This window comes from Ahaetulla prasina, chromosome 1 (genome assembly GCF_028640845.1).
Source record: "Ahaetulla prasina isolate Xishuangbanna chromosome 1, ASM2864084v1, whole genome shotgun sequence".
NCBI classification, from domain to species: Eukaryota; Metazoa; Chordata; class Lepidosauria; order Squamata; family Colubridae; genus Ahaetulla; species Ahaetulla prasina.
This window is the reverse complement of record NC_080539.1, coordinates 351,220,941-351,337,324: the sequence shown is the minus strand read 5'-3', so window position 1 is coordinate 351,337,324 and position 116,384 is coordinate 351,220,941. Positions and strand designations below refer to the sequence as shown.

Below are 116,384 nucleotides of genomic sequence, written 5' to 3'. Positions count from 1 at the left end.
TTTCCAATTTTACACGGGAGAAAACCCGAACAACCAAAGACCTACATATATATATATATATATATATATATATATATGGTTTCAATATAATTACTATATTGCAAAATATTATACATCATCTCTCAGCCTTTTTAGAATTTCATCATTTATTGATTTTTTGGTGATACTTTTATGTTTCTTTCTTGGAATCCTATGTCTTTCTAACATTTTTGCACAGACTAATTGTTCCCTTTGCCTTACCCTTTATCTCCTCCTGCTGCATCTTTTGAATATCCATCCATAACCCTTTCATTATTTTTGAAAGATCTTTCTTTTTTCCCCTCTATTCTATTATAAGATCTTAAGGGATTATCTACTGAATTTTAGTATTTATTATTACAGTCCTTTCAGTGTTTTTATCTGCTTTTATTTTTATCTTTTTGTAATTTATTTTGCTTTGTTCCCTCCACCACTCTTTCTAATTTCTCAGCTGTTCTTCTGTATGTTATATTCATCTTTTTCCACCATTTGTTGAGAGCCTTTTACTTTCATGTCTTTATCTTTAAATATTCCCATCAACTTCTTATAATTCTTTGTCACTATTTCTAACATTTCTTCATAAAACTTTATTGTCTCCTGCTTTATCATTTTGTAACAAGTTAATATACTATCCCAGTATCCCAATATCTAAAAACTCCAGAAAAAAAATCAATTGTTAATAAAATTTGGTCAATCCCGAAGTTATTACTCCAAGTCCCCTAAATTTCTAATCCTTAGATGCTATAAAAAATTGTGCTTTTCAGTCTTTGTAATTTCTAATTTACACCTTCCCAATTGTCCAGATTTTAAAGTCTTATTTGTCTTTTCTTTTTCTCCCCCCCCCCCATCGCTTTTCTTCTTTTGCTTTGTAAGAGGATCTATCCGTGATGTTGATAACCCAAATCCAATTTAGCCCACCAGGTTTCTTCAAATCTTTCAAATCCGCTTTTCAGTGTACAGTTCCAATAAAGTTTTAGTGTTTAATTATTTACCTTATGAATCTTCAAAAAGCTCAGAAATATTTCCCAGCATCCAAATTGCCTATTAAGATAAAGTCAAGGTCAAGTATCTTTCCAGGTGTTGTTTACTTTCTCGCATCATTTTCCTTTGAATTTTACACATTGCAGTAATCTTCTTCCTCCAGTAGATGGCTCCCCTGCTCCCAATTCCAGCATTCAACAGAGTGTAAAAGTGAAAAACAGCTGATTGTCATCCAGTCAGGGGAGTTAGAGATAGAATTTAGAAAAGCAATATATCCCAATAGTCACTTTTCACAATTTTGTTCGGCTTTTCCAAGCTTTCTATGTTTTAAATCATCCTTTAGGTTTTTCTTTTACTTCCAGATCTTTAATCTTTCTCTTTAGATTTTAATCTTTAATCTTTCTCCATAAATCCAATCACCACTTTTTTAACATTTGGACATTTTTGGAACTTTTAACTTAGGTTAAATCTCTAAAACAGCTGAAAATTTTCTCACCCAGTTTCACTGCTGTGTCCACACACCGCTCCAGCACAAGATCTTAGTGTCCTGGTTGTTCCAGCTTGTGACTGACCAAAAATGGCCATTGTCCCTTCTGCTGTTCAGGAGAGCTTTCTTCGGATCAGCAAGGAGATTGTGAGCCTCTCCTTTCTTTACCACCCCTCCAGAGCAGCTTAACCCTGTAGAGCAGGGGTGTCAAACTTTATTTCATTGAGAGCCACATCAGGGTTGTGTTTGACCTCAAGGGGCGGGGGGGGGGATGGCCATCTTGACATCATTCGTGTTGGGGACGCCTGTGGTGGCGGCACCTGAGCACTCTGCCAGTGAAAAGGGTCTCCTGAGCTCCATTTTTGGCTGCAATGGCCTCCTGCAACCCTCTGCCAGCAAATATGGAGCAATCTCTATTTTTGCTGGCAGAGGCACTTTGCTATTTCCAGGGCAGCCCTGCTAGCGAGATCTAAGCACCCCATTGGTCAGATCAGGCCCTCTGGCCTTGAGTTTGATACCCCTGCTGTAGGGTCTCCCAGGAAGCAGTTGCCGGCTGCATTTCATAGAGCCCGGCAGAGGTCCGATATTTTCCAGCCGTTCTTGCCGTGACATCAACCGGAAGTCCCAACAAAAAAAAATTCATAGGTGGGGATGTTCCTGCAACATGCTTCCATGAGTAGTTTATTCAATCTTGAGCACGTGCGAAGGGTAGTCTAACACACTAAGCTAAAATGTAGATATTTTGTAGTAAGCTGTATCTGATAAAACAGCCAGAATGTCCCCTTCAAACATGTAAATTCTGATTTGTTACACCTATTTGGAAAGTCACAATTTTAAATAGAAGCTCTTCCATAGAACATTTGTGAAAGTGCAATTTCACATACTTTAGAATTGTGATCTAGGAATACACACAGTATGGACAGGGGGGAGTTTTAACAACTTTCCCTAACCCCTTTTGTTTGCTTGAAGATATAAACACATGTTTTAAAATAGTAGCAAGTGTTTGACATCCTATTTTACTGGAGAACATCTAAAAGCCTGTTTTAGTTTCTATTCTTTTAGGAGATATGTACAAGTCGTTCAAACCATTGGAGATATAAGGATGCATCCTTTGCCACACTTGTAGCCTTTTTGAAAGTCTATAGGCAATGGTACTTATTCTCCCTTATCCATCCAGTCTCAACTGTCAGTACCTATCCTTCCATCCCCCCACCCTCCATCATGACTGATGAAGCTTCTTGGATGAGAAGTGAAATGTTTTCTTCTTCTTCTTCAAGGAAAAAAAACCAGTCCAGTTGCCTTTAGAAAAAGCTTCTTTGAGACCTTATCCAAGGTCTTTTTTTCCCAAGCTTATTTCTCTGGCAGCAAGCAGATCAGAAAAGTAATATTTTGGCAATTGGAAGAAGATTCAGGAAAGAAGATGACAAAAATAACTGAAGAAGTCAAATACAGTCTTTTCACAAGATAAAAACAAGCCTCTTTATTTTAAAACGTAACATTACAATTCAAGAGAAGGAAATGAACATGGTAGAGCCAGGGTTGCCTCTTTTAGCCTCCCCAATGATTGGAGAGAAAACAGGCAAATAGTGTCAAACAAAACATACCTAAAATACCCATTCTTGAAGGCTTAATTTCTTGATTATATATAAAAAGTAGTTAACGGATATAAATAAAACACAAGACTGGCCCTCTTCAATGCAGTCAGAATTTCAACAGCCATGTGAATAAAACGGACTCAAATGCTTTAATAAAGAAACTCAGCTTATGACTGGAAGGAACAGCCATCTTCATTCAATGCAATTCAGTGCAAAGACAAAAAGTCCCTGGCTTTCATGCAATAGCTTTCCCTCCCAAGAAACAAACTTAAAGTGCTCCAAGTGCATTATAAAACTGAAAAAGGAGAAAGTCAAGGTATTTGGGGCAGAGAAAGGAGTAGCTCAACTAGTCTTTGGTGGCTTGTTGAAAAAAAGGGCAGACAATTCAAGTCTTGGCTAAGTTTTTGCTACAAGTCAAGGACCAGTTAAGCAGGGAGGGAAGGAGAGAGGTCTTAAGAGCAGAGCCTTATAGTAATGTGCTCAAGGAATGTTTGAAATAACTCAAGTTTCATGTGTCAATACTGAAAAATTACCTCTCTTCTTCCTACCCCAAATTTTGAACATTGTGCAGCAAATAGTTCTCCCAGCACATGTGAAATGCTTACTGCTGTACACATGTGATCAGTACCTGAAGCTATACCTAGCACATCCAGGGAAGTCAACTCAGTGGTCCAGCCTAACTCAAGAGGAATTAAAAGGGCTCTGCAGCTGTTAACTGCAGAACATAGAATATACTTGCATTGCAGCTGAGGTGAAACAGCTGTGAAACAGCTCAAGATTTGGAAAACCGAAGCACTTCAAATTCCTCCCAACAGTTTTGCAGCCATCTCTTACAATTTATGCCAGTCTTCCTCAATCTGGCTTCTTCCAAACATATGGAGACTCTCAACTCTTTTAAGATGTCCTTGATTATGACCCCAGGCAGTTTATAGACACCATAGTAGAGATAGATGTTTTACACACACCAACTCTCTTCTTGCTGTAGTTCAGTTTCTCAGTCTTGGCCACTTTAAGATGTGTGTACCTCAACACCCAGAAGTCTCTAGCCCAGTGGTCTCCAACATTGGCAACTTTAAGCCTGAAGGACTTCAACTCCCAGAATTCCCCAGCCAGCTTTGGGGATTTCTGGGAGTTTAAGTCCACCAGGCTTAAAGTTGCCAAGATTGGAAACCTCTGTTCTAGCCAGCCATGGGAGGGATTTCTGGAGAGGAAGCCCACACCTCTTGAGAAACACTCTTCTGGTTTGATAATCAGTCTTTGCTCCAGATGGATAGTACAATCCTATTCCACATCAGGAAATCCATCTAATTATGCCGAGAGGATCTCCACATCATCTTGAGTTTATGTGCCTTGCAGTGAGGAAGATGAAGAAGTGACAGGCTTGCCAATGCAGCCATCTTTACAGAGAATTAGTATTAATTGATTAGAAAGCAGCTATGGAAATTCAAGAACTTCAAAAGTCTATCCCATAGCTACTCTTTGGCCAAAGAGTGAGTTGTAAAAATGTTAGCAGTAACAGAGGGAGAAATGATTAGAAATAAAAACCATTTCGTTTGGAATCATTCACCCCCAGCTGATAGCTTCAATTCAGTTTTAAAGTCCTTAGTGAAGTGAAATGCTAAACATAAAAGTCCAAGAAATTATTTCTGACTTTTTTTTTTGTTATCTTCAAGTCAGTCTTGACTCCCATACACTGCCCGTAAAAGACCCTGTGTTTTTTGCAAGATTTTCATAAATGGATTGCCACTGTCTCCTACCTATGTCTGAGAAGGAGGGACTGGCCCAAAGTCACCCAGCCGGTTTTGTGCCTAAAATGGGACTAGAATTGTCTCCCTAGTTTCTAACCAGATGCCTTACCACCATACCAAACTGGCTCACACTTTCATTTAAGGAGGGTAAGCCATAGGTCCTTGTAATATTCTTTGTGGGCTATATCACTGGAGATGCTAGGGGTTGTTAATTCACTTCTTGAAGGCAATAGATTCATTTGTCCCCGTTGTAACATTAGGGTAGTCTTTTAAGTTTCTTTTCAACTAGGAACATGCGAGATCCAACAGTTCTATTCTATATAGGCACATGTACTCTTTTCACAAGGGAATAAAATGCATTTGGTCCCACCATATGCAGATTCACCAAAAATGTGTTCAAGAAACCTGGAAGTCACCAAAAGTTCCACCAGGCTGAGATTCATACACCACCTTTAGGGAAAGGTCCTTTCAATTCTAAGACTTTAGGATTTCTTTTGCTCTAAGCAGGTTGAAGTTATTGGTTGTAAGGAAAACATTAATCCCACAGCTTCAAGACAATACAGTTGTCAGAAGCCATTTGTGAAATTATGGCCGTTAACACTAGTAGAAGATCTACAGTAGTTCTAATTCCAGTTTAAAATGGATATACTTCAGTTTTCCACATTCTCCCATGCTTCTCCATCCTTAAATCTTCCAGATGCATTAGGGGCTATGTCTCCCATAATTCCCAAGCAGCAAGACGACATTAGAAGTTGATATTATGCATCTAAAGGTCATCAAATTGAGAACGACAAATCTAAAAAAATACTTCTAGAAGTCTTTGCTGCCTGGAGTATAAATAGGAATTGCACACTTCTGAGTGGGGGCAGATATAATTAACACTTTCTACTAGACTGGATTAACTGCAAATCTTTCAGGAGATGCATCCATGGCTACAGTTGCCCTTATCTTCCCCTGCTTGCCTCATTTCTTGGTGATCTCATTGCCTACTGCTGTTTCCTTGGTAGGTGGAAGGGGGAAAAAAAGACTTTGCTGCACATTCCAAATAGTTGTTTTCTCAGTACCAGAGAATGATGCTCTTGGATGGTGGTTAAGCAATCCAGGAGCAATTTACATCTCTGTGATTGCAAAGAAATCAGTCTTGCTTTCATTCCGTTGTGGAACATCAAAGCAGTTGCCAGACAATGCAGTGAAGGACACTGTGCCAGCTGGCTATGCATCACCCCAAACAAGCCCACAATTCTCATAGGGCCACCCTATGTAACCCACTCTGAATCTCTTTTCCAGTATAAAATAAATTATTGTTATTTAAAATGAAGTTATTACTGTAATGCTAGAAATAGGCCAAAACAACACAAGGACACTGCAGGGAATATAACAACACATGCAACAATGGGGCTTGCTCTAGCGATCTCAGTAACGATTGATGGCAAAATGTAACCACAAGCTATGTTAGCCTTGTGAGATTGGCACTTGTGCCATACTTGCAAAATGCTCTCCAAGAATTTAAAAGCAAAAGAGATTCTTCATCCCACCCCACTTTCAAAAGTTTCCCACTGTTAAATATGTAGAGTTGTTTGTCACCATAGGAAGACAGAACAAGTTTCCCAACCAGAGATGTGCAATTTAAAAGTGTTGTCTGGAACAGACATTTCATGCCATTGGAGAAGAAAGACTGGGAGGGAAGAGAACTATCCCTTGGAAATGGTTGATTAAAAGTGCAGATATCCATCTGGACAACAGTTGTGGTCTGTTGGCCAATAAAATAGAATGCTTTCAGAATATGCTCTCCTTTGGCTTCTGTTATTTCCAGTACCACATAGCAACTATTGGTCCCGCCAGTCCAAAGTGCAGTATGAGCCAATATTGTTCCATTCCCATATTAGAAGATCATTGGAAAATACTATATGCATTAGGGGGGAACCTGGAGGTCACTGGGAATTCCTCCAGGCCTGAGTTTCATACAACACCTTCAGGGCAATGTCCTTTCAATCCTAGGATTTTAGGATTTCTTTTGCTCTAACCAGGTTGCAGTTATCAATTGTAAGGAAAAGACTGGTCCTAAAAGGTTCTTCACACCTCACAGGAACCCTTCCCCCAAAGCTACTCTATGATTAGTTTGGTGGCTTTGGATGTGAACTGTGATGACTTCTGGATTCCAAGCTTTCATGGCTGAAGAGCAGTGGAGCAACATCCATTGGTGGTGCAACCAAAGGTGGAATCATGATGCAGCTGTCGCTCCCTGTCAGAGAGCCATACCACCCAGAATTCTGAGGAGTAGCCAAGCTGAAAAATACAAAATGAAAATTTGGGAGAATAAGACACAGAAAGATCATCTTAAAAAACAGCATCATCAAAAAATCAGCAACACGCAACCTTCCCCAACCTAAGCATCCTCCAAATGTAGACTTCACTTCTCCAAATTCCCACGAACAGCATGGCTGTTGGGGAGGATGTTTGAACATTACAATGTATGGCTATCTGCCAATTTTAGAGGTTATAATTAAGGAACATGTTTTTTTCAGAAAAGGTACCCAATTGTGGAATGCTGTCTACTGTATATATAAGGCCACCAGGAGCTGTTGTTCCTGAAGGAGCACTGAAAAAAGCAGACAATTTATGCTCCTAATTAAGGAAGTGCAACATGGATTCAGTAGCTTCAACATGATGTTCTCCAACAATGAAAGAGACATGTAAAAACAAACAAAAAACCCTCAATGTACAAGGAGAGGCAGATTGTAAGAGCTGTCTGACTTCTCCTTTGTGAATGGGCAGACGGTCATTACTCTCAGGTTTGAAGTTACAAAGCTTTTGTGTGTTGCTTTTGAGTTTCCAGAGGACATCTGATTGATCCCTGGAAGAAATGAGATGTTGATTGGGTTGGCCCAGCAGAGCCTTTCTCATGTTTATTCACTGTTTTTAAACTACATTTTTATTATCCCAGAATGGATATTATTTACTATCTATGCAGAACATACAGAACCTTTCTGCAGATATTACAATAGGGCATAGGCCAAGAACATTGGCAGTGTAAAACACCTGGAATATCATGATGTCCAAAAGTGAGCAATTAAACCTGGGGTTCAAACTTTTTAGTGGTTTGCTGCCTGTAAAACAAATAACTATTACTTCTGCCCCAAATCTGCACATAGTGATCATACTGGTTTATATTAGAGAACAACTGCAGATATATATAGATCACTAGATCTCTTGATTTGCATTGAACTGAATTTTTAACTGATTATGTAAGCAGCACAGAATTGCACCCCATCATATTGCTGAAATAAAGAATTATGGCAGGGAATGAAACAAGCTGTTTGACTCCAATGCTCAAAATGCATTTCAGAATCTTACATCCCAAGTGTTCTACTTCTACATGAGCTGTGATGGCGCAGTGGTTAGAATGCAGTATTGCAGGCTAATTTTGCCCACTGCCAGCAGTTCAGTTCTCATCAGCTCAAGGGTGACTCAGCCTTCCATCCCTCCCAGATCAGTAAAATGATGATCCAGATTGTTAGAGGCAATATGCTGACTCTGTAAACTGCTTAGAGAAGGCTGTAAAGCACTGCAAAGGGGTATGTAAGTCTAAGTGCTATTGCTGTTGCTACATCAGGCTCCAACTATTGAATCTTCAGCTGAAATAGAAGTTCCACAAGCATCAAATCTGCCAGACTTTACTCTAAACCAGGGGTCTCCAACCTTGGCAACTTTAAGCCTGGAGGACTTCAACTCCCAGAATCCCCCAGCCAGCAAAGCTGGCTGGGGAATTCTGAGAGTTGAAGTCCTCCAGGCTTAAAGTTGCTAAGGTTGGAGACCCCTGCTCTAAACTATATTTCCCTCCTCTTAGTGAAATCAAGTTACCTTCCTCCACCAAGCCTTGGGAGGTCATCATCACTGTCATATCTTCTTGGATTGTCAAAGAAATAAGCTCGTGAACTGTAACTGTGACTGTTGATCATTCCAGCAGGTGCCTTTCAGGTTAAGGGATATTTGGGGGTGGGGGGGTGGGTTAAAGAACAAAAGAAAACATTTGCCTTAGAGATCTGGAAGGACAAATATGCCAGTTCTTTGCCTTTTCCAAAATCAAGACATGCAGGTGTACTACATGTTATTTCTTAAAAATGTAATTTTACAGCATTTGTAATAAACTATTCCAGTCTGATAAATGAAGGAGCTGTCGGCTCCTTTGTAGTAGTTACAGAGTCTTTATAATAAGCGAGGGGAGGCAAAGTGAAAGGAAGCTGTTGAAAACAACTACTAGCACATGAAACAATCTTGTGCAAGCCAATTAAGCAAAATACGACACATGACAGCACACATGCTATTGCTAAGTAATGAACAAAATTCAATTAGAGTCTTCAGATCAAGTAACTGAAATAGTTGCCATCCCCTTTTGCAGACTGCATTCTCCAGGGGCCTGCAAAAGCTACAGTGGAATTATACAGTCTAATGTAAGAGAAGGGGGAGGTTATTAAATAAATAACAATCGTCTGAAATGCACTAAATTAATGCAATTTAAATCAATAAAAACTTGCCGTGTTTTAACATACTGCTTTTTTTCCTGATCCTGTTCATTTTTGAAAGATGTCAAAAGTTTTAAACAAAAGCTGCTATACAGCAGCGTTTTTCAATCTCAGCAGCTTTTAAGATGTAGAATTTCAACTCTCCCCAGTCAGCCTACACCTTGAGCAACATTTTATACAGTAAAGAGAGAAAAGTCTGTGAACCCTCATAAGTACTCAGAATGCTGTAATATTGTGATCAGCAATAAGATTAAAGCATAATTTATGAAGAGAATATCTGAATCAGCAACATACAAAACAGTATGCTTTCTGTTTGTCCTTATTGAATGCACTGAGTCAATGTTTACTGACTGTTGGAAAAAGTGTGAACTTGAGATACTGTAATTGACGATACTTCCTTAACAGCAATGACCTCAAACCAAATATTTTTCTTGCTCTTTGATCAGTTCCATACATGACTTTAAAATTATTTGTCCTAGGTCTTCTTTTCAGAACTACGGTAATTCAAAACAATGATCGTTGGGGCTCTCTACACAAACTGCTTGAAGTTTTGAATTGAGCATTGACTGTAAAACTTCTACTTTGGCTATTCTGTTGCAGACTTACCTTTGTGTTCAGAATTACTGTCTTGGCTGAATAACTCACATTTTCTTAGGAATAGATCTCTAGACATTCTCCTACAGAATTTGTGTTTGTGAATCTGCCTTTAAATCATAAACTCCATAAACAAACCACCCAGCTGGCTTCATGTTTAAAGCAGAATTAGAAGTCCCAGCTCCACTTTCTAACTCAGTGGCTTTAACTACTATACTAAATCAGCTCTGTAGAACTTGCTGGTAAATATAATTTTCTGGTAAGTCTAAATGATTGCAATCTGCTTGGGTCCTGAAGCTGCAAAGGAGTCTGAAACATGATACCTTCATCATTATACTTCACAATTGGGATAAGGCTCTTTTGCTTCTGCTTATTTTTTTTTTGTTTACATTACTTAAGTTACTCTTACAAGACATTATTTCAATAATCTGCTGTATCATCCAGGTGGGTTTAAGTAAATCTGGGTTGGGTAGCAATGTGCTTTCTTGAGAGTCATCACTTCCTCCGTGGTATTTTTCTATTCATAGCATCCTTGCTTATGGTGAACTCATGAACTGCAGTAAGAGATCATGTAAGAATAGCCTCCAAATCCTTGGTCATTTCACTAGGATCCTTTGCAATCTCCCAGAGAATTGACTTTGGGATGATATTCATCTACTGATTACTTTGGAAAGAGTAATAACGGAGTTGTGTTTTCTCTACTTGTACACTCTCTGTCTGACCATGGACTGATGAAGGTCAAAGTCTGTATCAATTGTTTTGTAGACCTTCCAATCATCACAAATATCAGCAGTCCTTTTTCAGAGGATCACAGAACTCTTTTGATCACAGCATGATTCATTTCCACAGATCTGTCTTATGGAAGCAGAATCTGATGGTAGCTGACAAAAACAATGTATGTTTTTTTTAAGGAGATAACCCTTCAAGTTTACATCTGATTGAAACCTCTGACTCAACCTACCCCCTTAAGATTGCTGATTGTTTTAGGGCTTATAGTTTTCCAACAAAGGCAGGTAAAGTTGGATTAAAAAAAGGCATGACACAGTACATTGTTTTGGGTGTTATTTCTCAAAATCTTTTTATTAATAGACCTACATGAAGCTCAGATCTCACAGATAACAAGTGAGATGAAAGGTAATCCTAAAGGGTTCACAAATTTTCTCTCAGCACTCTGTGGGATGCAATAGTCCTAATTCTCTTTTATCTTAATGACAGTACATTTCTTCTTCCAATATCCATCATAATCCCGCTGTGTGTAACATACCAATTCTGTGGCAAATCAATCCTATGAAGCCAGAAAGATGGCACAGTCCCCATCCCCTGTCAAGGGTTAAGAAGCAATATCCTTGGACAGAGTTTGATACAAAGTGGTCTTCTATTCAAGCTTCAACTTGGAATGTCCTCTTTTGTCCCCAAAGAAACATTTTCATCCTGTTCTAAATCCCTTTGCATGTTTTCCCTCCACAATGTTGAGCATTTGCTTATTTTGAAGTAATAATTTAAAAATTGTAACAGTTGAACCCAATCCATACCAAATTTTGGGCCAATCTCTGTGCTCGGAAGAAGAGTACCACAAATATGGTTGGCACGAACTCCCAGAGAAAAAGCACCACACCAAAGACTATGTACTCCTCACCGTCAACTTCTTTTCCTTGAAGCTGTAGGAACAGGACATGGACACACATTCAGAGAAAAATAACAAGTGCTTTGATGAGCTCTCTATGGAGCAACACTCAAAGACTGCAGATGGAACAACAGCCTACTTCCCACCATGAACTATTTTTTTAAAGCAAAAGCTGCATATAACTACTACGTAACAGTGGTGGGTTTCAAAAATAAGTTACTACCAGTTCTGTGGGCGTGGTTTGCTTGGTGGGGGTGGCTTGGTGGTCATGTGACTGAATGGGCATGGCCAACTTGATGTCACTCATGGCCATGACCACTCAGTCACATGACCATCCCTAGCCACACCCACAAAAAAAGGTAGGCATTTTTTTTGAATTTCTACCTATCTACTTATTTTCTGCCCAGGCCTGGCCTAATCTATTAAAGGCCTCCTCCTGCATGCCGCCCTACTCTCCCTTCGCCAGTTGCATGCATCACCCCCATTTCCCCTCCTTCAGTGGCCCTGGCCCTAGCCCGCTTCCTCCCCCACTACCGCCTCTTTCTTTGGGCTGCTTATCTTCCTCCCGTGGTGGCTGGCCCAGAGTCTGGAAGGCAAGCTGACTTCCAGTAGTTTTTGGCAGTCTCAAGCCAGCCACTGCAGCCGCAAAGTGGCTGGCAAAGAGGTAGCGGCTAGGAGGCTCCTTGCAGTCACATCGAAAAAGAAAAGGCCTCCCAGCCACCACCTCTTTAAAGAGTTGCTTCCCAGCAGTTGTACGGCGGGCAGGGCGAGTGGCGACAGGGCGACCGGTTCGGGGTCACTACCGGTTTGGCAACCCAAGCCAAATTACCGCTAGCGGTTCTCCCGAACCAGTGCAAACCAGTAGAAACCCACCACTGCTATATATCCATATGTGTGTGTATATGTGTATGCATGTATGCATGCATGTGTAACATACATTAAAAAACAAATGAAAGTAGCAAGCCTTATAAATTCTCATATTCTGAACAGAATACTATAATTTACAGACAAGTCTAGTATTTTAGTTTCCTGTTGAGTTTCAGGCTGTGTTGTGTCTTGCCCGCCCTCAGAGCAGCCGGGGCCTTCTTACCTGCTCCCGAACACTGAGGAATGTATGCCTCCCGGCCCCAGTCCTGGCTCCATGCCCACACAAACTGCAAAAGAAGGAGCATCTCCCTGCCCCAGCCCTGACTCCATGCCCAGGCAAACGGAGCAGCTAGACCCCTCCCCCTCCTCCACAGCAGGTGAGCCTGAGGAGGGTTTACTCCCAACAACAGCTGATTGGAGTGACCCTCGCATCAGAAGATTGGAGAGGCGGAGGCAACAGAAGGAAGGGAGGGGCAGGCCTTAATGAGTGCTGAGTCATGGAGCCACACCCCATGGCCTATATAAAGGATCTACTTTCTGGCAGTCTCTGAGTCAGGCAAAAGTCGAACTTATCTTGCTGAAGTCACTTACTGGTCTCCTGCCTGCTCTGAGGACTTTGCTAGGACTTTGGGCAGAGCTGCAGAGGCAAGCCTGATTCGGATTTCCCTGACCCAGCCGTCAACGGAGGAGTGGGACACGACAGGCTGGTTCAAAGGACTGGATCTAATCTTAAATCCCAAAACAGGTATGATTAAATTGGCTCCATTTTTTTTTCATTACATTTTTTTTCAATTGAACCCCTTCCTTCCCTTCTAGGAATAGCCTCACAACCCACAGCAAAGGATAGCTATCTCTTGGAATCAAGAGAAATCAAAAAAGAATGCTTAGGGATCTTTCATAACCTCTTGTTAGCCATAACATGGTTGGTTTGTTTTTGGACTGAATCCAAGCCATTGTGGTTTATAAATCATAATTCATGTCTTAGTATTGTGGAAAATCAAAGGCTTAATCTCATATGTGAACCTCGTCACAGAATAATAGCAACAGTACTGGACCGCACCTAATGTTGGTTAATGAAATCACCATAAAAAGGCTCCAAAGCAGGATATTTTCCTTGCAGCTATTCCCAGTAACTGGTACTCAAATGCAAGTTGTCTTTTATCATATACATGTACTCATATATACATGTATGGACAGATAGATTGACACATGCACATCACATACTGTATCAATTTGACCTGTAGCCTTTGACAGCGTAATCCTTTTGGATGAATTAGCCAGTTCTGGATAAGGCAGCTTCATTAGCTCATCTCAAGTTGCTTTCCAACATATATAGATCTCATTGTTGCTCTTCTCAACTGCCTCCCACCATGGTGCCTCCTCCCAATTACTATTCATTGGAGGCACAGTGAAGGAAACAGATGGACAACATTAGTGTTCCAACTTAGACGTGATCTTTCTCTATTTCTATAGAAGTGTGAAAAGCTTGATTACCTTAGCTGAAAGATTATCCCAACCATAGTTGAATGGACTAGGTGCATGGTCTGGAGTGATCATTACAGCCACCAAATTATAAAAAGCTCTTGAAGTGTGTAACAGGATGACAACAGAACCCACAAGGAGAGCTTGGCAGAGAGATGTGCCCTAGTTAAAAAAAATACATAAAGAGGTATTAAATACAGTAAGGTAACAAAAAGATCTTTAAGAGACTCTGTTAAGTAAACCCTATCTAAAGAAAGCCTTGAGTATTTCTGACTCAATACAGCTACATGGAACTAGATGTGATATAAAAGATACTTCTTCCTTCATTAGCTTTAAGGACCCAAACATGTATTTGTTAGTAAAAGGAAGGACAGACATTAAAACCTATTAGCTCAATTGATGAGTAGCCCAATACAAAAGAAACCATTATAACTATTCTGAATAAGGAACAAAGAATAGGAGGAATACTACATGTACCAAATGATGTTCTTGTCCTATCTTTTAACACTTAAAAGAGTTATATAATGGTTAAGGTGTAAGACCACCTTCAACTATGGAGCTCACTCGGAGATTTGGGCAGTCATCACCCAGAGAATGCTCCTTGTGAGACAAAATAAGTAAAAAAGCCATGTGTACCACCCTAAGCTTCTAGAGGATAACTAATGCATAATAACCTGTTTTCCCCAAAATAAGACATCCCCTGATAATAAGCCCAATCGGGCTTTTGAGTGCATGGCAATAAGGTCAAGTGCTTATTTCAGGGTTCAAAAAAATATAAGACAGGGTTTTATTTTCAGGGAAACATGGTAGTAATAAATTACATCCATGTTCAATGGATGTTATTTTTCTAATGCTAACATCTCTATCTTCTTCAAATGTCCTTTCCTTAAAAGCTTTGAGCATTCTCCCTCATTGGTCCTCATGACACAGATAAGATGTTTCCAGTCTTCCATCAAATTCTTCTCTTCTGTGAGGCCCCTAATTTAACTGGGATCCTCATTTCCAACTAAGCTTTTTTAAAAATATATGTTTTATTGATATATTTTTCTTTAATAAACATAAAAAACTCCATATCTATATGAACAGTGTGCTGAGTACAATTCGTTTTTGAATAACAAAAAGAAACACAATAAACATAGTAGTCATAATATGCATATCGTTAATAATGGTCACATATTATTATTGACATTAGCATATTCATACTAGAAAACTTTTCTTATATAATTATTCAATCTCTTAATCTTTTTAGTTTCTAACCCATTTCTGTTAGTTAACCATTGGTAAAACAAATCCCATGTTAAGAAGTATTCTATTTCTTCCTTCTCCTTTATTTTTAATGTTAATTTATCCATCTCTGTGCATTCTAATATTTTTTTTATAAGACTTCCATCTGAAGGGAATCTCTTCATTTTTCCACTGTTGTGCAAAAACAATTCTTGCTGCTGTTAACACATGTAAGATTAGGTATTTATTCCCTTTATTATACAGTTCTGGTAAAATACACAACAGCAATAATTCTGGTCTAAAGTCAATATGTTGTTTTATTATTTTTTCTAACCATGTATGTATTTTGGTCGAATATTTTTTTGCCTTTGGGCATATTCACCACATATGATAATACGAACCCGGTAGCTGATTAAGTTCCCAAATTTGGTGGACGTGTTTTCAAACATCTTTGCCAGTCTTGCTAGTGGTATATAAAACATTTTATATAGATTTTCCTTATATGGAGTTGACGTTGTTATTTTATAATTTCTATCCCATTGTTTCTGCCATTTGTCTAACTCTATAATATATCCAACGTTTTTGGCCCATTACTATAACTATCATTGTTTCTTTCACTTGTTCTTCTTCAATTTTGACACTCAATAAATAGCATTTTCTTACATTTTCTTAATTAATTTCTTCATCTGTCCCTAACAGTATCTGATCCAGTTTATTTATTTATTTATTTATTTATTTAAACTTTTATACCGCCCTTCTCCCGAAGGACTCAGTTCTGTTGGTTCTTTACAAAAACCATAAATTTTTACGTCTTTCTCATACCTTGATTATATCTGCACGTGTGGCCACCATGCTAAATCAATCCTTTGATTACTCAGCTCTTGCTTAGATTTAAGTTCCCCTTTTTCATTCAAGATAACTTTATATCTTATAATTTTTTCCAAATTAACCACATTCGGATGTATCAGTGTCTCCATTGTGGAAAGCCAGACTGGTATTTTCATATAATGTTTTCCTCTGATTTTTCCCCATACTAAGAGTAAAAAATTTCTAACATAGTGTCTTTGGAAATATCCATGTATTTTATTTTTCCCATACCATAAAAAGGCGTGACACCCCAATTGCAAATCATGTCCTTCCAAAATTAATAAACTTTTATGCCTCAAGTTTATTCATTCTGTCACCCGTTTAAGTGCAGAATCCTGGTAGCTCCCAATCTGGCAACCTAATCCCCTCTTTGTTTTTAGAGTCTTGTAGCATTTTGAATCTTATTCTTGCTTTCCCCCCTGCCAGATGTATTTTAATATCATTTTATTTAGCTCCTCAAAGTATTTTTTTCCAACTTTATCGGAATTGTTTGGAACAAAAATAGTATCTCGGTAGGATGTTCATTTTTATTGTAGCTATTCTTCCTAACATCAATAGATGCAAATTTTTCCATTTCTTCAAGTCTCTGCCTGCATTTCCTGCTTATTTATCTGTATAGCATCTGCCAACAACTCTTATATCAGGAAGATCTTCCTCTTTTTCCTCTTCAATATTTTGAAATCTCAGGAAGGAAGTGGCCTTTTCGATTTCCAACGATATCTGAGTTTCCTTCAGTCCTTATTTTCCTGTGTCAGTCTTTGGTTTATCTCATCTACTTTTTTCTCTGCTTGTTCTGATTCTCTTCTCCAATTAAGCCAGGGGTCTCCAAACTTGACAACTTTAAGACTTGTGGACTTCAACTCCCAGAATTCCTCAGCCAGTAAAGCAAAGCTGGCTGAGGAACTCTGGGAACTGAAGTCCACAAGTTTTAAAAGTTGCCAAGTTTGGAGACCCCTGAATTAAGCTTTTGAGGAGTCTAAGAATCACGCTGATTTCTACAGTCAGAACTCAAGTCTGGGAGCAAATTACATAGCTATGATGCTATGCAACAGGCAAATTATTTTGCAGATGGGAGCATAATACCAGTTACAGAAGTTTTTGATCAAAACACCATGAAGATTTCAGGGGAGAAAATAATGACTAAAAAGAAAATATTAGCTCTTGTTGTATTACAAGGCACCAGGATTCATGTTCAAAGCCCTGTTTGGCCATTATCCTCTCTCTTGGCATAAGTTCCTCCAGACCCATTTCTTAACTGCAAAATAGGAATCGCTGCAATGAGGTGAAGACAAGGCTATAAAACCATTCTGTTAATTAAAGAATAAAGTGGACTAATATCACTGAAAAAATTGCACTAATTATCTTCTGTGGAAATGGGAAATGGGAAATTAGGATAGATGGAAAAATCTATGTCTTTACAGGATAAGTGGCAAAATGTAAATACATGAATTACCATTCTTCCTTTTCCTATAAAGAAAAAAAATGTAAAGCTGGCTACATTTTCAATATACTTGTTATGAAGCTCCAGAAACTAACTAGCATATTCTCGATGGGAATGTATTTCCTTTGCAACAGCATCTTGAAATTTAGGAATGCTGCCTAACCTTTCTGGATTTTCAGATGGCAACGGTGACAAAGAATGTATTTGCCTAATCATATCCAGCATGCCAGTTGTAGGTATTTCCAAGATGTTTGGACTTGGAACTGGATACATCTCAGTTTTGACTAATGCAAAGAATTCTATGTAGGGTCACCCTTCATGAGCATCCAGAGCAGGGGTCTCCAACCTTGGCAACTTTAAGACTTGTGGACTTCAACTTTGAGACTTGCTGGCTTTGCTGGCTGAGGAACTCTGGGAGTTGAAGTCCACAAGTCTTAAAGTTGTCAAAGTTGGAGACCCTGATCCAGAGGTTTGCACTGATGCAAAACTGGATTGTTAATGGATACAAAACTAGATTGTTAATTGATGCAAAACTGGATTGTTAATCGATGCATGATACCAGAAGCATGTCTTTTCCATTCTGAAGATTTGATTATCAGTTTTCTGCAGAACTACCGTATATACTCGAATATAAGCCGATCCGAGTATAAGCCGAGGTCCCCAATTTTACCCCAAAAAACTGAGGTAAACTGGGGACTCGAGTATAAGCCGAGGGAGGGAAATGAGGCAGCTACCGGTCAGGAAAAGCCTCCCTCCCTCAGCCGAGAAGGCTGGCGGCTCCCCCGCCCCGCCCTCTCACTGCACCGGCAGGGCTTCCCCGCGCTAATGCAAAAGCCCGCCAAGTTTGCACCATCCGGTATAATGTGAAAAAAAGAAGAAGAAAAAAAAACTCGAGTATAAGCCGTATATACTCGAGTATAAGCCGAGGGGACGTTTTTCAGCACAAAAAACGTGCTGAAAAACTCGGCTTATACTCGAGTATATACGGTAGTTTAAAGGTTTAACAAAGCTATAACTGTCAATCTCAGTATGAATATTTCTGGGTATTAAGGTCAATAGGAGAGGCCTTTACTTTTTCGAAACTATTTGCCAGGGACACAGGGAAGGATATTAATCTACGTTGTTCAATAGTTAGAATGCACTTCATAGAGATAAGTTTGACTCTCTCCCGAGTCGACTTCATGGTTGATTCCAGCTGCAGGAATTCCTTTTCCTTTTCTGACACGGGCCTGGTATTACTGAACAATATTCTACTATCGCTGATCCAATCTGCAATGACCCTCTTAACTACAATAAACTGCTATTGCTCATTAGACTTCAGCAGAAGACTAATGAATAATTCTAGACACTAATCATTGGCTTACCAAGAACCAGGCTCTTAATCCATAATATGAAGATGCTAAGAAGCAGACGCTTCTTTTCAAAACACTTTCCTGCTTAGCAGCCTTAATTCATAGTTCACTGATGGCTTCTGTTTGTAAAAAGATCTGCATCAGCATTGTTTGCCACTTTGTATTTATGCAAATGAAACAGTTATTTCCACACAAGCAGAATTTGCAATTGTTATGTGGATTGCCTGCAAGTTACAGTGAAATATATATTTGACAATTCAAAGGTGCTTTTTTAGGAGGCAACTGGGCTTTCTTGTTTTTTCTTTGAAGACATTTAGCTTCTCATCCAAAAGTTTCTTCAGCTCTGACAGGATAGTGGGGAATGGAAGGTTCTTTTTTTAAAAACAACAACAAGAAGTTTTTTTAAAAAAATAAAATAAAACATACAAATCTTTGTTGAAAAAGATATCGGTCGGGTACATACTCAAACATATTTCAAATTTCATCCTCTCGTTATATCATTTATCCAATATTTTCCCCTTTTCAAATTTTGTAGTAGCCCTTTTCTTTTAAAACCTATTCCACCCCTTTATCCTGGAAAACGTTTAATCAAATTTAATTACCATACTTTTTGTCCCTTTTATTACCCCTCTAATACTAATCAAAGACCTATAACCAAGAAAAATAAAATGAAAACAAGGTCAAATTTTCTTCTAGCTTAAATCTCAATCTCTTCTATTTTAATTCTCACCTTCAAAAATCCCAGGGAATGGAAGGTTCTTGTCACAGCTGAAGAAGCTTCTTGGATGAGAAGCGAAACGCCTTCAAAGAAATAACCAGAAAGTCCAGTTGCCTCCTGAGAAAGCACCTTTGGGATAACTATGACCTGGATGACTGAGAATCTCTACAGACTTTTTAGCCATACAATTTGGGATGAACACCCTTTGGAAGGTCTGGGAATAGGAATGGATTTGCACAGGAAAAATTGCAGGCTACAGAAACCAGGAGCACTACTCAGGTGACCCTGAAGACACAGATAAACCTCCAAGTGTTTCAAGGACCCTCTAAAAATATGCAAATGACCAGCTGTCTGCAAGGAATATAAATCCTTCCATTTCCCACTATCCTGTCAGAGGTGAAGAAACTTCTTGGATGAGAAGTGAAACATCTTCAAAGAAAAAACAAGAAAGTCCAGTTGCCTCCTGAAAAAGCACCTTTGGGACAACCATGACCTGGATGACTGAGAATCTCTACAGACTTTGACAATGCACTTCCCACAAATAGGGAATACTATCAAAAAATATAGAAAACAGCAACTGCAATGACCATGACATGTGTAAAGTTCCATCACCATACCCAAATTATGGTGCTTCTGCCTTGGGTGGTATTGATAAATATTTGGTTAAAACAAAAGAATATTTATAGGCAAATTTCTATAAGGCTAGCAAATATTGTCTTTTTTGGATGAGTATAAACTCTCCAAGAGAGAAACTGTGTAAAGCCAGGTTTCTCAACCTTGGTCACTTTAAGATGCCTGGATCTCAATTCCCAGAATTCCCCAGCCAGCATGGCTGGCTGGGGAATTCTGGGACTTGAAGTCCACCCATCTTAAAGTGACCAAGGTAGAGAAACACTGGTGTGAAGAGACAGCAGGAAGCAAGGAGCAAGAATGTTGCACCAACAATAGTTAAAAGATAAAGAAGGCAAAGCTAAGTAACTGCAGAAAAGTAAGCATAATAGTTTTGCAACCAGATGTATGTGTTCTCAGAAAGCTCCATTTTGCTCCTCACCAGACTGTCTTTTTCGCTTTTCATCACTAAACGAGGTAGCTTAAATCTCCCTTAAACTGCACTGAAACACAGTCTCTCCCATTCCAGCAGTGTCCCCAGGGTCACAAATATCAAGATGGATGCTTCAACCATGCAATAAAAGCCCTGCACTGACACGCAGACAGAGACACAGCCGTTCATTAAGACTTCTTTCATCATTGCATTGAGTTGGCTTTGCTCCTAAGCCAATTGTGCATTAGGAGTGAGCATTCTTCAAAAACTATTCCACATTTTTAAAAAAAGCCTATTAACTTTAAAGTATATTAATCCCTTCCCACTTTCTAGGAACTTCTTTACCTAATCATTAAACAAAAAGCTGCCTCTGAGGCATAAAGCAAGCACAGAATTTTTTCTCAGAGGTTTTTAAAAGCAATAGGGAAAAACAGTAATTTGATATTTGATCTTCCATTGAAAGCAGCAGATATTATACTTTAACCCAGCTGTTACTATTCTTTTAGGCTACTAGGATTTTTAAAAGAATTTTTTAAAAAATGGCCCACATCTCCAATCCATCTTGAAAATGGAATACAACATCTTTGTAATGTCCCCTGAAAACAATTTTATCCCATGTCTGAAATACGGATCATCTCCTTACTCAGAACCTGACAGATTGTAATAGAGAAATATGTGTTGCTTCCTATTTACCTTGGACTCGAGGTAAACATTGGCTGAAGACACTTTGGAAAGTTTGCACATGCAGCAAGCTAACAAGATGGCCGAAAGAATGAAGAGACTATCATTGATCAAGGCCCGGGCAAAAACCGTCCACCTTAGTTGATCCTCTGGAACATTATCTTGTGCCAATAATGCACATGTCAGGTTCACAAAGATGAAGAGGAGGCTGATAAATACAGAACCCATGTACAAGAAAGTCCTGGAAAGAAAAGAAAAAAGACAGTTGGTATCCAGCACCATTTTCTATTTGATCTGCTCTCCTAATCTTTGCTTTCTTCTTTTGGATTAATGATCATATCTGAATAATGCTGTCTTTATACAAAAAGTATAGGGGATGCGGTGGCTCAGTAGCTAAGACACTGAGCTTGTTGATAGAAAGGTGGGCAGTTCAGCGGTTTGAATCCCTAGTGCCGCGTAACGGGGTAAGCTCCCATTACTTGTCCCAGCTTCTGCCAACCTAGCAGTTCGAAAGCACGTAAAAAATGCAAGTAGAAAAATAGGGACCACCTTTGGTGGGAAGGTAACAGCATTCTGTGCGCCTTTGGCGTTAAGTCATGCCGGCCACATGACCATGGAGACATCTTTGAACAGCGCTGGCTCTTCGGCTTTGAAATGGAGATGAGCACTGCCCCCCAGAATTGGGAATGACTTAGCACATATGTGCGAGGGGAACTTTACCTTTCTCTTATACAAACAGTAAACATGTTCGAGATACATTTATATGGTGTAAGACACATCTTTTCCCATTCATAATGCGTACCCACAAAAATCTGCAGGTGGACACCATCTGCTTAATCTGCTCCATAGCCCAGTCCTGCTATTAGAAGTAAACCCACAGCGTATTTGCTCTGAAAGCCGTGTTCTTTGTCAAAAAATCTGATATAATCAGATTTTTTTTAAAAAAATGCTATTTTATACAAGCAACTTTTGAGCTATTGTAGAATGTTATAAAACAGTTAGGATTACTAGGTTCCATGGACAAGTTATACTTTGCTATGCATTAATTTGAACCATCAACATTTGGCTTGATGCAAGAATGCAAATTAAAAGACAGATGGTGATGCAGTTTCTGCTCCAGCACACTGGGCTCTTCAATTCACTAAGGGCATCTTGAAAATATGTTGATTAATCGGTTACAATATCTACAGATTAAGGTGAAACTTACTTGTATTTGTTGAACTCAGCTGCACACTTGACTTTGAAAATAACCTTTAAAAAAAGAAAATGCTTTATTTAAGAAAAAAAATATATTGCACAGGTTCAAGAGTCACAGCGGACCAAAAACATTTTAATAATATGCAAGCACAAATACAGATTTTTTTTTCTATTGGAAGCATAAAAAGGGTGAATGGAAAAGATGCCATGGTTTGTAGCCAATTAGCTATTAGTGGGAATTCAGAACTCAGAGCTCTCCCTAATGTTTGACCTCATTATGGTTCATTTATTTATCTATCTATCCAGAACATTCGAATACTATATCTAAATGATGTTTCTATGGCAGTTTTCAAAAATGTCAAAACGCATAAATAAATGGAACATTTATTTATTCAACTTCGAGGGCTGTCCAATTCTCAGCAGAGTATAATATGAAAAGCATATTAAGAACAAATAGCCAGAAATGATAATGGTAGAGAAGAACCAAAATATCTCTGCAGAGACAAGAGTACTCTAAGGGACCCCATCATTCAAATCACACAGGACAGGTTTTAAAGATTTTTTAAAAATAAGGCACAATGTAAAACGTTGACAAGTGTGCATACGTACATTTATATATTATATATAAACAGTACAATCATATCAAGTTGAATGACCTACACAGAATCACGTAGAGTTAGCTCTAAGTACACATAAATAGGTTTGAGTAATAGCACTGTTCTATTGCTGTCTATACTGTCATAAACTCCAATATAAAAGCACAGCCTAAAAACATGGAGAATATACATGATTCTTTATTTGTTCCTAAAGTTTAAGGCCATATCTACAAGCCAACCCTGGGAAAGTGGGATTCTATTCTGTAAACCATCTCCGAATCTAGATGTTACAACTGACTGTGACATACGCTTGCAATTAACAGGAGTCAAAAACAAAAAAAAAACAAAAAAACCACTCCTTTTACATTAGAATCCTAGAATGAGATGGAAAGGACCTTGGAGGTCTTCTAGTCCAGCCCCCTGCTCAAGCAGGAGACTCTATACCATTTTAGATAAGTGACTATCTAGACTCTTCTTAAAAACATCCAGTGACGGAGCCCCTATGATTTCTGGAGGCAAGCTGTTCCACTGGTTAATTGTCTTCACTGTTAGAAAATTTCTCCTTAATTCCAGGGTGCATCTCTCTTTGATTAATTTCCAACTATTGTTTCTTGTCCTGCCCTCTGGTGCTTCGGAGAATAATTCGACCCCCTCTTCTTTGTATAATATAAATATTACCTATTTATTAAACGTTCACAGAAAAAAAAATTGCTGACCAATTCATAATGAGCAGTTTCTGATTTCTAAATTAAGAACTTAAAATACTTTTTCCATATGACTTTATTTCAAGCATTGCTTTCCGGTATATGCAACCTTTCAAAGGGATTAACAGATGAAACAATATAAAGGATCCCAATTAAAACTACTGTAGATCAATAAGTAAAAATGTATTGCTTTGTATGCATCTGGCAGGTCTGCTCCATTAAGTCATCTGGAGCACTACATCGTTGAAAGCCGTGATTTCAATGTGAACATTTGGGGTGAAAAATTGTAACTGAAATAGAATGGCTAGCTTTTATTCTATTACTCTCCATGTTGAGATTTTCAGAAGTCAAGACAATTTGAGAGAATTCCAATTCTGCATTGATATTTTTCCATACAGGTAGTCTTTGATTCATGACTGATCACTTAGATATGACAGACCTGAAAAAGGGAATTTGCAACCTGGATCTGAAGTTCCAATAGACATTTTCCCTCCTCCCCAGTGATATGACCACACTTCAGGCACTTGGCTTTATGTTCATTTGAAGCATCCCACAGTCATGTGACCATGTTTCATGACGATTTTTAGGCAACACCATGCCATAGTGAACAATGGGTTTGCTTAACCACCACCACAAAAAAGGTCATAAAATTGGAACAGTCATGTGATTTTATGACCATTATGACTTATAACTGTAATAGCTGGGCTGCATTACAGTTGTAACCCAAGGACTACCTGCAACATTTTCTTAACTACCTGCATTCTAGCTTTGGTGCAACGCTTCCCATATTTTGGAACTATTTCCAGAAGAGTCCTTTGGTAGAAGATAAATATCATGGTTTTCTACTGTAAAACAGATGATGATCCTCCCATGTCCTAATATATTGCTTGGCTCCATTCTATAAAATGCAGTATCTCTGACCTCTGGTTCCAGGTTTAAGCCTCAGGAGCCATATTAGGAAAGCTGCTGCGCCAAGATTTGGCAAAAGATGGAAAACAGGATGACCTCCAACCCTGATAAAAAACTAGCTAAGGTACTTTGGTGGGAAAAATTGGTTTAAAATCAGATTGCACAAATACAAATAGATTTGAATACAGCTATCTATTTAACTGAGGAGTGTATAAAGCCCTTATCAGATTGTAGTAAAATTGGTCTTTTGGAACAGATAGGAAGACAATGCAAATTTTTATTTAGTTGTGGCAAACACAATTGAGTAGAATGTACATACTGATAGACTGATTACGTGCTGTCAAGTTGGAAGCAGCTCTTAGCACATAGAAGATTCTCTTCATAATGATCTGTCCTTAAACCTGTTATTTTAGATCTTCCAATGGTGCACTCATTGCCATTTTAACTGGCTCCATCTATCCTGCTGTTGGTTGTCTTCTAGATATACTTTTAAGAGGAAACATATAGAACTTAAACATATGCATACTTACAAGAGGAAACTATGAACTTACCAACATCTCCCTTAAGTTTTCAATTACTGGAAAAGGAACTCAGAGGAATCTACTTAATGGAGGGATCACATATCCTTTTCTCCATTAGCCATAGTTTATTAAATAAAGAGAAGCAAATCTCTTTACTTGATAAAGATATAACACCCACCACGCCCAGATAATAGTGGGGCTTCAATTTTATGATATCTATACACCCAAGTTGACAGACTTGAAATCCCTTTTTACCACCCCACACTCTACTAAAGGGATGGTATTTAATTACCTATTGTACAGAAGATTCATTTTTTAAAAAATGTTCTGAAGATATTGCAAATACTGCTTTCTTGCTATTGCATTAAGGTTACTTCAAGTTAAAACATCTGTGAGAATTAGGATTCCACTCTGGCTCTTTGTCAAACACAGCAGCAATCTGTAAATGTGTGGGCTGAGAGGAGTCAAAAAGGTGGCAGAGAAGCAGATCTGCAAGCCGAATTTTAGTCTGAAAGGAAATGCCAACTTCAGTCTATCAGTTTGAAGGCTTCCTTCTTATCTTGGTTTTCCTGTTGGCAGGTCCTACTTTCCATGAAAAGTTGGTAGTAGCACTCAGGCTGGTTCTCTGATTGACATTCCAAATTCAAGGACCACTGCAGGTTCAAAAAATGTCAAGTCTTATTTGGGAAGTTCTCAATTCATTCCACCCTCCACAGGGTGAGAGCAAGCTATTAAAACAGCCCCTACTTGATCATCTCCTCCATGTATAAGGTTCTGCATCGTATTTCTAACCTAATGAAGGCTCTCCACTTCAGATGGTTCCCTCAATATGTGACTACCGTGTTTCCCCGAAATACAACTTACTCAGAAAGCCCTAGCTTGATTATTACACGTGCACCCAATATAAGCCCTATCCCCAAAATAAGCCCTAATTAAGACCCCTCCCCCTCCAGTGTGCATGGGTAAGCATTAAGCTAGAGTGGGGATGAGGTGGTGGATGCCCTGGTACTTACCTTTGGACAGTTGCAGCCTAAAGACCTCTGCAGCTGATGACGGAGCTCCGGAGAGGTGTGTGAGGCCTGGCTGCAATTGTCTGAACCCAAAGAAGTTCCTGAAGGCCTCTGACAGCGCAGAAGTAAGGGGAGTCAATGGATGACATCCCCCTCCTGGAAATAAGACCTGGTCCCTTTTTGGTGGCAAAAAAATATAAGACAGGGTCTTATTTTCAGGGAAACACGGTAGTACTGAGCTGAGCACATGGGTGGGAACCGACATCCACCCTATCTCCTGCGCAGACTGCACTGGCTGCCTGTGGCTTTCCGGGTGCGCTTCAAGGTGCTGGTCACTATCTTTAAAGCGCTCCATGGCATTGGGCCGAGCTATCTACGGGACCGCCTGCTGCTACCAAATACCTCTCACCGACCCGTGCGCTCTCACAGAGAGGGACTCCTCAGGGTGCCGTCGGCTAGGCAGTGCCGTCTGGCGACACCCAGGGGAAGGGCCTTCTCTGTGGGGGCCCCCACCCTCTGGAACGAACTCCCCCCAGGACTTCGTCAACTTCCGGACCTCCGAACCTTCCGCCGCGAGCTTAAAACACATCTATTTGTCTGCGTAGGGCTGGACTAGGTTTTTTAAATTTAGATTTTAAATGGGTTTTATTATATATACTGTTTTAATTATCGGGCTATATTTAATAAGTTTTTTAACGGACATTTTATCTTGTATTTATATGTATTTTATCTGCCTGTGAACCGCCCTGAGTCCCTAGGGAGATAGGGCGGTATACAAATTTGAATACACTAAACTAAAATAAACTATCTACTGTTCTTAATTGCAAAAAGAGATATACCAAGTGGCTGAAAACCTGCCCAAAATTCTCAATGTTCACATTGAGGGTGTAGCTTGTATACAAATGAATTAAATCTAACCAGGTTAAACTAACTTTCTAGGCCAAGTAGAAGGACTGCAAACACTGATACGTTTTTGGTCATTATTGTTTCCTAAGAAAAAGAAATCTTAGCTTTGATCATTTGTACAAAAGAAAAGACCAATGCTGCCTCTATTATTCATCTTGTGGGTAATCCAGAGAGCCAGTTCTACCTGGGAGAACAAAATATTTATTTGTGGGGGTCCACATTTCTCTGTGTTTGTTGAACTTAGTCCCAACAATACCATCGTTAGCCAGGCACTCTCATCTTTAAGGTTGTGGGCTAGAAAATATTCCACTTCAGGCACATTAGGTAGTTTCAAAGTTGTTTGAAGCTTGATTGCCCATGTTCCCAATATTCCCATAAAAATAATTTATGGGAAAATAATTATAGATTATAGAAAAATAATCTACACACCAGAAAATTTAGTTTGACTACTCTATTCAAACCTTATCTAATAAGGTTTTCCCCCTGCACTACACACAATTTTCACACAATTTCCCCCCTGCACTACACACAATTTCCCCCCTGCACTACACACAAGTAACATAGCCCACATACTTATACAGACTCTAGATATTGAAAAAAGTATTTTGAATCATACTTCTCTACACAGCAATTTTTTTAAAAATTCAAAATATTTCAAAACTCACATCTCTGCTTGAATATATAGAAAACTTTCCACTTCTCCCCCCATTTATATTAGGACTCTCCCTTACTCTGTTATAGCCTCTGTACACTGTCATTGGGGCTGCCTGGCTAAAGAAAGCAAATGAAAACAAGATGTCATAGCTTAGCATGATGTGTGAACCCAAACTTTTCTAAAACACTCCTTTCCTTTGTATTTAAAAACATTTCCTGCCACACACACATAAGAGATCATATACAGTATTTTATCTCAGAGAAGTACAATACATACATAGCACATGTATTTTAGAAAAGGTGGCACGAGAGAGAGAGAGAAGTTTCTGAACTCAGCAAAGCTTTCTGCACCACTCTTTCTTCCCATCTGTGATATTCTATTTAAATATGTATATTTAGTTCAAGTGGTAACTTTTATTTAATTCTCCAGCAAAGGCACTTCCTTTTCTACCAGAGTCATTTTTGAGCTTGGTATCTCTAATCTGTAAAATTAATATTTTTAAACTCCTGCATCTTCATGCTCAGTTCCCAACTACACTTTATTTGCACGAAAGAAACTTACCAGAGGTAAAGTTGTTCATTTTGTGTGCATATAATTTGGATGGAATTGTAGCATCGCTTGAATTGGGGGCCAAATGTAAATGGTACAGAGGACACTGAAATAAGCTTGATTCTTGATTCTGTTGAACTTGATTTGTGGCCAACCAGGTTAGCTGTGGATTAATCTCACCCAATCTTCCATATCCTGTAAATTGCAATGTTATTGGCTATGTGCTATTAGGCATTTCCCTTAATACGCCGTTTCCCCCAAAATAAGACATCCCCTGATAATAAGCCCAATCGGGCTTTTGAGCACATGGCAATAAGGCCAAGCACTTATTTTCAGGGTTCAAAAAAATATAAGACAGGGTCTTATTTCTGGGAAACATGGTATATTTTAGAATTTGTGGTTAAAATTTTCAATCAGTAATAATTCAAGAGCGAATTTACTTTTATAGGCAAAAATATATGCTCAAGGAGATGGGTATAAAGTCCACAATGACAAATTTTGCTCAAGGATTTGATCTTAGTCCCTACTCTTCTGGATTACAGAAGATCTTGCAAATCGGAATCATTTTCTTCAGCATTGGCAAAATTAAGGATGTTTATTTATTCAACTTAGATGCTGCCTATCTCGTCTGGAGGCGACGTCATTCATTTATCCTAAATTATTGCTCAGCCTCTATTTCACTGATTTAGTCAGCTCCCATTCTAACTAACATTCTTGGGATTCATATTACATTGGAATTTATCAAACATTATCATGGATTGTTACTATCTCTTCATAATACCTGCTCACACTCTTAAACCTTAACAAGCTAGATACAGTCCCTAGTTGAAGTGCAGTCATTCCCCAGCCTTCTCCAATTTGGTCTCCTGCGTAACAGATGAATCACAAATCCCATCTTCTTAGCTGGTACAATATTGGTCTCCTGCATAACAAAGCTTGTTCTAGATTCTGAAAGATCAACTAACTTAGATAAATTTGACCTTTTCCAAGTTCCCCTATTTCTTAATAGGGAACAAATTTAGGTTTCAATTTGTTTTTCTCTAAAAGAAAATGACATGGGTTGCCTTCTTTGAAGGAAAGAGGAACAAACTGTATTGCATTATTTTTTCTTTTAAGCAATCAACCAACACCAGAGATCTGACTCCACATTATAGCTGGTTACACTACTCAAATATTTTGTCTGTTTCATTGCAATGGGTTATTTTAAAAATGGGCCAATAAAGTGGAGGTGCTCCAGATTTCAGAAGCTACTTGTCTCCTTGTGTTTCTTTCACACAGGTATCACCTTAAGAGTTAGGGTAGGTGACCCCTTTCCCTTTTTGTGACTTTTGGAACTGCTGTTTATCATGCTTGCTGAATACTGACTGCGGAGTTTACAGTTTTCCCGTGTTTGTTAGTGCAAAACAGCACCAAGCCTTCAAATACCCAGTTTAAAAACAACAAACCTTCTCAATTCCAATTCCACCCACACGTGAGATGCCAGCCAGTTTGAGCTCCCTATCCTCCAAAATGTTAAGGCTTGCTCACAAAACAAACATTTTCATTTTCATGGCAAGAACAGCAGCTCTCTTGTGCTCATCATGTGAACACCCCTGAGTTTCTCAGAAAATGAAGTCATTGTCGAGACCGCCTCCTAAGTGACAATACAGTTTTGCAGTGTGAGGGAAAGGATGGTCTGCAGGTTTGCCCGAGAAGTAACAATTTCCCCATAATAACTGGAGGAAGTGGAACATAAAGATGATACTTGCCATTGGGAGAAAAAGTTTACTTAGATCGCTCACCAGGCATGCCTAATTGAAACCAAACAAGCTGTAATTTCAGGTACTTTGCTTGGAAATAAATCATCCACCTTATAAGGGAAGATGCAGCTAAGAGAGTAGATTGTATTATGGCACGAACACTATTATCTTTTTCAAGTGTCAAAAATTATTTGTTGTTTAGGCATAAGATTGCAATGTAGGACCCTAAAAGGCCATCCAAACCTTGCTGCAGCTATTGGCCATTGGCTTTGTTTCAATAGATGAGGAGTTCACAGGAAGCTAAAAAGCAAAGATGACACTAAGGATTTGAAAACAGCTGATCAGCAAGCCTCAAGAGGAGTGTTGTGTGGGGGAAAGCCTTGAAAATTAATCCAGCAGCCACACAAAGATCGTATCAACATTTCAGATGTGACCCAGTCAGATTTTAAAAAAAGATAATGCCAAAATTACTATGCTGCAAGATGCTTTCTTCTGCTGCAAAAAAAAAAGGGGGGGGAGAAAGAGGGGTTGGGGAGAAAGAGCCAAGTCTTTTTTTAAAAAAAATAGTATTTTAAGAAAGGCAGCAACAATAGGAGGTGGAGAAGAAAGCCCAAAGCAATGACGTAATGGCTGTCAGCCGTCCCTATCCCAGCTGAGCAACCTAGGCTGTTGCTTATGTTTCGCGTTCGCTTCACTCTTAAAGAAATAGCGATCTACGCTTTCCAAAGAAGTCGCCGCATTAACTGTGCTGCATCCAGAACTAAGAAGGATTTATTTTATTTTTTGGGGGTGCACTTTAAGGGCAACATTTGTTACACCACAAGGCTCCCAGACCGGTCCAGATCCTGTACGCTACCCCCGGGGGGGGAGGAAGGGCTCTCTTTGCATCGGAGCGCGGTTTTGCTCGCCTGGTTACGCGCTCGACCGGGGGGCTCCCCCGAAGCTTGTTTGTTCGTTGAGAGACAGTAGTAGGCGGGGGAGGGGGAGGGGGGGCAAGTAAACCACCGAAAGCCTTTCTTTCTTTCTTTTTTTTTTTTGCAGATGCACCAGAATGTGGTAAACATGAGACAAACGGCGGAGAAGGAAAAAAAAAAAGCAACGCGCAAGGAGGGGAGGCGTGCCCGGCTGGCCGGCTCTCCTTGTGCCCCCCTCTTGTTTATGGTTACCCCTTTGCAAATAGTTCGGGGTGGGGGAGAAGAACGAGCCGGCGCCGGCCAAGCTGAGCTGAGCGCTTACTTACCTCGGCGAAGTAGAGGTTGAGGAGGCAATTGGTGGCGAAGAGCAGGCAGACCGGGAAGCAGAAGAGCAACCAGTGTGGGAAAGGCTGGAGCCGGAGCTCCACGGCTCGGGTGGACGTCTGCAGATAGAAAGAGAAGAGGACGGTGCGCAGCGCTGCCCAGAGCAGGCAAAGGAAGAGGCAGACGGTGCGGTAGCTGAGCCGCTTCTCCCGGTAGTAGAAGAGCAGCCAAAGCTGCAGGTAAGTGAAGAGGAAGAGGCCGGCGTAGAGGAGCGTGTACAGGACGCTCAGCCCCAACTCCAGAGCGGGGAAGGGGGGAGCAAGAGGAGCGGACCCGGCGGGTCCCATCGCTCCCGGCCCCACCATACCCGGGGGGGGAGGGCGGGCGGAGCAAGTGTGGAAAAAAAAAGAAAAATAAAAGAGATTAAAGTGCAATTTCAGGGCCGCGGGGGGGAGGAGGAGGAGGGGGGGGTTTGGCGTCCCGCTTCGCTCTTGCAGGACGAATCAGAGAGCCATGCAAGTCGGCCGGAGAGCGGGAAGAAGCCCCGCCGCCCTCCCTTTGTCCTCCGCTCGCTCGCCCGCCCGCCTCTCTGCAGCGCCGGCTCCCTTTTTGCCGAACCAACTCTTGCTCCCGAGAAACAATCAGCTGAGAGCCCAGGAGGATTTGAGGCGTTCGCTCCGGGCCACGCGCCGGTTTCCATTGGTCAGCGCCCGGCTCCGCCCGCCGGCCGTCCAACCGCCGAGCCCGTTGGCTGCGCCTCCGAGTCATTCAGCAGAGAAGGCTCCGCCTCTTTCTGTCTATCCCTCTTCCCTCCCCCCCCTTTTTTTTTGCTCCGCCGGATTGCCTAATCAGTGATGGGTTTTTTTTATTATTATTAGATGGGTGTTGGGCCCGCCCGTGCGGCGCGCTTCTTCCCCCCATTCCCAAAATCCGGTTCGCTTTTTTTAATGCGCGCTCCTTTCGCTTTCGCTTTGCTTTGCATTTGGCTGCTGGGGGTCGGTGGTGCGAGAGGCCTACCTACGCCTGAGTAAATGCTCGCCGGAGACGGTTTTTGTAATAATACTTAACTGTTTTTCTAACGGCGTTCCCCCGCTTCTCCTTGGATGGGTGGGCTGCGGCGTTGTTGCTTGAGGAGCTTTGCAAACGCGACCGCTGGTTTTCCTTGGATTCCTTCGTCCAGCGCAGCGGGATTCCTGCGATCCTTTCTTGAATGCAGTTCTCCCCGCCCCGTCTCCGAAATGCATTCGTCTGGATGATGCTCTCTCCCGCCTTGTTAGACGGCTGTGGTTTTCTTTAATTGCATCTTTGCCATTAAAACTAGTGAGGCTCAGATTTGGAAAGATTGGAAGTTGAGTAGCTCACGTATATTTTCCACCGTTAAACCCTTTTGCTGTTGCTTGTTTGCTCGATAAGGTTCCATAAAGGGGTTCCCGACTCATAAAAACATCAGTATTTAAGAAATGTATTGACAGTCTTGTTTTCAAGTGACCGAATCACTGGAGCTTCAGAACATCGCAACCGGTCTAGATAGAAAGAAAGTCGATGGGAGTCTGAAGTCTGGGTGGACAAGACACATTGCTATCTGGATCCCGTGACAGCGGAAATGGACTTCTCAAAAGACACAATTGAATCTGGGGAATTTGGCCATGGGGAAATTCCCCAGGAACATAGAGTGGTAGCAGACAGCTTGGACTGCGCTCCAAAGACACTGAGTGAAATGTCAGGTGAGTTACTTCTATTGATGGTTGTTTTGTTGTGATAGCTGTGATCAGTAATATCTACTGATATAAGAGGATATATGTATGTGTGTGTGTGTGTGTGTGTCAGAACAATCAAAGAAATTAGAACTTTTGATCATTAATTAGTCATTGACTTATGACCATTGGTTTGGCAACTGTGGTTACGACAGTGCTGCAAAAAGTGACTTATGACGGATCCTTGCACTTTACATCATTGCAGCTCTGCAGTCGTGTGATGGTGAACTCAGTGCTTTATTTATTTATTTATTTGTCAAACACGTATTAGATAACAGATATAAGTATAAACATAATTATGGATACAGGAAATGGATACGAATAAATGAGGACATTAGGACAGGGACGTAGGCATGTTGGTGCGCTTATGCACGCCCCTTACAGACCTCTTAGGAATGGGGTGAGGTCAACAGTAGACAGTCTAAGGTTAAAGTTTTGGGGGTTTGGGGATGAAACCACAGAGTCAGGTAGTGCATTCCAGGCATTGACCACTCTGTTGCTGAAGTCATATTTTCTGCAATCAAGTTTGGAGCAGTTTACCTTAAGTTTGTATTTATTGTATGCTCCTGTACTACTGTGATTGAAGCTGAAGCAGTCATTGACAGGTAGGATGTTGTATCAGATAATTTTGTGTACTATGCTTAATTCAGACGGAAGGCAGAGTAGTTCTAAATTGTCTAATCCCAAAATTTCAAGTGGCATAAGGTATTCTATTGTGAGCAGAGGAGTGGAGTACTCTTCTCATGAAATACCTCTGGATTCACTCAATTGTATTAATGTGCGATATACAGTGCAGATTCCAGGCAGATGAGCTATATTTGAGAATTGGTCTAGCAAAGGTTTTGTATGCCCTAGTTTGCAGTACAATATTACCGGAGAAGAAGCTTCCCAAGATTAGGTTAACAACTTTTAATGCCTTTTTGGCAAAGTTGTTGCAGTGAACTCTGGCACTTAGATCATTTGAGATGAGTACTCCCAAGTGCTTGACAGAATGAGGGTCATCTACGAGGTCGTATCCGCCCAGCTTGGAGACTGGTATCTATTTATGATAGTTGCAACATCCTGGAGTCATGCGATCGGCCTTTGCGACTTTCCCACCGGCTTCCAACAAGCAAAGTCAATGGGGAAGCTGGCAGGGAAGGTTCCAGATCTGGATTTTGTGATTTCTTGCAAAATGTCAGCAGCAAAAAAGGTTGTAAAATACAGGTAGTCCTCAATTAAATGAGGTCATTGCTGAAGGCCGACTGAACCATACAAGACTAAATAAAGAACAGAAAAGAGATACGGCAAGAGAAAGTATTACATCGCCAGCCACACACACACAAACACATATACATAGGCAAAGCACATAAGAACAATACCTGACAATGGCTAAGAGCAGGAAAGTTGAAAAAAGAGACAGGGGGCTAATTCTAACTGTACAAGACCAAACCTTAAGAACAAATGCATACAAAGCCAGAATTGAAAAGACAGCAACATAAAACAAATTCCACCACTGTAAAGAAGCTGAAGAACCAGTGGAGCACCTAGTTAGCTGCTGCATATTGTAAAGACTGACTACAAACAACAGCATGACAAAGTAGCAACAATGGTGCACTGGAAGATCTGAGAAATACCATTTGTGTGCAGGCAAGAACTAGTGAGACCGTAAAATAGACAAAGTAATAGAAAATGAAGAAGCTGAAGAAAATGAAAATGAAGAAGCTAAAGTGCTTTGGGACTTTAGAATTCAAACATAACATCCAGACATAACAATTGTTGATAAGAAAAATTCTGGATATTGGATATTGCAATACCTGGAAATAGCGGGATAGAAGAAAACTAGAGAAAATCACAAAATACAGAGATCTGCAAATAGAAGTTGAACAGTGTAGTAAAAGAATGCAACAATAGTACCAACAGTAATAGGCGCCTTGGGTGCAATTCCAAAACATATGGCGCACCACTTGAACACCATTGGCATTAAGCCATGGTGGTGCAGTGGTGAGAATGCAATACTGCAGGCCTAACTCACTGCTCACTCCAGAAGTTCAATCTTGAGAGGCTCAGGGTTGACTCAGTCTTCCATCCTTCCAAGGTCGGTAAAATGAGGGGCCAGATTGTTGGGGGCAATATGCTGATTCTGTAAACTGTTTAGAGAGGGCTGTAAAGCACTGTGAAGCAGTATATAAGTCTTAAGTGCTATTGTTGTTGCTATTAACTAAGTTACCGTTAGTCAATTGCAAAAGGCAGTGTTACTGTCGTCTCCCACTCCGGCGAACAAGTCAAGGAAGTCCGTAACAAACTTGACAACGAAGCCTTTGCAGCTTGCCAAGTTCCTTTGAGGTTTATCAGGGCAGGCAAGAGTCCAAGTTGTGACTTTAGCAATAGAGTCCGATATCAGCAGACTAGATAAGACTTTGCTTGACTCAAGGTTGGAATGCCAAAAGCAGGTCCTTTATATAGGCTGTGGGGTGTGGCTCCATGACTCAGCATTTATCCAGGCCTGCCCCACCCCTCCTTCTGCTGGCGTCGCCTCTCAGATCTCTGGAAGCGAGGGTCCACCACACTCTGAATTGTCTTCAGCTGGATCTGCTGTCAGCTTCTGGGAAGGGGAGGGGTCAGTGGGAGTAGGGCCGAGTAATTCCAGCACCTGGCTGGCTTCCTGTTCTGACAGCTGTATGAGTGAGGTTTATCCTTTCACTCCTGAAATTCTTTCACTCCTGAAATCCTCTCCAGGCATGGGGCCAGGGCCAGGGGCTGGAGTCATGACAGACCGTTCATCTTCATTATCAGACTCGGAGTCTGATAAAAGGCCCGGTTGGAGATGGGAGGGGCCCGGCTGAGGAGAGGAGGGAGGACGAGTCACAACAATTACTTGGAAAGCGTATATCTTGTCAAGATACCTTTAACAGCATCAAACAACAGCATTTGCCTATCCCAAATCCTGAGATGGACTTGCTAAGTGGATAAAAATGCTAAATCCAGTCTAAATATCTGGCTGATTATGCAACCATCCACATTTTTTTTCTTTTTACGACTCCGTAATCTCTTGATTTGAGGTGGAGTCAGGGCTACTGAATGGAGTTGATTGTTTACTGGCATTTACTGGGCAGATGCCCTTCCTGACGCCTATGTGGAGTTTGCAGCAGATTTTTTCTCTTTGCTCCCTGATAGAGAAACATCTGTTGCTGCCTAGGATTAACTCTCAGCCTTTGGACTGGAAGCGAGGGTCCACCACACTCTGAATTGTCTTCAGCTGGATCTGCTGTCAGCTTCTGGGAAGGGGAGGGGTCAGTGGGAGTAGGGCCGAGTAATTCCAGCACCTGGCTGGCTTCCTGTTCTGACAGCTGTATGAGTGAGGTTTATCCTTTCACTCCTGAAATTCTTTCACTCCTGAAATCCTCTCCAGGCATGGGGCCAGGGCCAGGGGTTGGAGTCATGACAGGCCGTTCATCTTCATTATCAGACTCGGAGTCTGATAAAAGGCCCAGTTGGAGATGGGAGGGGCCCGGCTGAGGAGAGGAGGGAGGACGAGTCACAACAATTACTTGGAAAGCGTATATCTTGTCAAGATACCTTTAACAGCATCAAACAACAGCATTTGCCTATCCCAAATCCTGAGATGGACTTGCTAAGTGGATAAAAATGCTAAATCCAGTCTAAATATCTGGCTGATTATGCAACCATCCACATTTTTTTTCTTTTTACGACTCCGTAATCTCTTGATTTGAGGTGGAGTCAGGGCTACTGAATGGAGTTGATTGTTTACTGGCCCTGAGCATTTACTGGGCAGATGCCCTTCCTGACGCCTATGTGGAGTTTGCAGCAGATTTTTTCTCTTTGCTCCCTGATAGAGAAACATCTGTTGCTGCCTAGGATTAACTCTCAGCCTTTGGACTGGAAGGCGAGCATTTTCACCTCTAAGCCACTGCTGCTCTCAGCGCAACCAACCACAATAATAAGAACAATAATGGATTGTTTTAATGTAATAATGTAATCCCCTAAGAGTGGATTATCCACTCTTAGGGGTCGAAATTGACCACCTTGGGGAACCCTGGGTTAGAATGTTGAACTTACCATTTTATCTGTACTGTACATAGCAAGTTTGTATTTTATTCATTTTTCCTTTTTACCCAATATACCTTTAAGGTTGAATTCTCATGAGACAACTTTGAGCAGCTGGAGACATGTCATCACCACAAATGACTCAAGGGACTCACTTCTTTTTCCTGCTCACATGGGTTTCTTGCATCTCAGTGACAAGCAGTGTCAAAAACAAGATTCCAGAGTTAACTCCCCAGGAATATTTTAGCAGCTTGCACGCATCAAAAGCATCGAAAGCCTCTTTGGTTTATTTTCAGAAGGATGGTGAGTATTTTCACCAGATTTCTTGAGAAAATTGGTTAGGAAAGAAAGAAAACTTATATGGCTAGGTTTAGGAACCAAGTTGTAGCATGCATAAAATATATATTCTGATGATTCCCTCCTAATGGCGATGAGCTTTTCATTTGTCCCCTCCGCTCGTTCATGGAAATGCCTTTAGTCAGACATGACTCATAGCGGAAACCCCAATTCAAATAATCTTTCAAACAGTCAGGTGGGGCGGGTGGTAAGGAAGATACCCATGGTGATCGAATTCCCTCAGGCCTTAGTTCCTTCCACCTGTCTAATTTGATGAAGAATTCTGCAGAAAGTGAAAGGTTATGTATGATTTTGTGACATTTTGCTTGGCGTAGCTGTGGCTTAGGATTTATTTTTTTTCATGCCCCAAGAAAGGGTTTTGTTTTATTTATTTTTATGATTCTTTCTATAGTAGTTCTCCTGGAATAGGCTGTGTCCTGTCCTTAGGAAGGTGACTTTGCCTGGCTGTTCAAACCCTGATTTGATTTAATATCTGAGGAAGAATGGTCACAACAAAGCCATCAATATTTATGGTCACCTTCTGGAGCCTTTGGTATTGACATTGGCACTGATATATTTGTCTCATTTATTTTACATATAGGTCAACTTCAAACTCTCCTTAATTTTCTTGTTATGGCTTGCTTAATTTCCCCCTTGGCACATCAGTTTTTAATCTTCAGTATGCCATTTAGTAGTAGATATAGGCCTCAGCCTCAAGAGGTTTTCCTCACCGTATGAGCCGTGGTGGCGCAGTGGTTAGAGCGCAATACTGCAGGCTACTTCTGCTGCCTGCCTGCTGCCTGCAATTTGGCAGTTCAAATCTCACCAGGCTCAAGGTTGACTCAGCCTTCCATCCTTCTGAGGTGGGTAAAATGAGGACCCAGATTGTTGGGGGCAATATGCTGACTCTGTAAACCGCTTAGAGAGGGCTGTAAAGCACTGTAAAGCGGTATAGAAAGCTAAGTGCTAAGTGCTATTGCTATAATAATACTAATATTTAGTGTTAGTTCTGCATGATTTCATTGGAAGGAATCCCACAATTTATGTGCCATCCCAGGGAAGGCTCTATATTTCTGCCAGCCCTTCAAGCTAGACCAATCTAAAAACCAATGCCATATAAGTCAATACAGGTAATTTTTGACTTACAATGCTTTGTTTAGTGACACTCAAAGTTACAGCATCACTTGAAAAAGTGACTTGAATGATCATAAGTGTAAGCATGAGCATCCATGTAACATGACCAAAATTTGGACGTTTGGCAACTGATTCATATTTATGATGGTTGCCATGTCCTGAGGTTACATGTTCCTCTTTTGTGACATTTGTTACACATTTGTTACTCACTTAGCAATAGAAATATTGGGCCCAATTGTGGTTGTAAGTCGAGAGCTACCTGTACTGCTATTAACATAAAAGTTTAGCGTTGAAATCATATAAATCTGAATGCATTTCTTCCTTCCTCCCCTTTATCTTCATGTGAATTAGGAAGGGGTTTGTTTGCTTAAATTATTTTCTTAGACTAAAACCCTTCTTATCTGATCATTCCCTTGATAGTAGCTCTTCCTTCTGTCCTTCAAGGTCGTTTCCTGTGCCCTTCAGGCTTTCCTATTTCTGTCATGGGGACAGAACAGAGATAAAAGTGGGGAAGCAGGTTAATAAAAATGACTTTAAATTAACATGGATTTCAAGTCAAGCCAACAATGCATTACTGTTAATCTTCTCATTGTTCCTATCACCCATCTGCCCCCACTTATGACTGTAACTTTGTTGCTTGTATCCTTACGATTTATATTGATTGTTTCCTAGTATGATTTGGTTGCTTATTTGTACCCTATGACTATCATTCAGTGTTGTACCTTATGATTCTTGATGAATGTATCTTTTTTTTATGTACACTGAGAGCATATGCATCAAAGACAAATTCCTCCTGTGTCCAATCACACTTGGCCAATAAAGAATTCTGTTCTGTGCTGTGCTGTGCTGTGCTATGCTATGCCATGCCATGCCATGCCATGCCATGCCATTCTATTCTATTCTCGAATAGAATAGACAGAGTTGGAAGGGACCTTGGAGGTTATCTAGTCCAACCCCCTGCTCATGCAGAAGACCTATACTAGGGATTCGAACTGCCGACGTTTCTGACCAACAAGCTCAGCGTCTTAGCCACTGAGCATCTAGGGAGCCTTCTATTCTATTCTATTCTATTCTATTCTATTCTATTCTATTCTATTCTATTCTATTCTATTCTATTCTATTCTATTCTATTCTATTCTATTCTTTTCTTTCAATGTAGAGACAGTGGTGTGTTTATTCCTGCTGTTAAATTCAATATACACTTGGTATATATTTCTGTAAAAAAAAATGAAGATGAAAATGAAACAGTGTTTTAGAAATATTAAAAATATCACTGTGATTGTCATTATGATGCCAGTGAAGCTCTTGTTTGTTTTTAATTCCAGTTTCACCATCTAGTGAGGTGTTTTTGGAACAGCTGGAGAACTCCAGAGAAGCTCTCCAAGATTATGGGATTTATATCTTAAAGGTAGAATTGTTTTCTGCTTTATAATTCTTAGGGAAGTATGCCCTTTTTGGAATTTCAAGACAATCCAGCCAAATTCTACAACAATGTACAGTAAATGACAAATTGCCCATCGGCTTTTGACTGCAGAGCGAAATAGTTCTCCATTGTTTTCAACAAAACATAATCCTACCGTGTCAAATTATTCTCCATCTATCTAGTGTAATCTGTTTGACTGTTAAGTCCTGAGATAACCGTTTTTTCCCATTACCGTTTTCTTTCTGTGCTGCCCAACTCAATAGAAAATTGGAAAACAAATTAAGTAAAGCAATTGAGACTGTATGCCTCTTGCCTGTCGCCACGGTAAATCTCTGAATACTGAGCAGAAAGGAACCACATTTGGAGTGCAGGGAGAAAGAATGTGGTAAAAAAAAATGGCCTGGATCAGTCTGGGGGCTATAAAGAAAGACATTTTTCCAACTGTGGGAAAGACTCAAAACTTTGACAGCTGCTCTGTTCCACTCATGTGATCCAGAGCAAAATCATATGTAGCCTGTCCAGTGCCTCCCAGTATATACATATGCATGAATTTAGGGCCACTCTGGAAGGGGTTGGAAAGAATTCTTAGAAGTCCTGCTCTGTGTGCTTTCCTTAGCTTGTAAATTGCAATTTCTAGGACTCGGTTCTATCACTGAACTGCTGACTTCTAGCACTATATGAAGAGAGGGCATGTAGAAAGGAGAACATCAGAGATCTGGGAATAACAAAGGAAGAGAGGTTTTTTTCCTGATTTAATATGGGTCCATGACAATTCATTAAAACCATGGTTTTATATAACATGTCTTTAATTACAATAATAGGTGCTACTATTTCACAACTGATATTAATAGAAGCTTCTCTCCCAGAGCAAAAAAACAGCTTTGGAAGTAAGGATTTTTAACCAATTTATGATGCAGGGACATAAAAACCCAACTCAGTATGCCTCAGTCTCAATCCTAACGTTTCCCCAAAAGCCGTTTTTTTAAAAATAAGCAAATTCAGACACCTAAAATGTATATTTGATGCAGCATTCAGTCCGTCTAATTCATTGATGTGGAAGATGAGAGGAAGGTTTTCATATAAGCGTTTCCCAATGTATTAATGTAAGCCTCAGCAGGTGATTTGAGCTGATCTAGAAAGCTAAGTAGGTTTGGGCTTGATTTTATTCTAGATGATAGCAATCAATTCACTGTTGTATAATTGAGCTGGTCGAAGATTTCATACCTTTGCAACATGACAGTTAATAACAATACCACTTAGACTTATACATCGCTTCATAGTGCTCTGCAGCCCTCTCTAAATGGTTTACAGAGTCATCATATTGCCCCCAACAATTTGGTTCCCCATTTTCCTGATGGAAGGTTGAATCAACTTTTCAGCCGGTCAGGATCAAACTCTTGACAGTGAATTAGCCTGCAATACTGCAATCTGACCACTGTGCCACCACGGCTCTTGCAGTAATACCCCAGTAAAGATTTTAGTTTTTTCCCCATAGATTAACTGCCGAAGAGGAGAAGCATCCAGCTACTGCAGAGGAGATAACTCCTTGGGAAAAGTATACCTATTCAGGTAAGCAGTTCATCTCACTGCGAATAAATAAATCACAGTGATTGAGCTTGCACGAGTGGTTTTTGGGTTACAACAGGCATTGGATCAGAATTTCTGCCACTTTGCAATGCAAAGCGGATGTCACATGATTGCATCGATTAGTGACAACAATCCTGGCAATCCTCATTGCTGTGCTAATCCCAGGACAGTGCAGGTGTTAATCAAGGATCTTGTGTGACCACAATATTGGTAAATGTGGGAGTCCCAGGCAAGCAGGACATTCCCAGGTGAGAATTAGGGGTGGTGGGCAGGTGCTGTAGACCAGAGGTCTCCAACCTCCGGCAACTGGAGTTGAAGTCCACCAGGCTTAAAGTTGCCATGGTTGGAGAGCCCTGCTGTAGAGCATTGGCAAATGCTGCAGTGCGTTATGGTGCTCAGGTAGACGAAAAGGCAGTGTGAAAGATTGACAAACTCATGGCAGCTTCCCCACTGATTTTGCTTGAAGGAAGGTCTCAAATACTGGTCATGTAACCGTAGGACACTGCAACTACCTTAAGTGTGAGCTGATTGCCAAGTGTCTGAATCACAATCATGTGCCTGTGGGGATGTTGCAATGGCCACAGCTTTATTGTAAGTCCCCCTCATCCAGCAACGTTGTTAGTTTGAATGGTTGCTGAACGAGTGGTCATAACTTGAGGACTATCTCTATAGCTCGGTATTGAGATCAGATTGAGATCTGTGCTCTCCCTCAGTCTGCGTCCTTCCCCAGCCTCTTTTTTCTTGGCCATTCTGGTGGAAGATAATAGGAGTTTCAACACATCATTTGGAGGGTAGCTGAGTTTATTTATTTATTTAGGAAAATTTATGTGGGCACCCAAAGTTAACCTATTAATCCCAGGAAAGCAAAAGAAGGAAGGCTGAGTTTGGTCTGCTCTGAAACAAAACGAATAAATTCTTTATCCATGCTTTGAACTGAAAATACATTCTTTTTTTTTTTGCTGAAGTACCCTATTTCATTAAATAAACCATTAGGTTGTGATCGCAGTGTACAAAAACATGCCATTTTTTTCTCTCCCAACATTAGAATTCCAGTAGTGAATTTCAAGGCTATTCGGTTCTAATAAGAGAAGTATTGATTTTACTAGACCAAACATTGAAGCTTTCAGATGTGGTGAGGATCACCAATTTAAGTAGTTTTATCAAGGGGTATATTAACTAAATAGCATGGCCTGGAGAGACTAGCAGCCTGTCCTGTGTTTACATAATGATCTTGTCTTCTCTTAGGTTCTTTGTTTCCCATCTTGCAAGCTTGAGCCCTCAGACCCAAAGGTGCTTTTCCAAAAGGCAACTGGACTTTCTTGGTTTTTTTCCTTGAAAACGTTTCGCTTCTCATGTGAGAAGCTTCCTCAGTTCTGGGGAATAGAAGGATTTATATTCTTTGCAGTCATCTGGTCATTAGTACTTTGAGAGTTGCTGAGACCACCTGGGGATTTATCTATATCTTCAGATCACCCAATGATCTGAGTGTGTGCAAATGAGTGTGGAGCTTTCTTGGGACTACTGACTGAGTTGTAAACAGGAGATAGATAGGATTGTATTCTTCCTCCTCTGTTGAGGGCTGTTCAGTGTTAACATAGATGGTCTCTTTGACCTCTCTTTCAAACCAGGGGTCATCTCTGTCCAGAATGTGAACTTCTGGAAAAGTACCTTTGGACAACCATAACCTGGATGATTGAGAATCTCCACAGGCATTCAGCCTTTAGACCAGGGGTGAAAGTAAAAAGTTTCCCCTACCGGTTCTGTGGGCGTGGCTTGTTGGGGAGGTCATGTGACTGGGTGGGCGTGGCCAACTCGACATCACTCACATCGAGGGGCTCTTCACCAGCCCCTCCCTTCCTAGCCACTCCTGTCACAAATGGCAGGAAAATGGGGAGGGGAACATTCCTGCCTACCATCCTTCCCTCAGTCTCTGCTGAGCCTGAGGAATGGATGAATAGGCAGGAAAATCCCCTTCCCCATTTTCCTGCCTTTCAGAAAAACAGCTCCATTCCAGCTGCTCCTCACCCGTCCCCGTCCCCGTCCCCCTCCCTTCTGGGGACTACCTTAAAAGGGACAGTCTGCAGCAGCTCCATTGTGAATGGAGGGAGAAGTTTTCTCTGCTGCATTTAACATTGAATTCTGTGGAATATCGAGCGGCCGGAATAGGTGAGTGGTGACCGGCTGGGCATGGCTGGAGCCAAGGAGGGGTAATTACTACTGTTTCTGCGAATTGATGCCCATAATCCCTAGCGGTCCTCCCGAACTGGTCCGAACCAGTAGGATTTCATCCCTGCTTCAGTCATATAAATCTATAGCAGGTCAGATTAACTTTTCTCAACTGTTTGAGAAAAGGGCTGGTTCAGTGGGTTCTTGAAAGATCCAGGGGTCACCTCTTAGTCTGGACAACTTTTGATACGACTGCTGCAGGCAACAGAAACACATATTGAAATGGCATTGAGTAGCTTTGCTTCCATTTTACATGTTACTGGGCATATTGAAGACTCACTGGTACCCCCAGTGGAAACTAAAGAAGTTTGACTCCCACCATCCCAAAGATGTAGCATGTGATATACAGTGTTCATTGTTCTTACAGAAGCTTCCAGCTGGCTTGAAGCATTTATCTTATTTTCCAGGGACCGTGTGTTGGTTCGTGAACTTGCCATAGATGCCTTGTTCAGCTTGGATGCCATTGTGGCAAATGTACTTTTGTAAGTTCTCTGTCCTTTATTTACTCAATATACATCCTGCCTGCAAATAACAATCGTTGGGGCTGCCAGAAGACCAAGGGTATATCCCTCGACACCTGAAATAGTAAAAAGAGAAAGAGAAGATGAAAAGGAGAAGACATTTTGCCTTTATTCAAGGCAGCAAATAAAGCTAAATACAAATACAATTTTAAAAAATATTAAAACTTACTAACAGTTAAAATGTTCTTGTTTGGGGTATTTCCTGATATATATTTTTTTAATGAGCTGCTTTTCATTTTTTGTGGAAAGCAGATAGTTGGTCTCAGCTGATAGTTGGTCTCAGACATGACCAGAGAGAGCTCTAGAAGACGACAGGATTTTAGGAATGAAGCAGAAAAATGACAGAGCAAGGAGACTTTGGTAGGAGCTTGCAATGAAGATCTGACCTCGTGGTTCCTGAAGGGCTTGGATTTATTTCATTGAAATGTTTACGGTCCGTCAGGCCCAAAACCAAGAATGACATGTGACAATCCTTCCAAGCTGAGTTCTATATCATTCTTTATTACTCTTTCTTTGGGTGCCACCCTGTGGTGATCTACAAGCCAAATTCCTGCCCAGTAATCACAATGGCCTGGGTTCAGGACCCATTAGAGTGTTGGATTATATCACTAGTGGGTTTTTTTAACACTCTATGTAAAAATGAGTCACTTAATAGGGACCGGAATACTTGCCTTACTAACAAAGTAAAGAGAACCAGTGTAGTGGTTAAGACACCAACATTGGGAGACCAAGATTTTAGTCCCATTCGCCAAGAAGTCAGCTGGATGACCTTGGGCCAGTCCGTCCCTCTCAGTTCTAGGAAGGAGGCAATGGCAACCCACTTCTAAAATCTTCTCAAGAAAACTCCAAGGACTTTTCCTTTTTTTTTTTTTTGCATAAAAGTTTTTTGTTTTATAACATAAAAATTCCATTTTTGGTTAAACAGTGTGTTGTCTGGGTACAAATAGTTTTAGGAAATAATCATCAAAAGTGTTTACAACAATGTTCATTACATTGCTATTCATTCTATCATCATAATCATCATACTGATACTTGCTTATCCACTTTAAGAAACCTCCCTTTTTTGATTGGTGGTTTTCTTATATTTCCATGATTCTAACTTCTGTTTTTGTCAGCTAACCATTGATAAAGTAAGACCCAAGCCAAGTCAAAAAGCATTCAGTTTCTTCCTTTTCCTTAATTGTAAGTGTTAATCTATCCATTTCTGCACATTCTAATATTTTTTAAATCACATTTTTATCTGTAGGAATCCCTTCACTTTTCCATTGTTGTGCAAATCCAATTCTGGCTGCAGTCAATACATTTAAAATCAAATATATATTCCCCTTGTTATACTTATCCGGTAAAATGCCCAACAAAAATATTTCTGGTTTTAAATCAATATATTGCTTTACCATTTTTTTCAACCATATATGTATTTTTTCCACTATTTTTTTGCTTTTGGGCATGTCCCCCACATGATAATACGAACCAGGTATGCAAGGATTTTTCCAAGTAGTAGCTGGGAGGCAATACTAACTTGAAGGCACCAAAGCAAACAAACAGGACTTGAATGAAATCACACATCCTTGTGTCTAGCAAGCTGAATCTGAAGCTACAGTTAATTATTTTTATGGGTTTCTCAGAATAAGAAGCCATAAATTCTGTTTTGTAGATCACAGCTTGGTTTCTTTTAATACAAAGTTTCCTAATTCATTTAGCTGTTTTTAGAAGGAACCAGCTGGAAGGCCATCAAGCAGGAAGTATATGCATATTTGTTAAATTATATAGTAATATAATGGGCTTTGCGTTATAGGCCTCTTTTAAACTCTTCTACTTAAAATACAGGTGGTTGTTTTATTACTGAGGCTCTTTACATATTGGTCATCCTGTTTTCTTCCCAGCGCTCTCCTTTTCAATGAAGTAAAATACATTTCAACACTGATGGACCTTCAGCGTTTAGAAAACTCTCTGAAGGGTCAGTCCAATCTTGCTTTCGCATATGTTCAAGCAGTTGGGACAGCAGGTAATCCTACAGCTCTGTTATCCATTCCCAAAGCTTTCTATCACTCGTGGGCTGCTGCTTTTGTGATGTGTTTTGCTTTGAACTAACATGCCACTTCACTGCTAAATGTTTCCTATTTAAAGTGCTGTCTATTAAGACAGTTTTATTATGATAGTTTTCTCTAGAAGAGTAAGAGATAGTTCTCTAGAGATAGTTTTCTCTAGAAGAGTAAGAATAAGCACGAGTAATATGCAGATAAATAAAAAGTAAACGATACGTATTATGTCTGTTTGTACATGCCATGAACATGAATAGCTTTTGACATGGATAAATTTTGCCTGGAGTTTGCAAAGTCAGGATTAAGTTGGTTTAGGACAGGAGTGAGTGTGTAATGTTTTCCACACGAAGGAGTACACTTGGCCTTTGGAGTGGGACACTGAAGAACTGTAATGGTATGTGGGAATGATCTTGGGTGACAGGAGGAAGAGCCACAGACTGGACAACCGGTGTGTAAAAGGCATTTCAGCCCAGCGGAGGGAGGGAATGGGCAGCATTTCAGAAGGAATCCTGCCTAGAGAGTGAAAGGAAAGGAGGGGAAAAGTGCCTTTGGACCTGCAAAATTCTGTTAATGTAACTATACAATAAAAATAGAGGTTCTTCGTTTCTGGAGTACAGATAGTCCTCAACTTTACAATCGTTCATTTAGTAACGGTTTGAAGTTACAGCAGAACTGAAAAAGTGACTTATGACCATTTTTCACACTTAGAACTGTTGTAGCATCCCCATGGTCATGTGATGAAAACAACTGACAACTGACTCATATTTATGACGGTTGCAGTGTCCAAGGGTCATGTGATCACCTCTGGACACCAAAGTCAATGGGAAACTAGATTAACTTAACAGCTTTGTTACTGACTTAACAACTGTACTGATTTACTTAACAAGTATGGCAAGAGAGGTCATAAAATTTATTTATTTATTTATTTTATTTATTTATTTGATTTTTATACCGCCCTTCTCCCGAAGGACTCAGGGCGGTGTACAGGCAAAAATAAAACAGAAAATACAATATACAATTTAAAATGCAGATTAAAAAACGTATTTTAAAATTAGCCTGATAGGTTAAAATATACTAGACTAAAAATCCCATTTAAAACTAATTAATAAAAATTTAAAATTAATAAAATTCAGTTCAAGCCAGCCCCGCGCGAATGAAAAGATGTGTCTTCAGTTCGCGACGGAATGTCCGAAGGTCAGGTATTTGGCGTAAACCCGGGGGAAGCTCGTTCCAGAGTGTGGGAGCCCCCACAGAGAAGGCCCTTCCCCTGGGGGCCGCCAGCCGACATTGTTTGGCGGACGGCACCCTGAGAAGTCCCTCTCTGTGAGAGCGTACGGGTCGGTGGGAGGCATGTGGGTAAAACTCAGTTAACAAATGTTTCACTTAGCAACAAAAATTTTGGGCTCAATTTGGTCATGAGTCAAGGACTATCTGTACCTCAGAGTACTAAAAAACACCCTCCAAAGTTAATTTTAAATTTGAATTAAATTAAATGCAAAACAATAAACCAATGGAACAGTTTGCTTCGGAAGTTGGAGCTTCATCATTTGAGACTTTTAAGAAGAGATTGGACTGCCATTTGTCAGAAATGGTGTAGGGTCTCCTGCTTGGGCGGGAAGTTGGACTAGATGACCTACAAGGTCCCTTCCAACTCTGTTAATCTGTAAAATGCAGTTACTATTATATTCCTTATGCTCAATATTGTATTGTTTAAAAATCACTAAGCAGTGGCTGTTTTTGAAAAGGCTCAGACATCCAAAGGCTGTACATTTCTGGCTTAAAGGGGAAGGGGAAAGGAGAGACAGAAAGACAAGATTTGGTCATCTAGAGGAATTGATGAATAAATATTTTCTCTTCCTAGAGCACCGAGTTTTCATGGAGGCTGCGTTTGTTTATGGCTCAGTGAAGTTTGCCTTAACTACTGAAGTGGCAGTTCTGAAGAGCATCCGGTATGCATTTCTCTAAGAGTATAAGAGCCCAACTGCATCAGACCAAATTCTTCATGCTAGCATTAAATGTCACACACTGTGGCCAATCCGAAACAGAACACGAGGACGATAACTTCATCCTCTTTAAGATGCAATAATTTCTGCTTTGGTTACTGTCATCGCTGCATTTGGAGCACCAAGTAAGTCGGGTGTCAAACTGGATTTCTTCGAGGGCCGGATCAGCATTGTAGTTCTCTTCCACGGGCCGGCTGGTGATGAGAGATGGGATGGACACAGTGGTGAAATCCAGATTTTTTTACTACCGGTTCTGTGGGCATGGCTTGGTGAGCATGGTGTGGCTTGATGGGCATGGCAGGGGAAGGATACTACAAAATCTCCATTCCCACCCCACTCTGGGACCAGACAGAGGTGGTATTTGCCGGTTCTCCGAACTGCTCAAAATTTCCACTACCAATTCTCCAGAACCTGCTGGATTTCACCCCTGGATGGATGGCTCCTGCAGCACTCTGCCAGCCAAAATGGGGTGCGGGGAGGATGCATGCCTCCCCATGCCTCATCTTGGCTGCCAGAGGCACCGTGGGCCAGTCTTTTGCTATTTCCAGTCTGGCCCCGTGGGCCAGATTTAAGCACCCTGTACGCTGGATCTAGCCCATGGACCTTGAGTTTGACACCCCTGAACTAAGTAAAGGCAGTGATACTAAGAAGGGAGTGATGAGTAACTGGACTCCAGTTTTGTGGATCTGTTAAAAATGCAGGTGTCAATTAAGGCAGGGGTCCCCAATCCCCAGTCTGTGGGCTGGCGCCTGTCTGTGGCAAAAACCGCTCAAACAAGCGAAGCCCCATCCATGGGATGCAGGCAGCACATGAAACCACGCCCCCTCCAGTCTGCAGAAAAACCTCTTTCCATGGAACCAATTCCCAAAAGTTTAGGAGCCGCTGAATTAAGGAGTTGAGGCTTTGATAGAGGTAGCTATTTGGACCAGGTATCAAAAATGACCTTTCACATATGATAGAAGGCTTATTTCTTGTTTGCCTTCCATCCTGCACATAGCGTAGCCAGGTGTTGGGATGTGACAAACAAAGCCAGCTCATTTTGAGGTTTGTGTTTTTCCCATTTCAGCAGTGAAGAGCCAGAGGTGCCATCTTCAAAACTCTTCTTTTGCCACTGTGAAGTGGCCATGGATCCTGAACAGCCATGCCGCAGGACTCTGATGGAAGAGCCGTTGACTACATTAAGCATCCACAAGTTCCTGAAGTTGATGGGGGAACCTCTGGTGGTAGGTGAACAGTAGACATGTCTTCTTTCTGACGTTCCTCTTGTGTTCTGAAGTCCCTTCAAAGCATATCAGGGCAAAGTTGCATCAGGTGGGGCTAGTGGAATCATTGGAAATGTTCAAGGAACTAGGGAAAATCCTGTTTTGTTTTGTTTTGTTTTGTTTTAAGAAAAAAGGAAACTGAAAGTATGTGCAATACAGTACAGGTACTCCTTGACTTACGACACGTCACTTAGTGACCATTTGAAGTTACAACCCGATTATGACGGACACGCTCCCCACCCCACCCCCGTTCTGATCCAGCTCCCCAAACACAACAAACCCTCTGAAGTGAACTCAAAGATTCCTTTAATTAGGAGTGCCGGCAGCCCCAACATAAAGTTTTTCTCTCACCGTAGGTTAACAGGTCTGGCCAGCCGGAAGATGAATAGTTGTCTGCCACACCTATTCAACTCCGCCCCCTGCCTTTTATCCCCAGAGCTATGTTAGCAGTGGTGGCTCTTCCTTCCCCAGGATTGGCCCATGGCTTTCCACTACTCTTCTCTCCTCTGCCTTCTGAGCATCCGCGCGTCAGGCACTGGACCCAGCTGTTCCTCTTCTTCCTCATCAACCACCTTCAGACCTGGAGGCTGTTGACTCTCCATCTGAGGGCTGACAGATGGCCCAGGCTCCTCCTCTGTCTCTCTCTCTCTGTCAGCTCCACTCCCTCTTCTCCAGGGGTGAAATGTAAAATTTGTTACTACCGGTTCTGTGGGCGTGGCTTGTGTAATGTGGGTGGGCGTGGCCAACTTTTTTTTTTTTACTTTTAAAAGCATTTTTTCTACAACCTCTTTGGCCGAAGAGGTTGTAAAAAATGCTTTTAAAAGCCTCTGATGATCAGGCAACTCAGCTGGGATCGCCAGAGAAGCCTTTTAAAAGCATTTTTTTACAGCCTCTTCCGCCGAAGAGCTTGTAGAAAAAATGGTTTGAAAGGATTCTGACGATCTTAGCTGAGTTGCCTGATCGCCAGAACCCTTTAAAAGCTTTTTCTTTACAGCCTCTTCAGCTGAAGAGGTTGTAAAAAAAATGCTTTGAAAAGGTTCTGACAATCCCAGCTGAGCCGCGTAATCATCAGAGGCTTTTTTCTTTTACTTTTAAAAGCAGTTTTCGGCAGAAGAAAAAATGCTTTTAAAAGTAAAAAAAACCACTGATGATCGCGCAGCTCAGCTGGGCATGCTAGGGGAAGGGGAGGGCAGGGATTTTTGCTACCAGTTCTCCGAACCACCAGCCACCATCGCTACCGGATCAGGCGATCTGGTCCGAACCGGGAGCAATTCACCCCTGTTCTTCCCCCTCGGAGCTCTCAGGTTGCCTTGATGCTGACCCTGACTCCCATGCCTCCTCCTCCTCCTCTGATAGGCCACAAATACCCCCTGTGGTTAAGTGACAGCCCTTTGGGCACTCGGTAATATGACCACATTTTTGGCCATTTGCAGTGTTTCGTGGTCATGGGACGGCATTTGATGACGGTTTTGCCGAAAACTGGAAGTTACTTCCAGTTTTTGGCAAAGGTGCACCTGAGCGAACGATGGGTTTGCTTAACAACTCCTGTGCTCATTTTATGACTGTCATATTTGCTTAATGACCACTGAATACAAGGTAATAAAATTGTGTCGGCCACTTGACTGATGTGCTTTACAATCATTACGATATACGATCATAACAGGCAGTCTCTGTTATGGTTGCATATCAAGGACTATGCTGTAGTTGTTTTTAGCCCACATTGCAGATATAGAAATAGATAAATGTATGCTGTTGCTTACATCATTCCTAGTGTTTTGAAGCTGAGGAAAGCAAAACAAAGCACCGGTTGTCATTGTGACAATTATTCTGTGGTTAAACACAGAAAAGGAGCTTTGTTGATTTTATCACTGAGCAGAATCAACTGAAGTTTTACGCTATCTGTGCATGTAATGTTATTATCAGATCTCTCATAGCATGGCAGGATCAAGGAAGCAAGAAAGACTTCTAAAATGCCCTGATTTGAGGTAGAAAACAGAATCGGGCTGTGGAAAGAAAAATCCATCTGGTTCAATTCCAAGCTGGGAGAAAGAAGCTGGAAATAACATGGAGGCGGATTAGAAAGTTTATTGAACAGAACCACAAAGACGGGGTGCAGTTCTGGGTCAGCTGAACAAATGGTTGAATGAGCGGATGGATCTTTATAGGTTTCTGTGACTTTGAAGTTTGAACTGTTCTGAGGGTGGTGCAGTGAAGGGGCTTGTGTTCTGAAAGGGTGTTGGGCAATTCATACTGTGGCTAATGGGTTTCGTCCTGTGTTGGATCTTGGGTGAGGGGCTGCTTCTAATCTTATCACTCTAGTCCGGGGGTGAAATGCTTCCGGTTCAGACTGGATTGGCCAATGGCGGCGGGTGGTTCAGAGAACCAGTAGCAAAAATTCCTGCCCACCCCCGCCCATGCCCACTCAATCGCTTTTCTCGCTCAAATGGTAGGAATAGGTTGTAAAAAATGTTTTTAAAAGGTTAAAAAAAAGGCTCTGACAGTCACAGCTGAGCCGTGCGATCGTCAGAGCCTTTTTTTCCCCTTTAAAAGCATTTTTTTAGAATAGAATAGAACTTTTTTTTTATTGGCCAAGTGTGATTGGACACACAAGGAATTTGTCTTGGTGCATATGCTCTCAGTGTACATAAAAGAAAAGATACGTTCATCAAGAATTCTAAGGTACAATACTTAATGACAGTCATAGGGTACAAATTTAACACTTAATGATACAACACTTAATGATAGTCATAGGCTCCAAATAAGCAATCAGGAAACAATCAATATGAATATAAATCATAAGGATACAAGCAACAAAGTTACAGTCATAAGTGGAAGGAGATGGGTCATGGGAACGATGAGAAGATTAAGTAGTGCAGATTTAGTAAATAGTTTGACAGTGTTGAGGGAATTATTTGTTTAGCAGAGTGATGGCGTTCGGGAAAAAACAGTTCTTGTGTCTAATTGTTCTAGTGTGCAGTGCTCTATAGCGTCATTTTGAGGGTAGAAGTTGAAACAGTTTATGTCCAGGATTTGAGGTATCTGTAAGTATTTTCACAGCCCTCTTTTTGATTTGTGCAGTGTACAGATCCTCAGTGGAAGGCAGGTTGGTAGCAATTATTTTTTCTGCACTTCTAATTATCCTCTGAAGTCTGTGTCTGTCTTGCTAGGTTGCAGAACCAAACTAGACAGTTATAGAGGTGTAGATGACAGACTCAAGAATTCCTCTGTAGATTTGGACCAGCAGCGCCTTGGGCAGTTTGAGCTTTCTGAGTTGGCGCAGAAAGAACATTCTTTGTTGTGCTTTTTTGATGACGTTTTTGATGTTAGCTGTCCATTTTAGATCTTGCGATATGGTAGAACCTAGAAATTTGAAGGTTTCTACTGTTGATATGTGTTGTCTAGTATTGTGAGAGGTGGAAGTATGGAAGGATTTATCCTAAAGTCTACCACCATTTCTACAGTTTTGAGTGTGTTCAGTTCCAGATTGTTCTGATCACACCACAAGGTTAATTGTTCAACCTCCCATCTGTATGTGGATTCATCATTGTCTCAAATGAGACCGATCACTGTTGTGTCATCTGCAAACTTCAGTAGTTTAACAAATGGATCGTTAGAGATGCAGTCATTGGTATACAGAGAGAAGAGAAGTGGGGAGAGCACACAGCCTTGGGGGACCCTCTGTGCTAATTGTACAGGTATCTGATGTGATTCTGCTTAGCTTCACCTGCTGCTTCCTGTTTGTTAGGAAGCTTGTGATCCACTTACAAGTCTTTTCCGGTACCTGTAGCTGGTTTAGCTTAGTTAGAAGAATGTCTGGAATGATGGTATTGAATGCTGAACTAAAGTCTACAAAAAGGACCCTTGCATAGGTCTTTGGAGACTCAAGATGTTGTAGGATGTAGTGCAGAGCCATATTAACAGCATCATCTGTTGATCTATTTGCTCGGTATGCAAATTGCAAGGGGTCTAACAGCGGATCCATGATGGATTTCAGGTAGGAAAGCACTAGCCTTTCAAAGGTTTTCATGACTACAGATGTTAGAGCAACTGGTCTGTAGTCATTCAGTTCCTTGATGGTGGGCTTCTTCGGCACTGGGATGATGGTAGAGCGTTTGAAGCAAGAAGGAACATAGCAGATCTTTAGTGAGTTATTGAAAATATGGGTGAAGATGGGGGCCAATTGGTCAGCACAGACTTTTAAGCAAGAAGGAGTTATCTTGTCTGGGCCTGGAGCTTTTCCTGGCTTTTGTCTGTGAAATAGGTCCTGCACTTTCTTTTCTGTGATCACTAGAGGTTGTGAACCCAATGAAATGGGGTCAGTTGTAGGAGGCTTGGCTGTTGTTGGTGTGTCTGAGATGGGGGTTGTGGAGATAGGTGGCTGTAGTTTCCTTTCAAACCTGCAGTAAAACACGTTCAGGTCATCTGCCAGTTGTTGATTTCCTTCAGCCTGGGAAGGAGGTTTGCCATAACCGGTGATATTTTTAAGAGTTTTCCACCTGTTTGCTGGTTCATTCGTTGAGAACTTTAGCTTCTTTTTGCTGCTCTGATCTCCCTTGTTAATATATTTCTGGCCTGATTGCACAGCATTTTATCACCTTTTCTGTAGGCTTCCTCTTTGGAACGACGTAGCTGCTTAAGTTTACCTGTGAACCAAAGTTTGTTGTTATTGTATATTCGCAAGTTCCTTGTCGGTACACATAGGTCTTCACAAAAGCTGACATACGATGTTGCAGTATCTGTGAGTTCATCCAGGTCTGCAGAGGGATCTTCAAAAATATTCCAATCAGTGCAGTCAATTTTGCAGCTTTAATTTTGCCTATTCGGCCAAATAGATTGTAAAAAATGCTTTTAAAAGTAAAAAAAAAAAAGATTGCGCGCCACAGCTGATCACACCATCACCCCGCTGTTCTACTTACCCCATGCCTCCTTTTGGTGTGCACTGCGTGCGGGCATCTCACATTTGGTGCATGGTGCGCACTGCGCATGCGCGTGTGCAACACATGTTTGGCGCACAGCATGTATGCGCAGCCAGCAAACCGGTAGTAAACCGGTTCAGATTTCAGTTTCTGTTTCAATTTAAGTCTTTTCTTCCTAAGTAATAGTAAATTGGATTGAGATAAACTACTAATTCACCCCATTCCATCTTTGAATTGTTAATGGCTCGCATTCTTCCTATTTCTTTCTCAAACCTCCTCACAATCTTTCCCAATAAATAATATTTTAATTGTTTATAATTAGCTGATCTAAGTGAATGAGCAATGACAAAGACACTATGCCAGGAGGAAGAGTATAAGTAAGAAATGAGATAACCTTAAAATAAAAGCTTATTATCATCTGAAATATTGCCTATGATGTTTTAAAGTGTAATTATTCATTCCCCTAATTGAAACATTATTGCTAATACATGCTGGATAATTGAGAAAGTGAAAAAATAACCTAAAAGAAATCAGTAAGTGCTTCATTGATTAATAAAAGACTTTCATTTGTGCCGATCGCATCAAGCTATGGAATGTGCTTACAAAAATAGGAACTCCAGAATATCTCACTGACCTCCTGAAAAACTTATATAAGATTAGGAAGCCGTGATATGGACAGAACATGGCAAACTAGATTGGTTCCAGGTTGGCAAAGAAATAAGACAAGGCTGTATACCCTCCCCTTATTTATTCGATAGAATAGAATAGAATAGAATAGAATAGAATAGAATAGAATAGAATAGAATAGAATAGAATAACAGAGGTGGAAGGGACCTTGGAGGTCTTCTAGTCCAACCCCCCCCTTAGGCAGGAAACCCTACACCATTTCAGACAAGTGGTTATCCAACATCTTCTTAAAAACTTCCAGTGTTGGAGCATTCACAACTTCTAGAGGCAAGTTGTTCCACTGATTAATTGTTCTAACTGTCAGGAAATTTCTCCTTAGTTCTAGGTTGCTTCTCTCCTTGATTAGTTTCTACCCATTGCTTCTTGTTCTACCCTCAGGTGCTTTGGAGAATAGTCTGACTCTCTTTTTTTTGTGGCAACCCCTGAGATATTGAAACACTGCTATCATGTCTCCCCTAGTCCTTCTTTTCATTAAACTAGACATACCGAGTTCCTGCAACTGTTCTTCATATGTTTGCTTTTGTTTGCTATGCTTCAGATTGATAGATAGACACATAGATACACACACACATATACACATACACACAAACACAGTTCATTTAGTGACCATTCAAAGTTACAACTACACTGAAAAAACGTGACTTATGACCATTTTCACACTTATGACCATTGTAGCCTCCCCCCTGGTCACATGATCAACATTTGGATGTTTGGCAACTGGTTCATATTTATGACGGTTGCAAGGTCCTGGGGTCATGTGATCACCTCTAGAGATCTTCACTTAACAACCATGTTACTAACTTAACAACTGCAACGATTCACTTAACACCTGTGGCTAGAAAGGTTGTAACATGGTGCAAAATTCACTGAACAAATGTCCCACTTAGCAACATAAATTTGGGGTCAGTTGTGGTTGTAAGTTGAGGATTGCCTATATACTGTATATATATATATGCCATGAAGTATCTATACGTACAAAGATCAGACTCATATAAGCCATGGTATTACCTGTGATGCTGTACAGAAGCAAATGTTGGACTTTGAAGAAGCAAGATAAGAAAGAATATTGACACTCCTGAACTTAGGTGTTGAAATTATACACTGTATATAAGTATATATATAAATAAGGTGTTGCCTTATACACTGTAAGCCGCCCTGAGTCTTCGGAGAAGGGCGGGATATAAATGTAAACCAAAAAAAAAAGAATCCTGAAAATATCATGAACAACCAAGAAAACAAACAAATGAATCATTGATCAAATAAACCCAGAGTTCTTATCTGAGGCACAAATGATCAGGCTCAGATTATCCTATTTCGGGCACCTTATGCAAAGACCCAGATCTTTGCAAAAAGCTCTAATATGGGGAAAGGTGCAAGAAAGAAAAGCGATGAGGGATGGATGGAAATATGTTCTGTTTCACCACATTTAGCAATTTTTGAAAAAGACCTATTTATGGTTATTTTTAGCAAGTAGCAAAAAATATCAAAGAGGTACTTAATTTGCATTTGGGTCCAGGACTCACTTTCTGAAAAAAGCTTTTGTTGTTCAGGGTTGTAATTGGATTAAAGTGAATGCAGCCTATGTGCTAAAATTTCTGCCTTTGTCTTTAAATAGTGGAATGAAATCATATTTCAGTATCATCAAGGAGTAGCAGGACCAAGGCCCCAAAATAATACAGCATCCTTTCCTTCCAAGGAAGGAAAGTCTTGGCAAGGGAAGATACTTATTAGAAACTATCCACATAAAAAGCACTGCTTTTGTGGTAGAGTTTGTCCTGCTCATTTATTTTTCTTCTATATCAGGGGTCTCCAACCTTGGCAACTTTAAGACTTGTGGACTTCAACTCCCAGAATTCCCAACTGAGACCCTTGTTCTATATCATGTCTATTTGATGATCCACCTCCAGTACATCTCAGTTGATTTTTTTTCTGCTGGTGTTTCTTCTCCAGGTGGAAGTTGCAATAGATCCTGAAAAGATTTCAACTACTCATCTCCAGCTTGGCTTACCACTGATTTTCATTCTGAGCCAGGAAGAAACCTTGGAAGCGGACAAGAGGATTGCTGAATCTGTAGCCTGGCAGTTGCTGGGGAAAGCAGGAGTCCTCCTTTTGTCAAGGTCCTTTAGAATTAAAAAGTGGGGAGGCAGAAGAGAGGGGAGAACATATAACATAACATAACATAACATAACATCAGAGTTGGAAGGGACCTTGGAGGCCTTCTAGTCCAACCCCCTGCCCAGGCAGGAAACCCTACACCATCTCAGTCAGATGGTTATCCAACATTTTCTTAAAAATTTCCAGTGTTGGAGCATTCACAACTTCTGAAGGCAAGTCGTTCCACTTATTAATTGTTCTAACTGTCAGGAAATTTCTCCTTAGTTCTAAGTTGCTTCTTTCCTTGATCAGTTTCCACCCATTGCTTCTTGTTCTACCCTCAGGTGCTCTGGAGAACAGCCCAACTCCCACTTCTCTGTGGCAGCCCCTGAGATATTGGAACACTGCTATCATGTCTCCCTAGTCCTTCTTTTGTTAAACTAGACATACCCAGTTCCTGCAACCGTTCTTCATATGTTTTATCCTCCAGTCCCCTAATCATCTTTGTTGCTCTTCTCTGCACTCTTTCTAGAGTCTCAACATCTTTTTTACATCGTGGCGACCAAAACTGGATGCAATATTCCAAGTGTGGCCTTACCAAGGCATTATAAAGTGGTACTAGCACTTCACGTGATCTTGATTCTATCCCTCTGTTTATGCAGCCCAGAACTGTGTTGGCTTTTTTAACAGCTGCTGCACACTGCTGGCTCATATCTAGATGGTTATCCACTAGGACTCCAAGATCCCTCTCACAGGTACTACTATTGAGCAAGGTACCACATATACGGTACTGGTGCATTTTGTTTTTGGCCTAAATGTAGAACCTTACTTTTTTCACTGTTGAATTTCATTTTGTTAGATAGCGCCCAATGTTCAAGTCTGTCAAGATCTTTCTGTAACTTGAGCCTATCTTCTGGAGTGTTGGCTATTCCTGCCAGCTTGGTGTCATCTGCAAATTTGATAAGTTCCCCATCTATCCCCTCGTCCAAGTCATTGATGAAGATGTTGAAGAGTACTGGGCCTAAAACAGAGCCTTGGGGTACTCCACTGCATACTTCCCTCCATGTGGATGTAGTTCCGTTGAGGACTACACGTTGAGTGCGGTTGGTCAGCCAGTTATGAATCCATCTGGTGGTGGTGCTGTCTAACCCACATTTTCTACTTTATCTAGTAGTAGGTTATGGTCTACTTTATCAAATGCTTTACTGAAGTCCAAGTAAATTATATCAACAGCATTCCTCTGGTCTACTAATTTTGTCATTTTGTCAAAGAATGCGATAAGATTAGTCTGGCATGATCTGTTTTGACAAACCCATGTTGGCTTTTGGTTATTACTTTGTTTGCTTCTAGGTGTTCGGTGATTCGTTGCTTGATTATCTTTTCCAGAATCTTCCCGGTATTGAGGTCAGACTGATAGGTCTGTAGTTTCCTGGATCTGTTTTTCCTTTTTGAAGATGGGAACTACATCAGCTCTTTTCCAGTCCTCTGGCAGCTCCTCTGTGCTCCAGGATCTTTGAAAGATATAGTTCAGTGGTTCTGAGATCACGTCTGCCAGTTCCTTCAGAACCTTGGGGTGTAATCCATCCGGTCCTGGTGATTCGAACTCGTCTAGGGTAGACAGGTGTTCACTTACCATTTTCTTCCCTATTTTAACTTGTGTTTCTAATCTGTTTTTTGTAGTGCTGTTTTTGATAGGTTGGATTGTTTTTCCTTTTGTGTAAAGACAGATGCAAAATATGAGTTAAGTAGACCTGCTTTCCCCCTGTTGCTTGTCATCTTCTTGCCACTTTCTCCCAGCAATGGGCCAATTGTTTCCTTGACTTTTTTCTTGTTTTTAACATGTTGGAAGAAGCTTTTTATTATTTTTACTTTTGTCGCTAGCCTTTGTTCATTGTGAGCCTTAGCTTTCCTCACTTCATCTTTACAGGCTCGGGCTGTTGCTGATATTCTGCCTTAGTTATTTGCCCTCTTTCCACTTTTTATATTTGTCCTTTTGTCTTTCAATTTGTCAGATAGTTCTTTATGCATCCATGCTGGTTTCTTTTGTGATCTACTATTTTTCTTCTTCATTGGTATTGTGTTAGACTGTGCTTTTATAATCTCACTTTTCAAAATTTCCCAAGCTTCTTGAGTTGTTTTCCCCCTGAGGATTCTCATCCATTGAATCCTTCTCAAGATCTCTCTAAGTTTATTGAAATTAGCTCTCTTAAAGTCCAAGACTCTAGTTTGACTTTGTTCTACTACTTGTATTTGCTTAATGTTGAATTCCAATATTGCGTGGTCACTTGCCCCAAGGTTCCTGTAGCTTCAACACCTTCTATCATTTCATCTCTGTTAGTGAGAATTAAGTCCAATATGGCTGATCCTTGTCGCCTTCTCTATTTTTGGGAAACAAAGTTGTCTGCTAGGTTTGTTAGGAACCTGTTGGATCTTCCACTTGGTGCAGAGTTTGTTTCCCAGTTGATGTCAGGGTAGTTAAAATCCCCATTACTACTGTGATGTGCTTCCTACATACCTTAGTTAGCTGACTAGCAAAAGTTCATCTACTTCCTCTGTTTGGTTGGGTGGCCTATAGTATAGACCTATGGCAATATCGTTTTTCACCCCTTTTATATTGACCCAAATACATTCAAGATGATTTTCATCATTGTTGTGCTCTATTTCTGTAGAGATGTAGTTATTTCTTATATATAGTGCAACTCCACCTCCTCTTTTATTTGGTCTATTTCTTTTAAATAATTTATATCCCTCTAGCTGTATGTTCCATTTGTCAGTTTCATCCCACCAAGTTTCCGTAATGGCAACAATATCATATCTACCCTCATTTACTTGGAATTCTAATTCACCCTGTTTATTCCTCATACTCTGTGCATTGGTGTATAGACATTGGTGTATAGACATTTGAGTCCATTTGGATTGATCTTGTGTTTACTGTCTACATAACCTGTGTTGACTGCCCCTACTTTCTTGCCACCTGTTGGTTTAGTGCACATGGTATGGCACTCACTGTTAAACTGTTATCTCATCTTTGTTCTTATCTCAGTGTAATTCTTGAGGTTGGAAATTCCCAAAGACTCATAGCAAGTGTCAGGAGGCATGTCTATCTAGATTCTCAGTCATCCAGGTCATTTGGGAAAATGTCCCAAAACATTTTCAAAAGGCAACTGGATTTTGTTTTTCCTCGAAGACATTTTGCTTCTCATCTAAAATGCTTGGAAAGAAGCTTTTGGATGAGAAGCGAAACATTGCTAAGGAAAAATAGAAATCCAGTTTCCTTTTGAAAATGTACCTTTGGGACAACCATGACCTGGATGACTGAGAATCTCCATAGACTTGCGTCCATGATGGACTTAGAGGCAAACGCTCCTGCACAGTTGAAGCTCCAGTTAAACTGAAGCTCCAGTTAAAGCTCATTAAAAAGGGGATGTGTTTATGTGTGTATGATGCCTCCCACATGCATGTAATAAGAGATTAAGCTTTGATTGTGACTGCCCAGCTTGATAGTTTTGTCCCTCAACCTTTCTAACCTCCACAGATATCCCTAGGAAAATTTAGAAGAGGGGCCTACTTCCAATCAAACATATTTAAGGTTTGAAGCCTATCTTTTTGCTTAGGACAATGTTCCTCAACCTTAGCAACTTTAAGTTGTGTAGACTTCAACTCTCAGAATCTACTTACCGTATATACTCGAGTATAAGCCGAGTTTTTCAGCACGTTTTTTGTGCTGAAAAACGTCCCCTCGGCTTATACTCGAGTCTACGTCTTCGGGAACCCCGCACAGGAGGGGTACGACGGACTCCATGGGAGGGACGGGAGCGGGCCCGAGGTCTCATGATTTGTCGCCCAGGCCGGCCCCATTCCCGTGTCTGGTGGGCGGACGGCGCAAACTTGGCGGGCTGTGCATTGGCGCGGGAAGCCCTGGTGGTGCAGTGTTCCCGTTCGCCTGGCCTCCGTCCTCCGATCTCCTGCGCTGGGAGCGAGCGAGCCAGCGAATGGCCGGGCACCGCGGACTTTGGCAAGGAGGAAGGTGGGAGGAAGCGGAGCTGCCGGCTGTGGGGGTTGAGGCGTGCAAGAGGAGTGAGCGTGGAAAGGCCTTTTGTGTGTGTGTGCTTGTGTGCGCCTGTGTGCCCTAGGGAGGAAGCGGAGCTGCCGGCTGTGGGGGTTGAGGCGTGCAAGAGGAGTGAGCGTGGAAAGGCCTTTTGTGTGTGTGTGCGTGTGTGCGCGCCTGTGCCCTAGGGAGGAAGCGGAGCTGCCGGCTGTGGGGGTTGAGGCGTGCAAGAGGAGTGAGCGTGGAAAGGCCTTTTGTGTGTGTGTGCGTGTGCGCGCCTGTGTGCCCTAGGGAGGGAGGGGGAGCTGCGGGCGGGGGGGGGGGGTGGGGGGGCGTGCAAGAGGAGCCCGCCCCCCCCTCTCCCCCCACGCCCGCCCCTCTTGCACGCCCCTCAACCCCACCATCCCCCACCCTCTCCGCGCGTGAAGGTCACCTCCTCCCTCTTCCAGGCGGCGGCGGCGGCGGCTCCGGGTCCGGCTCCGAGCGGAGCGCCACAGCCGGCAGCTCCGCTTCCCTCCCACTGGTCCCAGTCCAGCCGAACGGTGAAAGCGACATGCCGAGCGCCGCTCCGCTTTCACCGTTCGGCTGGATTGGGACCGCTTAACAGGTCAGCGGGGCGGGGAGCCGCCAGCCTTCTCGGCTGAGGGAGGGAGGGTTTCCCCGAACGGTGAAAGCGTCGGCCGAGAAGGCTGGCGGCTCCCCCGCCCCGCCGCGCGGACCCAAGCCAAGCCGGTCCCAATCAGCCGAACGGTGAAAGCGGCACCTAGGGCACACAGGCGCGCACACACACGCACACACACACACACACAAAAAGGCCTTTCCACGCTCACTCCTCTTGCACGCCCCTCAACCCCCCCACAGCCGGCAGCTCCGCTTCCCTCCCACCTTCCTCCTTGCCAAAGTCCGCGGTGCCGCCGTTGCTGGCTCGCGCCGCTCCCAGCGCAGGAGATCGGAGGACGGAGGCCAGGGCGAACGGGAACAGCCCACGCTCCGAAGAGGGAAAGGGAGCGAGTGGGTGGGTGGCTGGGACGAGACCCCCACCACAAACACACACACACACGCCCCGTGAGACGTCTTGCTTGCATGTCACACACACGCACCGCTCGCTGGGAAAAAAAAAAGGATGGATGGATGGAAGTAAGGAAGGAAGGATGGATTGATGGATGGAGGCGACCGCTTTGAAGCGCAACCCTTCTCCCGCAACTAAGGGGGGGGGTCAATGTTTTCCCCAATCCTAGGGTGTGGCGAAACAGTCATTCTTTCTTCCCCCCTAGTCTCTCCCGAGATCGCACTGCAGCGCCCATCATCCCCAGCCGGCAATCTGAGCGTGGAGGGTGTAGTGGTGGTAAAACGGCCAGGAGAAAGCTTTCGCTCTTTTCGAGAGGTCCTCTTGGAAGGCTGCCTTGGAAAGGGAAAGTGGGGAGGGGGCAGAGATTTCTCCCTCAAAGGTCCCCTTGGAAGGCTGGGTTGGAAAGGGAAAGTGGGGAGGGGGCAGAGATTTCTTCCTCGGGTCCTTCTAGAGTCCTTGAGAAACTGATATCATACAAGGTTAATAAATTATACTCCTCCTCCTCATTGATGAGTTTTTCATCCTGAAATTGATTGAAACATTGTACCATCATATGCTGCCATAGTATAGTGTTAACAACATCTGTAAAGATGATATATGAGCATGACACTAAGTTTTTTCTATATTTCCCCTTTATTGAAAAACTTCCATCATGCTTCTTTCTGAAAACAAAGGTCATTATAATATACCTCATTATATATTTGATTTGATGATATTTCAGTTAATAAATACCATTTAAGGTGTTAAGCTTCTTTTCTTTTTCAGCAGCAAAGTGAATTACAACTTTAAAGAACTTTATTACTTTATATTCATTTATTTTAAGTATAGATTTTAGATTTTTAAACAAATATGTTTAGAGCTTTTATATCTTTCAAGTTATTCAAATTATCCCCTCAGCAGGTATATAATGGCATCCAATTCCAATATCATGTTGGGGCTTTTGAGCAAGGGAGGAGGAACGTGCCTTTCGCGCTGGCATTCCGGGATTTCCCTTTGTTTAGAGCTGGGAATCCTCCTTCCCCCTTTTGCACTCCCTCCCTCTCTCTCTCTCTCTCTCTCTCTCTCTCACACACACACACACACACACACACACACACACACACAGACTTCTAAAGTCGATTGGCACAATGAAAGGCAAAGACCACAATTGTTTTAAGAAAGAAGCTTTAGCAGGGAGGGGGGATGGGAGGGTGTTTTAAGTTTTGGCAAACAGCCAGGCCAACTGTATTGGAGAAGGTCACACAACTGGCCTTAACATTTTAGCTGCTGTCTTTTTCCTCACACTTGGGTTTAATGATATTAGAGACCCTTATTGCCCTGCCAAAAAAAAAAAAAGAGCCACCCCAACGTCTATGAAAATTAACCTTCTCTGCCAAGAGACACTGTGCAGGGTATTTTCACTATTGGTGTGCATACAGGCTTAGATTTGTGCTGGGTTCTTAGTGCTTAGAGCACTGACCTTCAGAGGCACCCTGGTCCCTTCAGATTGATAGATAGACACATAGATACACACACACATATACACATACACACAAACACAGTTCATTTAGTGACCATTCAAAGTTACAACTACACTGAAAAAATGTGACTTATGACCATTTTTCACACTTATGACCATTGTAGCCTCCCCCCTGGTCACATGATCAACATTTGGATGTTTGGCAACTGGTTCATATTTATGACGGTTGCAAGGTCCTGGGGTCATGTGATCACCTCTAGAGATCTTCACTTAACAACCATGTTACTAACTTAACAACTGCAACGATTCACTTAACACCTGTGGCTAGAAAGGTTGTAACATGGTGCAAAATTCACTGAACAAATGTCCCACTTAGCAACATAAATTTGGGGTCAGTTGTGGTTGTAAGTTGAGGATTGCCTATATACTGTATATATATATATGCCATGAAGTATCTATACGTACAAAGATCAGACTCATATAAGCCATGGTATTACCTGTGATGCTGTACAGAAGCAAATGTTGGACTTTGAAGAAGCAAGATAAGAAAGAGTATTGACACTCCTGAACTTAGGTGTTGAAATTATACACTGTATATAAGTATATATATAAATAAGGTCTTATACACTGTAAGCCGCCCTGAGTCTTCGGAGAAGGGCGGGATATAAATGTAAACAAAAAAAAAAAAGAATCCTGAAAATATCATGAACAACCAAGAAAACAAACAAATGAATCATTGATCAAATAAACCCAGAGTTCTTATCTGAGGCACAAATGATCAGGCTCAGATTATCCTATTTCGGGCACCTTATGCAAAGACCCAGATCTTTGCAAAAAGCTCTAATGTGGGGAAAGGTGCAAGAAAGAAAAGCGATGAGGGATGGATGGAAATATGTTCTGTTTCACCACATTTAGCAATTTTTGAAAAAGACCTATTTATGGTTATTTTTAGCAAGTAGCAAAAAATATCAAAGAGGTACTTAATTTGCATTTGGGTCCAGGACTCACTTTCTGAAAAAAGCTTTTGTTGTTGTTCAGGGTTGTAATTGGATTAAAGTGAATGCAGCCTATGTGCTAAAATTTCTGCCTTTGTCTTTAAATAGTGGAATGAAATCATATTTCAGTATCATCAAGGAGTAGCAGGACCAAGGCCCCAAAATAATACAGCATCCTTTCCTTCCAAGGAAGGAAAGTCTTGGCAAGGGAAGATACTTATTAGAAACTATCCACATAAAAAGCACTGCTTTTGTGGTAGAGTTTGTCCTGCTCATTTATTTTTCTTCTATTTCAGGGGTCTCCAACCTTGGCAACTTTAAGACTTGTGGACTTCAACTCCCAGAATTCCCAACTGTTGCCAAGGTTGGAGACCCTTATTCTATATCATGTCTATTTGATGATCCACCTCCAGTACATCTCAGTTGATTTTTTTTCTGCTGGTGTTTCTTCTCCAGGTGGAAGTTGCAATAGATCCTGAAAAGATTTCAACTACTCATCTCCAGCTTGGCTTACCACTGATTTTCATTCTGAGCCAGGAAGAAACCTTGGAAGCGGACAAGAGGATTGCTGAATCTGTAGCCTGGCAGTTGCTGGGGAAAGCAGGAGTCCTCCTTTTGTCAAGGTCCTTTAGAATTAAAAAGTGGGGAGGCAGAAGAGAGGGGAGAAGATATCTCATCTTTGTTCTTATCTTAGTGTAATTCTTGAGGTTGGAAATTCCCAAAGACTCATAGCAAGTGTCAGGGGCATCTGCATGGAGGCATGTCTATCAAGTCATCCAGGTCATTTGGGAAAATGTCCCAAAACATTTTCAAAAGGCAACTGGACTTTGTTTTTCCTCGAAGACATTTTGCTTCTCATCTAAAATGCTTGGAAAGAAGCTTTTGGATGAGAAGCGAAACATTGCTAAGGAAAAATAGAAATTCAGTTTCCTTTTGAAAATGTACCTTTGGGACAACCATGACCTGGATGACTGAGAATCTCCATAGACTTGCATCCATGATGGACTTAGAGGCAAATGCTCCTGCACAGTTGAAGCTCCAGTTAAACTGAAGCTCCAGTTAAAGCTCATTAAAAAGGGGATGTGTTTATGTGTGTATGATGCCTCCCACATGCATGTAATAAGAGATTAAGCTTTGATTGTGACTACCCAGCTTGATAGTTTTGTCCCTCAACCTTTCTAACCTCCACAGATATCCCTAGGAAAATTTAGAAGAGGGGCCTACTTCCAATCAAACATATTTAAGGTTTGAAGCCTATCTTTTTGCTTAGGACAATGTTCCTCAACCTTAGCAACTTTAAGTTGTGTAGACTTCAACTCTCAGAATCTACTTAGCTTAAAGTTGCCAAGGCTAAAAAAAAAAAAAAAAAAAAAAAGACTTGGCTTAAGAAATTAACCTGGGTGCCTGAATCTTAATTGTATCCCTTCCCAAACGGATGTCTGCAAGAAGTGTTTGATTACAATCCTCATTCCTAGCAAATAGGATTGATTTGACTGAAACAGATTATAGGTGGGCAGGTGTTCCTGCAGTAATGCTCATTCCTGTGATTTAACAACATCAGCAGTGCAGGATCTTGTCAGTGCAGATGGGAAAGAACAAGCCTGAGTTCCCAACATGAGAACCCTGCTGAAATTAATAAAAGATTAATTCTGCAAGAGCTGAATATACTTGCTTATCTTTCATAATTTGATCAGTTTGCATTTAAGTCGGGAGAGGAGAATGAGCTATTAGTCAAACCATTAGCTTATTGAAATTTTATTTGTGACTATCTGTCTTCATTAACCATTGGTTATATGACGGAAAGCCTTTAAACCACTGAATATTTGCTATAAAAATGGAAGTGCATATTGAAATGTGCATTCATACCATTTGGGCCTTTGTGGCTTCTGCTTGAGAAATAATTCTAACATCATTTGAATTTATAATCGGCCAGAGGTTGTGGAGCTACAACTTTCAGCACCCCTTACCCTAACCATTACATTCAAAGACTGCTGGGACTTAAAATTTAGCCACTTCTGGGATGGCAGAAGTTGCCCACCGAAGGATAGCTGCAATATAGCAAGAAATACCAGGTGGTGCTACAGTACAGCTTTTGAAAGTTTCATTTACTACTTTGTCAAAATGGTTGGTTTTATAAGGAATGTAAAATGAACCAGATACTAAATGTAGCTGCATCAAGCAGAATCCACATCTGCTTTTCTTTCTAATTTCAGCTTAGTGAGAGGTTATACACCTTAGTTGGTGTGTGTGTGTGAGGAATGGCAGGCAGAAGGCTTTGCTGGAACCATACATCCAAAAGTAATGGGAAGGGTCAGGACACAAAATAAATTTGATTTTACTTTGCTTTAAATCAAAGCAAAATAATTAATATGATCATTCCACAGTAATTCATGCAGGGATGGTAGTAAATAGGTCTCTGAACCTAAATAAGAGAAAGTTTCAGTTTCTTTGGCTTCCATGTGGGTCTGTAACTTTCACGCTGGTGCTTTACTAATATTAATGTTTACTTGTGCTCTATTATGTATATACAGTTGTCTGCCTAATGTGCAATTTGATCCCCAAGTATTGCTCGAAGGCGGCAAGTAAAAGCAATATGAAACAATTCTTTTTATAAAGCAGGTAACCCTGACTGGACTTCCCAGTGAAGTCTGTGGCTGGGTACCTTTTGCTATCTCTGTGCACGTGTGTTGTAGCCAAGGAGAGAGCTTCTGTATATTTATCTAAGAGTTTTGTTGGGAATACTGTTGGCAGAACCAAAGGAACTGGAGGTGCACCTGGAGTTTGGCCTCAGACCCAAGAGGAAATTTGTCACAGTGAAAGAACATTTGGATAGATGAGAGAAATTAGAGATTAAGGACAAGTGGATTGAGAGAGGCAGTCGAGCAAACTAACTTAAAAGAGTTTTCACAGAGAAGAGGGGGTTGACTCCAAAGCACCTGAGGGTAGGACAAGGAGCAATGGCTGGAAGCTCATCAAAGGGAGATCCAACCTGGAACTAAGGAGAAATTTCTTGACAGTAGAAACAGTTAATCAACAGAACAGTTTGCCTCCCAGAGTTGTGGGGCAGGGGTGGGTTCTACTTACCTTTACTACCGGTTCACAATGGGAGCAGTTGTGCGCTTCTGCGCATGCGCAGATTATCAATTATGACGTCTGGGCGGGTGGGCGGAGCCTCCCACCGCTTTTACTACCGGTTCTATAGAACCGGACAGAACCGGGAGCAACCCACCACTGTTTTGGGGGCTCCATTGTTGGAGGTCTTCAAGAAAACATTGGATAAGCATTTGTCTGGGATGGTAGAAGGACTCCTGCCTTGAACAGGGAGATGACTAGAAGATTTCCAAAGTCCCTTCCAGCCCTATGCTTCTATGTCTGTGTCTAATTAAGACAAAAAGAAACTGAATTTCATGAGTTTTAACAAACTGGTTAAAACTGGCTGCATTTGTAGATACGACCATCACTTTCTCCCTTATATCTATAAACATGGAAAATAGCAATAGCACTTAGACTTATATATGGCTTCATAATGCTTTAGTGCCTTCTCTAAGCGGTTTACAGAGTAAGCATAAATTGCCCCCAAAAATCTGGCTCCTCATTTTACCGACCTCGGAAGGATAGAAGGCTGAGTCAACCTTGAGCCTGGTGGGATTTGAACTGCAGATAGCCGGCAGGCAGCAAAAGTAGCCTGCCGTATTGCACTCTAACCACTGCGCCACTGTGGCTTAGCACATCGGGGTAAAAGATGTTTCATTTAAAATGTCTGCGATTGCTAATTATTTTTCATGTGGCATTTGTTTTTATACAAAGAAGTTTTGAATAACTTGAACGCAAACCTGTGGTCTGATACAACATTTCTCACTTATCTCTCTGAAACTGTTACACAAATGTAAGTCTATACTGTAATTCATAACGTAAACCCTTATATCTTCAAAGGAATTCTGTTGGTCTGGATGTTTCTTCCCGATATAATGTGGCTATCAAGACAGTTGAGGAGGTAAGTGGTCATAGTCATTATTTCAGACTGACTTTAATTTATTGTGGAATCCGAGGCTTGTCTGCTGGAAAGGAAATGCTCCTGTTTATTTCCAGAATTATGCACATAAAGTTTGCTGCTTTAGCTGTTCTATGTTATAGAGTATATACTATTAATGTATTTTTTATTGATGATGATAACCTTGGAATGTTTCCAGACAGCTTTTAACAGTGGCAGTCAAAATGCATCTGAGAGTTGGAGATTTGATCTGAAGATCAATATTCAATAATAGAAATCCCATTTGTTTATAAGAACTATAATAATTCCCATGCCTTACTTCAGCACCCTTCTGAGCGTGTGGTGTGCTGAACAATTGAGTTACCAGTTGAAATCTGGATTGTCCTATGCATCTTATTTTGGGCCACATTTGTGGATATTTACATCTCTGCAGGATATGCCTGTTAAATACCTCACATTGAAAGATGCAGATGAAATCGTAGCATTGGTGAAAAATGGCGAGCAGAGCAAACCTAGTCTGGATAATAAGGTAGAAGAGGTTTATGAAGAGGAGGAGGAGGAGGAGGGAATGGAGAATGAGAACAATGAACAAGGTAATTAAGATTCCTCCAAAGTGTCTTTGATCTATTAAATTTTCACCAATTTGTTTCTTTGCTTTCTGATTAAAAGAATGGTAAAAAAAAACATTGTATTCACTAGCCTGTTTGATATACATTTCATTAAGGGGTCCTTGCTGCTTTCTGATAAGGTTTTTTCTTGCAGATATTTCATTACCCAAACTAGGTACATCATCTGCATATTAAAGATAATCTGCAGGTAGCTGCTGTCGCCTGCTAGCACTGATGATGTTACCTAGTTTGGCTATTGAAACATCTGCAAGAAAACAGCTAAGTTCAGAGAGCGCCAGGGACCCCTCATTTCAATCTTGAGCTACAAACACTCTCCTTTATTGGTAACACATTTCATTGCCATCTTTCTATAGCTTGATAGTTAAACTAACGTGCTCCAAATGCTGATTTTGACAAAAAAAACCTTTCCTGCTAGCATGGATTTCATATTCACCAGAGATGAGCAGATTACTTGCACAATTGTTTTACAGTCACACTGTCTCTACATATTGTATATTGGCCCAGCTAGAGGGCAGCATATAACCAAACTTGGTTGGTTGCTAACAGCTAACCATGGTCGATATTGACATCAGAGGCCACCAGCATTTGCAGTGCCCTTGCTGGAAAGCAATTTCCAAATCATTTATCCCCCAGAATTTCCTTGGGATTCCTCATAGGTCTTAGAGCTGTTCTTAGAAAATAAATATGCTGCCTAGTATTTTATTAGTAACGGTACCTATTGGCAGCGCAAAAATATGTCTTTTGTTTTTACAATGCGTTCATAGTATCCTGCAGGGAAAGTGGGTATTAGGGAACAGAGTCAGCAGTTTGCCTTCTTGAAAATGGACATTTTATGATAGGACCATTTTGTGTCTAGGCAAGCCTTTCCCCAGATAAGCAGTGATTATTTTTGAGCACTCATGATAGATCATATATTAGATATGGCTACTTACTCCAAAAGATTTTGGGGGCTCTTTTTACAGTTCTCCCTCTTAAGTAGCCTAACTGGATTTCCAAAACTTTACCAAGAGGGAAAGCGATCATCTCATAATCTCTTAACTTCATCTGATATTCCACCTTTTTAATAATTCTTTAGCCATGTCATTTCTTTCAGCATATTCTTAAAGAAGCTTTCCTACTGGGCAGCCTTTTGCCTCTTGTTTTGCTGATGAAAATCCAGCAGCCTTCTTTCACCTTGGCCAACCAAAGGATAGAAGTCAGAGACTGGCATTGTTCTACCTGCTAGAATTCTGAGGTGTCCCATTGCTGTTCTCCAAAGCTGTCACTCTTCTTTCTTCTTGTCCCTGTGACCTTTTCTGTGGACCTCGTTGAACACTCAAGTGGTGACAGAAACAAGGACAAGGAGCAGCCTTTTCCTGCTAAGCCCAAACCATACAGCGAGGGTGGGTTGCTGACCTACTTGTCAAGCATCAGGAAAATCAGGAGATCCAGGCAGTTTGATTGTGTATAAAGATTTATTGTAAGGTTTAGCTCACTACAAGAATCTGATTTACTAGCAGTTAAAGCAGTTTAGCAGTAAATAAGGAATTTGTGGGCATGAGGGGACTCATGACTTATGATGTATTTGACCCTTCCCTCAGACTCAGCCTGGTCATCTCCTACACTACTCTTCCTTAGGAGGAGGGCCACTAATAGTAAGGGATGCTGGGAGTTAAGTTCAGCAATGTCTAGGCAACCCCAAGGACATCCTCAAGAAGAAGGGGTCAAGCGAAGAGGCAGTGATGGTGAAAGTGAGGAACAAGAGGCAGGTCTGTTTGGGAGGAGGTCCATTGTGAACCTCATGCTAAGAAACCTACAAAACCTGAAGCTAGTGATGGCTGCCAAGAAGACAGTTTCATTTTTGATTTTCTCCATCATCTTTCCTCAGAGTGTATTCAGCCCAATGCAGGGGTGAAATCCAGCAGGTTCTGACAGGATCTGGAGAATTGGTAGCGGAAATTTTGAGTAGTTTGGAGAACTGGCAAATACCACCTCTGGCTGGCCCGAGTGGGGTGGGAATGGAGATTTTACAGTATCTGCCCACCAAGCTATGCCCACCAAGCCACACCACGCCTACTAAGCCATGCCCACAGAACTGGTAGTAAAAAAATTCGGATTTCACCACTGGCCCAATGCAAGTACCTTTTCTCTGCCCCTTATCCCTCTTGAAAATCATCTTTGCTTTGCAGAAATTCAGGATGATGAGGTGGTGGAATCTGTTGTCAGAGATCGGAAGCGTGAACTCCCCCTGGAACACATCCATACCCTGACAGAAGAATCCTTCCTCTCAATTTTGGCAGAGACCAACCACACAGCAGTGCTCTTCTATGCCAGCTGTAAGTCAGATTTTGCAAGGGGTTGTACAGTGTGGTTTTGGTGTCTTCTGTTTGCTGTAGTGCTCTTTAGTATTTAAGCGTTTTTAAGTGTTTAGTCTGCTTGCGTTTGATTGCAAGGTTGTGGCTGTTGTGGCATTATTGAAACACATTGCCCAGAGTCATGCTCGTGTGAGATGGGCGGTCATATAAATATGACAGGTGAGGCGGTTTGTGATGAAATGTGTACCAGGAAAACCAGTGGAGAAGAGTTTTGGCAACACAGAGCTTTTTCAGGGACGAGGCAGTAAATCAATCAGAGAAACGCCCAGATCAAGATACTGCACAGTCCTGAGGTGAAGGAAAGAGGAAGAGATGCATGGTAGCCACACCCTAGAATCTCTCAGGCTATACCTAGTAGGTTAGAAAGTTATAGTTTTAGTTTGGCAAGATTCTGTCTGCTAGGTATGAACAAATAAAGGATTGGACCCTACTGGTTTTATTGGGTCATCTTTGGGCTTGATTATGACACAGTTCTTCAAAATTGTGCTGGAAACCTCTGGTAGAAAGCCCAAACGAGCAGGATTTCACTGCCAAAAGAGGAGAATCAGTTTAGAATGAATGTTAGGAATGTTAGGATAGAGGGGCAAATAACTAAGGCAGAATATCAGAAAATAGCCCGAGCCTGTAAAGATGAAGTGAGGAAAGCTAAGGCTCACAATGAACAAAGGCTAGCGACAAAAGTAAAAAATAACAAAAAAAGCTTCTTCCAACATGTTAAAAACAAGAAAAAAGTCAAGGAAACAATTGGCCCATTGCTGGGAGAAAGTGGCAAGAAGATGACAAGCAACAGGGAGAAAGCAGATCTACTTAACTCATATTTTGCATCTGTCTTTACACAAAAGGAAAAAACAATCCAACCTATCAAAAACAGCACTACAAAAAACAGATTAGAAACACAAGTTAAAATAGGGAAGAAAATGGTAAGTGAACACCTGTCTACCCTAGACGAGTTCAAATCACCAGGACCGGATGGATTACACCCCAAGGTTCTGAAGGAACTGGCAGACGTGATCTCAGAACCACTGAACTATATCTTTCAAAGATCCTGGAGCACAGGGGAGCTGCCAGAGGACTGGAAAAGAGCTGATGTAGTTCCCATCTTCAAAAAGGAAAAAAACAGATCCAGGAAACTACAGACCTATCAGTCTGACCTCAATACCGGGGAAGATTCTGGAAAAGATAATCAAGCAACGAATCACCGAACACCTAGAAGCAAACAAAGTAATAACCAAAAGCCAACATGGGTTTGTCAAAAACAGATCATGCCAGACTAATCTTATCGCATTCTTTGACAAAATGACAAAATTAGTAGACCAGAGGAATGCTGTCGATATAATTTACTTGGACTTCAGTAAAGCATTTGATAAAGTAGACCATAACCTACTACTAGATAAAGTAGAAAAATGTGGGTTAGACAGCACCACCACCAGATGGATTCGTAACTGGCTGACCAACCGCACTCAACGTGTAGTCCTCAGCGGAACTACATCCACATGGAGGGAAGTATGCAGTGGAGTACCCCAAGGCTCTGTTTTAGGCCCAGTACTCTTCAACATCTTCATCAATGACTTGGACGAGGGGATAGATGGGGAACTCATCAAATTTGCAGATGATACCAAGCTGGCAGGAATAGCCAACACTCCAGAAGATAGACTCAAGTTACAGTCTACATCTTGACAGACTTGAACATTAAGCGCTATCTAACAAAATGAAATTCAACAGTGAAAAAAGTAAGGTTCTACATTTAGGCCAAAAAAACAAAATGCACCGGTATCGTATATGTGGTACCTTGCTCAATAGTAGTACCTGTGAGAGGGATCTTGGAGTCCTAGTGGATAACCATTTAGATATGAGCCAGCAGTGTGCAGCAGCTGCTAAAAAAGCCAACACAGTTCTGGGTTGCATAAACAGAGGGATAGAATCAAGATCACGTGAAGTGTTAGTACCACTTTATAATGCCTTGGTAAGGCCACACTTGGAATATTGCATCCAGTTTTGGTCGCCACGATGTAAAAAAGATGTTGAGACTCTAGAAAGAGTACAGAGAAGAGCAACAAAGATGATTAGGGGACTGGAGGCTAAAACATATGAAGAACGATTGCAGGAACTGGGTATGTCTAGTTTAACAAAAAGAAGGACTAGGGGAGACATGATAGCTGTGTTCCAATATCTTAGGGGCTGCCACAAAGAAGAGGGAGTCAGGTTGTTCACCAAAGCACCTGAGGGTAGAACAAGAAGCAATGGGTGGAAACTGGTCAAAGAAAGAAGCAACTTAGAACTAAGGAGAAATTTCCTGACAGTTAGAACAATTAATAAGTGGAACGACTTGCCTTCAGAAGTTGTGAATGCTCCAACACTGGAAATTTTAAAGAAAATGTTGGATAGCCATTTTTCTGAAATGGTGTAGGGTTTCCTGCCTGGGCAGGGGGTTGGACTAGAAGGCCTCCAAGGTCCCTTCCAACTCTGATGTTATGTTATGTTATGTTAATTGGGGAAACCCAGTTTCCCATCTACCTTCGGATAGAGGAGTTTACCAGGTGACCCCACGTCAGTCACTGTCTCTGAGCCCATCTACCATGAAGAGTTGCTGTTGGAAAATTTGGAAGCGCTATGAATGCTGTGTTCAGCTCTTGGATGAAGACGGGATATAAACCTGTCAAACAAACAAACAAACAAATAAAATAAAATAAAATAAAGAAATAAAGAAATAAAGAAATAAATAAATAAATAAAAAAAAATAATATTTGGAAATGTTTATGGTAATCTGTGGAATATAAATTGGTTATGAAACCTTTATGTTCATCGGCAGTTATCTCTAAAGACTATGTCCTGAGGTACAATAAGAGGAAAGGCTTTATAGAAACATATGTGGATAATTTCAGGGAAACAGGATGCTGAGTTTATTGGAACTTTATTAGGATCCAGCAGGGCCCTTGTTTACTTGAAGCTGATCCTGTCTTTCAGTCCAAAAGAATCCCAAAAGTGTTATAAAATAGATAAAATACAACTGTATTGGCCCTTTCTCCTGGCATTGCTCTTGGGTTACATATCCTTCTATCCGTCCTGCCTCATTCCACAAAAATACATTTTTATGAGCTCTTTGCTGCGGTTCTACTCTTATGAGTGCTGGCAATTGGGCAATCTTCTAGTTTAGTTGCATGTTCTGTTCTGACTAGCTGGGCTCCTCACTCTCTAAGGACAAAACAGTAGAAGCCAAAGACGAGCCTGTTCATTCATTGAAAATATATCCCGTTTTACTATTAAAGAGAGCTGTTTTTTTAAAACAAATGAACAACAATAATGTAACATTAAAATTAATTAAGAAATAAAAATTGGACAAAAATATATTCTCTGAACATGGAAAAGGCAAGAACCAAAGGCATATCCTGAGAGAGTTAATTTAATAGCTTGGTAACCATCAGGAAAAGGTCCTCTTTGATATACCAAAGTGGAGAATGGAGGAGAACCACCAGAAAATGGTGCCCCCCACTCCCAAACCTTATAGCTATTCCAGAAGATAATGTGATTGATAGTATCTGTCAGCCCTCTGAGGTAAACCAGAATAGGAAATCAAAGCTATACATGCTAAAACCACTTTTATAAAAGGTTATAGTAACAAGAGTCTTGCAAGTCTGAATGTCCTTCCCTTTTCTCCCCTTTTAGCTTTGTGAGATATACTGTATATTGTATCATTCATTCATTCATTCATTCCCCACATTTATTATCATCATAAATAACTCACAGCCACCAACATACCTGCTACTCCTCCCTCTTCCTATTTTCCCCACAACAACAACAACCCTATGAGATGAGTTGGACTGAGAGAGAATGGCCCAAAGTCATCCAGCTATCTTTCATGCCTAAGGCAGGACTAGAACTCACTGTCACCTGGTGCTTCAACCCTCAGAGTTTTTTGGAGAACCAAGGTGCAACTTGAGATCCGTGCACATGGAGAAACCAGATAAAAGTCATCAGTCCAGAGTCTCACCCATCTATGCATTCCAGACAGTGGCTAAGTCCTTAGCTGAATTGCCCACCAGATCTTCAGGGAAAATCCCAAACCCCTTATGGAATCCAATTGGGTCCATCAGTCTAGGCATTCAAGGTTTAGAACTACAGTATATAGTTTGTCCATTAGCTATTTAAATCTTTAGGGATTAATCTAATACCTTAAATTGTGCCCAATAACTATTGGCAACCAGTTCAAATCTTTTTGGTATGGCCATCAAATCACCCTTGAATTTGTTCCAAGTAGCACCTTACCTGTTCATTTGTTGGAATTCCTGGCTACTTTGTCTTGTATAAAACATGTTGTCAAAAGAAAGTTGAGGACTAGTATTCCTTCATGCCTTGAGTTTTGACAGACTCCATATGCTCCCGTATCTGAAATACTGGGTTACTTTTCCTGTTTTCATTTCAGGGGAAACTGTCTCTCTGGTGGTGATGCAGTCTTTCCTCGAAGTTGCTGCCCAGTTGAAAGGTATGGCTGAGTCAGTATGGTTGCTGTGGGTTGTCTGTTTCTTTACATGTCATTTAATCCAAGGTCTTTGTTTCAAATGATTGATTCAGCGTAAAATTAATCTTGGTAAGTGGGAAAACTGATGATGCCTAGTAGCAGAAAGGGAAAAGCTGATAGAGCTGATAGAATCCCAAAGAAATATTTGTCCAACTTTTGCTTGAAAGCCTCCCATAAAGAAAAACCTGTCACATTTCTGGCTTTCCCAGTTTGACGTCCTTCCAGTGCTTTGAGAGAACACCATCCACTTGCTAACGTTGAATGTGGAGGTCTGGAAAAAATTCAAAAAAATAATAATGGAGGTGGCACTTTTTTTTTTAACAAATGGAAATATTGTGAAATATTTCCAGTTGTATTTATTCCTATTTTTTTAAAATTTTGTGTATTTTATACGTATTTTTTTTAAAAGAATGGTCTGTTTAGAAATAGATTGGCAGTCACAGTCAAAGACATCTTGATGGCTTATCGAAGATGGTTTAGTCTTCAGGAATGACTTCCCTTTGGATTTGTTAAACAATAGCGGGTCATTTTCTAAATGAGCGTGTTTATATTATTTACTTCTCAGAACTCCCCTGTCTTCTTTTTCCCCGGCAGACTTTGACGTCATTAAATAGAATTATAATGCACAACTAGGAGTATATCCTGCATACTTACTGTTTGACAATAGGCAGAGAAGCAGCAAGTAAACCAGCTGCATACAAACACCCTGCCAACTCTCCCCCTTAAAAAGCAGGACACAATAAACAGATGTGTGATCTGTTGTACTCAACTGACCATCTTTACTTTTGAATGCAGCTGCAGCAGGGAGTGACAGTGGTGGGGTTGGTAGAAGGCTTGGTCTCTTTTAAGGTATCCATGAATTTAAAAGATAAGAAATAATAAAGCGCCCACTTTCTTACAAACACAAAATGACCAACGTTTAGGTAACAACTTTCATTTAGGAAGATAATCTGAACTACAACTTTGTCTACTAGGATGGTTGCTAAGTATCTGGCAGATGCCAAGAAGCACTTTTACAAATGCATCAAAATCTAATGTACTTTAATTTAAGCCACTTAAGAGATTGATCTGCCTTGTTTTAAATGTTAAGGCATATGTCTCTCTCTCTCTCTCTCTCTCTGTATGTTTATTCCAGTGTTTTACATTGATTTATAATGACTCCTTTTTCCTGGCATTAAATACTTTTGGCCAGGCTGGAAAAACAGCCATGCTACTGCTGAGTGATTTATAATAATGTAAGTCAACTTTCCAGTAGGCTTGACTATTGATTCAAAGAGTGGTATTTTTAAAAAGGTTGTAGTTTTAAATTTACTCAGTGGGTAGTCCTAGAATCTGTTGTTAATTCTTGGGCTAAGCTTTGGAGCAAATCAATACCTAAAACAATAAAGAATTGCCTTTGGCCGAATATACTTCCTAAATTCCTATGCAGTTGCAATTATTTCTTTTCTACCAAAGGCTGGCAGTCTTTGTTTCCCAGCTGCCATTACTTGATTTCAAATGATTGTCCAGCATGCCAAATCAATCAGTCAGTCACTTACTTTTGAAGTCACCAAGAAATTTCTGTAATCATTTCCCAAAATCCATGAGGTCTTGTGAAAGAATGCCAGAAAAATACCTCATGATCTCATGCAAGCATAGCAAAACCTCATGAGAACATAAAACGTAGAATAATAGAGTTGAAAAAGGACCTTGGAAGATCCTGCTTGAGCAGGAGGCTCTATATCATTTCAGACAAATGGTTGTCCAGTGTCTTTTTGAAAACCTTCTGTGTTAGGGCACCCACAACTTCTGAAGGCAAGCTGTTCCATTGATCGATTGCTCTCACCATTAGGAAATTTCTCCTTAGGTTGCTTCTCTCCTTAGTTAGTTTCCAACCAGTTTTTTGTCTTGCCTTTTGGTGCTTTAGAAAACAGTTTGATCCCCTTGTCTTTGTAGGAGCCCTTCAAATACTGGAACACTGCTGTCATGTCTCCCCTAGTCCTTCTTTTCACTAAGCCAGATATACCCAATTCCTGTAACCATACATTTTCGCCTCCCAACCCTTTGTACGCTTTCCAGAGACTCAACATCTCAACTAGAGAATTGTCTACCTTCTGGGATCTTAACCATTTCAAAAAGTGTATTTATTTTTCTTTATTTTGGGGATGTTACCCACACTGGTTTAAGGTATTAAAGATGATGTCGCTTCTGTAGGCACTGTGGGTCTAACTCTTGTTGTCTGCTTACAGTTGAGAAATAGAGAAGCATATACAAAAACCCTCCAGCACCCATTTGCAATTCTCTGGTACATGCAGATTAAGGTGCTGAAACCCTGTGTCCAAATAATCAAATTGGGCAGCATGATTTTGGCCCACCTGAAGTAGAATTTAAGATGAGGATGGGACTGCCTTTAACAGATGACCTACCTGTGGTGCTCCAGAAGATTAGTAGCTTCTAGGCCATCTTAAATTTTAATGCTGCTCTTTTTAGAACTGGTTAAAAACATCACAACTATCTTGGAATTGGTTTATTTAAACCTCTTGGCCTTCTAACCCCTGACCACTGCCATAAATATTTGGATGTTAATTTTCCAGTTTTAATTTTAAGTAAAGTATAAAATTTGCTTTCTTAGAAACTTTTTGTTTGATCAAGCTGTTGATGTACTCATTCCTGATTTGTTTGCCAATTGCTATATTTTGCTTTTTCACTTAACTTTGCTTCAGAGGCAGAAAGAAACATAAAATTAACCTGTCTATTCAAAGGGTGTTGAGAATGTGTTTCCCGAGGACAATGATTTCTTTTTACGTCACGTGAAATTTAATTCTGAACATTTAGTCCTCCAATTATTAAAAGCAGCCTGTAATGGAATCACAGGGATCAAAGGTGGATTTTCTTAAAAAAGAGAGTCAGAAATCCTATTGAATATGTCCAAGATTTTCATTATGGTGAGAGTAAACTAAAGTACTTTACAATACATAACAATATGTGGAATTTGATACTAGTACTCATGGCAGTGAACCAAAATTCTACTGATTGTATGATCTTTCAGGTTTAGTTATAGCACATGTGAAACACTTACTAAAGAGTAACAGCAGGAAAGAGCCATTGTCTTCATACCTTTCTTATGGATAGTCTTTGATCTGATTCAGCAAAATTCCTGTGATATTCCAACCAATATGTTTTGATTCTTATTTTTGATGTATCAGAAAATCAGCTGAAGAATCAATGAATAAAAACTAGAGCAGTTCTTCCTAGAACTAAAGTAGTTGATGGAGTAGATTCTAAGTTGTTTTTTTTTAAGTTTCATGAATCTTATACAAAGAGCCAGAAACATTTGTATCACTGCTCTTTTGTTGTTTCTTCCCCACATTTTTTGTAGGGACTCCTGAGATTTCACTTGCAAGGGTAAACTGCTGGGATTGGCCACACCTTTGCGTGCAGGAAAATGTCACCCAGTTTCCTATCATGAAGATATATACAAAAGAGTGGGCATGGCTGGCTTACTCTGGGATGTGGGAGACCAAAGAGATGATGAAGTTCATTGAATTGTAAGTACTATGTTGCTGATTAAGAACCACTTTAGGGCAAACTTTCTGGATCCTGGTGTGCTCTGGAGGTCTTTGGACTTAAACTCTCATTATCTCCAGATTATATAAGCAAAATCATGGAATAGACCAAATCTGGGAAGAAATGAAAAGCATGTGGATAACCATTGAAGCAGTGGTGAAATGCAATTTTTTTTTGCTACCGGTTCTGTGGGCGTGGCTTGGTGAGGGGGGGTCATGTGACTGGGTGGGCGTGGCCAATTTAAAAAAAAACTTTTTAAAGCATTTTTTACTACCTATTCGCCTGAACTTACTTTAAAAAAGTAAAAAAAAAGATTCCAACAATCTCACGGCACAGCTGATTGTCAAAACCTCTTTTTTTACTTTTTTAAAGCATTTTTTTACTACCAGTTTGGGTGAATAGGTAGAAAAAAATGTTTTAAAAAAGAGGTTCTGATAATCAGCTGTGTCAATCAGCTGTGCCATGTGATTGTCGGAACCTTTTTTTACTTTTTTAAAGCATTTTTTACTACCGGTTCGGGCGAATAGGTAGTAAAAAAATGCTTTAAAAAAGTAAAAAAAGAGGTTCCAACAATCGCACGGCACAGCTGTGATTGTCACTATTGGTTCGCCTGAACAGGAGCGAACCGGTAGCATTTCACCCCTTCCTTGAGGGAAGAACTGGCTGGGAAGTAGCTGAGAAATGTGAAATTCAAACTGTTGCATTTTTTGGGGTGGTTGGTTCTTTCTTACATTTGTATCTCACACTTTTCCCCAAGACTTCAAGGAGGACCCCTAAATTGTCCCCACATAATAACAATCATGTGAGGAGGTAGATTTAGCAATAATGTAAGCCCAATGCCACCAAGACAGCTTTATGTTTAAGTGGAAAGTCAAACCTGAATCTCCTTGACCGAAACTTCTCACCTTAACGTCATGTGGGCTTTCAGTAAGAAGAATTCAGAAAGTCTGAATCTGAGGTAGCTTTGCCTCTGCATTTCACAGCTGAAGCTGAAGCAAACATACAGAGTTTACATGTGTCATTCAGATTAGATGAAAGAACAAGATGTGCATTCATACATTTCTCCATGACACTCTGAAATTGTTTTGGAAAAACGCTGAAGACGTGGGAGATGCAGGGAATGGAGTTCTCCTGCACCTAGGAAACATAATTCTGTGAAAGCAAAATAAAATAAAACTGTCCCTTGTAAATCGGCCTGAAGTCTGGTTTCAATTTACATCTTTAGAAGCAGAAATTCTTGCCCAGTGAGATTGATGACGCTTGAAGAAATAGAAGAATATTTAAGTGACAAAACCTCATCACACAGCATGGTTTCTGTACTGGGAATATTTGACTCAAACATGAGTGAAGGTAAATCCATTGCCTGGTTATTTCAAAACACAATGTTATTGAAAGTAACAATACGTTGTAATGCCTTGTGACTGTGGAATAAAATTTATGCTGGGATCTTTCACAACAGCCCACTAGACAGGGCAATGGCTGTATTATACGAGATTATTGCTTCACTTTGGAAGCCAAATTCAGGGGCGGGGAGTGATTCTTTTCCTCCCTTATAATACTGGAATTTGAATTGCCCAGGGAGGTAAGAAGCCAGAGAATGAAGAATAAATTTAAAAGTAAACACCCTTCAGAGAATTTTATTTGTTAGAAACAAGCACTACACTTCTCCCTTTATCTCTCCTCTCTCTCACATAGACAAACACAAAATGCAGATGCTATTTGGGATATATTGGAAAAATTCAGAAAGGATTGTGGGGGCAGATACCAGATATTCTTTGACCAGGAACACCTGAAATTGCTCATGCTCCACTTCTTATTTTCTTGGGTTTTTTTCCCATTGCTTCTGAGTATACAGGTTGAGTACAGGTAGTCCTTGGGTTGTGACAAGAAGTGGGACAGGAAATTCTATCGTTAAGCAATGCCGTTGGAAAGTGATGTCATGTGACTAGGCTGCTTAGCAACAGCAAGTTTGGCAGTCCCAATTGTAGTTGTTAAATGAGGACCATCCTCACATGAAAGTTAGGGTTTCATGTGATCACAACCTCTGACCTCCTACTGACTTTGCCTGGATTTTGCTTAGGGAAAGCCAGAAGGGAATGTCAGAAATCACGATCCTAGGACACCACAATGGCCAGAACTCATTCAGAGTACCCTCATTCAGCTCGGTTATAACTTTGAATAGTATTCTGTAACCTGAGGACTACCTCTAAGACATTCCTTCAACTTCTCCAATCTGATCCCATAAGAAGCATTGAAACAGCAACTCCCAGAGTTTGAAAATAGGTGGGGCCAGAAAATGGCTAATTTAGATTGGATTTAATTAAACTAAGCCATTGATGGTTAACCTTTTTTTCTTTGTGTGCCAAAAATGTATGTGCGTGTGTGCCCGTGCCAGCACCCATAATGCAATGTGAACCCCCCTGCGCATACGCGCACGACCCCCACACATGCAACCCCATGCTCCCTTGCCCCCGCGCATTAAAATTTTTAGCAACCGGTTCTCTGCCCAGTTGCTCGGTGGGCATGGCCATGGTGGGCGTGGCCTACTTGGCCTCCTGCACCACGGCGGGGTGGTAGTTATGGTTAGGGTTAGGGCCCCACCCCCTGTGCTCCTGCCCCTGTCCCCGCACATGCATGCATGCATGACCCCCGCACATGCACACATGACCCCGTGTATGCGCGCGCATCTCCCACATGCGTCTCGCCCCCTGTGATCCCAAAAATCAGCTGAATGGCAGGAGGTGCGTGCGTGCACATGCACAGTGGAGCTGAGCTGGGCGATGGCTTGCGTGCCCGCCTAGAGGGCTCTGCGTGCCAGTTGTGGCACATGTGCTAGTTCACCATCATGGAACTAAGCTAAAGTAAAATTATTATTCCCAAAGTATTTTATACTTTTCCCCTTCTGTCACATTAAAATTACAATTTATCAGTAACTTTGGAAGGTTCCTTTGAACCAGGGGTCACCAACCTTGGTCCCTTTAAGACTTGTGGACTTGAACTCTGGGAGTTGAAGTCCACAAGTCTTAAAGGGACCAAGGTTGGAGACCTCTGCTTTGAGCCACATCCAACTGAAGAAGTATTATTTGTTTTAATATTCCTGCTTTTTGAATGTTCATGTTTGTTTAGGCCAATAGGGGGCAGTAGCATTGTACTCGGCTCTAGATTCTGTTGCCTGTTGAATTGATGGCCGAGTGAAACCCTGACTTTTATACAAAGATAAACAAATCAGCTTCTGCAGGAAATTGAGTTGAGATTGTCAGATAATTACGAACAATTTGTTTTCATCGTTTTTGGTAATGAACTTCAAAATTGTACTATATTTTTTTATGTTATTAAGGGTGACGCAAAGAAAGGAGAGAAAAAACTGATAAATAACTATTTCAGACTCAGAGATTGGTAAACAGAAAGATCTTCTAGAGTGTGTCAAAAAGCCCAAAGCCAAATGTCAAACTGATGGACTGATTGATTTAATACAAAGGGCTATTTTCTGAGCATAAGGCACTGTTATTACATGTCAGGCCAGTCTCTTCATTTAGCCCAGGAAAATCTATCATGACTAGCATTTTTACAGTCCACAATCTGGCAGAGGGCCCTTTATTATCAATTGTTTGCTCAATCCATTTTATTGACTCTTGCTCCAAACTACTCTTCACAATCAGACTCTTGACACATTCAGACAGCCGATAAGGACTCACAAGGTCAGGAAGACCTGCCCTTGCAAGCATGCCGTCTCCAGCCGAAGTGACTCCAGAGGCAGCTGAGGGGGAGTAGCATCTCCTTTGCTTCCTATTGTCTGTCCCCCATCTTAGGTAACCTCAGATGCAATGTTGACCTGAGGTAAACGGTTGTCCAAGCAAAATGCTTCTTATCCAATAGAACCACGAGTGTTCAACAGCTACTGCCTACCCTTCAATCTTTCTTACATGCCTGTGGAGCACTTTGGAGCAATGGTTCTATAAGGTTTTGTTCACCTTTTAAGAAGAAATTCACACTGAATAATGATGATAGGATAGGATAGGATAATTTGGGAAATTATATTCAGCCACTTGTCTGAAATGGTTTAGGGCAGGGGTGTCAAACTCGTGCCATCACGTGATGTATTGCGACTTTTTTCCTTCACTAAACCGGGTGTGGCTGTGGCCAGTGCATGACACATTTGGCTTGTGGGCTACGAATTTGGCAGCCCTGGTTTAGGGTCTCCTGCTTGAGCAAAGGATTGGACTAAACACCTCCAAGGTCCCTTCCAGCTCTATTCTAATCCTTTTTTTTAATAGGAAAAGCCAAGAGCAACTGAATTTACTCATTGGTATTTTCCAGAGATTTTGTGGCCCTGCCTATTTTCCATCGTAAAGAGTAAAGGAGCTGTTAGAATCCCAATATCCGATCATAATATAAACATCAGATGCTCTACAAGGGACTCTGGGATTGGCTGCTGATGCTGTCCATCTTCCAAGAGGGCCAATCTTTAGGGCCTTGAGGGCTGCCTTATTGGTGAGATAATGACCAATCCTAGGGTAAAAGCTCAGCGTTAAGCCTACAAGTGCATTAACAAGTAATGCAATTTGCACAATGAAAATTTCACACGGTACTCTTGTTAGAACAATTTTTACACATTGGTCAGAAAACATACATATAGAAACTGCTGATAATATAAATCAGTCTTGGAATTGCATTGTTCTTAATGTTATTTAAGAAATTTCTTTGACAACAAAATAGGATAAATGGAGTTACCATTTGACAAAGTTTCCTCGTAGTTCTGATATCAAAATCAGGAATCAAAATATAGTTGAACTCTCCAATTCCTACATGTCATTTTTTTTTTGGTCATTATTCAGTGGCACCAAGTCTGATTTATTCAAATGTATACAATAAGTAGACAAGATACCAAGCTCATGCACTGATGAAGTGAGATCAAGAATAAAATGTTCTAGTCTATCTGAATGCATCCTATTCCATAGCATCTTATAATGTATCTCTTTTTATGATTCCATTAATGATTTTGTAGTATGAATATACTGAAGGGCCTTCTCCGCTTTGGCACCTCTGCTGGGAAAATTTTTCTCTTGTGTGCTGTACCATGTCCTAACAGTCATCTTTTTACTCTTTTGTATTTCACAGCTACTCTTTCGGTTAGCTTCTCCTAAAACCTGTTTTTCCATATTTGTTTCAGTGGACTGTTTTCGTTCAGGTTTTCATACATTGGGTATAAACAAGTTTTCATGTATTAGCTATATACATTGAGTAAACAAATAAGTAAAGTATTTATAAAATAGTCTTGGAATTCTTTGCAGTTGAAAGCAATACTGTAAGACAGGGGTCTCCAACCTTGGCCGCTTTAAGCCTGGCGGACTTCAAGTCCCAGAATTCCCCAGCCAGCTTTGCTGGCTGGGGGATTCTGGGAATTGAAGTCCGCCAGGCTTAAAGTGGCCAAGGTTGGAGACCCCTGCTGTATGATACACATTTAGCTCATTTACTGCTCATGTCTGTATGTCTGATTGAAGTTGATAAATTTAGCCAGGGGCAAGAAAAGAAATTTGGTCATTACGTTACATTTAAGGCTGCTTTGTTTTGTCAGCAAGAGAGGCTTTTATTGAAGCTGGAAGAACCCTAAATGGATATGTCACAACAGGGATCTACTATGAAGAGGATGCTATAATTCTGTATGTTGCTTTTTTCCTTGCTTAAACTAGATAATGAACCAATTGGTTGATTGTTGTATTTAAGGACTGGGCGAGATCTAGACAGAATTCTTCTTTGCTGATGGGGATCTGTTTCTAACTGTCAGCATTTTTTAAAACAGAGTTTCTTCACCTGACTATCCATAGATAGTTTTAAGGGGTTCATGAACTTGGATGGGAAACAAAATGTTTTCATTAATCTCTAGCTGAAATTTATCTTTTCATTCATTAAACACATAGGCAAGAAAGTAAAGTAGGGCCTCTAAATTCCAAAAAATGTTTTAATTCTTGTCATCTAAAATTATGGTGTCCTAAGAAATATTTTGTTATTGCTTGAATAGATTAATGAAAAAGCACACATATTACTATATTACATAAATATTTTGTTAACTGCCTTTGAGAATAATTAAGTTTTCTTCATAAGTTATACGTATATACTACTGTATATACTTAGGCTTTGCAAGTAAATTCATTTTAATGTACATTGCGTGCAATAGATTCTCAAATGAGTCTATGGCATAAAAAGATTATTTATTTATTATTTATTTATTATTTAAATTTTTATACTGCCCTTCTCCCGAAGGACTCAGGGCGGTGTACAGCCAAATTAAAACAATACAATGTACAAATTAAAACAACAATTAAAATACATATTCTATAGATGGCCGAAAATTAAAACCGTCGAATTAGACCCATAATAAAATACCCCAGTTAAAATTATTAAAATTCAGAAATTTAAAAATTTAAAAATCAAGCCAGTCCCGCTTGGATAAACAAATACGTTTTCAATTCACGGCGAAAGGTCCAAAGGTCAGGTAATTGACGCAAACCAGGGGGAAGTTCGTTCCAGAGGGTAGGTGCTCCAACAGAGAAGGCCCTTCCCCTGGGGGCCGCCAGCCGACATTGCTTGGCGGACGGCACCCTGAGAAGACCCTCTCTGTGTGAGCGTACGGGTCGGTGGGAGGCATAAGGTAACAGCAGGCGGTCCCGTAAGTACCCGAGCCCTAAGCCATGGAGCGCTTTAAAGGTGGTAACCAATACCTTTAGGAAGCCCCTTTCTAAAGAGAGACTTAAATAATTGAATGTGGTACACAAAGCTGTTGATTAATGCTGTTGATTAATGGGACAGCAGATTTGTGTGATTCTAAGAAATGCTGTTGTTCCAGCTTCTCCCTCAGGAAAGATGCTGTGCATTTTCTAAGATCTTTCAGACGGTATATCATCAAGGAAATCTAGTATAGATAGTCCTCAACGTATGGCCATAATTGAGCCCAAAATTTATGTTGCTAAACGAGACATCTGTTAAGTGAATTTTGCCCCATTTTACAGCCTTTCTTGCCAGAAAGAAGTTGTTAAAGTGAATCACTGCGGTTGTTAAATTAGTAACACGGTTGTTAAGTGAATCTGGCTTCCCCATTGACCTTACTTGTCAGAAGGTCGCAAAAGATGATCTCAACTGTCAGAAATATGAGTCATTTGCCAAACATCTATATTTTGATCACATGACCATGGGCATGCTGCAATGGCCATAAATGTGAAAAACGGTCATCAGTCACATCAAACAGTCACTAAATGAACCACTGTAAGTGAAGGACTACCTGTATTGTTTTATTTATATGCACATGCATACAGTTTTAATTCAATGATCAGTTCAGTTTAACTAAGGCTCCTTTAATGATTTTGCTAAGATTCCTCAATCAGATAATAAAAAAGACATTTTGGGAGGTCTTTGAAATATATTTTTGTGTTTTTCTTTCTCAGCTCCCATAAATATAACGTACGTCTTCCAGCCCTTCTGTTTGCTAAGCCTGCAACTCAGCAAAGGAATGCCTTCCAGCTCTCGCAGTATAACACACAAGACATTGTTAAAGTAATCCGTCATGCAGTGTTGGAGACATTTGTGAGCATAATTTCTACTTCTGATCTTTTATTTATTTAGAGGCAGTTTATTGGGGTTGTTCTCTGATATGAAGTTCAGCACATCTGGGTGCCTTGATTCTAGCAAGAAAATTAAGCCCAATTGGTTAAAGGATCTTCTGGGCACACAGAACTGAAGATGCCCTCTTTGAATGTAGAACAGCTGGAGCCTTTTCCATTATTTTATTTGAGCTTTTCTTTGTTGCAGCCAGAAATCACCGTAGAAAACCTGCCTGATTACTTCCAGATGAAGAAACCTTTGCTCATTTTGTTCAGTGATGGGGTTCCTGGCGAAAGGGAAATAGAAGAAATGAAGCATGTGGCTGTTGGCGAGGAGCACAAAGCCTTTATTGCTTGCTGGCTAAATCTGTAAGCTTGTAGAATACCCATGCTGACTTCCGTTTGGGGATAGAGTTTACAATATGTGGGCTTTTCTCATTGGTTTGAATGTATTGGAGGTGAATAACAGTCTTTAACAGTAACAGAGTTGGAAGGGACCTTGGAGGTCATCTAGTCCAACCCCCTGCTCACGCAGGAGACCTGTACTAGGGATTCGAACTGCCAAATTGTCGAGCTTTCTGATCGACAAGCTCAGCGTCTTAGTCACTGAACCACCTAGCCAGGCAGATGCATTCATGCAACATGAATTTTGTGCTAGGAAATGTTACAAGGAGTCCTCCCTTAATAATGGTAATTGGGACCAGAATTTTTGTCACTAAGTGATGCAGTCATAAAGCAGAGCATTATGTGACTGTGCCGCTTAGTAATCGCAGTTTCGACGGACTCTGGTTACTACTGTTAAGTGAACCATCACTGTTCATTAAGAAAGGACCTCATGTTACCATGAATTCTGACTTCCTGTCAGCTTACTCATTGATTTTGCTGGTAGAAAGTCGGCAGAAACGGTTGCAGATTGTAATCACATGCTTGTGGAATGCCACAACAGTTAGAATGAGCATCTGGATTCTTATTACATGATCATGGGGTGGGTGGGTATTGCTACGGTCTGAACTGTGAGGAGGCATTGTAAGTCTTGTAAGTTCAAATGACCTCTGAATGAGTGGTTGTTTTTTTTTGTTTGTTTTTTTATTGAAAGAGTTTTAAAAAACAAAAACATTTTCCCCCTTTTCCCCCTCCTCCCAAAAACCCTTCCCCCTCCCTCCCCGGCTTCCCGGGTCAATCACAAGGTATTGTTATACATAAACCAAACATAGAATAAAATTTTCCCTTCCAATCCAAATAACCACATCCAAAGCTTTTCATCTCCCAACCCCCTCCCCATTACATAAAATAACTTTCTAATTATTCAAAGGCAATCTGATATTTCTTAATCTGATATCTGTTTTGTAGATAATCAATCCATTTTTTCCATTCAATTAAATATCTTTCCTGCGTATTGTCTTTTAAAAACGCTGAGATTTTAGCCATCTCAGCCAAATTAATGACTTTCAGTATCCATTCTTCTATTGTAGGTACCTCTTCTTTCTTCCAGTATTGTCCAATCAACAGTCTTGCTGCTGTTATTAAATTCAGAATCAGTTTAGTCTCAATCCCTGTACAATCCGTTATAATTCCCAAAAGGAAAAATTGTGCCAGGAACTTTATCTTCTTCTTCAGTACATTTTGAATAATCCACCAAATTCTTATCCATGAATGAGTGGTTGTTAACAAAGGGCCACCTTTGGTTAGCATATTCTTTAGGTTAAGGTTTAGCACTGTGATTTAAGAAAGTTCTTTAGACATTCTAACTTATATTTCCCAACCTTGGCCACTTTGAGATGTGTGGCCTTCAATTCCCATAATTCCCCAGTTCTCAACGTTGGGACTTGAAGTCCATGCATGTTAAAGTTTGCAAAGTTGGGAAACACTTTGTTGTAAACATGATTTAAATAGGAAAGATGACATTGTATGGTTAACAGTCATAATAACAAAGGACACCAAAACAAAACTAACAGCCAAAATAAAGATATTAGTTTTAAAACTGTAAGGGCTAAATAAGTTCATATAAAAGGCTTGAGTCAGCAGAAATACGTTTCCTTAGCAGCAACAAGAATGCTGGGGTGATACCAGGAAAGTCTCTTGTACACCCACAATAGCATTGCTAAAAACCAAAGATAAAAAAGTAAGTTCTGACTATGTTTATTGGCAAGCCAAGCCAGTGAGCATAATGGAAGCATCTCCTAGCCGTATCTTGCCCCTTCTGATATGCTTGCATTCAGAAGAATGATGACTTATCTGTACCATTTCTTTTAGCACTGATTCATTTTTATGTATGCGTTTACTCTTCTTAACCCAGTAAGAACACACCTGTAGGCAGAAGTATTCTGAAGGCTTATTTTGGAAACTCGGTTCTCCCTGTGCCTCTCCTCCTCTGGATCAACCTTCATTCTGGAGGCCAGGTCTTTGTTTTTCCATCAGACCGGTCAGTTTCTGAAACAAATATTCTTGCTTGGATTGAAAAGCTAAAGACCAAACAAGAAGCACCGAGAGGTAAGTAATCAGAGACAATTAATCAAACCTGCTTTGGTTCTTTTGTTCAGTTTGTTTTCACTATTTCAGATTTTTAAAAAAATGAAAAAAATGAACATTGGTGAAATTTGAATCAGTTTGCTACTGGTTCAGTGGCTGCACATGCGCTCTGCATGCCAAACGCACCAAATGTGAGGTGCACGCACACGCAGTGCACACCAAAAGGAGGCATGGGAAGGAAGGTAAGTAGAACAGTGCGTGCGGGGGGGCGTGATCAGCTATGGCGCATGATCATCGGAGTTTTTTTTTTTTATTTTTTTTAAAGCATTTTTTTTACTACGTATTTCCCCGAATAGGTACTTAAAAAATGCTTTTAAAAGGTTAAAAAAAAAGCTCCGACAATCGTGCGCCTCAGCTGTGATCGTTGGAGCCTTTTAAAAGCATTTTTTAACTACCTATTCCTATGATTCAGGCGGGAAAAGCAAGTGAGTCAGAAAGAAGCAGCAAGCGGGCAACCGGGCAATTGGGTGGGCATGGGGGGGGGGTGTCAGGGATTTTTGCTACCGGTTCTCCGAACCTCCCGCCACCATCACTACTGGATTGGCCAATCCAGTCCAAACCGGGAGCATTTCACCCCTACTTGTGAAGCTCAATTATGATGCTAAGTCATGTAGGCTAAAACCAGCATCGGTCAGGCTGATGCATTCTGAACCAAATGCAGCTTTCAAATGATTTTGGAAGGGCAGCCCAAAGTAAATAACATTGCAATAAGTGATTGTGAGAGGTACAATGAATGAAGCCATGTCATATGCATTGATTCTTGCTTTGCTTTCAAGTGGCTTTGAAAAAAAAACAACAAAAACTACGGGGCTCTTCAGTCACCTTACCTCTCCCTTTCTTTGGAAATTGTAGATACATAACAGGATGTCAGTTGACCACAATGCTTTTAGAACCACTAAAATTGGAAGCACATAGTTGACCACAAACTCTTGTTAGCAGAAACGCTTGCGCAGGTGGGGAAAAAAATGATTTGTACAGAAAAGAGCAGGAAGGGATTATGAAGGAAGACAAAGGTTAGCTACAGATACAAGAGAATGGTGTGAAGGATCCAATTAGAGGGAGAAACAGCCAAGTGATGATGACATCACACCGTAAGACGTTCCAGGCTTTCTAAAGAAAAAGAACACACTTCAAAGAAGGAGGAAGTCATATTGTTTCCTGGCAGTGGGTCGGATTCTTTGGTACTCAATACATGCTGGGAAGAAATTGAAATTGGATAATGAGCGCCAAACAAATATTTCCTAGGAAAATCTTCTCTTAAGAATTTCCCCTTATTTCTGCTTCCTTCCCCCTCCTTTCCTCATTCTCCCCTTTTTTTGTCTTGTAATCCATTTCAAAGATGTTCCTATTTTCATTATTCTCGTCATAAGAATCTGTACATCCCTGAATGAACAGCTTCATTTTCATTTGAGGCACCTTCTGTTTTAACACGTGGAATAGAGTTAGAACATTCGAATGTCATCAGCGGTTAGAAAATTGACTGCTTTAAGAAATGGATGGGAATGGAGATTTTGCAATATCCTTCCCCCAGGAGTGGGGGGGGAATGGGGATTTTGCAGTATCTTTCCCCTGCCACGCCCACCAAGCCACACCATGCCTCCAAGCCATGCCCATAGAACTGGTAGTAAAAAAATTTTGGATTTCACCATTGCATCCATCCTGTCAGCAACTCAGAGGCATGGCTTTTGGATGGCAATCTCCATGTTACGGATATGGATCATATCCCCTGATGTCCAGAAGGGTGCCTTTTAAATTTCAAATATTTATTTCATCTCCAATGATTGCCTGTTGACACTCTCTATCCTGGCAATGTAATAAAGCACACTTTTGCAACTTATGGTATGCTTCTGTAATACCTATGACAAAAACATCATTGTAGATAGAATAGTAATAATGTGCTAAATTTATATGCTATCCGATTCCCAACAACTCTGGGTGGCTTACAATTGTTAAAACATTGTAAGAACAGAACAGTACAGTAAACACAAAACACTGCAAGCCAAAGAAACAACAATGGCAAGGAAAAGAAGCCCAGAGGGAACAGAATTGGGTGGAAACGGAATATCAGTCATTCTCTCCAAAACCCTGGGCAGATAGCAGGGGTGAAATCTACTTACCTTCCTTACTGGTTCGGAAGTGCGTGTGCATGTCACATGCACGCACATTTTCTGTGCATGCGCAGAAGCTAAAAAACATAAAAAACACATTACTTCCTGGTTAAAACCAGGAAGTAATGGCACCTGGGTGGGTGGGCGGAGCTTTGCTCCACCATCACTACCAGATCGCCCAACCACCAGCCACAATCGCTACCGGATCGCATGATCCAGTCTGAGCCGGGAACATTTCACCCCTGAAAGATAGCCAGGTCTTTAAGGTCCTTTGAAATGTCAGTAGGGTGGAAGCCATTCAGATCTGGGGGAACTGATTTCTGGGGGAACTGAAGGTTGGTGACTTCACTGAGAAGACGCACATCCAGGATTCCAATAGAGTGCACCAACCCTGCCGGATCAGACAGATATTATGGAAAACAGGTGGTCTATCAAGTAACTAGACCCTGTGACATGTAGAGCTTTATTGATAGCAACCAGCATCTTGAATCACACCCAAAACCAAATTGGTTGCAGCTTGTGAAGCAGAAATGTTACATGGGTATACTGAGGCATGCCCATCACTGCCTGGGTTGCTTCATTCTGGACCAGCTGAAGTTTCTGGGTGGTCTTCACATATTTTATAATGTCCATCATCATTTGGACATTATAATGACTATTAAGGTAAACACCTGTGCTAGTTACTCGGTGGCTGCTACATAGTCTCAGGGCTTCCATGTATGGCTTGCAGACTTCCTGAAAGCAACTGTTTTTGAAAACTGAATACTGATGCAGAGAAGCACAGAACTGTTCATACTGTTTACAGTGACCTATCAGTTATAATTGGAGGTTAATCTTAACAACCTAGATGCCCTCTGGAAATGTGAATTTCAGAAATGTTAGCTGCGTAGGGAATTGTGGGAATTGAAGTCCACGTATCTGTGGTATGCCCAAATTGGGGAAATCTGCATTAGGGAATCTGATACTTTGCTGATGTGTGCTTTTCTTCTTCTTAGCTACCTTGTCTGAGAAAGAGTGGAAGCCCCGCCTTCCAGCCTACGACTTCCTGAGTATGATGGAACCCACACTGCCTGAATTTACTATTTATACTCAAGAAAGTATAAGTATCCATCAGGAGGAGATCATAGGAGAAACAAAGGCAGAAGCCGCAGTGGCAAAGAAGCCCACAAAAGACTCTACCGCGGAGGAACTGAACCCAAAGAAGCCAACTGGAAGGGCCTTACGAAGGACCGCTCCACATCTGGGAGCAAAGGAGAAGCAGGCTAAGCACCATGCAGAGTTATAAAGTAATGTCAGATCTCTGGATAGTTTTGGAAGTAGAGGATAGGACAGTCCAGAGGTCTCGAGACAGCAGTTAACATTTCTTAAATATTTATTGAAGACAGATGTGTGATGGTGCAGTAGTTAGAATGCAGTATTGCAGGCTAACTCTGCTTTCAGGCAGGAGTTTGATCCTGACCGACTCGAGGTGGACTCAGCCTTACATCCTTCTGAGGTCAGTAAAATGACCCTGATTGTTGCAGGCAATATGCTGACTCTGTAAACCTCTCAGCGTGCTGTAAAGCACTATGGAGAGATAAGTCTAAGTGCTACTGCAATTGCTAAAGTTGGTGAGAAATGTACTGTATAAGTGTAATAGGCCAATTTTCATAGAGAAGGAGGCCTCCCAAAGATTGTATGATTCTAAAAGGCCCAAAATGCATTGTCCAACCTTTTTAGCATGTTTCTGCCATAGGCATTTTCTTTGGAAAGGAAAATGATGGAAGGTGTTGAAGAAAGGACAGAAGGGTAGCAAATGGAGAAAGATACCATCTGAATCATACTTAACTGAGACAGGGTGATTGCACATGGATGCACACACCCACACGTCTGGAAGCAATTGTTTTTTTAAATCCCAAAAGTTTAGGGCTCATCTGGACATGAAGATGAGAACTACGTTATTACAGAATCTCTGGTGCTTATTTTAAAAGGGTCAGTGAGTACAGCATACAGATCAAACCCTCAGCTTCCACAGCAACCACCTCAAAATGCCACAAACAAAGCTGGTCAGAACACTATTTAGGGGGACGGAATCCCATTGTAACACCACAGAGGCCAGAACAGCAGAACAAAAATACTTATACGAAGTTTTTGAGAGAAATGGATACCCACGAAACTTTATCCGAAGTTATCTACATACAAACAATACAAACACCCAAAGCAATGCAACAACTGTAGCAAAAACAACAACGGCCAGACGAATCACAATTCCCTACATACAGAATGCTTCAGAAATGACAGCAAGATTATTACGTCAACATGATCTTGCGGTAGCCCACAAACCAACCTCAACTATCAGATGGACCCTGTCAAAACCGAAAGGGCAGATAGAAACAAACCAAAGATCAGGCATCATATATCAAAACCAGTGCAGCAACTGTGAAAATAAGTCTGTTGGCCAAGCAGGAAGAAAATTATCAACCAGACTGCCGAACACTTCCTGGCTATCAAAAGACATGACCCACTAGCCCTCATGCCTGTCCACGAAGATTCAAAAGGACATAAATTTATTATAACAGGGACCACAGTTGTAACCCAGGAAAAATCAAGGAGAGAAAGAGAGTTCCTCGAAGCCTGGTTCTCCACCAATAAGTCAATAAACAGACATATTGACATTAATCTAGTCTACCAATCGCTGAGAATGAAAGAACTGCATTGACCGCGATCCTGAAGATGGCATTTAAAACAAACAGGCGCACCACTATGCAACAACAAAATAACAACACGCACCACTATACAACAACAAAAATAACAACAAAATCACAACCCATCAGCTGACAAGAAATCGGACCATGTCTCAGTAACAACAACCAGCCATTCAAACAGGCAGAAACCAGACCACGACTCAGCAGTATCCAAACAAACAACACTAATTTACATCACACAGATGGAACTTAAAACCAAAGACCATGCCTCAGTAACAACAGCCAGCCAATCAAACACTCTGAATTCGGATCATGACTCTGAACAAAACATTCACACTAATTTGCATCTCATGAAAATGTATTTAAAGGCCAGTGCTCAGACAGATGAGAACAATTCAAAGCGTGTTGACGATGTCTCCGCGAATGGTGATGAAACATTTGTAACCAAATTGCCAAGCTTGGTACTCAGACCAACAGCCCAGCTACCAACCCGAGCTACTTATATTCAAATACATTTCAGGGTCAATAGCAGTTTCTCCCATTCTGGCTTTCTTGAAAATAAGACTATGTAAGTTCTAAATCTACAGAACGATTTACTGACTCTTAAGAAGCTGGGAGCAATCTTCTGGGTTTTAGTGATACAAGATTGTTAAGCTATCAGTATTGTAAGTGCTTGGATCTTACCAGTTTAATACAAAACTGTGAAAAATTGAAATAATGGGAACCAAACAATAGAAAAATCTTAATTTAGGTTATGAGTCTGGAGTAGTGCTTCTCAACCTTGGCAAGATTAAGATGTGTGGGCTTCAACTTCTAGAATTCCCCAGCCAATGAGAAGTCCACACATCTTGTTAGGGGTAAAGTTGAGAAACACTGGTCTGGCGTATCAAAGATGCCTTTCCAAAAGGCAACTGGACTTTCTTGGTATTTTCCTTGAAAATGTTTTGCTTCTTATCCAAGAAGCTTCTCCAGTTCTGATCTGGAGTGTTGGAGGAGGGGCACAAGGAGTCTGGAGATGAGAGAATCCTGCAGCCTGACCCCAAAATCTTGCTGTACCTCCCTGATTGATGGATGATTTTTCCATTGACTAACATGCTAAAGCTGGGGGGCAGCAAAGCCAGTGGAATCAACCAAGAACTGTGTCTCTCATGTGCATAATCCGAACAGCTCAATTTAGCAGTGAGTTTGAACAGAGCCAAGAGAAGCAGGATAGGGATTGTTTCTTGTCAAAATAGGCTATGTTATTTTGGAGTTTTCTTTATGCAGTGGATTCGTGGGCATCCAATCCCATAAGGCAATGATGACTAACCTTTTTGCCATCGCGTGCCAGGAAGTGCATACATGCTCACACCCATAATTCTATGCACCCCGTGCATGCGTGACGACCCCCCTGCTCCTGGCACGAAATGGCCTGGTAGGCCTGTTTTTCTGTCTCACCAGGCTCCAGAGCCTTTCTAGGAGTCTGGGGAGGGCAAAAACGGCCTTTCTCACCCCCCAGAGGCCCTCCGGAGGCTGAAAACATTTGCCAACTTCTGGTGGGCCCAGAAGGTCCAAAAATCAGCTGCACACGCCAGACCTGAGCTCATGTGCCTACCGATACGGCTACACGTGCCTAGGTTCGCCATTACGGCCATAGGGCTTCCTGACCCCTTTCTCCAATTCTCCATTAAGTGCTAAGGAAAGTAGAATGCTGGAATAGATCCACCAGGATTTTTCTTATTCCATAGATGTGCTCAGCTTGATGTTTGTTCTCCTATCCAGCTGCTTGACTTTACAGCTGTGGCTACCAAGCTAACAGTGTTATTAATGGATTGATTTGGGTCCAGTGTCTTCTACTGAGATTGATGACTGTTTTGGCTAACCAGAGGCCAGCTGGATGAAAGCTGTCTTGTCAGGAAAATAAGCAGGATGCAGTTCCTGGGAAATTGGTCTTCTTTGACCAGGCCTCTGTTGTCTCCCCTTTGGGACAGCAGGAAGAGAATTAAAGGGCCATGGCTCTCTTTATAGCTGAATATATGGTGGCTGCAGAAAAATCAATTGCTACCAACCTGCCTTCCATTGAGGACCTGTGTACTGCATGAGTCAAAAAGAGGGCTTTGAAAATATTTACAGACCTCTCACATCCTGGACATAAACTGTTTCAACTCCTACCCTCAAAACGACGCTATAGAGCACTGCACACCAGAACAACTAGACACAAGAACAGTTTCTTCCCAAACGCCATCACTCTGCTAAACAAATAATTCCCTCAATACTGTCGAACTATTTTCTAAATCTGCACTACTATTAATCTTCCCTTCATTCCTATCACCCATCTCCTTCCACTTATGCCTGTATGACTGTAACTTTATTGCTTGTATCCTTACAATTTATATTGATATTGATTGTTTCCTGATTGCTTATTTGTACCCTATGATTATCATTAAATGTTGTACCTTATAATTCTTGATAAACATATATTTTATGTACACTGAGAGCATATGGACCAAGACAAATTCCTTACGTGTCCAATCACATTTGGCCAATAAAAAAATTCTTATTCTTATTCTATTCTATTCTATTCTATTCTATTCTATTCTATTCTATTCTATTCTATTCTATTCTATTCTATTCTATTCTATTCTATTCTATTCTATTCTTCCCTGAGGGAAGAGGAGCATTTGGCTAACTATCTTAAATAAAAGCTGAGGAAACAATAGGTTGAAACTCAAAAATATAAGAAATGCTTTAAACTAATTCAATATACCAGTAGAGGTAGACTTCGATTTACAACAGTTCATTTAGTGACTGTTCAGAGTTACAACAGCACTGAACAGTGTGACTTATTACTATTTTTCACAGGACCATTGGAGCATCCGCATGGTCCTGTGATCCAAATTCAGACCCTTGGCAATGGACTCATATTTACGATGGTTGCAGGGTCTCAGTGTCACATGATCACCTTTTGTGACCTTCTGACAAGCAAAGTCAATGAAGAAGCCGATCGATCACTTACCGATGGTGTTACTAACTTAATAACTGCAGTGACTCATTCAATAATGGTGGCAAGAAAGGTCATAAAATGGGGCAAAACTCACTTAACTGTCTCACTTAGCAACCCAGAAATTTTGGATTGAATTGTGGTCATAAGTCTAGGGCTACCTGAATTTCTCAATCTCAGCAAGTTTAAGATCTAACTTCAATTGCCATCCCAGCCAGCATGCATTAGACTATCTAGCTCAACTAGTACATTGCCAACTTGACTGGGTTTCACATTCTGTTAACCTGTAATGTACTTTTAGACCTTGGTTTAGTGAACTGCACAAATACTGTTTTTAGTGAATCATGATTTATGGTTTAGTATGTAGGTAGTTGAGATTTAGTCAGTATCATAGGATTGTGTGTAAACCCAATCATTGCTACATTCACGTGATATGCTTATCCATGGATAACTTAACCATGTTCTACTGTATTAATCCATGACACCCACTATCCGGCTTCCGACCCGGTTACAGCACGGAGACGGCTTTGGTCGCGTTGGTGGATGACCTCTGGAGGGCCAGGGACAGGGGTTGTTCCTCTGCCTTGGTCCTATTAGACCTCTCAGCGGCTTTTGATACCATCGACCATGGTATCTTGCTGCGCCGGTTGGAGGGGTTGGGAGTGGGAGGCACCGTTTATCGGTGGTTCTCCTCCTATCTCTCCGACCGGTCGCAGACGGTGTTGACAGGGGGGCAGAGGTCGTCCTCGAGGTGCCTCACTTGTGGGGTACCTCAGGGGTCGATTCTCTCGCCTACCCTGTTCAACATCTACATGAAGCCGCTGGGTGAGGTCATCAGTGGTTTCGGGGTGAGTTATCATCTGTACGCTGATGATACTCAGCTGTACTTTTCCACCCCGGACCACCCCAACGAAGCGGTCGAAGTGCTGTCCCGGTGCCTGGAAGCCGTACGGGTCTGGATGGGGAGAAACAGACTCAAGCTCAATCCCTCCAAGACGGAGTGGCTGTGGATGCCGGCACCCCGGTACAGTCAGCTGCACCCGCAGCTGACTGTTGGGGGTGAGTTAGTGGCCCCAAAGGAGGTGGTTCGCAACTTGGGCGTCCTCCTGGATGGTCGGCTGTCCTTTGATGAACATCTGGCGGCCGTCACCAGGAGGGCCTTTTACCAAGTTCGCTTGGTTCGCCAGTTGCGTCCCTTCCTTGACCGGGATGCCTTATGCACGGTCACTCACGCCTGGTTACGCCTCGCTGGATTATTGCAATGCTCTCTACATGGGGCTGCCCTTGAGGTGCACCCGGAGGCTGCAGTTAGTCCAGAATGCAGCTGCGCGAGTGGTAACGGGAGCCGTTCGTGGCTCCCATGTAACACCACTGCTCCGTAGTCTGCACTGGCTTCCTGTAGTCTTTCGGGTGCGCTTCAAGATTCTGGTTACCACCTTTAAAGCGCTCCATGGCTTAGGACCCGGGTACTTACGAGACCGCCTGCTGCTATCTTATGCCTCCCACCGACCCGTACGCTCTCACAGAGAGGGCCTTCTCAGGGTGCCGTCCACCAAACAATGTCGGCTGGCGGCCCCCAGGAGTCGGGCCTTCTCTGTGGGAGCACCAACACTTTGGAATGAACTCCCCCCTGGCTTACGTCAAGTGCCTGATCTTCGGACCTTTCGTCGTGAGCTTAAAACATATTTATTCATTCAAGCAGGACTGGCATAAATAGTTGTTTTAAATTGGGGTTTTAAAAATATTTTAAATTTTTAAATGTTTTAATTATCGGCCGCATAGTAATAGTTCATTGTAAATTCTTTTAATTGTATATATTTTGTGTTTTATTTTGGCTGAGTCCTTCAGGAGAACGGCGGTATAGAAATTTAATAAAATAAAATAAATAAATAAATATCTCATGTTTGTTTGTTTGTTTGTTTATTTTGTCAAACATAACAATATATATAAGTGTAAGCATGAAGTAATTACACAAAATGAATACAACCAAAGAAAACATTAGGACAGGAATGGTAGGCACACTGGTGCTCTTATGCACGCCCCTTACAGACCTCTAAGGAATGGGGTGAGGTCAACAGTAGACAGTCTTAGGCTAAAGTTTTGGGGATTTTGGGATGAGACCATAGAATCAGGTAGTGCATTCCAGGCATTAACATCTCTGTTACTGAAGTCATATTTTCTGCAATCAAGATTGGAGCGGTTCACTTTAAGTTTGTATCTATTGTGTGCTCATGTATTGTTGTGGTTGAAGCGGAAATAGTCTTCGACAGGAAGGACATGTTAATAACAAAGGCTGGACAGTTCATCTAAAGAGCCAGGTTGGTCTCTAGTGGTTAAGGTGATGGCTTAGAAACTAGGAGACCATGAATTCTAGTCCTGACTTAGGCATGAAAGCTGGCTGGGTGACTTTGGGCCAGTTATGCTCAGCCCAATGCACTTCACAGCATTGTTGGAAAACAGGAGGAGGAAAGAGTATTAATTATTTGCTGCCTTGATTAGATTAGATTAGATTAGATTAGATTAGAATAGAATAGAATAGAATAGAATAGAATAGAATAGAATAGAATAGAATAGAATAGAATAGAATAGAATAGAATTCTTCATTGGTCAAGTGAGATTAGACACAAAGAATTTATTTCTGGTGCGTAAGCTCTCAATGAATATACAACAATAGTGATAGATCATTAACATAGTCGTTGTAAAATACATTCACCATAAAACATTAGATACAACAGTTAGTCATGGATACCAAATAAGCAAGCAACATAAATCAAGCAACTAAGTTATAGTCATAAGAAGATAAGGAGATATGTAATAGGAAAGATGAGAATAATGATGGTGATACTGCCTTTTTAGATAGTTAGACAGTTGTGGGAATTAGTTGTTTAGCAGAGTAATGGCATGCGGGAAAAACTGTATCTAGTTCTGATGTCCAGTGCCCTTTAGGGTCATTTTGATGTTGAAACTGTTTATGTCCAGGATGCGAAGGGTGTGTAGATATTTTCACAGCCCTCTTTCTGGCTCATGCAGTATACAGGTCCTCAACGGAAGGCAGATTGGTAGCTGTGTTTGTCTGGATTGGTTACAGTGTCAAACCAGACAGTTATAGAGGTGCAGATGACAGATTCAATAATTCCTCTGTAGAAGTGAATCATCAGCTCCTTGGGCAGCCTGAGCTTTCTGAGTTGGCGCAGGAAGAGCATTCTTTGTTGTGCTTTTTTGAGATGTATTTGATGTTAGGTGTCCATTTTAAGTCTTGAGATATAATAGAACCTAGAAACTTAAAAGATCTCTTCTGTTGCTTCTGTGTTGTCTAGTATTGTGAGTGGTGGTAGTATTTCCTAAAATCTGCTATCATTTCTACAGTTTTTTAATATACTTTACTTATAAAATAAGATAGGATAGAAGTCAAATAAATAGACTCGGTACATTAAGCCAAAACTAATGTGTGATTTAGACAAGGGGTCTCCAACCTTGGCAAATCTGGCTGAGGAATTCTGGGAGTTGAAGTCCACAAGTCTTAAAGTTGCCAAGGTTGGAGACCCCTGATTTAGAGTGTTGTGTGAACACGGGCACAGTCCCTACCCAGGTTTCAAGCAAAATGTTTCCCAATGTGCCTTGGAATTAATGACAACCCCTCAATTCAACCCTGTCTAAATGCAAAGCATGTGGCATACTGCTGAGTTACAGGAACTTGTATTTCTGGTATGGGTTAGTAAATTATAACAAAGACCAATATTGCCAAGGATGCCTTGGAGAAAAGAACATAGTCCCTGCCAGTCAAAAAAGTTCTACGTTGAGTACATTGTGGTTTCACATGTCAAGAGCCTCTTATAATGTTTGTATTGTTTGTCTTTTATATTATTGCCCTGCCTTATAAATGTGATTCATCTGACAAAAATGAGGCCAATACAAATTCAGGCCAATACTGTTTTTGACAGTTTTAATGGAGCTGTGTCATCCAGCCTGGCTGAAGGCCTGGCACATAAAATATAAAATATGAGTATTTTTTATGTTTGGAAAGATGAATCTTAAAAGCATTTACAAGCTCTTGGGGAACAATAGAAAATATATGGACATGTCGTGCATCTTCTTAACTGACTGAGGTTTTAAACCTTAAAATTTAAGAGCCCAGAACACTTGATCATAAACTTTTAAGTTCATTTCCCAACTTGATAGCTCTCCCATGTGTTGTATTTCAAATCCCCTAATCCCTAGCCAACGAAGTGAGAAAATAGCTTTTAATCGAGACCTGTGCTTATTTAAATTCATGTTATATAACTACCAGACTTAATAGTTTACATTCTAAAAATGAATTAAAGTTATTCACAAGAGAAAAGTTTTCTATCCTTCATCTTCCTGCTTTCTAAGCAAATTCAGGGGTGAGATACTTCTGAATAACACAGGATGCGATGGAACTACAGAACAGAAATGTACAGGAAGGGGTATAAGGCAGGGGTGCTACTCAGCAGGTTCTGACAGGTTCTGGAGAACCAGTAGCAGAAATTTTGAGTAATTCGGAGAACTGGCAAATACCACCTCTGGCTGGCCCCAAAGTGGGGTGGGAATGGAGATTTTGCAGTATCTTTCCCCTGCCACGGCCACCAAGCCATGCCCACCAAGCCAAGTGAATTCCACCACTGGTATAAGGTGTTTTTTAGAGATCAGGCACTAATAATCCACGGCATGCATTAAAAAGAGATATCCAACCAGTTGACAGATTTTAAAATGCTATTGAGAGTTGGATCTCATTAATATTTAAATGGGAGAACATCCAAAAGCGTCAGTGCTAAAGACTAGCCAGGGAATTCAAAAAATATATCTTAAAAGAAGGAAATGGAAACTATTTTCATTGTATTGCCAGGAAAATTACATGGTTGTGGTCAAGGATCGTTAGAAGCTGAACCAGACTCAGAAGATGCATATGTTCAAAATTTGAACTGTAGGTGGAATATGCTGTTTATATTAATTTGTAATAATAATAATAACAACAACAACAGAGTTGGAAGGGACTTTGGAGGTCTTCTAGTCCAACCCCCCTGCCCAGGCAGGAAACCCTACACCACTTCAGACAAATGGTTATCCAACATCTTCTAAAAATTTCCAGTGTTGGAGCATTCACAATTTCTGCAAGCAAGTTGTTCCACTGATTAATTGTTCCAACTATCAGGAAATTTATCCTTAGTTCTAAGTTTTTTTATTTTATTTTATTTATTTAATCGAATTTTTATACCGCCCTTCTCCCGAAGGACTCGGGGCGGTTTACAGCCAGATAAAAACAGAACAACAAAATAAATACAGATAAAATAATATTTAAAAAGCTTATTCAATTTGGCCCAAATTAAAATATCTTTAAAACAATAAAACCCACTAAAATTAAAACCAGATAAAATCTAAAATCATATGCCAGTCCTGCGCGGATGAATAAATATGTCTTCAGCTCGCGGCGAAAGGTTCGAAGGTCCGGAAGTTGGCGAAGTCCTGGGGGAAGTTCATTCCAGAGGGTGGGAGCCCCCACAGAGAAGGCCCTACCCCTGGGGGCCGCCAGCCGACATTGTTTGGTGGACGGCACCCTGAGGAGTCCCTCTCTGTGAGACCGCACGGGTCGGTGAGAGGCAATTGGTAGCAGTAGGCGGTCCCGTAAGTAACCCGGTCCTAAGCCATGGAGCGCATTAAAGGTAGTAACCAGCACCTTGAAGTGCACCCGGAAGACCACAGGTAGCCAGTGCAGCCTGCGCAGGAGTGGTGTCACATGGGAGCCACGAGTGGCTCCCTCTATCACCCGCGCTGCTGCATTCTGAACCAACTGGAGCCTCCGGGTGCTCTTCAAGGGGAGCCCCATGTAGAGAGCATTGCAGTAATCCAAGCGAGAAGTAACAAGAGTATGAGTGACCGTGCATAGGGCATCCCGGTCAAGGAAGGGGCGCAACTGGCGAATCAGGCTAACCTGATAAAAAGCTCTCCTGGATACGGTCATCAGGTGGTCTTCAAAAGACAACCGCCCATCCAGGAGAACGCCCAAGTTGCGCACCCTTTCCATCGGGGCCAGTGACTCACCCCCAACAGTCAGCCGCAGCTGCAGCTGACTATACCGGGGTGCCGGCATCCACAGCCACTCCGTCTTGGTGGGATTGAGTTTGAGCCTGTTTCTCTCCATCCAGACCCATACGGCTTCCAGACACCGGGACAGTACCTCGATAGCTTCATTGGGGTGGCCTGGGGTGGAAAAGTACAGCTGCGTATCATCAGCGTACAGTTGGTACCTCACCCCAAAACCACTGATGATCTCACCCAACGGCTTCATATAGATGTTGAACAGGAGAGGCTTCTCTCCTTGATTAGTTTCCACCCATTGCTTCTTGTCCTGCCCTCAGGTGCTTTGGAGAATAGCTTGACTCCCTCTTCTTTGTGGCAACCCCTGAGATATTGGAACACTGCTATCATGTCTCCCCTAGTCCTTCTTTCCATTAAACTAGACATACCCAGTTCCTGCAACCGTTCTTCATATGTTTTAGCCTCCAGTCCCCTAATCATCTTTGTTGCTCTTCTCTGCACTCTTTCTAGAATCTCAACATCTTTTTTACATCGTGGCAACCAAATCTGAATGCAATATTCCAAGTATGGCCTTATCAAGGCATTATAAAGTGGTATTAACACTTCATAATAAATTCTGTTTTCTTTTTGCAAATTACAGAATGGATGGATTACAGGTTCCTCTAGACTAAGAGTCCCTGTTATTGATCCTATGGGTACAATAGGTCCAAAGATATCCTCTTTTGGGCCTGCCCATCTCTTTCTACCCTCTGTTTAAAATAAAAAAAAATAATTTTAAAATCAAGTGGCTTAACAAGCACCATGTCCTGAAACAAACCACTGGCTTTCCAAATCACATTTCCCTGGATGCCATTGGACTCTTCATTGGCCTTGAGATATTCTCAATCAAAAAGGTGAGTGGCTGAAGTGTAGCACTTCACTGGATAATATAGCAGTAGTCCTAAGACTTATATACTGCTTCACAGTGCTTTACAGCCCTCTCTAAGCTGTTTACAGAGTCAGCATATTGCCCACCCCCCCAACATTAGGATCCTCATTTTACCCACCTTGGAAGGATGGAAGGCTGAGTCAGCCTTGAGTCGGTGAGAATCAAACTGCTGACAGTCGGCAGAGTTAGCCTGCAATACTGCATTCTAACCACTGCGACACCATGGCTCTTCTGCCTGCTTATTCCTCCAAAGGACAAAGATAAGGCAGAGGGTGATACTTCCCTGTGGGGAAAGAAGGTGGCACAGAGCAGCCTCATCAGTTTATCTTCCAACAGATGGATGTTGTATCACAATGAAGCTTTTATTGTAAAAAAGCAGCCTAAGGGGCCCTCTGCTGGTGGTGAGGAAAGGACCTGCCAGTTCCTCAAGGAGTTACGAAAGTGACATTGACATCACTGGACACTGATTCAGGTGTTATTCTGAAAAGATCCCCAGAACGATGGATTGTGCAATGACTGGAAGAGATGCCTGTGAAGGCTTTTGCTGCCACCACCTCACAATTCATCACAAGAAGAAAGGATGGGAGAGCTTCTTGGGACATAGGAGCTTCGAGTCAGGTTAAAGGCACAGAAAGCACTTCTTTACATAACCATCTAGTTAAACATAGGAAATGGAAGACAAGCTTTTTCTTCAGCGGCTTCTGTTCTGTGGAGCATCTTCCTTTCAGAGATTAGAATGGCCCCAATCCTGTTAGCCTTTCATAAAGCTTTAAAAACCTGGCTATGCTCCAAAACCTGAGAGGCTACATGCACCAAAGGCCCTGCCTCCTGGCCTATATTGTTAACAGGCCAGATACCTTTTGTATGTATTTGCATTCAGTGCTAAAATGCAATTTTTTTTAATACCGGTTCTGTGTGCGTGGCTTGGTGGGAGTGGTGTGGCTTGATGGGCGCGGTTTGGTGAGCATGGCAGGGAAGGATATTGCAAAATCTCCATTCCCACCCCACTCTGGGACCAGCCAGAGATGGTATTTGCTGGTTCTCTGAACTACTCAAAATTTCCACTACCGGCTCTCCAAACTACTCAAACTTTCCACTACCGGTTCTCCAGAACCTGCTGGATTTCACCCCTGGTTGTCTTGGCATTTTAATATTTTTTTACTGATTTAATGCTTTTTACGGTTTTTAAAGTTTTATTTTTTTAAAAAAAATTAATTGTAATATGTTTTTAATTGTGAGCTGAGATGGGCAGCTATAGAAATCAATCAATCAATCCTAACAAACAGGAAGCAGCAGGTGAAGCTAAGCAAGATCGCATCAAATACCTGTACAATTAGCACAGGGCCCCCCCAAGGCTGTGTGCTCTCCCCACTTCTCTCTGTATACCAATGACTGCATCTCCAATGATCCATCTGTTAAGCTACTGAAGTTCGCAGATGACACAACAGTGATTGGTCTCATTCGAGACAATGACGAATCTGCATATAGACGAGAGGTTGAACGACTGGCCTTGTGGTGCAACCAAAACAATCTGGAACTGAACACACTCAAAACCGTAGAAATGGTGGTAGACTTTAGGAGAAACCCTTCCATACTTCCACCTCTCATAATACTAGACAACACAGTATCAACAGTAGAAACCTTCAAATTTTTAGGTTCTATCATATTGCAAGATCTAAAATGGACAGCTAACATCAAAAACATCATTAAAAAAGGACAGCAAAGAATGTTCTTTCTGCGCCAACTCAGTAAGCTCAAACTGCCCAAGGAGCTGCTGATTCAGTTCTACAGAGGAATTATTGAGTCTGTCATTTGCACCTCTATAACTGTCTGGTTCGGTTCTGCAACTCAACAAGAAAAACACAGTTCTAATTATTCAGAGGATAATTAGAACTGCAGAAAAAATAATTGCTACCAATCTGCCTTCCATTGAGGACCTGTATACTGCACGAATCAAGAAGAGGGCTGTGAAAATATTTACAGACTCCTCGCATCCTGGACATAAACTGTTTCAACTCCTACCCTCAAAATGACGCTATTGGGTTCTGCACACCAGAACAACTAGACACAAGAACAGTTTTTTCCCGAAGGCCATCACTCTGCTAAACAAATAATTCCATCAACACTGTCAAACTATTTACTGAATCTGCACTACTATTAATCTTCTCATAGTTCCCATCACCAATCTCTTTCCATTTATGACTGTATGACTATAACTTGTTGCTGGTAATCCTTATGATTTATATTGATATATTGACCATCAATTGTGTTGTAAATGTTGTACCTTGATGAACGTATCTTTTCTTTTATGTACACTGAGAGCATATGCACCAAGACAAATTCCTTGTGTGTCCAATCACACTTGGCCAATAAAAATTCTATTCTATTCTATTCTATTCTATTCTATTCTATTCTATTCTATTCTATTCTATTCTATTCTATTCTATTCTATCAAGCATTCAAACGAACTGCTATAAGATGTATTCTGGCCAAATATCTGACCGTCCTTAAAAGAAGATGACACAAATGTGTGACGAAGCTGTCAAAAATGCAGTACAATGTAGTACAATGAGATCCTAGTCAGTAGATTAACATGGAAGGAAAATACCTTGCAAAGAAAACATGCTTGACTGAGCCTGATGTAAAATTGAGCAAAACACTAAGGCGGGTTGATCAAACCATACAATGAGTTGTAAGTAGGATGTAGTTAATGAAAATCCCCTGAAGTGTGGTTTAATGTAAGTCTCAGACTTATTTATAAGAAACAATCATGGTGTCAGGAATATGAACCATTTAGCAACTCTGGAAATACGAGTAAGAAGAAACTCAAGCTCTGAAGTTTGGGGAATTAGCAAGAGCCTTAACTGCTGAATTGTTGGATGGAAGCAGAGATTCTTCCTGTGTATCTTGCATAGGATTCTTACTATACAAGATAGCTATTACACTGAAGAAGATCTTAAGGTATTGAGCCTTATGCCAATGAGTCACAGGCAAAAAACCCTTTTAAAATCTTTTACTGTTGGTGTGGAGAAACAGTCATGTAGTAATTAGAAAATGTGTTTGACAGAAGCCTGGGGAATCTCCAAAATCTTATATATAGCTGGAAGTGGTTGACTCGGTAAAAAGAAGATCTCATCCCCGTGCCATCTGTCATCTTGGTTCTAGTTTTTATACAGCTTTTAAATTTTTAATTGTTTCTGCATTTATCTTTTTATTGTCTGTAAGCTGTCCAGAATTGTCTCTATTGGTGAGAGGGATGGAATATAAATTTAATCAAAAAGTAAAAGGCAGCTGCACGATGATTGACCAGGGACTCAGCAAAAATGAGGATATCAGGTACCAACTAGGTATTTTAGTTTTATTTATTCAATTTCTATAGCTGCCTAACTCAACTAAGTGACTTGGGTGGCTTACAATTCTAAAATCAGTAAACAATTAAAAAACACACTGAAACAATCAACACATCCACAAAATAAATGGACAAAACATTACTTCAGAAACTACAGAAATTATTTTAATTATGCCAGGAGCAGGTATTAACTATTCTGAGCATTTCTAGGGCCAGATAAGACCAAATCAAGAAATCTTAATAGAGGTGCAGAATGCCGTTGGTTGCTAAAACAGCCCAGCAGTCAAACAGTCCTATAGAAAGGAAAGCCTATGTGAGCTTTGTCTCGCTATCAGTGTAATTTCAGCAGATGGACTCTAGATGTACTTACTGCGGAAAAAGACAAACAAAAACCGGGATGCACTGCCAAGATGGAAGAATGCCACAAATGTAAGAAAATGGGTTATTTGGTAGCTGTCTGTTATGCCTGACTGATGAGAGTAGTTGCAAAACATGTTGATACCAATGAGCATTTCACTTTGAAACCAAGTACATGTTTGGATGATCTGTCAAATTCTGGGAAGCATTTGTAAACTAATGGCTATAAAAGTCTTCTAAATTCAGGAGTTGATATAATGATTAATTTAGAATGTGTCCTCAGGAACTTTCAGAGCATGTCCCATCCTCAACAGATTACCACATATCCTAGTAGGCCATAGCAGTAATATGTACATGATCAGATTACTTTAAAACCACTAACCACAGTACAAGGAATAGAAATAAGAAATCTATGTGCTACATGGTCAGATAAATGTTCTTTTGAACCAAGACGGCATCTGTTCCATCGAGAACTCTGTCCAGAAGGGCTATGGAGAGTCTCGATCATTCAGGTCATGGTTGTCCCAAAAGTGCTTTTCAAAAGGCAAATGGACTTTCTTGGTTTTTTCCTTGAAGACGTTTAACTTCTCATCCAAGAAGCTTCTTCAGAAGTAACAAAGGTACACAAAAGATTTCTCCAATAACATAAGGCAACAGAAAAGGCTGTTTCATCCACACTACCAAAATGGTATCGGTCATGCTGGTCCCCAAAGTAAGAGCAGACGTGATAAGGATGGGGTAATGGGGGAGGGAATTGAATCAGTCACTGCAGCAAAAAATACTGGTGCATCGTTTGCTAATGCACAGACCAGATTCAGCTAAACAAAGTGATGAAAAAAGAGAGATACATCCTCCAGAATATAAATAATACTCTTCCTAGTGGGTGTTTTGTACTTTCCTTTTTGATGCTACCAACTGGATTTTGGCAAATACAATCAGACCCCAAATGACCCAGATTGTTGGGGGCAATATGCTGACTCTGTAAACCGCTTAGAGAGGGCTGTAAAGCAACTTAAAACTGTAAAGCGAGCTTAAAACATACTTATTTAATTGCGCAGGACTGAGCTAGATTTTAATTTACGGGTTTTAAATTGGGTTTTATTCTTATATTTTTAATTATTAGGCTTTTAGAATAAGTTTTTTAATTGTTTTTAGACTGTATTTATCTGTTTTTAAATGCCTGTAAACCGCCCTGAGTCCTTTGGGAGATAGGGCGGTATATAAATATGAAAAAAAAAAAAAAAACTGGAAGTAGTATATACTGTAAGTCTAAATGCTATTGCTATTTATGTGGCTTAATAGAATAACAGAAAAAGAGTTAGAAGTGACCTGGGGGGGGGGTCTTCTAATCCAACCCACTGCTCAAACAGGAGACCCTAAGCCAGTGATGACTAACCTTTTTTCCATCACATGCCAAAAGCGTGGTGGTGGGGGTTTGCGCGCGTGCACATGCCCACACTATAATTCAATGTGCCCTGCCCCCTCACACATGTGTGCGTAACCCCCCTGCACGACCCCCCACTTTTGGCACACGATGGCCTGGTGGGCCCAGTAGGCCTATTTTTCAGCCACTCAGGCGCCAGAGCCTTTCTAGGAGCCTGGGGATGGCGAAAATGGACATCCCTACCCGAAACAGCCCATTTCCTGACTTCCGGTGGGCCCGGAAGGTCCGAAAATCAGCTGGTCAGTGCACGCATGCGTGTTGGAGCTGAGCTCGGGCAATTCTTGAGTGCCCACTGATATGGCTCCGCATGCCACCTATGGCACACATGCCATAGGTTCGCCATCACGGCCCTAAGCCATTTCAGATATAACTTGAGTTTTTCAGATACACCTGAGTTTTTATTCTTTCCCATCACTCTCTACCTTCTTGTTTGATTGGTTGTTTTGGGGTTTATGCTTGGAATAAAATCCTAAAGATTGGCCACCTTCCCCCCTCAGTTTTATTTTAAGCCCTTCGGATAAGTTGAGCTAGTTGTTCTCTGAATACGTTCTTCCCAATTCTTGTGAGGTGAAGCCCGTGCCTTGCCAGAAGCTGTTCTTGTAGGTAATGCACACCGTGGTCTTGAATGATGGTGAGGCCTAGATGCAGGCCTAGATGAGGCTTAACCAGGCAAGACCTTCTTCTGATTTGAACCCAGGGCAGCATTCTGCTGAGAATGGGGAGATGGGGGTGGGGTAGGTGGGAGATCAGGCTTCTCCTTACTTCTGAGTTGAGACCAGGGTGGAAATCGGGCTTCTGGGTTGTTGGTGCTCTCTGAGCTTGGTTGTTTTCTTGCAGTTGTTTCATTACCAAACTAGGTAACATCATCAGTGCTAGTTTGGTAATGAAACATCCACAAGAAAACAACCAAGTTCAGAGAACAGCAACAACCCCTCAATTCAACCCTGAGCTACAAATGTTCTCTTTTTATCATTACATTTATTACATTGCTTAAGGCAATGGATGAAGAATAAAGATGAGCCATAATGGCTATTACTATGTCAGAGATTGGGACAGTATTCCTTCCAGTTCTTGGTGCAAGGGAACATGAATGCAGAGTTATTGTTTCTGACTCTGGGCTTCAATGAACTTTTTGGCTGCTGTTGGAATAAGAGTCTGAATTAAACAGATTTAGCTCAATGGGGTTCTTTTCACATTCTTATGAGCTATGCTGTCCTAGTACCCAGATAATCAATTGTGACTTTGAAGAAATATAGGTAGCACACAGAAGAACAAATAAATTTCATGAACTCTTGAAATATTGTATAAATTGTATGTTTCCTGTTTTTCTGTTTGCTCCATTTTGCCTATAATGCCTGCTCCATCATTTGTTGATAGACAGGTTGTTAAACAGGACACCATGAATTTCCATAATGTGTTGCTTTAAACCTCATCACTTATGGCAGGGGAACGTCTAACTGATGGGGGTGGGGGAGAGAATGAGCTTTGGAAAAACCGCAGAATGAAATTTACTTTGGTAAATGGTAAGAAATGGCCAACATAAATAGATATGGTCAACCTCATTTCTTGCAGGAATTTTGTTGATCCCACATAATCTTTGACTGGCGTAGCAGACTCCATTTTTCTTCCTGATGGAGAGCCACAGCAGTTGAAAATACACAAAGCTATTCCCAAGCAGGGAGATGTTCAGCCAAAACATACTGAAACATTTGACTATAGAGGCAGAAGCCAAGGTAGACATCTCAATACAATGTTCTCATAGTAATGAGTCTCCTTTCGGTCAAAACAAAACTTTTCTATAGTTCCATAACCTAGTTACTGAGTTTTTAATCTATGTTATCACCCAAGCCTGAAGAAATCTTCTATAACTCCTTAATTGTGAGCAAGAGGCACTTCTAGATAAGCCCCTAAGCTAAACATAAAGTTATATGCAACATTTTTCAATGCAGGAAAATAGGTACCCATTCAATCTGTTTCACATATATTCGCTATACATGTTAAAACTATGATACTGTACATATGGGATCCATGTTATCCTTCACACTGGTGTGTCTATCTCAGTCTTTCCTAATTAGTTCCTTGAAGATTTGTTGAGATCATAACTGTGTTCGAGGACACAGGTGGGGAGAGAATATTTTATACAAAAGGGAACAAAGTGCAAAATACAGCCCAGATCCATGTGTGTAATCTATGAATTCTCTTGTTCAGAAAGTGTCCAATTTGGGCATACATTCAGAGTACAATTTATTTGAGAAGAAGCACAAACTATCGGCGAAAAGCAGGCAGAGCTGAGGTGGTGGAGTTAAACACATCATCAGTTTAGAGCCCATTGCGTTCCCAAGTTCAACCTTTCCTGAATTCCATTGATCCTTATCTGATGCCAATTTAATGTTGACCTTATTTGATCAGTTTCTTGTGTATAGATTTTGAATAAATTTATGCTGCAGCCTTACAAATGGTGCCGATATTTTCTGCCTGACACAATCCTTGTAAAGCATGTCCTAAAATAGGTTTCATGTAGCTTAACTTCCAACTCCTTGCTTTCAAAATGGGGGGAGGATGTGAAAATCCCAGCCACAACTACATACGTGAAAGAGTCATGTTGCTTTTCTTCATTGCTCCTTCTTTGCACCTCTGACCATTCCTGACTTTCCAGCTAATCTTGCAAACAGCAAGTCAGTTCCTAGATGAAATAAAGATGACAAATTTGGGTATCTTCTCTTCATCTGAGACAGATTATTTTTAAGTTTATTTAAATCCTAGTCATTCAACATTCCACCCAATATTCATGGAGATAATTCTATTTAGCAGGAAAATGGCCCTGGAGCTCACATGCTGGAGAAATTGCTTAAACCACACAGGTGGGGGGTATCTGCAGGCATACTAAAAGTCAAGAGGGTAGCTGTGACATTGCAGTCAGAGGTCCGCCTGTTTTTTATGTGCATTGTAAAACTTTGATCGCACTGTTGTAGTCACCCTTCTTTTTTTTTACTACAACCTGAAGATAGCCTGCATGCTGTTAACAGTTGTCAAGTTTTCTGCAGCTTAGGATCTGGAAGAGGGAGCTGAGCTCATTGCCTTTAGATTTGAATCTGAAGTTTGCAATGAGTACTGAAGTGATTGAGTCTAACCAGGGTGGGATTCTGCTGGTTCGGACCGGTTTGGGAAAACCGGTAGCTCCGATGATCAGCTGGGAGTGAACCTGTGCACTCCAACGATCAGGTCAGCCTGCTCCCCCCCCCGCCCCTGCACTTTACTTACTTTTATCTTCTCAGCTGATTGGCGCAGCAGAGTGGATTGCCACACCTCAGCTGTGTTACTCCCAAGTGGTAACTGTTAAGTTCGGGAAGTAACGAGGCTGGAGACCAGGGTAGTGACAACAGCTCTTTAATATATGGTGAACCCAGCAACAGGCTGGGGGAAAAACCTCTCCTTTTATACAGTTCTGCTGGAGGCTTCGTCCAATCAGCAACGTGCTGATTTCCCGCTCAAATATTTAAAGGTACAAACATGAATACATAACACTCCTCCCCTCCCAGAAAACACTTTGCCTCTATTTACATTTTATTTACATGTTATTTTTCGACGTAGTCACGCAAATAACCTGGGCGTCTCCTAGTTCTTTCAGACCTGCGCGGTTCAGTCCTGGGTGGTGTTTTGAGCTGTTCGGAGGGTCTGTTTTCTCCTCCCAGCTCTTTCTCTAAGCCATCGGGCCCTGGATTATTTACAGATTCTTTTTCTTGGCCATCCGGCCCTGGATTACTTTTGTCATTTTCCCTGTCGTTTCCTCTGGAACCTGATGGCGCCGCTGGACCTCCGGGACCTCAGCTAAGTCTTGCGCCTCCCGGTCATGGTCAGCTGTGGGTTCAAATAAGGAGGGTCATAATTTATTTCCTGTGGCTTAGGTTGTTCAGTTATTCGCTCCTTATCTGATCTATGTGGCGCCCATACTCGGTTGTCTTGTAATTCACCAAGTATGACTTTGGGCCGGTTGCTTTTATTATTTGCCCTGCGAGCCAACTTGGGCCGTCCCGTAGTTGCGGGCCCACACCGGTCGCCTATGCCCAATTCCCTTGTTTTGTCTATTCCCCTTGTAACCCTCTGGTGTGTAATGGGGACTCAAACGGTCAAGTGGGCACCGGAGTTTCCGTCCCATCAATAGTTCGGCTGGGCTTCTGCCTGTAGCAGTGCTTGGGGTTCTGTGCTGAACGGCCAGAAAGAAGTCTATTTTGTTTGCCAGTCACCTGGCTTGAGCCTGACACGCCTCCTTAGCGCCCGGACGGAACGCCTGCAAGGCCATTCGACGAGGGTGGAAAGGCGCAGAGAGGGCATGTCGGATGCCCTCCTCTGCCAAGTATTCTTCAAACTGGGCTGCCGTGAATTGCGGCCCGTTGTCGGACACCAGAGTGTCAGGCAACCCGTGGGTTGCGAATAAGTGGCGAGGGCTGCGATTACTGCCTCGGCCGTAGTGGATTTCATAAGTATGATCTCCAACCATTTAGAGAATGCGTCGACAACCACTAGGAAAGTTTGGCCATGGAAAGGGCCAGCAAAATCAATGTGGGTTCTTGACCAGGGCCCCTGGGGTTTTTCCCATTCCTGACTGGGGCTGTTGGGGTAGGGGTCTGACTCTTGGCAAGCCTGGCATTTCCCACCCTCTCAGCAATCTCTGAGTCCATGAGTGGCCACCAAACATAGCTTCGCTAGCCCCTTCATCCGGACGATCCCTGGGTGGCCCTCGTGGAGTAGGTCCAGTACCTTTCCCCTTAGCTTATCGGGGATTACCACACGATCACCCCATAACAGGCACCCCCCTTGAGCCGAGAGCTCATCCCGTTTTTTAACAAACTCCTTATAGCGTTCGCCCGGCGCAGCGGGCCACCCTCTTTGTACCCAACCGAGTACAGTCCTTAACATAATGTCCCGGTATGATGCCCGAGCCACTTCCTTAGATGTGACTGGGCCAGAGTCCAAAGAGTCAATAAGCAGGACGGGCGTCCCCGGCGTAGGGTCTTCGATGGCCCCTGGTAGTGGGCATCTGCTTAACGCGTCTGCATGCCCCACTTCTTTTCCTGGTCGATGCTGCAGCTTGTACGAATAAGCGGCTAAGAAAATAGTCCAACGGGTCAAGCGTGGCGAAAGTGCCACAGGCGTTGGGCGGTCGCCAGCCAGTATCCCTAGTAGCGGTCTGTGGTCAGTCACGATTTCAAAATCCCGCCCAAAAACATATTCGTGGAATTTTTTCACCCCTGACACAATGGCTAGTGCTTCTTTATCTAATTGGCTGTAGTTCCTCTCTGGGGAGGACATCGTTCTAGAGTAAAAAGCTATAGGGGCTTCTGTGCCGTTTGGGAGTCGATGGCTGAGTACAGCCCCCACCCCGTAAGGGGAGGCATCGCAAACCAGCACTAGGGGCAATGAGTTATGATATTGGATGAGCAGGCTGTCACTTGAGAGCAGGTTTTTTACTGCTGCGAAAGCCCTATTTTCCGACTTTCCCCAAGACCAAACAGTATTTTTTCCTAAAAGCCTATGCAGCGGTTCAGCAACGGTCGCTTTGTTTTTAAAAGACCGCGTAAAATTCACTAGCCCCAGGAATGCCTGTAGCTCTGCTTTGTTTTTGGGCGCTGGAGCCTCTCTAATTGCCTTGACCTTGCTCTCAGTGGGGTGGATTCCTTTCTTGTCTATCCGGTAGCCCAAGAATTCGACGGATTCGACCCCTATCTGGCATTTGTTTACCTTGACTTTTAATCCGGCTGTCCGGAAAATGCCCAGAACCTTTCTCAAACGCTCCCCCAATTCCTCTACGTTTTCCCCTGAAATCAGGACATCATCGAAGTAGGGAACTACCCCTGGGAGCCCTTGCAGAAGTCGTTCCATTAGGTTTTGGAACAGCCCTGGTGCCACACTCACCCCAAATTGCAATCGAGTGCACTTGAATGCCCCCCTGTGCGTTACAATCGTTTGGGCTTCGGCTGTGCGGGCGTCTACGGGCAGTTGTTGGTAGGCTTGGGCCAAGTCTAACTTTGCAAAGACTTGCCCTCGCCCCAAAGAGTGCAGCAAGTGTTGCACCACGGGAACCGGGTAAGCGCTTTTCTGTAAGGCTTTGTTAAGCGTCGCCTTGTAGTCAGCGCAAATTCTAATTGACCCGTCTGGTTTTATTGGGGTGACGATTGGCGTCTCCCACTTTGCGTGATCGACTGGCACCAAGATCCCCTGATTAATGAGCTTATCTAGCTCCTTGTCAATTTTTGGTTTTAGGGCAAAAGGGACTCTCCTCGCCTTAAGCCTAATGGGAGCTACCTGGGGGTCTAAGTTGAAGGAAATAGGGGTCCCCTTGTACTTGCCCAGGCAGTCCTTGAAGACATCTTCGAACTCGTTAAAGAGAATGTCTTTCAGGTTACAGTCACTTCTGTAGATGCCAGTCACTCCCATGCCCAGGGCACGAA

At 41.3% G+C, this 116,384-nt stretch overlaps 2 protein-coding genes across 2 annotated transcripts; one reads left to right on the top strand and one right to left on the bottom strand.

The window, feature by feature from the left end:
• Window positions 1–2,940: 2,940 nt before the first annotated feature.
• Window positions 2,941–32,049, bottom strand: GPR137C (G protein-coupled receptor 137C). The gene is made up of 7 exons (XM_058163069.1): window positions 31,271–32,049; window positions 22,452–22,495; window positions 21,257–21,485; window positions 13,932–14,081; window positions 11,479–11,604; window positions 8,691–8,800; window positions 2,941–7,115 (listed from the first exon to the last, which is right to left on the bottom strand). The coding sequence occupies exons 1-7, from the start codon at window positions 31,631–31,633 to the stop codon at window positions 6,944–6,946; spliced, it is 1,194 nt and encodes a 397-aa protein (XP_058019052.1). The 5' UTR covers window positions 31,634–32,049; the 3' UTR covers window positions 2,941–6,943.
• Window positions 32,050–32,149: 100 nt separating this feature from the next.
• Window positions 32,150–98,344, top strand: TXNDC16 (thioredoxin domain containing 16). Its single transcript, XM_058163070.1, has 20 exons — window positions 32,150–32,992; window positions 37,154–37,372; window positions 39,865–39,947; window positions 41,458–41,531; window positions 44,183–44,257; window positions 46,180–46,301; window positions 48,200–48,287; window positions 49,408–49,564; window positions 57,157–57,323; window positions 68,805–68,865; window positions 69,296–69,455; window positions 71,660–71,806; window positions 76,266–76,325; window positions 79,720–79,888; window positions 81,133–81,257; window positions 85,483–85,567; window positions 87,347–87,485; window positions 87,711–87,871; window positions 89,799–89,992; window positions 93,135–98,344. The coding sequence occupies exons 2-20, from the start codon at window positions 37,192–37,194 to the stop codon at window positions 93,422–93,424; spliced, it is 2,538 nt and encodes an 845-aa protein (XP_058019053.1). The 5' UTR covers window positions 32,150–32,992; window positions 37,154–37,191; the 3' UTR covers window positions 93,425–98,344.
• Window positions 98,345–116,384: the final 18,040 nt, after the last annotated feature.

What these genes read in the sequence shown, in the direction of transcription:
- GPR137C (XM_058163069.1), bottom strand. Translation starts at nt 31,633, where the DNA reads ATGGTGGGGCCGGGAGCGATGGGACCCGCCGGGTCCGCTCCTCTTGCT. An exon ending in ATGTTTACCTCGAGTCCAAG is followed by an intron (nt 14,082 to 21,256) that starts GTAAATAGGAAG and finishes TTTTTTAACTAG; the next exon opens with GGCACATCTCTCTGCCAAGC. An exon ending in AGAGATTGGCCCAAAATTTG is followed by an intron (nt 8,801 to 11,478) that starts GTATGGATTGGG and finishes TTAACCTGAAAG; the next exon opens with GCACCTGCTGGAATGATCAA.
- TXNDC16 (XM_058163070.1), top strand. Translation starts at nt 37,192, where the DNA reads ATGTCATCACCACAAATGACTCAAGGGACTCACTTCTTTTTCCTGCTC. An exon ending in GAATGAGAACAATGAACAAG is followed by an intron (nt 69,456 to 71,659) that starts GTAATTAAGATT and finishes TTTGCTTTGCAG; the next exon opens with AAATTCAGGATGATGAGGTG. An exon ending in TGACTCAAACATGAGTGAAG is followed by an intron (nt 81,258 to 85,482) that starts GTAAATCCATTG and finishes TTGTTTTGTCAG; the next exon opens with CAAGAGAGGCTTTTATTGAA.